Consider the following 144179-nt stretch of genomic DNA (forward strand, 5'->3'; position numbering starts at 1 on the left):
AAAACTATACACTCTTAGCACCTGCCTAGGAAGCTACACAGGTGTTAAGCAATGAAGGGATCTGGGGAAGGGAAGGAGGAGTGGGTAAGCGAAGAGGCTGCTGGCCAGCAGCCGCCAGGCTTCTAGAAACAGAGGTTTGTACCAGACAGTACAACCCACGTTCCGCGCATCCTTATTCGCTATCCCCCATCCCCCCTTTTCAGGGTGCTAATGAATGTAAATAGTTGCTCAAATGATTTTCCAGATGAAGCGCTGGGTACGAATACAAATAAATACAACCAAAATTATTGACGGGTTATATCAGGTTATATCAGTTTTAGGATATTTAATCTGAAAGTATGTTATTGTATATGCAAATATATTTTAATGCTTAATCGCAGGAACATTTCCATAAAATTTACCAAGAAGACGTGTAGCTATAGAAAAGCAGGTTTTCAACATTTTTTTTATTTTTTGCAAAATGTTAAACAACTATTCATCAAATAAATTTGGTTTACAAACAATCAATCAGTCATTACACATTGGGCCATCCTTTCAGCCTACAAGATTAAACCCACCAACAGTGTTGGTAACAGAGGATGAGGCATTACACTGTTACTAAAGACATAAAGTTGGGATGTGAGCATAAAACTGTAGGCAAATTAACTAAGTGGTTAAGGCCAATGGTGGTTGATGAATTTTTTAAGTGGAGTGGCATAAATATTTCTTTCAGATATGCCATAGCGAAGGACCGTAGCGAGGGAGCCCAAACCAATCAAATACAAACATTCATGCCACAGTAAGAATAATACCACTGATCATGCTTTCTTTATCAACGATGCCCAATACAAAATGTCATGCCACAGTGAGAAATGGCTAGACTGGTTGCATAAAAATTCCAGTCTAGCGCCGTAATACCACTTATTATGCTTGCTCTATCAAAGCTGCTGAATACAAAATGTCATACTACAAAAAGAAATGGCTAGAATGGCTGTATTAAAATGCCAGTCTAGCTACATAATAACACTCAACATTCTTGCTTTATCATTCATGTACATTACAAAATGCCATGCCTGCCCCCGGGTGCACCAGCGCTTCACACTCAGACATACAGACATGATAATGTCTGAGTGCGAGGTGCTGGGGGAGCAGGGGGCAGATGTTTGTTAGGTGCTGGAGTCCGAAGGTATAGTCATGGTATTTTGTATTGGACACAAACTGCAATGCCTGCCCGCTGGGCCACCGATCGCCTTGACAATCAATTGTGTGCATGCAAGGTACTGGGGGGGTCGACGCATGGCATTTCTTTACTTGGAATCCATCACAGATGCCCATTAATAAATGGCATGCCTTCCCACTGGGCTCTCCAGCACCTCACATGTACATCTAACCAATTATGTTTGCATGCAAGGCGTTGAGGGTTTAGAGAACAGGCGTGACATGTGAAGTGCTAGAAATCCCAGCAGACTTGGCTGGCATTCTTTACTGGGCATACCCAGTAAAAAATGTCATGTCTGCTCCCTGGGCCCCAGTGCCTCACATACACACAATGATCAGGCATAATACTTTTTACTAGACATCTATTGTAGATGTCCAATATAAAAATACCATCCCTGTCCCCTGGGCCCTGCAACATCTCACACACACACACAATCAATGTGATTATGTGTGTATGGCAGGCTTTGGGGCTCAAGGGGGCAGGTATGGTATTTCCTACTAGACATCTGTCATATATGTCCGTTAAAAAATACCATTCCGGTCCCCTGGGTCCCACAGCGCCTAACACAGACACACATTTGAAATATTTATGTGTGTATGCGAGGCGCTGGGAGGGCCAGAGGGCAGGCATTGTACTTTTTACTAGACATCTATAATTGATGTCCAATTAAAAAATACCATCCCTGTCCCCTGGCCCCCACAGCACCTAATACACACACACACAATCAAAGTGATTATCTGTGTATGTAAAGCACTGGGGTCCCCAGGGAAAAGCATGGTAAGTTTAAGTAGACAACTATCAATGTGTGGACTGTAAGTAAGATTAACAAAACAAATACCATCTCTTCCATTCATTCGCTGAATCTAAAAGCAATGCTGAGTAGCTTGCCTGTCCTTTCACTACAAATATTGCGAGATAGCATTGGCACTCTGGTCTCATATACTATTTGACCTATAGTTAAGGTGAGACAGACCTCCATTGGAATCTCGAAAATCCTATTGCTAATCATGTTTTACTTGTGTGACAGATGTGGTTGAAATATTGAAGTTAATTAGGGACACTTAGCCCCCACCCCACCCAGAGTGCAAAGTGTGGTAAAGATTTGTTGAAAAATAAAAACATTATTAAGAATACAAAATATAACAAAGTTGCAGCTTACTTCCCTTTCATTTTCTCATAGACAAACAAGATAAATTGTTGCCGGACTGCACAGTCCAAACCACAGGACGGATTTGGACCAGTGAAACAATTTAGGCACAAAGCGGTTACTGGAGGCCTTTTTGTGGTTTGGGGTTATTCCATGAAGTCAATTTTTTAAAATATTTGATGGAGAAGGGCGTGCCCCCTTCTCAAAAATAGATAGCTATATCTCGTGTAAATTGCGAAAACCAGGTTTTTTTTAGAGATGAATCAGCCGTCATCTTTTTTTTTCTCAATGCAAGAGATAGCCCAGCTTTAGCCGAGGATATCGGAAAATGAAAAAAGGAAAAAAGCCATTAGAAGGTCAAAATACAAGGAAATGGTATCAGTCTAGAGGTGGGGGTTTTAGAGGACAACAAGTGAAATTTGGGAGTTTGAGGGGTTCTAGGGACTGAGCTTGCAACAAAAAGCTTTATGTAGCCTCGGCTGTAGCCGCAAATAGCCGACATTTGCATTGAAACTGTGTCATGGAAACAACATGTGTGAGGTTAGGAGAGGAAGCCATCAATGTTGTGTGGGGAGCTGGTAGTGGATGGGGGAACACTTGGTGAGGGCTTGGGGGGACAGGGAGGCATTTTGTTTGCACCATCATTTTTCACGTTAACCACGGTTATAAAAGACTACAGATAGCTGAGGGTATGTGTAGTTCCGTATTCGTGGATATATTTATTTTTTTAAAGTATTGGGCATCATTATGAGACCGGCGGTAGCCATGCCGGTAAAAGCGGCACGGCTACCCCGGTATCATTTCATTTTCGAATGGGCAATTACCGGGTCATTACGGGCCCGCCGGACTGGTAATTGCCCATTCACGGGTGCCAGAATTAAATGCTCCCAATTCCCATTTGAGCCCCATGTGGCTCAATGGGAATGGGGAGGTTGGATGCACTGGCACCATTCGTGAATGGTGCTGGTGCATCTGACATGCTCTGCTCGGGGGTGCCGGTACAGGTACAGGTACAGATGAGACCTGGCCGGCGGTAAGGCACCCGCGAGCAGAACTCGTAGTTTGCCAGTCCGGTAACAATGGTACTGGCAAGCTTATCGGTACCATTGTTACCGGACAGGCAAACTTATAATGAGGCCCATTGTTTCAGTGATATAGTGACGTGGATGGTGAAAAATCACTGGCCTTGGCCAAAGCCTAAATCCACTGACACTGTAGGCATCAGGGACTCTTATCCATTCAGTAAGTGTGACTGACTCCTCCGTGATTTAATCGAATCCGAAATGTCCGAAATAATTTTTGTTACCTCCCCTGGACATTTCGGACTACACCCTTGCTCGCCAACAACTTAATAACCTATGGGCAGCACAGCTCCTTGTGTGCTGCCATCTGCGGCATCCCTTGCGACGGCTGTGCCCTTCACTTGCGTGGATGGGAATAGATGCTGCAGGGGCCTCATTTTTTTTTTACTTTATACTGACGGCTGCAGGGGACACACCAGCAACCCCCACTGACATTACACTGAACATGGGCATAGGGGTCACCTCCAAAGCCCCCGCTGCACTTGTTTACTGTAATGCTACCGAATGGGGGACCTGGTCAAAATGTATCTGCCATTTGTTTTTTTCTTTGTTTTTTTGTACGGAACCTGACTGACTATGCCTATTTGTGAGGAAGCTGCTGACTCCCTTAGGGTAGGCTGTCTAATAAATTAGCACAAGTTACTTTAGAGCTAGACTTTGTATTACATCATTTATGTTTAAGTATTGACCTTTTTGTGCACAGTTGACTGAGGGTAAAGGTTTATTTGTCTGCACTAGTTCTCAACTTTCAGTGCAACATTTCAATGGAGTATGTCCACTTATCAGGGCCAAAAAAAATACACAGCTTTGTAGAAGTGTAATTAATTGTGAATTATAAAGTATATTGTCTAGGTAATTATATTTTCTTTTACCTAAAGCTGTAAAGCTGCACATATTAGTGTGGACATGGCTAGTCTTTGTATCCCTCTGCATATTCGTTTTGTACATTCACTTTATGTCCCCTCATCCTTACTACCTGAACTACAAGTTATACTTGCTGTCTCTTTATTCTCTGTATTGTTACCTAACTGTGATTGTCCCCATGTACTCACCCTACTTACAGCTTTAATATTACTATGGTACCCCTAGTATGTCTGTGTCTATCTATACACTATATCCACACAATCTGTACTCTTATGTAGCCTACCTCCACCCTGTTAACCACTTTTCATCATATGTATTAAGTATCCATAGATTATTTGACATCCTCTCATTTTACCTAAGTTGGAGTACCACCACTCACTGATCTGGTTTACAGTCGACGTACATTGCATACATTCTATATACATCTATATTTCTATGCAGGTTATCTCCACCCTGTTGAACTCTATTCATCCTGTGGCCACAGAATGTATTCATGGTGCTACAATCGACTCACATCATCAGGTTACAGTCTATATATTTTAAAATGTATCTTAAACAGAGTACTGATGCATATATATATAGCGACCATGTAGTTATGGTAAGTTGCTAAACCCATAGGAAGAGCACTTTTTGGGCGGCTTATAACTTTGATCCCCCTGGACGAATCCTCACCAACCTTTGCAAAACAAGTATATGGCCCACTCTGAATTTGTTTGCAAAGTTTGGTGATGTTTGGTCAAGGGGGAACAAAGTTATACGGGGAGTCCAAAAATTATTTTTTTTCCCATAGATGTAATGGGAAAAGACTTTGCTCACGCCTACAGCCCAAACCACTGGAAGGATTTCCACCAAATGTGTGGGAGAAGCGGTGGCTTGGTCCCAAAAGCGTGCTTTTGTTAATTTGGTGTAAAACCGTCCAGTAGTTTGTTTTTAAACGACCAAAATGTAAGTAAAAAAAGTTAGTGATATCTATGTCCGTTCCGTGGACTCACTTTCCTATTCGGTCCGTGGACTGGCCTCTGATTAGCCCATAAAATGCGTAGACTTTGCGTGGTCCGTGGACATCGGGACGCAGCCGATGATTGGGTGGTGAGAAAACATGAAATGCGTCGGTTTCAACGGAACGCCCGCCATGTTGGATTCGCAGACTTTTTTGAGGTCCGCGGACAGCGCAGCAAAAAGAAAAAAAAGAAAAGCAACATTGCACTTGTCAAACTCAACAAACAATCTCTGGGGATGTGGGGGGATGAGGATCGGGTGGGATACGGCCATGAGAAGCCAAAAAGCAGGTTGTTTCACCCCGACAGTCCCCGAACACTCCAGATGTCCTGGGGCAGTCCTGTGGTGTCTGCGGACACTTCAGATGTCCTAGGACATCTGCACCTATTTCTGCATTACAGGGTTGGGGAAAAGCAGTTTTTGGATGGCTTATAACTTTAGCGCCACTCAATGAAACTGCATGTAATTTTGCAATTCCATTCTAGACCTAATCCTGAATGGTTTTGCAAAGTGGGATTTTGTCAAGAGGGGTGCAAAATTAGAGGGGGGTCCCAAAATATTGTAAAGGAATATAAATGTGGTGTCATTTGACCAATCTGCACAACATTTGGCAAAACGATTTTGGATCCAGATATAAATGGTTTTCTAAAGTTTGGTGGGATTTTCTCAAGAGGGGGCAAAATTAGAGGGGGGTCTCAACATTTTTAGATGGCTTATAACTTTGTTGCTATTTGACGAATGTGGACAAACGTTTTGAGAACGATTATGGACCCAACCTTCAATGTTTGTGTAAAGACTGAATGGATTTTGTCAAGTGGGGGCTAAGTTATATGACTATTGTATGTACATACATTTTGACACTTTTAAAACATGGGCGGATTTCGAGCAAACTCGTGAGGAGCATTGGCAAGGGCATTAAGGCGTTGTTTTGCAAATGTGCCTGTGTTTTATTTTTTGACAAGTGTCATAATTTAGGTACAAAAAATAGTCATATACCTTTGGTGACTGAGGTATAGCCTGTGGCCATGTCCACCTGGGACCGGCTGTGTGGTAAAGTTATTCGAAATTAGGATAGGTTTGAAAGGGAAAAAATGTGCTCATGGTAATATGGTCAGAGGGTTCTGCAGGCTGCCATAGAAAGGGAAGAGAGGCTCTGTACGGAGCCCCGTCTTCTCTTTCCATGGTGGCCATCTTGGAAAAGGATTGTCCTTCCTACAGCGGGATGCCGGAGGTGTCCCGCTGTAGGAAGACATTTTTTTAGCAGCCCGGGTTCCCGCTTTGTGCTTTTCACTTTGGTATTTAAATCTTGGGTACACTTCCAACAGTAGTAAAGAACTGCCACACCCAAGATTCTCTCTGGGTGCTAGAGGTAGGCACGTCCTCTATCTCATCTTTTTGGTCCTCTCCATTGTTTTTGGACGTACTGTGCTTTTTCTGTTGTGTAGGTCCTCCAGCTGGTGATGGTGGTGGTGGCTCTTGGGGAGAAGGGAGGACAATATCTGATGCCATTTTTAAGAGAAATATCAGTTTTACTAATATTCTTCGAAGTAGGTACTTTGCACTAGATTGTTAATGGATAATGAGTAAGTATAGGCATAGGAGCTGTGCAAGGGTACGTTTTGAGCTTGAAAGTTCCTAGATCAGTCGAAAAATGCAGTTCCAAACAGTCTTCTAAGCATGGATCCGATACTGACGCGCGACGTCTTCGCAGACACGTCATCAAGCAGCGTGCGAGCACATGGTCATGTGGCACTGTCTGGAAGTTCTGTGATGATATCAGATGTTTGCAGACGTTGACAGATGAAAATCAGTGGAGAAAGTTGCAAAAAGTATATAGAAGAGTTCAAAACGATGCTAGAAGGTGAGAAATAGCTGAGTTTTAAGGTGAAGCACTGTAAATTGGACAGAAGTGTTGCTATATTGGGGTATGATATGATATGATATTTTATTTGTATAGCGCTCGTACACAAGTGTTACAGAGCGCGACTAGGCAAGGGAGGGGAACAAGGGAGAACACAACACAACAACAACAACAACAACGATCTTACTAGGTCCAGTGACATTGAGAACGCGCAAATGCATGGGAATGGGAAAAGGGAAAAAGTGCATGAAGGGGGAGAGTGGAAAGTGCTGAGCAGAGGAGAGCAGATAAATAATAATAAATAAAAATAAATAGAAAATGGGGGTAAGTATGATATTAGTAAGTTGGTGGAAAATAGCATGCACTGGTAAAAACCCATAAAATTCAGTGAAAAAACTTTGTTAAAGGGACGTTATGGTTAAGTTGCACTGATAAAAACCTATGAAATTCAATGAAAAAACGTTGTTAAAGGGACGTTATGGTTAAGTTGCACTAATAAAGACCTATGAAATTCTTAAAGGGACGTTATTTGTGATGTCATCTTCGATGTCCTGGGTATTAGTCTTAGCAGTGCACAGTGGTGGCGTGAGTAATGGTTGCTTAGCTTACCATAACCAGCGAATTTCTGTGGTTTTTCAGTTTTACTTGTAACCATAACGCCCCTTTAACAAGGTTTTTTCATTGAATATATATTACACGGCCACTAGCGTGGCCGTGTTGTTATGGTTAATTTGCTGTTTCCATTGGAAGAGCACTTTTTGGGCACTTTTTGGGCGGCCTATAACTCCACTCCCCGTCGACGAATCCTCACCAAACTTTGGAAAAAAAGTATATGGGCCACTCTGAATTATTTTGCAAAGTTTGGTGATGTTTGGTCCAGAGGGGGAAAAGTTAGAGGGGGGGTCCCAAAACATCTTTTTTCCCAAAGACTGAATGGGGGAAAAACTTCCTACAGGTCAAACCGTTGGACAGATTTTCACCAAATTTGCGGCAGGGGCAGGGGATTGGTCCCGAAAGCGTGCTTTAGTAAATTTGGTGACAATCTGTCCAGTACTTTCCTTTAAAACCAAAAAATATGTCTCAATAAATTAGTGATATCTATGTCCGCTCCGCGGTCACATTTCCCTGTTCGCTCCGTGGACATGATAACAATTGGCCATCACCGCGAACACGCGAAATCTTCGCTGATTGGCTACAGCGAGCCGTGATGTGCGTCAGAATTTGTGGATGCACCCGACATCTTGGATATGAAGACAGCACGCTATCTTCCAGAGGCTAAATGCTGTTTTGGAAACTGTTTTGCTCTCCTACAGTGCGCGGGGAGGATCACATAGTAAGAGATGGGTTAAATACTGTACTTGTTTGGCCGGTAGATGTTAAAGATGCGTTTGCCATGCGAAATGGTGTTTGGGAAATGATTTTGATTTTCTACAGTGCTTGGGGAGGTTTAAAGAGTAAGAGACGGATGAAATACTCACTTTGTTTGGGCGGCAACTGTCACTTACGTATTCTGCATTGGCGGGTTCTTCAGGATGTTTGCACGTGCAGAAAATGAGGGATCTAATAAGGATACTATTTGAGTCTGTGCTGTGTACAGGCACCTTGAAAATGTTTGCAGGACACGCTTGGTGTTAGTGACCATAGGCCGTAGACCAAAGGCCATACTTCCAAGACTGAAGGCCCTGCCCACAACCACCGCAGCATCTCACGACAATGGATACACATGTAGTATTGATTATCGATTACATGGTTGAGGGGAGAGTGCAGTGTTGGGTGCATGGCCGAAGGCCATGCATGCAAAAACAAAGTTGTAAGAGTTGGAGGTATAAGCCAGTGCACATCCACACATTGCAATAATATCTATGGACATACAGCTAGGAGTGCAGTCTCTGGTCAGAACAAGTGCAACATACCATACCTATCAATACACACATAATACTGTACATCAATGAGGTGGTTGTGGGCAGGATGTAGAGTTTTGCTTCCATGGCTGCAGCCCGTAGCCCATATGTCATACTCGTAAAAACCCTAGGCACTGGCCAGATACACCACATCATATTACTGCAATGCATACACTCGTCCTATAGGTTAGCATGTCAGATGGTTCTGGGGAGGGTGTACAGTCTTGGGTGCATGGCCGAAATGCATGCACCTAGAAACAACCATGTTAGCGGTGGAGGTATACACCACTGTACACCTATACATTCAAAAATATGTGGACATATATCGAAATCTCTAGGTCCTGCCATCACCGACTGCGGCACAATAGACAGGCACGTTAGTGACTGTGTTGCTTTGGTGGAGTGGGTGTTTCCATACAAAGAACACTTTTTGGCTGCCTTGTAACTGTCCAACCCTTGGACGAATCGTCGCCAAACTTTGCAAAAAAAAAATATATCGGACACTCTGATTTTGTTTGGAAAGTTTGGAGATGTTTGGTGCAGGGGGGGCGAAAGTTATAAGGCGGAGGGGTTCTCAAAACGTCTCTTTTCCCCTTACAGTGAATGGGGGGAAAAGGTCGTTCTCACGAACATGTGGCTCTTTCCTTCATTGGTTGAAGAACAGCGTGAATTACGTCAGCTTTCTTCGGTGCCACCCTATCTTTTATTAATGTTTTCGTGTGCGCGGATATCGCCAGAAACACGTCCAAAACAAGAGAGCATTGGACTTCGCACACTCAAGTAATAGTACTTCAGAAGGTGAACTTTGAGGGGGCCCAATGAGCTGTGGAAGCACAAACTGAACAAGTGGATTTTTCTTGTCTCCAAAATGATACGTTTAAATGGAAGTTTGTGCTCACTGCGTCACAACCAATTACAGCGTGTGGGATAAAATGTTTTTTGGAATAATATTTCCCTCACATTGGCCTCTTAGGTTTTGAAAACTAATCATCTGCAGTGTTTGCTGGAAACAGGCTTCAGCAGGTGTATGGGAGTAGTGGTTCTCATAATTTAATTTCAATATGTTGTTTCAAAGAGAGGATGTATTTGGCTTCAGAGTGAAGGCCACATGAGTTGCTTTTTTGGGTGACCGCTCAATACGCCCGCGCATCCGAGTGAATGTAAAGGGGCAATTGTTTTTTGACCTTGAGCGAAAGAGAAACTTACTAGCTATTCACGGAATGAAAGGGCCGAAAAAAATAGCAATTGATAAGGTTATGTTTTAAAATGTTTGTAAGGGACATGCAATATCAGTCAACAAAGATTCTTCGCTGCAAACTATTCGTGTCTGATTTGCAGAAAAAGAATGGAGGCAGTAAATATTTTGTAAGTTTACTTTTGGCCACTCTACAGGGAACCGTGCTTTACTTTTACATAACAGCACATGTAATTGTGCTAATATAATTGACGTATTATTTTTCTGCCCTATTACATTTTTCCTGTAATGTTGTAAAGTGCACAGGTTGCTCATTTGTACGGTATGACTGCACATAACCTTTTTTAACGTTAATATTTCTTCTTTAAACCTTTACTTTGTCCACATAGCTTTGTGTATAACTTTGCACGTTTTTTAAATCTTTTTTCAAATGACGAGATGTAATTTATTTTTTAGTTTGTCCACTCTTTTTCATTTTATAACTAAAATATCGTCTTTCTGTATACTTGCCATTTTTTTTTCTGTTACGGTGCATTCAAAATATCGGCGTTTGTACTCTGCAACTATAGGTACACATGGACATTAGTAACATATTCCTAAAATGTCAACTTTGAGCACATACTTTTGTGTAGCACTGTGCATATTTTCTGTGTGTTGTTTTAAACATTTTTGGTACAGGTTGGTTACTGACACGTATTTTCTGTAACTTTTCCCGCCTAGGTATATATTGCCGTAATGTGCGTGTCATGACTTTCAAATCCCGAGTAAGGGCTTCTTCGGACGGCAAATACAACTGCTGGTGAGCGGTTGCCTGTCCATAAGAATAATGTGGAATGAGACTGTAAACCCGCTTTGTCCGTTCGCTGAACTCGCTATTCGGATCAACGTGACATCATTTATGGTGCTGTAGGGTCAAGGTCATGACGAGTTTTGGGAAATCACTGTGGACACAAAGCGACTGCTTCAACGAAGACCCCAACATTTTTGTATGCGCAAAAAAAAACGGCCTCCTCATCTTCAACATTTGCAATGCCTCCCTTGCAAGCATTGTAATCATTGCATTGACTATGGGATTATTCTGATGGTCTCTTCAAGTTTGTTGTTAAATAAACCTACTTTGTAACCTGTAAAATGTTCATGTGTTCTTTTACGTTCCACTGTATTATTTCCACACGTAAGTTATTAGGTTGTACTTCACTGAATGTTTACTTACAAGTTGTGCGTCACACCACGTACTTGTGTTTTTTGCAACCTGCCATGAAAAGGGAAGAGGGCCTATGGTGGCCATCTTGAAAGAGGATTTTGTTTTGTGATCCGCACTGCCAAAGTCACCTCGGATTACAACAAGTTAACGTCTTTTTTAGTAGCACACGTTACTGCTTTACTAATTTAGTCTATTACTGGCAAAGATTATTGCGTCTATGTACTTTACTGAGAAATATGCAGTACGTGGAGTGTATGCAATTTTTTCTTTTTCTTTTTCTTTTTCATTATACTGTGCAAGGTCGTTAGTAACGCAGTATTATCTTTGTTTATGGGTGGCTTTATTTTTTGGCACGGCAGGCAATACGGCAATATGCGAACGGCATTGAGCAAAAAGGCATAAAACGGTAATATATGTGGATGTATGTATGGCAACAAAATGTATCCGTCTGTTATGTGCAAGGTAGCGACACAGTTTCTTATGCTTTTACATTACACCACTGCTGCTGTTTCTTTGAGAGGAAGGATGCTTTTAGCTGATGTCTTTTTCAGATAAGTACAAATTTCACTACCTATATATAATGTGTAGTGCATTGGCAATCGCTGCATACCAATCCGTATTGCCGTTGTGTAAGGCAAACTTTGAAGGTGCACGTTCCTACATGAATATAAACTCTATTTCCACATTGCCCACCAGGCATAGTTCGTTCAGGTAAGTGTGTACTGATTCCGGGACATGTGACGGTGCTGTACGACAGTATACATTCATGTGGCATTCTTCGCAAGGTGTATACTGTTTAGCACCTCAGCGCTTTGGCGTAAGGCGCTTAATAAATCAATAAATACAAATACAAATACAAATGACCCTTCTTACGTTTTGGTTATGTTGCCCTACTGAAAATCTGTGACATGTGGTACAACATCTCTTAACTACACCTTATACTTAAACTGTCCTACTAAAATCCTGTACAATTCACTAAAAAAAATGTACACACACGACATAATACAAACATTCCATTATGGTTCACAGTAAAACCGAAAAACCTCGGAAGTTTGCCAGTTATGGTAAGCTAAGCAACCATAACTCGTGCCACCACCGTGCACTGCTAAGGTGAGTACAAATGCCCTTGCACATGCATGCATGTCACACACACACACACACACAAATACACAAACCCGAATAATCACAACCATTTACACCTCCCCAGGGGACAGTGCCTACCCTCTGAGCAACCACATGATGACGCCAATCTGGAACCCCACCACACCACCCCAGGTAAGATACAACGCCGCCCATATTGCATCACGTTTCCGCTCCCTTGACCGCTCTGGCGGGCAGCTACTCTATGCACCCCCAGTAGTGTGCAGGATCATTGTGGCAGCATGTGTCCTGCACAATGTTGCAACACGGCAGGGAGTACCGGTGGACATGGTGGTGCCCCCACATCCCCAACCACAGGCACAGGCACTGCCCATGGGAGGGGACAGGGCACGTGGCGAGGAAGCCCGGACCCAGCTTGTGGCCACATTTTTCACCTAAACTCCCACCCCTGCGGAGTGCACACAGGCCTGGCACATACCAGGTGACAATCGATGATGACAAAGAGACAGTCAACTGTCACAACCCTACCACCCTGAGATAGTTGCCATGGAAGTGCCACATTGTCTGCATCCCTAGCTACTTAAACACAAGCTATCCTGTGTGACCAAAAGGCACACATATGACATGACATGATATGGCCTATACACAAGTATTTCAAGGTGCGATGAGGCAGGGAGGGGGGAACAAGGGAAGACAGACAACGATACTACTAGGCCAGGTGTCATTTAGATTGTGCAAGTGCAGGGGTAGGGGGAAGGGAAAACTGCAAGGGGAAGGGGAGGGGGGAGTGCAGTACAGGGTAAGTAGACTAAAAAACAAATAAATAGGCCAGCTGGTGGCAACTGCAAAGGTAAGTGCAGACAAGTGCTGGGAAGGGGGGGCTGTAGGGATAGAGAGACAGTCCCGCAGTGCAGGGGTTGCCAGGGAGGCAGTGCAAGTGGAGAGTGGCTGGGCCAGGGACCGAGGTCGGTGAGAGTGGCCCAGTTGCAGATCCAGTGCAGTTCCAGTGAAGAATTTTGCAAGGGAGAGGCAGAGAGAAAGCCGAAGCAAAGAGGAAGGTCTTGAGGTGCTTCCGGAACCGGAGATGGTTCTCCTCAAGTTCCAGTGAGGCAGGAAGGCTGTTCCAGAGGGAGGCCCCTGCCGCGGAGAGAGATCTACCCCCAGCTAGTTGCTTTGAGAAGCGGATGACCCTGACATGGAAGGTGTGAATCACACACACCTGCAAAATAGGCCATGGCCATCACTGTTATGTCACTCAAACCCTCCCAAACCACAACATGACATGGCAAGCAATACCCATACACCAACACAGTAAGAATAAGGTACACATTGCCATGTCAAAAATGTACAGTGGCATCAGACAATGATGCCTGACATGGAATCAGATTAAATGACTGACCAACAACCTCCCACCCAAAATAAGTCATTTCCAAATGCATTACAAGAGTTGTAGACGTAACATAACAATGAATGCCTGTCTACATGCACATTGTGCATTGCAAAATCAACACTGCAGCTTCTGTGTGCTGTGTCCAACTCCTGCAACACACTGCTCAGAGCACAGCACAGCGAACAGCCATTGTGTGTGATGCACACCCTGAGCATCACATCTAAGCGACAGACCACATCAAAAAGCAAATTAGGCATGTACAGGATCCATAATTGGTCACAGAACATGTGCTGCAGGGACACAGTGGGCACCAGAAGGCAAACAGTGTACACGTGGATATGCAAGGGTGGTTGTACATGTAGTGCATCATAGTGCAAGTGTGTGGGTCAGTAAGGACATGCACTCAACATATGCATGTGCAATCAAGTGACCATCAGTGTTCTCTACACATCACATGTGAACATTCACCATGTGTACACCCCAGCATGTCAAACCACAACTATCCCCTCACACCTGAAAGGTAAACACAACACATGAACAGGCATTGATCAGCAGAACACAACATGTACATAGGATACCACCATTACAATGTCAGGGTTCCCATCACACTGCAGGGCAAGGCAACTATCAACAACAACCCCCCCCTCCCTCACAAATGACCATGACCCACTGAACAACTGCACCTGGGTCATGGAGCCTTCAACCCTCAATTTCACCTGGCCACAGGATCACCTTTCCCCTTCGTCACCATCTCCCACCTTGTGTGTAAAAAGGTGCCTGCACCCTCAGAGTCCACCCTCATTTGCAAAATCACAAAATCCAAGCCAGAAAAACAACCAGAACACCCTCCAGTAGATGACTTGACGTAGCAGTACCTCACAAAGGCCAAGTACTACCACAATTATGTAACAACCAAGGTAGCACAGTAAAACAATGTCACAACAGGATGTGAACCATGTGTGGTACATAACATAGAATGATGCACCATGAACGGATGTATACTGTCACAGGTCCCGTGTACAGGCGCGGGAGTGTCACGAAACAACCACCCCCACCGTGTCCCGGGTGCCTGCAAGGTCAAACTCACACAGGCCTCTGAGACCCTGGTGGGGAAGGAGGGTCAGGGATATGCAGTCGCGACAGGTGTTGGCACACTGGATAACTGGAATGAGTGGCAGGAGAGGGGAGGAGGAATGACACATGAAAGTAGGGAATGCACGAAAATGTACTACCTGCATGAACACATACACAATCCAAACAAACTTGGACATCATTGTCATGGCCTGCTGTAGTCCAGGCTTAGGAGTGGCACGAACCAACCACCCCCTCTAGGGTTTTGGCGCCTGCAAGTTTGGGGCTTACACAGGCATCCGCAACCCCAGCGGGGAAAGAGGGTTAGGGAACGTTGCTTGGATAGGTACGGGAAGCAGGAACACCGGGTAGAGGGTACAGGGTTTAAAAATGGATAGGACTCCGGGTGATTAGGGGGAAAAAAACATACCAAATTGAATTACACATTCATCCATGCATTAGTGCACCCCCCAGCAAGCCTATGCAGAGCAGTTTGAAAGAAAAACAAGACACTGAGCTCTGGTTTTGAGTGCTGGCCTCCTGCCTGCGCACTCTTAGGTCCGGTTACAGGAGCACTGCAATGCTGCAAAGGCTGCCACAGTCAATAATGTGTACGTGCCCATTACACAAAAACACACCACCAAACATGCCCCATAGCAACAAACTACTCTACAAACAGACAATCTGGTGAAGATGCTTCGTACCCATATATAACATTACCCCTGTGATGGGTCATACACAGTCAATGCAGTAAGTCAGCCGCCGGTGGGTGCGTGGCAAATGGTACACCAATGTGTCACAATTCACACAACATGCAATGTTCCCTGGGTAAGCAGGCAGACCCATATAGCAAGGCATGACTTCAGAACAAGTGTTCCACCATGACCGAAACAAAGTTGGCAGTGCATGTATCAAAATGTACATGGAAATGAAATGCACTGCACCCGAGTATGTCCCTTGCTGTATGTCCCTGTGAGCTGCCCCTTTCCATGTCTCGGAAGGCTACATGGTTGATACAAGTGCCTCAATGGACCTTGGTGTACCGGAGGGTATGTGCCACTGCCCCTGCAGGTGTCCCAGACAACCTTACAATCAACAGCCATCAGTCCACCAACACATCTGAGCTGCATTTTGTGCTTCAACACCAACATTCGTCCAAGCTCACCCTCAGTGCTGTGACTAAGCCTGCATGTGCAACTCGCCTGGTGCAAGCTTTGCTGTGTTGTGGCCCCCCTGTGCTGCTCACCTTGCCTGGAGTTCCTTGGAACACGTCAGCAGTTCTAGGATGTAGGTCTGCAATCCCTGTGCCTCTGCTTGTGCCCACATGTGCATGTGGGCACCAACAAACGTGTCCAGAATTCAGACGTCCAATGGGCCATTTCCCTGTTCGCTCCGTGGACATGATAACAATTGGCCATCACCGCGAACACGCGAAATCTTCGCTGATTGGCTACAGCGAGCCGTGATGTGCGTCAGAATTTGTGGATGCACCCGACATCTTGGATATGAAGACAGCACGCTATCTTCCAGAGGCTAAATGCTGTTTTGGAAACTGTTTTGCTCTCCTACAGTGCGCGGGGAGGATCACATAGTAAGAGATGGGTTAAATACTGTACTTGTTTGGCCGGTAGATGTTAAAGATGCGTTTGCCATGCGAAATGGTGTTTGGGAAATGATTTTGATTTTCTACAGTGCTTGGGGAGGTTTAAAGAGTAAGAGACGGATGAAATACTCACTTTGTTTGGGCGGCAACTGTCACTTACGTATTCTGCATTGGCGGGTTCTTCAGGATGTTTGCACGTGCAGAAAATGAGGGATCTAATAAGGATACTATTTGAGTCTGTGCTGTGTACAGGCACCTTGAAAATGTTTGCAGGACACGCTTGGTGTTAGTGACCATAGGCCGTAGACCAAAGGCCATACTTCCAAGACTGAAGGCCCTGCCCACAACCACCGCAGCATCTCACGACAATGGATACACATGTAGTATTGATTATCGATTACATGGTTGAGGGGAGAGTGCAGTGTTGGGTGCATGGCCGAAGGCCATGCATGCAAAAACAAAGTTGTAAGAGTTGGAGGTATAAGCCAGTGCACATCCACACATTGCAATAATATCTATGGACATACAGCTAGGAGTGCAGTCTCTGGTCAGAACAAGTGCAACATACCATACCTATCAATACACACATAATACTGTACATCAATGAGGTGGTTGTGGGCAGGATGTAGAGTTTTGCTTCCATGGCTGCAGCCCGTAGCCCATATGTCATACTCGTAAAAACCCTAGGCACTGGCCAGATACACCACATCATATTACTGCAATGCATACACTCGTCCTATAGGTTAGCATGTCAGATGGTTCTGGGGAGGGTGTACAGTCTTGGGTGCATGGCCGAAATGCATGCACCTAGAAACAACCATGTTAGCGGTGGAGGTATACACCATGTACACCTATACATTCAAAAATATGTGGACATATATCGAAATCTCTAGGTCCTGCCATCACCGACTGCGGCACAATAGACAGGCACGTTAGTGACTGTGTTGCTTTGGTGGAGTGGGTGTTTCCATACAAAGAACACTTTTTGGCTGCCTTGTAACTGTCCAACCCTTGGACGAATCGTCGCCAAACTTTGCAAAAAAAAAATATATCGGACACTCTGATTTTGTTTGGAAAGTTTGGAGATGTTTGGTGCAGGGGGGGCGAAAGTTATAAGGCGGAGGGGTTCTCAAAACGTCTCTTTTCCCCTTACAGTGAATGGGGGGAAAAGGTCGTTCTCACGAACATGTGGCTCTTTCCTTCATTGGTTGAAGAACAGCGTGAATTACGTCAGCTTTCTTCGGTGCCACCCTATCTTTTATTAATGTTTTCGTGTGCGCGGATATCGCCAGAAACACGTCCAAAACAAGAGAGCATTGGACTTCGCACACTCAAGTAATAGTACTTCAGAAGGTGAACTTTGAGGGGGCCCAATGAGCTGTGGAAGCACAAACTGAACAAGTGGATTTTTCTTGTCTCCAAAATGATACGTTTAAATGGAAGTTTGTGCTCACTGCGTCACAACCAATTACAGCGTGTGGGATAAAATGTTTTTTGGAATAATATTTCCCTCACATTGGCCTCTTAGGTTTTGAAAACTAATCATCTGCAGTGTTTGCTGGAAACAGGCTTCAGCAGGTGTATGGGAGTAGTGGTTCTCATAATTTAATTTCAATATGTTGTTTCAAAGAGAGGATGTATTTGGCTTCAGAGTGAAGGCCACATGAGTTGCTTTTTTGGGTGACCGCTCAATACGCCCGCGCATCCGAGTGAATGTAAAGGGGCAATTGTTTTTTGACCTTGAGCGAAAGAGAAACTTACTAGCTATTCACGGAATGAAAGGGCCGAAAAAAATAGCAATTGATAAGGTTATGTTTTAAAATGTTTGTAAGGGACATGCAATATCAGTCAACAAAGATTCTTCGCTGCAAACTATTCGTGTCTGATTTGCAGAAAAAGAATGGAGGCAGTAAATATTTTGTAAGTTTACTTTTGGCCACTCTACAGGGAACCGTGCTTTACTTTTACATAACAGCACATGTAATTGTGCTAATATAATTGACGTATTATTTTTCTGCCCTATTACATTTTTCCTGTAATGTTGTAAAGTGCACAGGTTGCTCATTTGTACGGTATGACTGCACATAACCTTTTTTAACGTTAATATTTCTTCTTTAAACCTTTACTTTGTCCACATAGCTTTGTGTATAACTTTGCACGTTTTTTAAATCTTTTTTCAAATGACGAGATGTAATTTATTTTTTAGTTTGTCCACTCTTTTTCATTTTATAACTAAAATATCGTCTTTCTGTATACTTGCCATTTTTTTTTCTGTTACGGTGCATTCAAAATATCGGCGTTTGTACTCTGCAACTATAGGTACACATGGACATTAGTAACATATTCCTAAAATGTCAACTTTGAGCACATACTTTTGTGTAGCACTGTGCATATTTTCTGTGTGTTGTTTTAAACATTTTTGGTACAGGTTGGTTACTGACACGTATTTTCTGTAACTTTTCCCGCCTAGGTATATATTGCCGTAATGTGCGTGTCATGACTTTCAAATCCCGAGTAAGGGCTTCTTCGGACGGCAAATACAACTGCTGGTGAGCGGTTGCCTGTCCATAAGAATAATGTGGAATGAGACTGTAAACCCGCTTTGTCCGTTCGCTGAACTCGCTATTCGGATCAACGTGACATCATTTATGGTGCTGTAGGGTCAAGGTCATGACGAGTTTTGGGAAATCACTGTGGACACAAAGCGACTGCTTCAACGAAGACCCCAAAATTTTTGTATGCGCAAAAAAAAACGGCCTCCTCATCTTCAACATTTGCAATGCCTCCCTTGCAAGCATTGTAATCATTGCATTGACTATGGGATTATTCTGATGGTCTCTTCAAGTTTGTTGTTAAATAAACCTACTTTGTAACCTGTAAAATGTTCATGTGTTCTTTTACGTTCCACTGTATTATTTCCACACGTAAGTTATTAGGTTGTACTTCACTGAATGTTTACTTACAAGTTGTGCGTCACACCATGTACTTGTGTTTTTTGCAACCTGCCATGAAAAGGGAAGAGGGCCTATGTATGCAATAACTGACTTCCCTTTCTATGGTGGCCATCTTGAAAGAGGATTTTGTTTTGTGATCCGCACTGCCAAAGTCACCTCGGATTACAACAAGTTAACGTCTTTTTTAGTAGCACACGTTACTGCTTTACTAATTTAGTCTATTACTGGCAAAGATTATTGCGTCTATGTACTTTACTGAGAAATATGCAGTACGTGGAGTGTATGCAATTTTTTCTTTTTCTTTTTCTTTTTCATTATACTGTGCAAGGTCGTTAGTAACGCAGTATTATCTTTGTTTATGGGTGGCTTTATTTTTTGGCACGGCAGGCAATACGGCAATATGCGAACGGCATTGAGCAAAAAGGCATAAAACGGTAATATATGTGGATGTATGTATGGCAACAAAATGTATCCGTCTGTTATGTGCAAGGTAGCGACACAGTTTCTTATGCTTTTACATTACACCACTGCTGCTGTTTCTTTGAGAGGAAGGATGCTTTTAGCTGATGTCTTTTTCAGATAAGTACAAATTTCACTACCTATATATAATGTGTAGTGCATTGGCAATCGCTGCATACCAATCCGTATTGCCGTTGTGTAAGGCAAACTTTGAAGGTGCACGTTCCTACATGAATATAAACTCTATTTCCACATTGCCCACCAGGCATAGTTCGTTCAGGTAAGTGTGTACTGATTCCGGGACATGTGACGGTGCTGTACGACAGTATACATTCATGTGGCATTCTTCGCAAGGTGTATACTGTTTAGCACCTCAGCGCTTTGGCGTAAGGCGCTTAATAAATCAATAAATACAAATACAAATGACCCTTCTTACGTTTTGGTTATGTTGCCCTACTGAAAATCTGTGACATGTGGTACAACATCTCTTAACTACACCTTATACTTAAACTGTCCTACTAAAATCCTGTACAATTCACTAAAAAAAATGTACACACACGACATAATACAAACATTCCATTATGGTTCACAGTAAAACCGAAAAACCTCGGAAGTTTGCCAGTTATGGTAAGCTAAGCAACCATAACTCGTGCCACCACCGTGCACTGCTAAGGTGAGTACAAATGCCCTTGCACATGCATGCATGTCACACACACACACACACAAATACACAAACCCCAATAATCACAACCATTTACACCTCCCCAGGGGACAGTGCCTACCCTCTGAGCAACCACATGATGACACCAATCTGGAACCCCACCACACCACCCCAGGTAAGATACAACGCCGCCCATATTGCATCACGTTTCCGCTCCCTTGACCGCTCTGGCGGGCAGCTACTCTATGCACCCCCAGTAGTGTGCAGGATCATTGTGGCAGCATGTGTCCTGCACAATGTTGCAACACGGCAGGGAGTACCGGTGGACATGGTGGTGCCCCCACATCCCCAACCACAGGCACAGGCACTGCCCATGGGAGGGGACAGGGCACGTGGCGAGGAAGCCCGGACCCAGCTTGTGGCCACATTTTTCACCTAAACTCCCACCCCTGCGGAGTGCACACAGGCCTGGCACATACCAGGTGACAATCGATGATGACAAAGAGACAGTCAACTGTCACAACCCTACCACCCTGAGATAGTTGCCATGGAAGTGCCACATTGTCTGCATCCCTAGCTACTTAAACACAAGCTATCCTGTGTGACCAAAAGGCACACATATGACATGACATGATATGGCCTATACACAAGTATTTCAAGGTGCGATGAGGCAGGGAGGGGGGAACAAGGGAAGACAGACAACGATACTACTAGGCCAGGTGTCATTTAGATTGTGCAAGTGCAGGGGTAGGGGGAAGGGAAAACTGCAAGGGGAAGGGGAGGGGGGAGTGCAGTACAGGGTAAGTAGACTAAAAAACAAATAAATAGGCCAGCTGGTGGCAACTGCAAAGGTAAGTGCAGACAAGTGCTGGGAAGGGGGGGCTGTAGGGATAGAGAGACAGTCCCGCAGTGCAGGGGTTGCCAGGGAGGCAGTGCAAGTGGAGAGTGGCTGGGCCAGGGACCGAGGTCGGTGAGAGTGGCCCAGTTGCAGATCCAGTGCAGTTCCAGTGAAGAATTTTGCAAGGGAGAGGCAGAGAGAAAGCCGAAGCAAAGAGGAAGGTCTTGAGGTGCTTCCGGAACCGGAGATGGTTCTCCTCAAGTTCCAGTGAGGCAGGAAGGCTGTTCCAGAGGGAGGCCCCTGCCGCGGAGAGAGATCTACCCCCAGCTAGTTGCTTTGAGAAGCGGATGACCCTGACATGGAAGGTGTGAATCACACACACCTGCAAAATAGGCCATGGCCATCACTGTTATGTCACTCAAACCCTCCCAAACCACAACATGACATGGCAAGCAATACCCATACACCAACACAGTAAGAATAAGGTACACATTGCCATGTCAAAAATGTACAGTGGCATCAGACAATGATGCCTGACATGGAATCAGATTAAATGACTGACCAACAACCTCCCACCCAAAATAAGTCATTTCCAAATGCATTACAAGAGTTGTAGACGTAACATAACAATGAATGCCTGTCTACATGCACATTGTGCATTGCAAAATCAACACTGCAGCTTCTGTGTGCTGTGTCCAACTCCTGCAACACACTGCTCAGAGCACAGCACAGCGAACAGCCATTGTGTGTGATGCACACCCTGAGCATCACATCTAAGCGACAGACCACATCAAAAAGCAAATTAGGCATGTACAGGATCCATAATTGGTCACAGAACATGTGCTGCAGGGACACAGTGGGCACCAGAAGGCAAACAGTGTACACGTGGATATGCAAGGGTGGTTGTACATGTAGTGCATCATAGTGCAAGTGTGTGGGTCAGTAAGGACATGCACTCAACATATGCATGTGCAATCAAGTGACCATCAGTGTTCTCTACACATCACATGTGAACATTCACCATGTGTACACCCCAGCATGTCAAACCACAACTATCCCCTCACACCTGAAAGGTAAACACAACACATGAACAGGCATTGATCAGCAGAACACAACATGTACATAGGATACCACCATTACAATGTCAGGGTTCCCATCACACTGCAGGGCAAGGCAACTATCAACAACAACCCCCCCCTCCCTCACAAATGACCATGACCCACTGAACAACTGCACCTGGGTCATGGAGCCTTCAACCCTCAATTTCACCTGGCCACAGGATCACCTTTCCCCTTCGTCACCATCTCCCACCTTGTGTGTAAAAAGGTGCCTGCACCCTCAGAGTCCACCCTCATTTGCAAAATCACAAAATCCAAGCCAGAAAAACAACCAGAACACCCTCCAGTAGATGACTTGACGTAGCAGTACCTCACAAAGGCCAAGTACTACCACAATTATGTAACAACCAAGGTAGCACAGTAAAACAATGTCACAACAGGATGTGAACCATGTGTGGTACATAACATAGAATGATGCACCATGAACGGATGTATACTGTCACAGGTCCCGTGTACAGGCGCGGGAGTGTCACGAAACAACCACCCCCACCGTGTCCCGGGTGCCTGCAAGGTCAAACTCACACAGGCCTCTGAGACCCTGGTGGGGAAGGAGGGTCAGGGATATGCAGTCGCGACAGGTGTTGGCACACTGGATAACTGGAATGAGTGGCAGGAGAGGGGAGGAGGAATGACACATGAAAGTAGGGAATGCACGAAAATGTACTACCTGCATGAACACATACACAATCCAAACAAACTTGGACATCATTGTCATGGCCTGCTGTAGTCCAGGCTTAGGAGTGGCACGAACCAACCACCCCCTCTAGGGTTTTGGCGCCTGCAAGTTTGGGGCTTACACAGGCATCCGCAACCCCAGCGGGGAAAGAGGGTTAGGGAACGTTGCTTGGATAGGTACGGGAAGCAGGAACACCGGGTAGAGGGTACAGGGTTTAAAAATGGATAGGACTCCGGGTGATTAGGGGGAAAAAAACATACCAAATTGAATTACACATTCATCCATGCATTAGTGCACCCCCCAGCAAGCCTATGCAGAGCAGTTTGAAAGAAAAACAAGACACTGAGCTCTGGTTTTGAGTGCTGGCCTCCTGCCTGCGCACTCTTAGGTCCGGTTACAGGAGCACTGCAATGCTGCAAAGGCTGCCACAGTCAATAATGTGTACGTGCCCATTACACAAAAACACACCACCAAACATGCCCCATAGCAACAAACTACTCTACAAACAGACAATCTGGTGAAGATGCTTCGTACCCATATATAACATTACCCCTGTGATGGGTCATACACAGTCAATGCAGTAAGTCAGCCGCCGGTGGGTGCGTGGCAAATGGTACACCAATGTGTCACAATTCACACAACATGCAATGTTCCCTGGGTAAGCAGACAGACCCATATAGCAAGGCATGACTTCAGAACAAGTGTTCCACCATGACCGAAACAAAGTTGGCAGTGCATGTATCAAAATGTACATGGAAATGAAATGCACTGCACCCGAGTATGTCCCTTGCTGTATGTCCCTGTGAGCTGCCCCTTTCCATGTCTCGGAAGGCTACATGGTTGATACAAGTGCCTCAATGGACCTTGGTGTACCGGAGGGTATGTGCCACTGCCCCTGCAGGTGTCCCAGACAACCTTACAATCAACAGCCATCAGTCCACCAACACATCTGAGCTGCATTTTGTGCTTCAACACCAACATTCGTCCAAGCTCACCCTCAGTGCTGTGACTAAGCCTGCATGTGCAACTCGCCTGGTGCAAGCTTTGCTGTGTTGTGGCCCCCCTGTGCTGCTCACCTTGCCTGGAGTTCCTTGGAACACGTCAGCAGTTCTAGGATGTAGGTCTGCAATCCCTGTGCCTCTGCTTGTGCACACATGTGCATGTGGGCACCAACAAACGTGTCCAGAATTCAGACGTCCAATGGGCCATGTCTGCTGGCAAAGGTGCTCTGGAGGCTCATCCCCCTGCAGAAAGGGCATGAAACACATGATTAATGCTTTAAAGTCATCTGTGTGTGTCTCTTCAGGCATCTCATTACTTGACCATGTCAGAGACTTACATCAGAAATCACACCATCAGTCCGTCTTTCACATCCAAAGTGTGGAACACACTATCTACGGCATGAATTGCAACAAGCACGTGTACAGTAAAGATAAGAAACATACTACACAATGCATAGCAATGAATGTACACATTAATCATGAAACACCCCATCTAGCAAAAGCTGAACAGTGGACAGTAACACCGCAATCATCCCCACTAGGGGTGTCAACACAAGCCACACAGCACCAGACATGCCACAGATATGACAGTCCAAAGCCCTTGTGTAATAGGTTGTCACACCGAACCATCCTTGCGAGCCCATGGATAAGGGAGGCAGGAGTGGCATATGTTAGTCAAGGACCCCAAGCAGCAAACACATAAACAAGACAAGCCTGAAGGGCCCAGCTGGAACAGACAGTGGATGCCTTCAAAAGCCACAAAGCACCGCACCGTCACATGAAAGCACAATAGACAAGCAATTTTAAACTATATTAACTAATTACACTAACTATGGAAAACCTACATTACCTAATTAAACTAACTATCAAACAGAAACTTAACTAACTAAACTAAAAGAAAAATCAAAAATGGCCACATACGACCCGGGGGGAGGGGAGGCACCCAGGAGGGGGGAGGTACAGGGTGCTGCTCAACACCCACATGCGATGATGCTGAGCCAAAAAAAAAAACTCCATGGGCTCAACGCCTGCACAGCCCGACCTAAGTGGGAGATAGATGGTCGTCCGAGTCTGGCTCATCCTGGAAAGGAGGACGTGGCACAGTAGCCTGGCCACGCCTAGCCGCAGCTTGCCCCTCGTCGGCAGCAAGTCTGCCGGATGGGTGAGCCTGGTTCTGTGTGGCGATGTGACGTAGGTCTGCATGCAGAAACTCACGTGATACACGTGCTTCCTCTTGCAAGGTAGCACGTGTAACACGGAGTTCCTTCTGCAAGGCCTGGATGGACAACCGCTGCACCTCCCGGCAAGCCTGTAGCTCAGCCAAGATGGTACGCTCAAGCTGTGCAAACCTCTCCTCTGCCCGCTGCCTCTGGGACATTATAAGGACATCCAGAGTAGATTTGAGGGAAGCATACTCCTCCCTCAGGGCATCCATGTGCGCCTCTGCGTGAGCAGCAATTGCTTGATACAGAGACGACATTTCAACCTGGCGTGCCCTGTCTGAGGCCGCCATGCCCAACCTGAGCAAGCGGGCCTTTGACCGTGCCGCCTGCTGCTGGAGAAGCACCTGCCTAGCAGGGGGGAGCACAGATCGGGCCACACGCTCCATGCTCTCAGCAATGTTCTCCCTTGCTGCCCCCTGCCATTCTGAATTGGCAGTCATGTCTTGCTCCCACTCAGTATACTGCGGTTGCGCGCGGCGACCGCGTTGCCGGGCTTGACCCCTGCGGGACCCAAGGATCGGGGGTCCTCGCTGTGTTGGCACCGCCCACGGCTGCACAACTACATGCCCCCTTCGACGTGATGTCCCAGGCACATCAGTGACTGGTGTGGAGGGTGACCCTGCGTCCCGATCCACCACGGGTGGAGGAACCAAGACTGTCTGATCCCTCAGTGCAGGTGTCGCAGACAGAGGAGTGTCCACATCAGAATCACTCACCCCTGACACATGGACTTGATGCTCATCCAACTCAACATGGACGTCAGAGTCGTCACCAAGGCTGGACTCATAGGCAGCCAGAGACAAGATGGACTGTAGCACTTGGGGGTTTTCGTGGCCTACCACCCCACGACCCCCACTTGTGCCGGGTTGATGTAGTTGTAACAACCCTGTGTCTGGCATGACAACACCATCCTCTGCCTCCATTGCATCATCACCTGAAAAATAGAGAGAAAAAAGGTCACTACACATGTCAGAAGCACACAACACACACACACACCGACAACAAACGCATCAGGCAGACATGTGACACACAACATATAACCTGGCATGCATGCTGGGTCAACTTTGAATTGCTTCTGTGATCAGACCTGTTGAAAGGTGGCAGTTTCCATGGAAGTGGGTCTATGCAGTGCAGAAACTGTGTACGCCACTCACTACCTACATGTACAAGGACTCCATGGTGTGTGCCAGGAAATGTGAAGGCAGTGCAAGGTCAAATTCAGGCATCACGTGCATTGTGCATTCAATGTGTACCATATCTAGAAGCCAAGCACCCCTCCACCCCAGTACCAAAGCAGGGATGCCTAGCATGGTATCAAAAGGCTGACTATACACCTGTGTATTGACAGGCAGTGTTGACTGACATCAACAGCTTAATGTGATTCAAGTGACAACACTGCAAATGATGATGGGACAGTAAGCAGGACACATGATGAAAACTCTGGAGGCCGCCCACGTGTGAAGAAGACACAACAACAGTTGGACAGAGTCATTGGCCATTGAACAGGCTGAGGCCTGTGAGCCACACAGATTGTTAGACCCTAAACATGTGTGCAACGCAGTACTGAGCCACAGTTGACATGGGAAGGCTGATGAGATGCCATGCAATGTATGTCACCCAGGACTTGTATTACAGTGATCATCCAGTCAAGGACACATAGGGGCATGCGTGCAATGCACATGGAGCATGAATGGGCACTCATGTCCCTGCGGGACATCTGACCTATGCACAGTACAAGTGAGATACCCTGCATCAAGTACTAAGGCTGTACCACACGGCATATGTCTGGCAGATTCTACGCTGGAAGTTAGCATCTACACAGGACGCATGAACAGGAAAGTACACATTGCCAAGATTGAAGCAGACCAGTGCAAAGGTGGAACTAGGGTGCAGAGTGGCCGAGGAGGGGCAAGGGAGCATGCCTACATGGAGTCCCCGCATGCAGGAAGAGGAGACATGCATCACGGAAGCATTGCATTACTTACACATCAGAACCATGTACACGTCACATGTAGTGGCAATCATGCACAACACATCCCACAAGTGAAACACACACGTCCTCAACAAACACGCATCAACACTCACTGGACTGGGCATCAACGTCCAGCCTCTCTCCCACTCCTTCGACCAATTCAGGTGGTATGAACTCCCTCATGCGGAGTGAGCTCTTCCTCCTCTGGTGCAGGCCCACCGCCAGTCACCAGAGTCAAGTTGTAATTAGAGGCACGCTTAGCCTTAGTGCTGCGTTTGATGTCATTCCAACGCTTTTTGCACTCTTGCGCCGTGCGCACCTCATGGCCGAATGAACTGACATGTTCCGCAACATGCTTCCAGTGGGTGTCACGTTGGGCAGCCGTAGTCTGACTATTGGCACCCACTAGCATGTCACGGCTGTGGCCCCGCACGTAGCCCACGAGGAAGTCCAGTTCCTGCTTGCAGAAAGGCTTCTTCCTCGACATGCAAGAGGTCGTGGCTGTGTGTGGGGTCCCGGCCTGTGCTGCAGGTGCAACCTTCCTCCTCTTGGACTGTGGCGCAGACCCTGGCTGGCTAATGCCGCCCTGACCAGTATGGCCAGTGGGTTCTGTGGATTGAGCCAAGGGAGTGGCAGGTGGAGGGACGACCAAAGGCCTGACTTGTGTCAGTGGCAGCTGGGTGCCCTCTAATGGACCCTGCACAGCAACATCAGCTGTGGCAGGGACATTGACCGCAACGGTCCTGGTTGGCAGACTCACAACCGGGGTGTTGTTGGGTGCATCTGCCCCTGCACTTGCCAACACCCGGCTGTTCGGGGCAGCAGATGACATAACTGCCCCAGGGACACGTGTCTTGGTCTGAGCAGCCCGGCCTGCCCCTATGGTTTCCCTCCTGGCCTGTTGGAAATCTATCAAGGGCTCCTCAAGTGCCAACGCAGCCTGCGCTGACAGACGCTGAGCCTGGGTGGCGGTGTCCACAGCTGCACCTGCAGCTACCACTAGCCTTGGGCCCCTGGCAGTCGATGGAATGGACTGCCGGGTCACACGGGCGCCAGTGCCAGATGCAGAAGCTGCATCCCCCGGAACCACAGGGGGTGGTGGCATGACTGCACCGACACATGGCACAACATTGTGCTCAAGTGGCGCACCCCTGCCTCTTCCACCCTGTGGCCGCCCTGGACACCCTGGAGTCCCCCTACTCCCTGGTCACCACGGCCACGTCCCCGACCATGCCCGCCACTAGGAGTACGCCCAGCTGAGGCGCCCCTCACCTTTGGTGGCCTCCCAACCATGGCACAGATGTAGTAGTGCCGGCACAGATGGAGTAGTGCCAATGGGAGGTGTACACCACAATTGACCTGGGCAATTGGGGTGAAGGGGGTGGGAAGCAAGATGTTAACAGCCCCCCTGCACCTGCAAGGCTGTATGTGACCCCGGTGATGTAGTGACGGGTCACGCAATGCTCAGGCACCCCAAAACTGCAGTAAAACCGTGCACACAACCCTGCAGCCTACGTGCGTGGATTCAACCTCCCGCAGTACGCGGTGGCACCCAGTAACACGAATAACGCGTACGCGTGGGACACGCAGGCTACTATGACATCGAAAATGGGTGCGATACACAGGGGCACCCGCAGTGGGAAAAAGAGCGTGTGCAACTCACCGTCTGACTAGCGCGATGCAGAAAAACACGCATAGCCAATACCCCCGCCAAAAGAAGAGATACGTCCTTGATAGCTGTGAAGTTGTGATGGCGTGCGAAACAACAGGAAGCAGCAATACACGTCGGTCTCCACGAAAGGCACGTACAGCGAACTGCTGGCCCCGCTCACCTTTAACCCGTGCTGAGGGAAACGCCCGTGCGCGTCACGTCACTTACGCGCATGGGCCGTTTCCTCGGATTACACGCGGACGTGCAGTTTTTCACGCGCGCTGAAACGCCCATGCACGCCTGCGCGCGTCACGTCACAGAGGCGCTTGCGCTTGAAGGGCCTTCTGTCCAATGAAATTGCGTATGCGTGCAGACACGCTTACCTGCTAAGGGCCTTTCCTCGAATTACACGCTGACGTGCAGAATTTTCACGTGCCAAATCACTCCATATCAAGCTGGCCACGCGTAAGCACACGGAAGACCACGCTCCTGCCCAGAAGGCCGAATTACTGCCCCCCAGAGCCCCGAGCACGCTCCCACCTGCCATCTGCTGTTGCCTGACTGCCTGCTGCCCACGTGCCCTGCCATTTGCTGCCTGCACATCAGCCAGGGGTGCTGTTGCTGTGAACACCCCTGCTGGAACCGAAGACTCCCGACTGGGATTCCATCGCTCCACAGCCCAGCCCCAGGACCCAGTTGCCCACTCACTCCTGCCTCTGGGGTTGTCATGTCGGGCACTGCAACATCTGGCACCACTGACAACCCCCGGCCAGAGAGGCAGAGGGGCACCAGCTTCAGTGCCAGGGAAATTGGTGTCCTGGTGGAGCAAGTCCTGGGGCAGTAGGATGCCCTCTACGGAAGTTCCCGCGCCGACAAGGAAGGACGGACTCGGATCTGGACAGACATTGTGACTGCCATCAACGCGGAGGGGGTGGCAGTCCGCGACTTCCAACATGTCAAGAAGCGCTGGGAGGACTTCAGGTCCAGGACCCTCAACAAGGCCCGGCGCCTCTTGAAGGCAGCGGATGCTAAGGGGCGCCGGGGCCACTTGTCAGAAGATCAGATGAGGGTCCTGGAATGCATATCCCCAGCGCTCCACGTCCAGGTCCCTGAGAGGCAGACCCGTCTGGAGTCGAGCGGTAAGTGTACATGCATCCTGATTGTAAGCTGTGCGTGTGGTGATGTTTCAGTAGTGTGCAGGTTGCACATCTGTTTGTATGGGGCCGAGTATGGGGGGGTGTACAGGGCCGTGAGGCTAACACATGCGAGGGCTGTCATGTGTGAGACATGGATGGTGCTTGTGTGTGTAGGCTTGCATGCCAAATGCAGTTGTGTGGGCACACATGTTTGGGTGAATGTGTATGTAAGTAGGCATGTTCGTGATGTCACGCATGTATGCTGTTTTCAGCTGCATGTATGAGCACTGTGTACATGTGCATGTGTGTGTATTTGATAAGGGTGTAACAGTGATGCAACATGGATGCATGTGACAGCGGGATGTGGAAGCCTGATTGGCAGATGTGACATGGATGCCCATCTGAACACTGCGACAGTTGGCAGAGGTGTACACATGCATGCAAGTGTGGTGGTGTGTGTACATGTGTAGTGCACTCCCTGTGTTTCATGTGATGTCTGGCTCACCTTTGCCTGCTCATGCAGTTGTATGTGTATGGATGGTTCTGGCAGTTGCGATATGGCTGTGGTATGGCTCATGTGTGCAAGTTGAAATGACATGTGTGTTGGGGATTGTGATGGCATGTCTGAGGTATGCCAATGCCACTCATGTACAACTGTCATGTGTGTATGTGTCCATTGTACAGTGCCCTGATGCCTGTGTTTTATTTCTCCCTGTCTGCAGCGTCAACTGATGAAGAGGGCGGAGAAGGTGCTGTGGAGCACAGCGGCGGGGATCCCACCGCCAGCCGTAGACGCAAGGCCCAGCTCCCCTCCCAGGGTGTGATCTCGTCAGGGAGTGAGGAGTCCGGTGCCGCGTCCCAGGCTGCAGCTGCCTGGGGGAGGTCCAAGAGGCGGAGGTTGGAGTTGGACTCCTCGGCAGCAGAAGGGGCAGCTGGGACGCCACAGGGCCCAACGGGGGAAGATGGCACAGGGTCATCCAGGTTGGTGGGGGGTTTGGTGGAGGAAGAGGCCGTGCAAGCAACAGAGACAGGGTCTGGAGGTGGGGATTCCACTGGTGCTAGTGGTGCAGTGCAGGACCAGGGACAGGAGGCAGTACAGGCCGCCACGGAGGTGCCTGTGTGCAATCCTGTCCCTGATCCTGTCACTGCATCATCTTGCACCAGCAGGGATTCCTACGTCCAGACCCGTTTTCAGGCAGGGGATGAGCTCACGACAACTGGCCTTCCTCTGCCTGCGGATGTGGCAATCCGGGTCCGGGTTGAGCCTGTCCTGACTGGTGTGGCGTTGCGTCAACGGGCCATGCGAGGTGACCTGCAGTCTTTTCATGAGGAGACTGCACGTCATCTCGAATGGCTCGTTGACCGCGTCGGCTTACTGGGACAGGTCACCCAGGCTGGATTCCTCCGTTTGATGGGGCTTGCTACGACCCCCTCCTCAACTGAACCCCCTATGCGCCAGTCATCCTCCGTGCCATCTTCCCACCCATCAGTCACCTGGGTGCCCTGTGGGGCTGCCTCTGACGGTGCGGCCAGGCTGGTGGAGGAGGCATCCCTGCCACAGTCGGGAGTCGGACGTCCAGCAGGGGTGGCCACATCAACGACTGCACCCCAGCCAGCGGAGGATGTGCAGGCAGCAGGAGGCAGTGCACGGGCAGAGGCACAGCAGCAGCAGCAGCAACGTGGTGGGAGCCATGATGGCTCGGGGCCTTCGACATCGGAGGGGCAGGCATCGGCCGGAGGGCAGGAGGACCCAGGACGGGAAGTGTCTTCCGTGTGGCAGCGGTTGGGCCACGCCATAGATGCGGAGCGGCAGCAGGCGGAAGTGGCACGGCTCACGATGGTCAGGGCGGAGAACTCCATGCGGAGGGCCCTGAGGCGGGCCGAGTGCCTCGAGGCAATCCGCAGGGGGTTGGAGGTAGACACGTCGACGGCCCTGCGACCCTCGGGGCCATGGAGGAGGACCGCCTCCGGGACATTGAGCAGGAGTTCGATGATGCCCTGGCCCAGGACATCCAAAAGTGAGCCGTCGGACTAGCCCGCTGCCCTTGTAAATAGTTCTGTAGTTAGTGTTAGGTTTCCTTTGGTTTTGCATTTTTTTTGGACCTTTTGGACAATGGGCCACATTTTTGTATATAGTTTTTTTTTATAAGTATTGTTATTAGATAGGTTTCATTTCTTCTGTTGGGATCATGGACCCTGGATTGTTTATCTGTACATATTTGTTGGATTTTCATTTTTTTTTACAATTTACCCATGGAGCAATGGTTTTCAATTTAATGTTTCCATTGGATTTACTTTTGTGGACTGTGACTTTGGACACCTTTCCTTTGGATTATGATGTGTGGTTTTGCATTATTTCACGGACATGCTGGTTTTTATTATTTTTGAATTCCCATTTTTGTTTGTTAATTTTTTATTCAATTTATGTTTCTTTTAATACATATTTTTTGTTCAAACTTCAATGTGTAGTATCATCTCATTGGTTTCATGCATATCATGATATGGGTTTTGAGATTCACTGACACCCATTGGGTGTATGTGAGGGACATGTGTTCATTTCCAAACTTGCAATTGGGGTTCTATCATGTTATTGCCATTTCTAAGTGGGTGGATGCAATATTCGGGTGGGTGTTTGGCATTTGGAGGCTGACCATAAGGGCCAGGGATCTAGATTGTGATGACATGCTGGCTGGGGGACATGTGTGGGGGCCTGCTGGCAGGTGCCCCACGGTGCTGGGGGGTGGGGGTGCAGGGGGACATGAGTTGGGCGCCTGGTGGAGGGTGCCCCACAGTGCTGGGGGGTGGGGGTGCAGGGGGACATGAGTTGGACATGAGTGGGGGCCTGCTGGCAGGTGCCTCACAGTGCTGGGGGGTGGGGGTGCAGGGGGACATGAGTTGGGGGCCTGGTGGAGGGTGCCCTGCACTGCTGGGGGGTGGAGGTGCAGGGGGACATGTGTGGGGGCCTGGTGGAGGGTGCCCCACAGTGCTGGGGGGTGTGGGTGCAGGGGGACATGAGTTGGACATGAGTGGGGGCCTGCTGGCAGGTGCCCCACAGTGCTGGGGGGTGGGGGTGCAGGGGGACATGAGTTGGGGGCCTGGTGGAGGGTGCCCCACAGTCCTGGGGGTTGGGGGTGCAGGGAGACATGAGTTGGACAGGAGTGGGGGCCTACTGGCAGGTGCCCCACAGTGCTGGGGGTGGGAGTGCAGGGGGACATGAGTTGGGGGCCTGGTGGAGGGTGTCCCACAGTGCTGGGGGGTGGGGGTGCAGGGGGACATGAGTTGGACATGAGTGGGGGCCTGCTGGCAGGTGCCCCACAGTGCTGGGGTGTGGGGGTGCAGGGGGACATGAGTTGGGGGCCTGGTGGAGGGTGCCCTGCACTGCTGGGGTGTGGGGGTGCAGAGGGGCATGTGTGGGGGCCTGGTGGAAGGTGCCCCACAGTGCTGGGGGGTGGGGGTGCAGGGGGACATGAGTTGGACATGAGTGGGGGCCTGCTGGCAGGTGCCCCACAGTGCTGGGGGGTGGGGGTGCAGGGGGACATGGTTGGGGGCCTGGTGGAGGGTGCCCTGCACTGCTGGGGGGTGGGAGTGCAGGGGGACATGTGTGGGGGCCTGGTGGAGGGTGCCCCACAGTGCTGGGGGGTGGGGGTGCAGGGGGACATGAGTTGGGGGCCTGGTGGAGGGTGCCCCACAGTGCTGGGGGGTAGGGGTGCAGGGGGACATGGGTTGGGGGCCTGGTGGAGGGTGCCCTGAACTGCTGGGGGGTGGGGGTGCAGGGGGACATGTGTGGGGGCCTGGTGGAGGGTGCCCCACAGTGCTGGGGGGTGGGGGTGCAGGGGGACATGAGTTGGGGGCCTGGTGGAGGGTGCCCCACAGTGCTGGGGGGTGGGGTGCAGGGGGACATGAGTTGGGGGCCTGGTGGAGGGTGCCCCACAGTGCTGGGGGGGTGGGGGTGCTGGGGGACATGAGTGGGGGTGCAGGGTAGTCCCCCATGGTGTGGGCTGCCTGCAGGGGCCGTGGAGGTTGTGGAGCGAACACCTGGGAGGACCCACACGGCCAATTCACGTGTAGTACTCCACGGAACCCCCGAAATACACGTACCCAGTTGAAATCGCGTGTGAAACTTCCCACGCACCCCAGTAATACACGTACCACGCTCGCACAAGGCCAATCGCGTGTGAAACTTCCCGCGCACCCCTGAAATACACGTACCCTGCTGAATTCACGTGTGTAACTTTCCGCGCACCCCGAAATACACGTACCCAGGACATTCGCGTGTGGAACTTCCAGCGCACCCCTGATATACACCTACCCTGATGGAATCGCGTGTAGAACTTTCCATGCACCCCTGAAATACACGTACCCTGCTGAATTCACGTGTGTAACTTCCCGCGCACCCCGAAATACACCTACCCAGGACATTCGCGTCTGGAACTTCCAGCGCACCCCTGATATACACGTACCCTGATGGAATTGCGTGTAGAACATTCCGCGCACCCCTGAAATATACGTACCCTGCTGAATTCACGTGTGTAACTTCCCGTGCACCCCGAAATACACGTACCCAGGACATTCGCGTGTGGAACTTCCAGCGCACCCCTGATATACACGTATCCAGCTGAAATCGCGTGTGAAACTTCCCGCGCACCCCTGAAATACACGTACCCTGCTGGATTCACGTGTGTAACTTCCTGCGCACCCTGAAATACACGTACCCAGGACATTCGCGTGTGAAACTTCCAGCGCACCCCTGATATACACGTACCCAGCTGAAATTGCGTGTGAAACTTCCCACGCACCCCTGAAATACACGTACCCTGCTGGATTCACGTGTGTAACTTCCCGCGCACCCCGAAATACACGTACCCAGGACATTCGCGTGTGGAACTTCCAGCGCACCCCTGATATACACGTACCCAGCTGAAATCGCGTGTGAAACTTCCCGCGCACCCCTGAAATACACGTACCCTGCTGAATTCACGTGTGTAACTTCCCGCGCACCCCAAAATACACGTACCCTGATGGAATCGCGTGTGGAACTTCCAGCGCACCCCTGATATACACGTACCCAGCTGAAATCGCGTGTGAAACTTCCCGCGCACCCCTGAAATACACGTACCCTGCTGAATTCACGTGTGAAACTTCCCGCATACCCCTTATGTACACGTACCCTGATGGAATCGCGTGTGGAACTTCCCGCGCACCCCTAATGTACACGTACCCAACTGAAATAACGTGAGGAACTTCCCGCGCACCCCAGTGATACACGTACCCCGCTTGCCGTGCTGGTACAGGGTTAGCGCAGCCCTTTGCGCTGGATTGGGGATTTTGATGGCTTTTCCCTGCGCAAGGGGCGTTCTTGGGGGCGTAACTGGCGCTGCTGCAGGGTCGCTGCGCCACTGTGCGCCACAGCTGGTTTTGGTGGCTGGAACCCATGAATACGCTGTGCGCGGAAATGTATTTTGGCGCACGCGGCTGGCGCAGGGATTCGCACGCGCACACTGTGCGCCAGCCACGTGCGCCACTTGTGCGCTGAATTCTATGAATTACCCCCTTAAAGGTTTATTAGCCGTGTAGTTATGGTTAAGTTGCTTGCTCATCTCATAGGAAGAGCACTTTTTGGGTGGCTCATTACTTCGCTCCTCCTGGAGGAATGCTTACCAAACTTTGCAAACAAAGTATATGGCCCACTCTGAATTTTCTCAGTAAGTCTGGTGAGGATTCGTGAAGGGTGGGGGCAAAGTTATAGGGGCATCCCAAATCTTTTTTTTTTCACAGACTGAATGGAAAAAATATTTGATCACACCAGTGGCTGAAACCGCTTTATGAATTTTCACCGAATTTGTGGCAGGAGTGGGGGCTTGGTCCCAAAAGCGTGCTTTGTATATTTGGTGAAAATCCATCAAGTATTTTTTTTGAAACAGGCAAAATGTATGTCCACCAAAAATTAGTGATATCTGGCTCAGCTGACCCATTTCCCTATTCACTCGGCAGGCCCGGACTTCGATTGGCCTGGAGGCGCACCTCATGCCCGCGGATGCCCATCGTGCCCGCTGATTGGCTGGAGAGTATTTGTTGATTCTTGGGTGTCTACCTTTTGAAGTAGCTGTGTAGCAGACATGTTTAGAAAATTGGAACCTGTTTTTATTGTGTGTGCAGCTCCATAACATAGAGTTGCTAGTTCACTTTCAAAGAGGAGGTGGAATATTCAACATTTTGTCTGAATCTGGAGTCTTCAGAATACATTTGTAAAGAGCGGCATTCTGATGCTGTTATTTGTGTGCATCTTTCATCATACCCTCCACCTTTTCCAGTAGGAAACAGTAGAGGAAAGGCACGTGCTTCTACACTTTTTTCCCATATGCTGATTGGAGATCCATTGGCTTGCCGCATTTGATATGTTTCTAGTACATCGTCTATGGTACCCTTGGAGTGTAGTGGGTGAATTGTATACTGATCTAAAATATTGGAGGCTGTCATAGGATCTACAAGTTCAAAATGGCCAGTTGATGAAGAATCCTGAATTATTTCAGTGGTTTCTCTCAGGTTTTCTTCAATGTTTATTTCTCCGTAGTATTCATTGTTGTCTTTAAGATATTGCAGGGCTTCTCTAACTTTGTTTAAGTCTACTAGTTGCTGGTAATTTCTTTTGTCTTTTGTAGGTACACCATTTACTAGGATAATCAAGGATTGATCTATTGGCCATTGCACTCTTAGAGTGTCTATATTTTCTAATGGCAAATTAACTACTTTTCCATGAATGCCTTTCAGTAAGTCAGAGGGAAGAAATGTTGCTGTTTTGGTTGAAGGCGTATTATCACTTGAAATGAATGCACTGTTTTGGCTTGTAATGCTCTCATACAAATTAAGCTGTTGGAGTGGTTGTGGCAGTGGGAACATTTCCAAGTTATTATTGATAGCCCATGAAGGCATTTAGTTATTGTCAAGTTTTGCAGTGCAGTATGTGCAATGCTTTGAGGGGTTAGTAATTATGTATTTGTTTTCTGCTTTAAGATAGAGAGCTAATTGGAACCATTGGGATTGCTCATTGTCTTCTATTTTCTACGTTATATCTACAGATTTGATGCTCTTTGTATAAAAAGTTCTGCTGCAACACACACATGCTTGGTTTGGTACTTCAGCAGGTGTGCATTTGAACTTTGCTATTTCTTTTTTGTATGTGTGTAATAGAAGGTTGACATCTGCAAGGGTGTTGCTACTCTTTTCTAAAGTTACTGGAGTTTGGAAGTACTCTTCAGTTCCAAAACATTTGCTTTCATTTGCTTTGAATGTGGTCTATTTCTTGAGCAGGTCTTTGGCTGTACTTTATAGGAGAATGTAATTTAAAAGGTCCAGTGCTAAAGCTGGACTTTTTGCATAGTACAGTCTCTGAATGAGAATTCGTACAGTAAAATGGTCTGTTGCTAACATTTTGATGTTGTGGAAGGTGCTTTTGCAAGCAAGTCCAGAAATGCAGGCTAATGAATGTCCTCGTAGTCCTATGTATGTGCGCACTGGACAGGAGTCCATACTTTCTAATATTTTAATTTTTAATTTGTCTTTGGCTTTCACATACTGATTGACGAACTGCTGTAAAGATTTGATAGATTGTTTCGCACATTACACATTGATGTGCACGGCCATTTGTAGAGGGGACGTATTGTTTCGGTGGAATACAGAGTTGATTGTACGTTTTCTGGTAATATTCTTGCAATCAGTGTTTCTTCTTCCATAATGGTACTGTCTACCTTTTCATACCCTCGCCCACTTCCATGTATGGCAATTGGGTTAGCTAGCTCTTGTTTGTATGCCTCTTCATTGAAATATGGCCCTGTGCTGGTGGTGTGAATCCACTCACCTACACAGACGTTTGTAAAGATATCTATGCTGATATTGCATCTGTTGTGAAGAGCTTTTTGTAGTTTACTAATTAATTTTGTTAGTGGTTTCATTCTGTTTAAAACTAATATACATAATTTCCTTTTGAGGAGCATTACACTGTCTATGAGAGCTTCAAGGTCAGTTTTCTGCTGTAAGATTTAAGGGTGGATTGTAATGTATCCCCTGTTTTTAGAAGGTTCTGAAGGATTCTAGGGTGGACCATTTTTTGTAAAATACATTTTTCGGAATGCTTACTTGTGGCTATGTTACCGTTGGTAGATGTAGTGTTTGCACCACTGGTAGTTCCATTCTTCTTAATACATTTACTTTTAGTTTTACATTTTGAAAGTGAAGTCACACTTTTTTCCCTGCTACCTGGTTCCATTTTGCTTAGTGACTGTATTAGCTGTTTTGTTTGAACTTCTTGTAGAGAGTTTGCTAGAGGTGCATGGGTATTTTGAATGGCTTGAGTTTTATCTGCTCTATTTCTGTGTTGCTTTCGTATTTATGTGTACTGTGCATGAGTGTCTGAATATAAGGTAAGGTATACATAGAGGAGTGTGATTGTACATAGGACTGTTAGTTTTGGTTGGGAAGGCTGTAGTGATGTGTGTGTGTGTTCCTGTGGGAAAGGTTTGTTTCAGTGTGCATGAAAGTATAATGTGCTTGAAGTAGTAAGGGCATTGCAAGGTTTTCGTAAAGCTAGTGGGTGTCTACATACTGGTGTTCTGATGACAATAGAAACAGTGGACCTGGCAAGGTGCAAAGACTAAAGTTGAAGTGAGTGCTTTAGCCTTGGATCACATTGTCTAGGCTGCAATACAACCACACTGCACTGTCTGAGTAACAGGGTGAACTCTACAACAGTGCTGCACTTACTTTTTTGAATGTGAAGAATACGTTTCTTCTGGGTTTTATCTTCCAGTAGAGACGTCACTAGGTTTTAGCAGGCAGTGTTTCACTGCAATTGCAAAAGAAGGAAGTTAATGGGTATGTGGGTTAATGGTACAGTTTTACTTGTACTAACCATACTATGGAAAGGTTGTTATTAGTGCAAAGTAACTATAACGACCCTTTAACAAAGTTCTTGCACTGAATTTGATAGGTTTTTCTTAGGGCAACTGAACCATAACGTTCCTTTAACAATGTTTTTTCACTGAATTTGATAGATTTTTAGTAGCACAACAAAGTTTTTTCACTGAATATATATGTAAACATATATATTGCTTTAAAACATTAATCCATAACTGCAGCTACTGCACCAGCATTTCTTCATTCTGCATATTTTTTGAAGGGGGGGACGGATGCTTTGTTCATCCTCCCACCCCACCACCACTCTTCGTATCCTTACCCATATATTTTATGGTCACCTTCTGTATAGCTGTGCACTATACTGTCACTCTTTATATCCTATCCATCCTATCAGAGTTGGCCCAAGGCATGGATAGTCAGTGCCGTGGCCCAAGACCCCACTGTCAGAAGCTGCCAGAGCCTGCCTCAACCATACCAATAATATTCTTTTAAGCAGGGCTGTGTGGCTTCCATGTACTAAGCCTGCGTGAGGCCACAGTGTCGCCTCCCAAGCCAGTGGCCCCTTAATGACTACTTATCACTTTCTTTCTTCGAGGCAGAGCATTTACAGTGATAGCCCATTAAAGAGACAATTGTTTTGGAGGAAATGTTTGTACTGTTTCTGTGTTAAGAAAAGAAAATAGGCATTTCCATTCTAAAAGCGCACACAAAGCATCAGTTACTTGCCTAAATCTACGCTCTCCTCCTGGTCAATTACGATATATCTCACACAAAACTGTTTTAAATTAGCCACATTATTTGCAGATGTTCATCTTTAATGTACAAAAAAAGTGTTTATTTTTGGGTAGAATGTGATATTTGCACCACATCATATTTGAACCCTGCATTTATCAAACAGTCAACCTTTTCACCCATTACATGTTGTTATACATGTTAAGAATACAAGGGCCATTTTTTTTGCCTTTTGCTGAATTGCATTCTGGTATTTGTAGTCTGCCAGTCAAGATGGGCGTTTTTAAGCCACAATTGTACACTTGTTGCATTATATATTTCTGCCAGGATGTATATATATTTGAGTGGGTACCTTACTATGGTATGTGTACTTTTCAAGTCATCTTCATAAAGCAGAATATTGTTGAAAGCCAGACATGGGGTTGAGGAGGGGAAATGAGAGGGCAAGTGAGTCCTGAATATTTGCCCAGGACGTGACAAGAGGGGCTGCAATCCTGAAGACTGGGGAAGTTATTTTTCCCTGATTGTGGCCATGTGCTGCTTTTCAGGGCACAAGTAAAGGATGCATTTGGGTGGACACTGACATTTTTCAGAGGGCGGGCGCAACCCCTTTCTTCGTGTTTAAGATCGGCAAGCGTGGCTCCCAGGATTTCACACAGGGTGTAATGTTTACAGTGCAGACACATAACATTTTTATCAAAGCACATGCTCGTATTGGGATTTTGTTTTCGGGGGAATTTTTCACTACACATTGCTACGTTTAAAAGGTGAGCACCTTTTGTACTTTGCCAGCGTATTTATTGGAAAAGGTCCTATCTCAGGTTATTTTTCTGTTGTTGATTACTTTTTTTGAAAGGCCATCGCTCTTTTGTCTAGTGCACTGTCTTCTAAGGGGAAAGATCAATTGAACTAAATTTTTATCTTTCTCTTTAAGATATTCACTTACTGTGCGTATATTCTAGGGTGCCAGATTTAGATTTTTGCTGTGAGGGCAAAAATTCCCACTCTAAGTTAAGCATGGAGCCGTACTCATCCCCATGTCAAAACACCACATTTTACAGCACATGCTGCTGCAGTAATAGGAAAGAAAACATATGATTTACAGGAAGGTCGAAACGCATAACATCTCAGCAACAGTCCCCTAACCCGCTCAATTGCCTTTGCAACTTTCTGCTATAGGATCCTCTGCTATCCTACACGAGCATACTGTTTTTCCCTGCTCACCCCCTCCAGTCAAGTCTCGGGGGGTACATTAATGAGGCTCCTTTCTCATTTGTATAATGAGCAGCACTTGATAAATCTAGTTATTATTTGCTATTATTAAGTTTTTTGACTGTCAAAATAATCCTTATTTGTAGCTTTTGAAATAAAAGCATATTGCTAATTTTTAAAACATTTATTTTGTATTGATTTATTTTTACATTTGCAAAGTGCACTAAACCCGTAGGAATCTGGCGCTTGCATTGCCCAAATATACACAAAATAAAAATAAAAACAATTGTGAAACTTCTGCAAAAACAGCAGTTTGTTTCAGTTAGCAAAACACAATCATCATATTTTTGAAATGCCTTCTACAGATAGTGTTTTCAAACCAAAGTTTCAAAAATACCTTTTGCAATCAGCATTTCTACCAATTACATCTGGGAAGAGATGTGTTCAAGTTCCTGAATAGCAGACTGCTCTTAAATCTGAGCTTCGTCACTTAACCAAAGTGAGTGTTCCCGGGCAAATCCTTTAATCACACTAACCCAGATCTGCCAAATATTAAAAGTCTGTACAATGTAGTCAGCTGTCTGCTACTTTAAAAAAGCCTCACTCCTGATATTTCCCTGATATTGATATTTCATATACTGGACGTGCCAGTATATTTGTCTCCTACATTATGCATGATATGATATGATATGATAGTTTATTTATAAAGCGTCTATAAACAATGTGTTTCAAAGCGCTTCAAGGCAAGGGAGGGAACAAGGGAAAATACAACGACATTCTTACAGGCCATGAACAGTAAGGATGTGAAATTAACTATTGTACTCGGCCTGACGACATTCCAGATAGTGCAAGAGCTAAGACATAGATAAGGAAGGGAGGGGAAGAGTGAGTAAATGGAAACAGACAAGCGACTACTGTACTAGGCCTGACGACATTTCTGGTAGAGCCGGACAAAAACAAAAGGTGAGGGAGAGGGGTGAAGAAAGGGAGGGGAGGAACAAAACAAGCAACTATCGCACTAGGCCTCACAATGTTTCAGATAGTGCTGGAGGAAGGGGGGCAGTAAGGGGATGGGGGAGTGACAGATGAGGTTGCTATCATACTAGGTCCAGGGACAATTCTGATAGAGTAAGTGCAAAGAAGAAAGTAAGGGGAGGAGGGGAGGAGATAGGAAAAGGGAGAAGCAAGTGGGGAGAGCGAATACAATTGCAGAAGTCAGTAGTAACACATAATGTTGCAAGCCATGATACAAGATGAAGATGGGAACAGCATGATTCAGGGCCACCATGAGTACAAGATGCAAAGGAAGTCCAGCATGAGAGTTGGGAAAGGGTGACACACCGCGAATCAATGAAGTCCCAAAAAGTAAAATCCAGCATTGGCCACAAGACGGTCATAGTGAAACCAGAATGTATCAGGACAGATTCCTGTGTGCGGGAAGGTGGGGCACAAGGGAACAACACAGGGAGACCAGAGAGGGTGGAGATGGCCCGTGGGGACAGAGGATGTAAACACGTGTTGGTGCATGCTTACCTGCTGTGTTAGCAGGGGGTCGGACCTTGGATCCTCCTTGTCCGAACAGGTCTAAACCGGAATTGCCCTTTTCTTTGACTGCCCTTCATTTTGGACGCCCGGGTGAGAGATGACCTTGATCTAAGAGTTAAGAGCAGGAAGGAAGAGGCAGGGCTAAGAAGGTGGGTGGTGCTTAGGTGAGGTGACCTAGATCCACTTACACCTGCTCCCCAGCTGCAAAGGAAAAGAGGCTGGAGGACTCCTTAAGTAGGGGAAAGAGCAGCAAGCAGGAAGGCACCAGGTGGGTGGGGATTGCTAAGTGGTGAAAAAGAGCGGCAACCAGGAAAGCACCATATGGGCGGGGCTTAGGCCAGGTGACCTAGATCCACTTACACCTGCTCGCCATGGCATCATGTTTCTAATTTACCTTCCAATGATACCTTTGAGTACTAAAGACTCATTCTGTGATATTACTGATGCCACTATTTATGCAAATTAGGGGGGCTCAGACATCTTTTGCCACCCAGGGCCCCACAAATCCTAGAGTCAGCCCTGCATCCTATCCCCTCTTCTTGAACCTGAGCCACCAAGCCTCTGTACTCTCACCCACCCTACTGCATCCTTTGCAGCCATACCTATTCAGTGTATCTCCACCTGCTAAACTCCCACCCATGTACCTTATTGATTTGATAGTGTATGGGTTTTTTTAATCCACCATGGATGTTTCCCAATGAGTACCGTATGGGAAGAGAACAACAGTGTACTATGCACAAATGTTGTTTCAAACATAGCCCATATAATGCATTACATATGAGGGACAAACAAAAGAAACGTATGTGTACAACTATAACTAATTTTATTTCATAAAGTAGGTTCTCTAACTAATTATGTTTTCTTTTTTGTTTTTATAGACAGATATTACTCTGGCCATGGCGTGGAATGGCAGCAGGTTGATTTGAGGTATCGGTAGGAGAGGTTGTGGCTTTGATGTTGGTTGGAGGTGTTTTGATGGTGGATGGAGGTGTTGATGGAGGAGGTGCAGATACTTGCTGATGTAATGAATGAGGCGGACACTTCCTCAGGTTATGGTGCTTAGGGGCCTATCTGTATGCATACATTTTCAAAATTATTCTTGTAGACCTGTAGTCGATTATTGATAATGCCAGTTGAGCCCAATCTCTGTGCCAAGGTTTGTTATGTAGTCAATACATGCTTTTTGCGAATGGGATGAGTTGAAATGTGTAGTTGCTCATTAAATGATGGTTCTTTTTTTTTGTATTGTGGGAGCTGTGGCTCCATCATATGCATTAGAAAAGGTGCATTGCAAGTCCCAGAATGCAGATAAAATTGATGAGCCAATAAGCACGTACAGATTACAAAGTGGAATGTTTGCAAGTATGCATGTGCGGAAAAGTTAAAGAAATTGCACACACTGAGTGTTATTGCAATATGTTGGTGAAATTGTTTCCATTTTCTTTCATTTACTTATTACAAATTACACCTAGCACTGTTGTAAGTGTATACATGCATTTATTTGTTTTACTTGAAATGGTGCTGAAATAATAATTTGAAAACGCATTGCATTTTGCCATTTTTTGTACATGCCATGCTTTGGTAACATACATGCTAACATACATGCAGTTTTTGTTTTCAGTTTGCATTGCGGGAATTTTAGTGTAAGTTTGTTAGTGGGAGAAGTGGTGTTAAAAGTGACAGAACAAATGAAATAAATAACACTTGGTAGATTATAATGGGTCATATTGGCAAGTATTCGTGTACTGGTAATATATTGAACTTTGACACAGGATCTGGCACTTAATCATGCTGTGAAAATGTTTTAAACATGGTTTTCTTTCTGAAACAAAGACACAGAGAGTGCTGAAATTGCAAATATGTGTTTTGAAACTGTAATGAAAATCCTCATTAAAAGAAAACTTTGCAACCACACAGCATTGTAAGTAACTGCCACTTGATGTCAGCGGGTGGGACAAATTGAGTAAATTAATGCAGGGTAAGTGGTAGGAACCCTGTATATATTCATTTATAAAAGTTAGAAATGTAATTTAAAAAATATTGGCATACCTTTACTTTGTTTTGATAGATGCAGATGTGGTTGAATCTGCAAATAGAAATCTTGGAGACGTTTACAGTAGTTTTTGATGCAGGTGCTTGGGAGTAACTGGAGACATGTACTCTGAGTGTTCAACAGTACATCTGAAGTGTTGAACTGAGGTGACAGAGTTAGATGTACAGTTTTTGGATGTGATTGTTGGATGGTTGTGTGAATGCTTGAAAGTAGCCAATGAGGGAGTGCTACAAAGATTAAAGTGGAAAGGAAAGAAGGGCTGTCCTGTGTTACGGTGTCCATGACATGAAAAGGGCACTGTGGGGATTAGCCAATGAGGTCTTCTGATTGTGCTTATAAGAAGAGATGGTAAGATTTTTTTTATTTTTTTTATTTGTGTTTAATCCCAAAAAAGATTTTTACAAAAAAAAGAAGATAAGACGGGTCATGTCTTTTGTTCAAAACAGTCAAACCATCCGATATATATTAGCATTTGCAATCTCTTTGGTTTGCCTCATTGTATTAATGTGTCTAGACTTTCAGGGATTAGTTTGTAGCTGAAACTGCTAAGTCAAAAGATACGATGGAAGCATCACTTTGACAATGTGTTGCATAATGTTCTCCGTGGCCAGTAGCCATGAAGGTCTATCGCCTCCTGTCAATTTTTGCCAGCAGGCGTCCTCATCCATGAGAGAAAAGTTGGATATGGTACCAATTAGGTATTTGAAACGAATCTCACGTGTCGCCGGACAAACCAAAAACAGGTGGCGGATAGTTTCTTTCTCCAGAGTAGACTTGCAAAGGCGGCAAGTGTTCGTGAGGGCTAGACCTCTGATAGGCAGTATTTCATTTGCTTTGAGCAGGTTCAGACGGATTCTCATGAAGAAGTTGCGCGCTGCTCTATTCGTAAATCGATTGATGTAAGTTTGAAGAGTGTAAGAGGGCCACATTTTCTGTTTTCCATCTGGTCAGCATGGTACAGGAACGAGCCAACAGTTCTTGGTTTAGCAATCAGTATACGTATGGGGTGTCTTTTAGTATACATTTCCTGTATAGCATTATGCTGTTGCAATTTACTGATGTTTTTAGCAATAAAAGGCTGAGTGCTCATCTAAAGAGTGCTACTGGAGTAGACTTCGGAAGGCCTAGCACGGATCTCCAGAAAATCGCTTCCAGCTTAGGCCACAGCTCAGAAGGAAGGTTGGGCATGGCATCTGAGTCATAAGTTAAGGATGCCATTACCTTCTTTTTACAGAATTCTCTGACCGGAATTCACGAGAATCGACCATATTTGATGTTGATTGCTTTCCCCTGGGCTGCAAGCTTTTTCGTTTTGTCGTAGAGGACCCCCTGCATAGCTTTTTCTTTCCCAGAGCTGTCCAGGGTAACACCCAAGTACTTGAAATCGCTAGCTCTTTCGATTATGGCAGTACCCCGGGGGAGGATGGTCTTTTCATTTCTCTTGATTGTTTTTTTCAATTATCATCATTTTCGTTTTTCCTTTGTTGATGTTCAGGTTATTTTCTGCCATGTACTGCTGCAAATTATTCAATTGGCACTGCAGGCCTATTGGAGTGTGATCTAAAATAATCAAGTCGTCTGCATACAACAGACGACTGATCTTTTTGCCGCCAATCTTTGGTGGAAAGGATCGTATTGACTTTTCTGAGTCTTGAAAATCACCTAAGTATGCCCAGAACAGTGCCGGAGCAAGAGGGCAGCCCTGTTTCATACCTCTCGCTGTGGTGATCTCTGCAGAGAGGGTCCCTTGCTGATTCAAGCGAACATGCATTGTGGTATTGGAGAACAGGGCTCTGATTGGCTCCAATATTTCGTTACGGCACTTCCAGGATGTAAGTTTCCACCATAATCTGGAACGATCCACTCGGTCGAATGCCTGATTAAGGTCATTAAAGGCGATTAATATTCTAGGACTTCCTTCAAGGACCTTGCTTTTCAAAGTACTCAAACTGAGTATATTTGCGTTAGTGCCCATGTTTTTTTTACCCTGTTTGGAGATGATCCTGACAAGGAGCATTGCTTGCACATGATGTGAAGTGTTGAAGAAGAAGGGATCCAAAAACTTTGCCTATCAGGTCCAAAAGAGCAATTGGGCGATAGTTGGCTGGGTCTGCCCTGTTGACCTTTTTGTAGATTGGAACTACATTTGCTGTGTTCCATGATGGTGGGATAGTTCTTAGATCTGCACAGCATCTGAAGATTGTGCTTAGAAGAGATGACCAGGCTTCTGGGTGAGTTTTCGCGTGAGACTTTTAGTTTTTTTATTAAATCGAGAATATCTTCTTTGTTGTCCAACCGTATCCATGGAGAGTCAGGCTTACCTTTGTCCTCTAGGGAAGATTTTGGTGGTTGGAAAAGGTTCTTAAAGTAATTTTCCCATATCGATTCACCTATTCCATTTTGTTGGGATGGTAGGGCTCCGACCGATATTAAATGGAGTAGGGACCAGAAGTCTCTGGCATGGTTGCCATTGATGGCTTTGAGGATATTTTCGGCATCTTGTTGATATAATGTGGCACGATGGGCCCTCAGCCATGCTTTGTAGGATCCTAGTGCCTTGGAGATGGCAATTGAGGCAGTCTTCCAGTCTAATTTTTTCTCATGTCTTCTGATCTTCCTTAATTCACACCTTTTGTCTGCCACCAGCTTGTCAAAGACATGTTTTACTTGTGGATTTGATGTCGTCTTCTTCCGTGATGGAGCTTTGTAAGTAGTTAGTAGCGGAGCATAATCTACCTGAATGTGATTTTCCCTATTTTTTAGGGCACTATATTTGCCTGTCAGAGATCTGATAGCCCTTTCAGTCATTCTAAGTCTTGTTCCTTGGTTGTTTAGCTCGAGATGGGGTATAATTTTTTCATGAGTTGGAGTTCTTGAAGAACAAGTGGTTTGCAAGAGGTTATGATCACTGGCAGGCGTCCTCACCATGTCAAAGGCTGTTATTAATTGCAATAGTGGCCGTGTCACAAAAATGTGATCAATCGTGGATTGTGATCCTGCTCGTTCCCAGGAGGGTATTCTATTAAGATCTGGGAAAAGTGAATCTAGATGTAGAAAGTCTCTTGATTTCATCAGTTTCATCCATTCAATAGCTCTCAAATCAGTAGGTGTTTTCTTGGTGTTCCTTTGCTTTCATCGCCTTTCTTTTGGCAGTTGATGTTTAGATCACCACATATTACAATGTTGTCTGCCTGATAGGTTACTTGGATCCAATCAATTTCGGTCTCTATCATGCTAAGGAATTTTGCTGATTCAGTTGTGGCAGGATTCAAATAGGCGTTAATGATGATAACCATCTTTGTTGTGGTCTTCTTTTGCTTAACACTGGCTGTAGTCTAGTTTAGCTTTACCACCAACATGAATTGATTTTCTTTGAGTTTTTGTACGCAGGTAAGACCACTTCCATTACGAATTGCTGTTAGTAGCCCTGAAGTAGGGTGTCCTGCAGTGCCTTTTTTGGCTGGTGCTGTATTGATTTCATAGCCATCCAGGGTGAGGCTTTGGGTAAGCCATGTCTCTTGGAGGCATATGATATCGTAGTCGCCCAGCTTTGTGACTCCTGGGACCGTTAAGTGCAGAAATCCCTGTGTATTCCATGAGCACATCTTGATTAATTCTTGGTCGGTTGTCAGGCGAGGGTCATTCTCAAGATTGTGTTCTTTGGTCTCGGGTGGCTATCTTTGACGTTGAAGGGTCATGGCTTTCAGGAGCCATGACCACATAGCCTGGAGGGAAAGGCCTGTTTGCAGTCTTGCCGTTGAAGAGCAAATATCATTCTGCACATTTCTTGAAATTTTCGGAATTGTTTTAATGTTTGAGTCCTGGGTTTGAATGATTTGCTTTTGGATTGCTGTTCTCAGCAAGATTGGAGGACTGAATAGGTTCCTTGAGACTTGTTACTATAGTCTTTCAGTGGTCATTGGTGGTATAGGTCTAGCTGCCCGATGGTGGGTTTTCCGTTTTTCGATAGTCAGGAGCAACCGGTTTAGACCATTTGTCATCTTGATGTATTTCAAAATCTTTCCTCCTTTCAGTTCGTCTGGTTCCCCTGATTTTCCTATATGATTCAATTAGGTCGTATCCCATGATTAAGAGGTCTTCAGCTGCTGCTCTTAAAAGGTTGTTCACGGTGGATGACGTAATGTACAGATGGGAAATTGCCTTTTGGTGCCGATGGCTGGGGTCGACAATTTGCAAATCTGATGACTTTAATGAGCAGAGTTTTGGGATGTGATGAAATAGTTCAATTACCGCTCTTCTGTTGAGAACGGCATCATCGTAGTTTCCAGAGATCTGTTCCAACTTAAGTATCCATCTGTTTTTTTGCATTCTTTGGGGCTTTTGTGGTAGATGTCCGTTCTTGACTTATAGTGGGCGCGTCGAGGCCCCTTATCTTGTACTGGCTGGTGGGTCCTTCTATTTGACTCAACTACTGGATGAGCTTGATTTTGTCTGCAACGCCTGTTGTGGGTAGTCTCCTCAGATCGATGTCTAATAGTGTGTTGCTTTTCAGTGTCTAAGTTTCGATGAGTCTTTGGTGATTTGGAAGAATTAGTTGAGGAATATGTCCGATCTTTGGCCTTTTTATTATATTTCTACACCAAATACAGTCTCCTTTCCTCAAGGGTGAGGAAAGGTGACTCTGTTGCGCCAGAGCCATCTTTGTTAGATTGCAGAGATTGTATGGTCGTGTTTTGAATTGCTAGATCTTCCCTAGACTCCAGGTGGAAACAGTGTGTGACTTCACTTATGTGTTGCGTAATGTTCATCATCTCGTCATTGCCGAGAAAGTCTTCTATCTGTCTAGGAAATTGAATGGTTATATCTTTGCCCTTTGTTTGAATAACTTGGGCTTCTTTAAGAGTTGTTTTTAGTGTTGTCTGGGCCATTGGAACTTTTAGAAGCAGTGTTGGTAAAGTCATTTTACATTTTACTGTCCCCAACTGATGAAAAATGGGCCCCGGCGCTGGTTTTTCGCAAGGTATATGTTTAGCTCCTTTCGTGAAATTACTGGTTAGAATGTTTGCACTTGGTGAAGCTACAGTGGCCGTTAGGTCAATGAAAGGGAGGGTTTGTGTTCCTTCGTACTTGAAGGTTTTCTTTGCATTGGACAAGGCCCTTAGGTCTGGTGGAACTTCTTGTAGGTTGGCGGCCAAAGAAGGTTGGTGGCCCAAAGATTAATCGAAAGACTTTAATTTTGACTCTACCGCCATTATATACACTTCAAGGAAGATAAGTTTGCTTAACATCATTGCTTGGATCGATGTATGGTCTTTGAGTGAATCACCAATTGTCTTGTATAATTTAGTAAAGGGTGTTGGGGCGATTGTTATTGCCGAAATCAATGTGCGCATGTCCAGTTTTTTGGATGGCGTTTCTCTAGTTGCAGTTAAATCTTGGGAAGTTGGTCTAGCCTTTGATGGAGATAGCGTCCGAGAAGTTGATGATGGTCTTTCTAGATAGGGTATTGCATTGGATAAGTCTGTTGATAGTCTTTGAGGTGAGCTGTAATGGTCAGAATTTCAACATAGAGATTCTAATGGTTTCTCAAATAAGTGTTTGTTTCTCTTTTTCTGAGTACAGTTGCTGGCACAAAGGCTTGCTGGGCTGTCGTCATGAGGCTTGTTTGTCCTTTCTGAGACAAGATCTACTGAATTGCCAGCAGAGTCAAGAAGGGTATAATGGATGTTTTGACTTTGTCTCAGTTTCCTTTCATATGTTGAGATCTTCTGCACAAGAGTTTTGGAACCCTGGTGTTATCCGTTGGCGGGTTGGCGTCTTGTGAACGTCTTTTATCAAGATGCTCGTCGTGACTATCGAAGACTCCTTGGTCATTTTGGATTTGGCCCAAGTTACTTTCATGTATTAAGGTCGACTGTAAGTGGGATTTGGTTCCAGGGCTCGTCAACTTGGGAGTTGTGATGACATCAATTTGCAGGTTGTCATCAAAGGAGGATCTCATTTCTTGTGTTTCGTGTTGTATGTCAATGATGCTATGATTAGCTTCTTCTATTTTAGATCCAACAAGGAGGCGTTGGTCCCCTTCCTCTTTTATGATCTTTGGGGATATTGAAAGCTTCACAGGGTTATGGCTACGGGACAATTCTTCCCCAGAGGGTGAGGAGGCCCTCATAGGGGGTTGGGGGGGGCAAAAGTTGTTGCAGTTTCTCTAGTGAACTGCCATTTGACCTTGTTTATTGTCCGGTTAAGGTGGTCAAGCCCTTGATGTGGTTGTAAAATGGCCTTCTGGGTTATTACACCGAGTTTAAGCTGCTTGCATGATGGCATGCTGTCGTTCACTGCTTCAAGCATCTCGGCGTCCATGAGTTCTTGACATTTTCCTTGAATAACTTTTGAGTGCTTACAAAAGAAATCCGATAAAAGTTTGAGCGGCAGTTGAGTTTTTTATTGTGTGCTTTTTCTAGCTAGATTTAACCCAAAACAGCGGGTTCTTTTGTTGTTAACAGACTTTTGGGTGGACCCTTAACGCAAGGAAAGTTTAGCTGATTTTTTGAAATTTCGGTGCATTGAGTTGGATTCTTGCAAAGGATCTGTAACGTTTTTTAATCTTTTTTTAAAAAAATTTAAGGAATCGCTTAGTTCGTCCACTTCATAGTTAAGGTCCAAGGTAACTTTGTCATCACTTATGACTGAGCCATTGGACTCAGTAGGATGCATGCTCGTTGGTTTTTCGTGAATCAGGGCCTTCACTGATAGTAAGGCGGTGGGCGGGGCCAAGAGCTGCAGACTCCGCGTTTCCTGAGCTGCCTCTGTGCACGTTTTTCTAGAGGTCAGCTGCTAGTCAAATCGAGCCCCACATCAGTGGGGATCCCCTCCTGCCCCCCCGAGCCTCCGACTGAAGTCAAGTCTCAGCCACACCGCCAGCGAGGACAGGGCAGCGGAGCGTAGAGTGGGGAGTCAATTTCACTCCCATCAGACATCGCGGCCTCCGGCCGAGCCATGGAACCCAACGCCAATCCCCCCTCCGGAGGACGACAGAGTGCCCAGCTGGGTAGGACAGGCAGGAGTCTGAGTGGGGGTAGAGAAAGACTGCGCCCCTGAGCTAGGTGTTTTATCACAGAGTTCGAGGGGGGCTAGCCTTTGCTAAAGGTACTGTTCATTGTTGCCGTGAATAAGATCTTCGTTACACTGTGTTAAATCAATGTGACTTTCGCTTTCACTTAGGGCTGCGGGGAGAGCTAGCTTCGTGCATTCTGTACTCACATGTCTCGTGAAGCTCTCCTCAGCAGAAGTAGTGCGATTGGAGATTCTGGGTGCTTGCTGTTACTCCGCTACTTCTTCCAAGCGGGGGCGAGAGCTCCTTAGATAACGGCTTGCATCTTCTTCTGAAAGTAGAGTCGGAGCAGGCAGGGGGGCCGTCCTTTCAGTCTTGCCTGGCATGACTGCAAGACTGTCACTCTCTGCCACTCTGTGTCCTCTTCACAGACTGAATGAGGCTTTGTAGGAGTCTCTAGCACACAACTCCTCTGCAGCTAAAAGTGTAGATAGGGACAACAGACTTGGAATAACGGGCAGCAAGACTGCAAGGACGAAGACTGCCACTCTCCGAGGGTAATAGTTCTTTTCATTGCTGTGTGTAGGGAAGATGGCTGTGGTTGTAGAGATGAGAAGGCTTAATGTGTGGATGGTGGGAGATTCTTTCATATTGAATTTGAAAAGGTACACAGAAATGTGTGGCATTTATGCTAACCTTGGATTGAAGGGAGTGGAGGCTTTTTGGTGTGGTGTGCCTGGGCAAAACTGGAAGAGTTTATTTGCAGATTGCAAAAATATGTCTCTTTTTAAATGGCCAGATTTCATTGTGGTGCATTGTGGAGGACATAGTTTGGGGTATATCAGTCCAATAAGTGTGCAGATTGCAGTGAAAGAATTGTTGAAGGCACTAATGTAACTATTTCCATGTCGAATGGTAATCTTTTCATGTATGCCTCCAAGGGCACTATGGAGATGACCCAATCTCTTTTGCACTCATCAAGACGCAGGAAGGTGCCTCGTGAACTAAGGGGTATGTTCATTTCTGTATGGTGTTGGGATGACATCCTTCCCAAAAGAGAACAGTCTGGTGGATGGTGGACATACTTTGTTCAGTGATGGCATCACTTTTGACAATATTCAACATGCACTCACGAAGTTCTTGTGAAAATTATGCAGAATACATATGAGTAGGTACAGGATAAAAATCTGAAAATCCGCCCCCCCCCAAAACAAAATCCAAAGAAAAAGAAGAAAAGGTTCTTTTTGGAGCCAGCACTAAAGAGTAAATAACTTACATTGCATTTAATTTCTCTCCACACTCCCTTCAATTGGACGATCTGTCCCGGACACTGCGGTAGTCTGTGGATGGCACGTGCCACATCCAGGTCTTTTGATGATGCCAAGCATAGAAATGAGACTGTGCAGCCCAGAGGATTAGCCAATAAGGTTTGCTGGGTGTGGTATTCAAGGAGAAAGACTGGCAGAAGGTCTGTTTGCTAAGAGGAGTACAGATGGCTATGGCTATCTATATGTCTTTCAGGAGGCAGAGTGTGTGGATTTTGGGGGACTCGTGGATCCATTGGTTGAAGGTGTATGCAGAGCAGTGTGGAGTGGCTGAACATTTTTGGATTTCTTAATGTCCATGTTAATGGTATGGAGTGTGCAGCATGAGGTGGGTGGACTGGCTCCCATATTGTGTCAATTTGGTCACATTGCAACATCCGGACATTATCATTGTTCATTGTGGAGAGAACGGTTTAGGGCATGTAACTGGAATTTCACTGCAGTTTGCAATGAATGAGACATTTCTCAAATTGATGGAAATGTTCCCGAATTCTCGACTCATTTTTTCTCGCATTGCCCAAAGACAGATATGGATGCACATGAGTTCTTTTGGTCGGCAAATGGAGAAAGTGAGGCACAATATCAACAAGGCTGTGTGTGCATTTTTGGGAGATGTTGGCATGACATCTTTCCATAATGGAAATATTAAATTTGACATTGCCAATATTTTCCGCAGAGATGGAGTACATCTTACTGATACCGGTAATCAGCTTTTTCTGCAAAACATAAATAATGCTTTGAAGCACTTTTTGTAAATATAGAAAGCATTTTCCAGTAGGGGAAAAAATATGAATGGAATCACAGTGAAAAGAAAATGCTAACTGTTTTGCAGAGTGAAAGGAAAAGTTTAGTAGAATGTTACTTAGTTTACTTTAAAACTTGAAAAAAACATTCAAAAACAAAAAATACAAAAAAAGGTTATTTTCAGAGCCAGCACTTTTCCACGCAAAAGAGTTCAATGTTTTTATGCCACCACCACCCACATGTATTTAGATATCCACGGACTATGGCACTGTCTGTGGACTTCACAGGCTGCGTAGGGGCCTGTAACTTCTTTTGGTACTTCTATTTCTGAACTGTGAAAGGTGGCTCTGAAAAGAACCTTTTTTATTGTTTGTGTTTTATATTTTGTTGGGCTTTTGTTCACAGGAGAGACAAGGGAGGGGAGGGAGGGAAAGGGCATCAACCACAGGGACAAAGGGGCAGGTGGAGAAAGAAAGATGTTGGGTGGGCCTTAATCGGGTAGGGGACAGTGTTTCTCATGCTCCTTGACCTCAGCCTCAAAAGCACTCTGAAACTGCTCCCCCCTACAGAGAAGTGTGTCACAGTACACACAGAGCACTGTTACCCTCAAAAACAAGGGCCGACTGTGTCATGTATGGTCTGCAAGGCTTCTGCAGGGATCCTCTGCCCCACAGGAGTGACCTTTGTGGTGGCATGACCGGATGATGAAGGTGTGGTAGTGCCCATCAGCCTACTCGTTCCTCCGAAAGATACCACCTTTTGCACTGCTCCCTTATGATTTTATCTGAGGTGGTGCCGCATGGAGGTGGTCCCGTAGCGGTACAGACCCAGTTTTCCACGACTTAGTACAACCTTCCACTCAGTGCATCTAACCTTGTCCTCGCAAGCCTTAGGTACACCCCAACGGTGGTAAAAAGTTGCCACACCCAAGAGTCACGTCGTGAGCTGGACAGAGGGACTTCCAGTACCTCGTTCTCATCCCCCTCTTGATTCACCTCTGTACCACCATACCTGTTCCCCTCTCCAGGCCCTCCAGATGGTGGTGATGGATCAGATGCAGTAGCCATGTTAGCCATTCTCTGAAGAAGCAGAAAGCAGAGATAGCAATAGCCCAAATCAGCAGCAGGTGCTTTTTCTTGGACTGCCAGAAACACAATGAAAAGCAATAATGGGTGGGTCCCTTTTGAGGGGCTGTCCGCGGATTAAGCGACTGTCCATGGACAGTCGATCCACAGACATGTCTTATAAAGTTATATAAAGTTGCCAGATCAACTAAGAAAGGGTCTAGGAGCTATGCAAGGGTGATGTTTCGGCTTCAAACACCCTGGATTGGCCAAAAATATAGTTTCTAATTGTCTGGGGGTACGGACAGTGTCTGTGGATACTCCCGACACCCAGCATGGGTGCGGTCACATGATGACGTCCCCGGAAGGTCATGGACAGGATGGCTGGCCTGCGGACACCTATTGCAAGGGAGACAGTGTGTGCATGTGTGCTAGGGTCTGTAGGACAGGGGTGGAGTCCCCAAACTAATGAAAAATGTGACACATGTGAGCAGACAGGTTCAGACAGGCGAGGTGTCCGGGAGCACAGTGGGATCCAGTGCACATGTGTGCCAGTGTCCGTAGGACAGGGGTGGAGTCCCCAAACTAATCAAAAGTGCGACACGTGCGAGCGTACATGTGCAGATAGGCAAGGTGTCCGGGGGCACAATGGGATCAGGTGTGCATGTGTGTCAGTGTCCATAGGACATGGGTACAGTCCCCGAACTAATTGAAAGTACAACACGTGCGAGCGGATAGTTCCAGAGAGGCACAGTGTCTGGGGCCACAATGGGATCAGGGGCGCATGCGTGCAAGTGTCCGTAGGACATGGCTGGAGTCCCTGAACCAATTAAAAGTGAGACACGTGCCAGCGGACATGTCCAGACAGGCGCGGTGTCTGAGGGCAGAGCGAGATCAGGTACGCATATCTCCCAATGTCCACATATGGGAGAATTGGGGTTTTCTATGCACTGTTCCTGAGGGGAAGAAGGGATTGAGGTTTCATCGTAGCATCTTTGATTTCAGGAATTTGGTGGGGATGATTGGTTGAGACTGGCTAAGTGAGCACAGGTACAAGTCGAGCAGTGATATCGGATATTTTCCTTTACATGATTTTTAACAAACCTCATCAACTGTACAAAATTGTTATTTAGTTCATCCATTTTTGCAGATAATTGTATTAATTAATTTTGTGCATTTTCAGTTAGGGGCTGTCAGTGGCCATCTTCTATTTAATGTAATTGTAATTCGGGACCACCTTCTTCATTCACACTATGTACTGCTGAAAAGAGAACCATATTTTAGTGACATCTCAACAAATTACATCACTTTTTCTGCTGAATTTGATATGTTAAGTAGTTTTGCATAGATCTCCCAATCACCCCTAACACCTTGTTACCAACATTATAAACAGAACCCCTTGTAAGGACCTGAAAATTGTGATGTCATCTTTGATATCCTGGGTGTTAGCCTTAGTAGTGCACAGTGGTGGCGCGTGTTATGGTTGCTTACCTTAACATAACTGGCACATTTCTGGGGGTTTTCGGTTTTACATGTAACAATAACATCCCTGTAACAAAGTTTTTTCACTGAAACAAATAAATATATACATATATATACAATGGAGTAATACATGCAGTGCTTATGTTTCTCACACTGAAGTAATAAATGACATGCTGCTATCATTATTCCCATTATCATTTCTTCTCCGGTACTCGCTACTTTGCACATTAACATGTTTTCTTGAAATGTTGCACTATCGTAATCAAGATATGCCTGTTCAATCTATTGTGATTTTAAAAATGATTACCTATTATAGAATCATTTTTATAGCACACTAGCTGATATAATCGGCATTGCACATGCTTTCATTCCCTCATTAATTTCCCTCGGTAACTGCAAAGTTTGGTGTAGATTGGTGAAACTGTGCGGATTTGTATAAGGGACAACGCTTTGCCAATCCAAAAACCCACAAATATTGACTTCTTTTTTAATCTGGGGAGAGGGACGGGGTGTCCAAATGTCATGTAGCCAGTAATGGATGGAGGGTCCTAACAGGTGACTGTGCAAAAGTTGGTGCACATTGGTGAAACGGTGTGGAATTGTGTAGGGAACATGCGTGAAGCCACAAACCCACCGACACATTTTCACTTTTGCTGAAATCAGGGGAAAAGGGTGGGGTGTTGAAATGTCATGTTGCCATAATGTTCGGAGGGTCCTAACAGGTGACTGTGCAATATGAGGTGTGGTGCAGATTGGTGAAACAGTGTGGAATTTTATAGGGAACATATGCAAAGCCACAAATCCACAAACCCACACCCACATTTTCACTTTTTCTGAAATCCGGGGGAAAGGGGTGGGGTGTTCAGATGTCATGTAGCCAGTAATGTCCAGAGGGTCATAACAGGTGACTGTGCACGATTTGGTGCACATTGGTGAAAATGTGTGGAATTGTATAGGGAACATAAGCCGCAAACCAACATCCAAATTTGCACTTTTGCTGAAATCTGGAGAAAGGGGCGGGGTTTCCAGATGTCATTTAGCCAGGAATGCCCAGAGGATCCTAACAGGTGACTGTGCAACATTTGGTGCAGATTGGTGAAACAATGTGGAATTGTATATGGAACATACACGAAGCCACAAACCCACACTCACATTTTCACTTTTGCTGTAATCCAAGGAAAAGGGTGGAGTGTCCAGATGTCATGTAGCCAGTAATGACCAGATGGTCCTAACAGGTGATTGTGCAAAATCTGGTCCAGATTGATGAAACAGTGTGACATTGTATAGGGAACATATGTAAAGCCACAAACCCACAAATCCGCAAATGTTCACTTTTATATGTATAAAGCATATCGTGTTACATACAAATTATGACGATATCATGATACCAAGAAGGGAGAATAAAGTATAATTTAAACTCAATTGCTGGGTATGAAGTCTGAGTGCATCATTCTGAGAGTTTCCAATTAAGAAAATATGGGAATACAAAACTTCCCTCCATACATTTTTGTGGCGAATGCAGGCCTTTCTCAACTAGCGTGTGCATTGGTCGAGCAGGTTATAACGTTTTAATAGTGTGCCTACAAGACTGAAGTTCAGAAAGGCACTTTGGGAGGCTGTCTGTCACGTTTAATGTCTTGTGCTGTCAGAAGTTAACTGGGGACTGGTCCAAATTGTAATGTAAAAACAGGAAACAGGTGAGATGGATCAAATCAATGCAAAATCCCGGGGTGATTTATTAATTATTGGAAGAATATTGCATAGTTGTTTAGTTACGATTTGTGAACTCTGTGTTATCTTGGATTGTTTGATAATAAGCAGGCCACAGGATTTGAAAGGAAATGTGGCATGCCAGACTGAATTGAGACAATTGCAGGAGATCATTACACAATTGGAGCATCATTTGGTGTCATAGAAAAGAGACTGGGGTTAGCTGAAGAATCCGATTTGACAGAATTGCAAGGGAAAGGCAACATATTATTGAGGGAAATAACCTATCTACGCACAAGCCACGACAGCAGAAGGCATTCACCAAAAACCGTGGAAAAACTTTTGAACCATACAGAACATTTTTGTGAGTTATTATAGATCTAAGGAGAGGGAAAAAACATACAGTTTTTCCTTGGACTGTCGTTCCAAGTAGCCAGGGCTGGCCCACAGTTTAGCTGAACAGAATGTTACAACATAGGATAAATACGAAGATGAAGTCACGAAGTATTCCTCACCATTAGGCTCTCTGCAAGATATGGAGTGGGCCACATATTCATTATCAGCAGGTACAGAGCAATGCACTAGGGCATGTTTGCAGTCCTTAAGAACGGCATGCTTTAGAGTTGTCCCAGACCTATATGCAGAATCCAAAGACTTTAAGTGCATACTTCGAAGGCTTGCAGCTACAAATTATTTCACAGCTTGCCACATTAAATAAGTCTCCAATGGGTGATTAATCAGGTGACAAAGGTATGGGACATTGTGGCACACCCAGTACCAAAAGGAAAGAACCAGAAAGGAAAAACCAAAGAACAAACAACCAGCCCAAATGAATCAGAGATTACGTCAGAGAAGACCCTGGAATTAGATGCAGGAAATGCAAAAGGTAGTGCCCCTCGGAATCAGAAGGAGCAATTAATGTGTGAAAAAGCCCCAGTGGAAAGTGATTCACCACCTGCATCCACATTCCAATGGACTGATCCAAGTAATCGGTCCACTTATGTGAGTCCCAATTCATGGCTGCATAATTCTGAGCCAGGATTCCCCCCAACCCACCAAACCAGGAAGCTGCATGAGCCAATGCACTTAGGCCAATGCACTTAGGCCTTGGGAGTAGCTTTGGGTCTGCAGTAGATTTGACTCTATGCAATGGCATATGGTCCTAGTAATCAGAGAGATCCAAGGTATGTGGGTATACCTCTGCCTCCCAGTAGTCAGCAAGTGCAATGGTATACCCAATACTGCATATAGCACTGAATCCTACCCCCAGGACATAGCACGGGGTGTCTATGGGCCAGGTGCAACACCCCAATCGCCCCCACCATTAACAGAGCTATGTAGGGGGGAACACCAACCAAATTAATTTACTAGGACACTAGGATAGATGCAATGCAAGCAGTGAGCAAATGATTAGCTGGCCAGGCGTTCTAATCAGGACAACAAGGGCAGGGGGCTGGGGGGTGGATAAAGTCAGAGATGCCCTATGCCTCTGACCCTGAGTTAGCCTTTGAAGAAAATAGGAATACACAACGCAGCACTGCAAATTAAAGCATGGACAAAAAAGAGGTGTGGTTTAACTTAGAGCGTAATGAATTGATTCTATTAATGTGTCTGAGTACAGTGAGACAGAAAGAATAGTGAGTCATGACCGCACATGTATATGTCTTTAGCCCCAAAACCAGTAGAAAGAAAGACAACCCAAAAGGAAACATAGTGTTAACACTGGCGTTTATGGTGCAAGATACAAAATGTGTACACACAGTGAAGACACAGAGCAGGAATATCCCAGCGATTTCGATGAGGATGTTGGTGTTTTGTCCTTGTGATTAAGGGTGGGTGAAAAACCTGCTGGCGAAGCAGAATTGGTGAAATTTACCAAATTGTTTGTTCTGTCGACTGGGCGGTTTTCCTCCATTTCTACCACATTTTTGGCACTTTTATTTTTCTATGGAAATTTGATTTTCTTCCATAATGTGTTGTATTTGTGGGCATGAAATGTTAAAGGGCAAAACACCAGTTTCCTACCACAAACTTTGTGTAAAAAAATACATTTTGCAAAATTTAAATTTTGGGTGAGAAATGTCCTCAATCTGCTAATTCCGCTCCAGAGGTGAGATTGGCAGATTTGGCGCATTTTGCCTGGAATCTGCGATTCTGCAGCAAAACGGAATTACCATTTTCATCCACCCCTACTTGTGATGAGCCTCTGGGCTCTCTCATTCCTATGCCCTCGCCTGTCATACCACCATTAATCCTTACAACGCAACAACCATTACCAGAAAGGGTGGCCAGACAGTTTGCTGGTGAACAATCGTAATGAAATACAAAAAGGCAAAGGATGTTTGTGAAAAATACTTCTTTGCAAAGGAAATCTAGTAACATTCATATTTGCACAGAGAAAGATCCCATAAAGAGGTGCATATGATAGCGGAGGCCCCTGAGGATTTTTTCTAGCCCCTAATATTCAATGAGGTTCTCATAACAGGTGATGTACAAGAGCAAGTTAAGTCACAGACACCAGATGCATTCTTTTTGCAGCATGAAAAAAACATTCCCGGGCTCCCGGAGAACTCGGGAAAGGTTGTTACCACTGCTGACAGCAAGGTACGAGCAAGTGAGGGCTCAGGTACACAGTGAGCAGGTCTAGAACCCAGTGGAGGCCAATCAATAGCCTAGTTGCAGGTGGGCCCCCAAATGAAACAATGAATAGTAACCATGGAAGAGCCACTAGTGTAAAACGAGGGTAGGACCTCATTCCACATGCACAATGCTTAGTGAAGAGTAAGATGGGATAAGTCAAATCAGTCCTGAGATGAGTAACAACCCACACTTCCTATGCATCCTAGAGGAGTGTGAAGTTGGTATTGTGCTCCCATACCAGTGCAAGCACAATGCTATGTGTTTGCAATGGTGGACGCAGCTGCACAAACTACTGTCATGTCTAAGAAATTACTAGACAGCGTAAACAAGGGGAAGTAAGAGGAGCAGACTATAAGATGACATATGGTGGGGGGCCCTGTGCATAATTTAAATAGTGAGTTGATACCGGTTGGAGGAGTGCCTGAGGTTGACAATAAAGTGGGAAACACAAGTTGAGACATGCCGTGGTCATACCCACTATGGATGAGACACTCTTCTTAAAAAGCACACATTGTTTGAAAATATTGTCCACACTAATTGATGGAGTCAATGGTGCCCACTGGTCTTTAGCCAAGGGGCTGCTGAACCTCCAAAAGGTGACACATTCATATAACACTGTGCAGGAGTGTCACGCTGAAGCCAGGTCTCATAACACAGTGGAAGTATATCTACAGCATGAATGTGTCCATTGTGTCAATATCATTTTGTTTTGTGAAGCCAGGTCAGGTGGCAAAGAGTCAGAATAACACTTTTAGATCCACTTAGACCCCTCAAAAGTTGACAGTCCCAAATATATGAAAACCCACTGAGGTTTTGTTGATATCAGTAAGGATACTGCATGGGAAATGGAATGTAGAATCATGTGAAGAGTGGTGCATGGATGTGCACAATGACTTCTCTGGGGGTTTCATTTCAGTCAGTTTATATTTAGATGGCTGAAAGATTGAAATTCTGTTCTCTGTCTACCAAACTACATATAGCAGATGTCTTAACTTAATATGTTAACATGAACCTGAAATTAAGAAGACTACCCTCACACAAGTGACTCCTGAGAGTTTGTTCTCTAGAGACAGAGGGCATTTCAGCTTCTCTTGACATCGGAGATGATGTCACACATGACATCACTGTTATCTTCACCAAGTGCACTCAATCTTTCTCTCTCTATCTCTCTCGCTCTTTCACTCTCTCACTCCCTCTCCCTCTCTCTCTCTCTTTCTGTCTCTACCCCTCTCCCTTTCTTTGTGACTCGTTCTCGATCTCTCAATCCCTCTCTTTCGCTCCATGTCTTATTCTACGTCTCTGACTATCAGTGGTGGAGAGCGATATTGTCAAGTGTGTGTTTGCTCAGACTGACCCCAGCCATTGTTGTCAGCAGTGCAATCAAATATTATACAGAAATAACCTGTGAAAGGTTGTGTTGTTTTTTATTTACAGTTACAAGTACAATGAGAGGAGTAGCAACAGGGGCATCTTCCGAAGCAAAGACTGGCCTGGTATTTGGAGAAAAACATTGCCATCATCACACTGAGATAGCAGTGTCTAAATGAAAAGGTAAAGGGTATGTGAATACATTCTGTGGGGATGCTAGTGTTCTGACAGGGACCCTGTAAGAGATCAGAGGCCAAGACTGCAGGGTCTACAATTGCATTTGTTATTTTCTATTATTTGTAATTTATTAGAGTTTGTCCACACTGTATCATATCTACAGTATTATGAGATATATTTTAGACAATCTAGGATTCTTACATCAAGTGGACCCCTTGATGTAAGACCCCCTATTAACCATTCCCAACCCAGATTCTGGGCAAGAAACAGGCTGTGTTCTCTAAGCTGAAATGTAAATTCAAGATGGAATAAAAGCAAAGATGGTCCCCAGACATTATGTAGAGAAACCGCCATAAGACATCAAATGTACAATTGAACTGGGTCTGCCTGCGGAATTCACGCTAAGTATAATACACCCATTCCATCACACAACAGCACCATTAATTATCGTGCTAATTTTTCTAATGCTAAATGACACAAGGCCACCTCTAAATGGCATTCAATGCTATGACCACAATGCCACTTATTGGCCACTGAATTAAAAGTCTTCAATAACCATTTACCAAAACCAACATCCGTCATAAAATAGTAAATGCAGTGCATTTTGTTTTCCCCAATATCAGAAACAAATGTTGGTACCAATGAAAAATGACATAGACAAATGACACATATTTGCTTCGTTTTGCCCCAGACATGAATGTGAGATTGTGAATTTCCACGCTATTTGCAAGCAATATAAATGTAGGCTCAAATGAATTGTATCAGACTTCTGTAGGTTGGAATTGGGAGAATGGCACTTAGAATAGAGAGGGTACCGAATGTAAGCTCACCCAGCCCAAACAGATGAATGGGTTTCAGAAGTTGATTAAACAAGGATGACTACGCTTTCACTTTCATTTGGCAAATCATTGGGATTCATAGAGTATCCTTTTCTATGTAGTGGGAAGTGACATCATACTAGTCTCCCCACTATTTCATATTGTATTAACATATCTATTCCTTTCACAGGGCAAGGTTCTTTGTCAGGCTATGAAGCTTCTGCATTGATTCATGTCAACTAGGCCTGCAAAAACCCATTGTGTACAAGTTTAATAGGACTTACTTACAGAAATTGCACTTTATCTGTGCAGAAATGCAGCCAGTGGCACACTGTGCACAACATAGAAATGCAACAGTTTTTGTTTTTCTTGCAATGAAATCTCACTTGGCACATATTTAGTAAGAAGCACCCTTGCAATTCGCATTAAAGTGCCGCTGCTTTCTATTGGAGTCTAGCGTACTCCTATACTCCCAGACCACCTACTACACGGACTTGGCATGGAAAGAACTAAAAGGCAATTTATATTCACATTGGGGATTTCTGTACTCACTTCAAATGATGATTCCAATCTTGACAATCAGCCTGGGCCCTCTCAGATTGGAATCTCTCAGTCAGCGAAGCATGCTAGCTGATCTGCACAGGTACCCATAGGGACTGGAGTCATCTGTTTAGAATAGGAAGAATCCTTTCTGCAGCCTCAATGGAATCGTGGATCTTCAGTTGGTGTCTGTGATCAATCCATCCATAATAATCATAATTCTTGTCTGCTGCCTATTTTATCATCAAAACACCCCCCCCCCCGGGCATCACAATGCTCCTTATTCTCATTGAATTGTTCCCTAATCACATGCTCCTATTAAAGAAAACACCCATAGTCTTTCATTGGTTTATCACAACCTCTATATGTTTTACATGAGCAGAAGTAATTTAGTTTGTGTAGTATAATTTCCCACAGTGACATGCCAAACCATTGAAACCAAGACCATAAGGATCTATCCCCCAAGACATATGCAGAGACATGCAGCATGACTTTGTTCCATATTTGGTCATAAATGCATACAACAGTAATGATTGTATTAATTATTAAAAATTGTAGACCAGTCGAATTTGGTGTCTACATGAAGAGTAGTCTTTAATCTTTGCAAGACACTAGGTCCCATGCTTACCTACTGCAGTCTCTTATTTAATGTAGTACATTTTTAAATGTAAAATCAACAATGAATCATATTGCTTGGTTGACTTGACCTAAGATTTTCACTCAAATTATCTACTCTGTTTTTCCACTTGGGGGAGCAAGTGTTGCAGAACAGTTACACAAGGCTTGTAGTTGGTTTCGACAAGTCCAGATATGTCTAGTTCTTGTGAAGCAGCTCTATGACTCAAATAAACAAACATGTATGAGGGGCTCAGGGGAAGATTGATGTGAGAAGCCCCTTTGTCATCTGCATTAGTTGGACATCTGGCAAAGTTTTTTGGGTCCTGCAAGTTTCAAAATGTTATTTATAATAGGCAATATGTTCTTTGAACCTCACAATTAAATAGGTCTTGTTCAAACTACCAGATCCAAAACTCCTGGATGCTGATGATTCTGCCTTAGTTTTAAAACTTTTGAAAGATGTTATTGTTTCATTCTCCTTAGAGCACACTGTTTCATGTGTGCAGTGCTGTCTCTCAAGGAAGCAAATGATGGATGAAAATGTATGTTTATTTATAATGATGAGTTATTTTAGTGCATCTAGCTGTATATTTGAGGCAGACACCATGTGCTGTGTTAGGTGCAACTCATTATAACAGTTGAATCAGATGTGTCACACTTGAAAGAGTTCAAAGGTTTTCAGCTCTCACTTTATGTGCTCAGAAGAAACAGATCATTGATTTTAATCTTAGTCTTAATCTCAGTGCCACCCTTTCCAGTTGCAAGAGGTAGGACATTTTCAGAGACAGCATGAGCTTAATTTTCAGCAAAAGAACCAAATTAAAACGGAAATAGTTACATGTACTAACATTTTAAAATATGTTTTAAGAAATGCACACTGTACTGCAGTGAGATTAATTTGTGGCATGCTGTGCTCTTGTGTGGGTTTAAATGCTACTGTGCAGAGGTAATAGAGGGAATTAACCTGGTGCTACATTATGACTTACCCAGGGATGATCCTATTCACTTGCATGAAAGGCTGAGGAATTTAAAAGCGTTCATGGATCTGCTTTATGAGGGATGGGAGGATTGCCTGGATAGTCCTGAAATCTTGGTTGGGCACATTAACTCCACTCTCTAGGATGGAAAAGGTGCAATATGTGAAGGATGGACATTTTGTGGTGTGTGAGTCCATATGGGGTCCCTGATTTATGCTGCTGAATTGGCTATGGAAGGCCATTTGGTGACCAATGTCAACCAAAACGAGGCAGCATGGACCAGTCTCTGTGTTGACACCTCCGGTCCCTTCCCCCTGCGTATCTGCCACATCCCCTCCCACACATATTAATAAATAGTAAACCTGATCAGGCTGTCGAATTGTATTAGTCTTGAAACTAAGAATTGTGCACTATTTTTCTTCGTATGTGCTTTGACTCTGTGCATATTCTGGTGTATGCACTCTTTTAATAAAACATTACAGATGTATATGCCATGTTTCGAATTTTAACAGATTTAATGTTAATTGAATCCATTTATTTTCCATTATGCATGGAGGAGGATTTGATTTAATTAGAGGGATGTTAATTCTGGTTTATGATGCCTGTGTTAAAAGTTATTTGTTTAACTGTATGACACACAAATAAAAAATTATTAAAAATACATTACAATACAACATAAATACAATCTTCATTTCTAATAATCACTTTCAGAATATATTGGAGTTATACCCAGCACCCGGCCCCACCATCCATACCCACCACCCAGCCCCCTGTTTCTGTCTCCAAGCCCCCCCGCCCACCCCCAGCCTCATGTGATGTCTCCATCCCCCCTACCCCACCAGCCCCCCTTGAGTGTCTCCAAGCCCCCCAGTCCCCTGTTTCTGTCTACAAGCCCCCTCACACTCCCCCAGCCCCCCGTGAGTGTCTCCAAGCCCACCCTCCCGCAGGCCCCGTTAGTGTGTCTCCAAGCCCCCCCAAACCCTGTGATGTCTCCAAGCTGACCCACCCCCCCAGCCCCTGTGATATCCCAAGCCCCCCATCCACCGCCCAGCCCCCCTTGAGTGTCTCAAATCAGCCCCACCCACCCCCAGCCCCCTGTGATGCCTCCAAGCCCCCCACCCCTTCCAGCTCCCAGTGTGTGTCTCCAAGCCCCCCCCAAGCCCAGCCACCGTTTCTGGCTCCAAGCCCCCCCACCCTCCCCCAGCCCCCTGTGAAAGTCTCCGAGCCCCCTGCCCTCTGTGATGTCTCCAAGACCCCCACCCACCCCCAGCCCCAGTGAGTGTCTCCAAGCCCCCTAATCCCACCCCAGCCCCCCATGAGTGTCTCCAAGGCCCCTCCCCTCCCCATCCCCCTGTGAGGGTCTCCAAGCAACACACACCCACCCCTTGCCACCCCCTCAGTGTCTCCTGACACCCCACCCACCCCCATCCAACAATCAATCAATAATAAGAATGCTACACACCTCTTACTGATAAAAGCACATTATGAAAACCTAGAATACCGAGATAATGTATTTTCTGCTAGAAGGATATCATTCCAAGGTGGAATGTCTTGTACACTTCTATTGTACTCTTTTGAAATACCTGTATAGTTAATATTATTTATTTTATTTGTTTAATTCCAAAGGAATACCTGTATTGTGGGGTACATTTACCAGCCCCAACAGAAATTCCCTTCATCACAAGACTGCATTTCAAAATTCACCCAAAAACGGCTATGCTTTTGGCTGCTTAGCACATGTGGGGCGAGAACTAAACACAGCCACTACAAGAATGGCTGCATTATGTTTTGCTTCGCGTGAATCCAGGGAAAATAACTGACATTCAGAACGGCTCTGCAATGCTGTTCTGTCATTTAAAGACTCCATGATGCACAAGAAAATGACCTGCATTCAAGAATTTGCTCTTGAGTTCATTTTAAAAACATCACAAAGTCATGCCTTCATGGAAACCCACCGTGGCATGTTTTATTTCTACTGAGCATCAAGAAATGAGGCAAATACATTTCCAGAACAGCTGATGTACTAGGAAATTACTTGAAAGGCAAAGAGTGCAGTTTTCCAATGAACACGGCTTGTGTTTTCTTTTGCTATCAACCGTCGCGCACAAACCGCAGTAAATTAAAGAAATGATGCAGTGTTTCTTTTTCCCATGTCAGTTTCAAAGAGATGCTTGGAAATATATCTCTCTGTGTTCAGAAACTAACCGTATCTGTAAAAGCCTTCCAGAAGATTGAGTGAAGTGAAACTGTGTGCAGCAAAAACCACATTTGAAAAGTGACATACAAGAGAAATTAACCCATTCAAAATGAAAGTCAATTACAGCCTGTGCTAACACAGAAATGGGATTAAATATGTGGGGATAGGGGTCTTGTTCTAAAATGTACATTATATTTAAGCCCAAAAAGTCTTGGTTTCTGTTGAAAGAAAGAAAAGAAAAAAAAGAAAAAAAAACTTGGGAAACTAACAGAACGGGTTTGGCAGGCACTTACTTTAAAGGTGCCCTGCCTCCCATGAGAACAGAATTACCTCCACTAGTGAACCCGCCCCCCATGGGTACATGAAAGGTCCAGAGGTGTGCAAGTTTGCGACCTTATCAGACTGGTTGGCAGCCCTGCCAGAATGAAGAAAGGAGGCCAGTTGGGCTGGGCATAACAGTGAGGTGTGATTTCCTCAAGCATCCCTCTGAAAGGGGAACTGGAAACAACTTCAAAAGACATCATACAAGTTATTTGTTGCCAACCAAGCTTGGCAGAGACAGTTGCTGTGGGGATTTGTAGTACCGCCCACATCAAGGGCAAATCTACCTCATTGACAATAAAGGACATTATACTTTAAGACATTTTTCCCACCATCTGAATAAGCAACAATGTGTTATTATGCCAGTATTTCATGTGATTTTTAAGCAAGCAAAAGGAGACCCAGGGCATCTTGCTGGCACCTTGGGAACTGTAATGGCAGAAAACATGCATTTCTGGGTGAAGTATAAATGGCACAGACATTAAACTTAGGGAAAATATGCCAAATACTGGTATGCATATGTGTAGCCATTTGCAGAATTGTAATTATATTTTTCCTAAAAATGACGAAATTGTGCCCAAATGCGATGCTACTTTGCACAGAGTTGGCGATCAGACAATTTGATTCCCTGTGAAATATGAGATCTGCCTATCTGATTTTTATGATGATGACTGGTGTAAATGTGGAATTTTCATTCCATAACTCATTTTTGTTCAAAATAGGTTTATGAGACAAAGGGAGTCATGAATTGCACCCACATAAAGTGATGTCACTTCTCTTGCACCAATCAGCCCGGAGGGAGGGAGGGACACCCGCAGCCCTGCCTATCCCATTTGAGGGGGAAGTCCCTGATGTCACATTGCCTATATAAGGGGGAGACAGGGAAACACCAGGGACAAGCAGCTGAAAACCATACCCAAAGATTCAGGAAAGCAGAGATACATCCCACTATCCAGATCCAGACAGAACCACCAATTCAGATCCAGGCATAACCAATAATCCAGGGAGAAAGGAGAAAAGGCAGCTGGTACCCTTTAGGAGAATCCAGTGACCAGACCTTTTGCCCGGCTGACCCATCCCGCTGTCCACAGTGACCAGAACTTGCCCATCTGTTCCCATCCAGGAGAGCCCAGCTGACCCAGTAACCAGATCTCTTAACCCCGCTGCCCGTGACCATATCCTTGGCCCGGCTATCCAGAGACCTAGTTGGCTGCCCAAATTACAAAACTTAAGCTTGCCTGTAAGTATCCAATCACCCAGTACCCAAAAACTGCATATCCTGTTCTTTTTACTTTGCAGCCTGTTCGAATCCAATTAAAATCCCATAAAAACCCTAGTCAGATGCCAAATTGCCAGTATCCTCTGTGTAATCTTTCCTTAGGATAATCTGTGATAGTCTATATCTGTTCTATTTTTCTCAGTAATTTGTGTAAGTACTTAGTATAATTTGAATCAAGTAAATTAATTCCCCTATAAAGAGATTCACTGTGAGCTGGTTGCAATTCAGACCCAACCACTTCATGACAAGTGCCTTTCTTTAACAATTATAGTCCTTAAAATAAAGTCTCAGTATAACTAATCATTGTGCTAACAAAACTGATTGTGCCCGTGTATTTTGGTTTTCTTTAAAAGTCCGACTTGCATTTCCTATTTTAAAAAAAAACATAAGAGTCATCCCTTCCCCTCAGTATCCCATCTGTTCTGTGCCTGTGTTCCTCATCCAAAAAAATGATTTCCGATTTCGACTGCTAAACCCATTTTCTTAGCTATTTGCCAGTTTAAAGCCTGTGTGAAATAAGAAATTGCAATCCTGCCGTGTGTGTTTTCCTGTGCATTGTTGCCCTCCAAAAGTCGATTTTCTCACCTGTGTTCATGTTGCTTTAATGCCCTACTCAGTAGCCTGTAAGCTTCTGTGTCTCTTTAGTTCAGCCACACACATGTTTGTCATATCTATCCTACCGCAATTGTAAACTGAGATACATGTAACAAGTGAAATCTTAGTATGATATTTTTCTCATTTAGAAGGTTTTCATTTTCTTCTTTGGCCTCCTATCTTGGGGTGGAGGGCTGTACTTCAAATATGATTTTTCCCTCTTCATTCTGACTCCTTGCCACTGCTTTCTATCCACAATGAATTTAGCTAGCAGGAGTTTGGGGAAAGTGTTGCAGGGGGAGTGATTAACTTGTGTGCAATCTGTCATTTTGAAGAAAAGTAATTTGGTTTCTGCTTCCATTAAATGTTTATGTATCTTATGTTAGGAGTGTGAAATAACTGTATTGTGGGAATCTTTGCATTGTTGTCACCACACTGGAGATTGCTGCCCTAATTTTGATTTGCTTGATTTTATTTGAATTCTAAAAATTAATAAATATTTCATTGCTACACACCAGCCTGGTTCTTAGTACATTGCGACACAGGGTATTTGTTAAGGTGGGTGTGAGACGGGTTGGATGCCTTCTCAAAGTAGAATCCGAAAGCAATAAAGAAAAAAAGGTATTTTTATTGTGCACCATCTTTTTTGCCAGGGGAAAGAGTCCGTATCTGGAGTGTGCCATGTCATAAATCCGTTATAGTATATGAAAGAGACATATCACAGATGAGTGTTGCTCACCACTGCCAGACAGCTTGGAGCTCATTTAATTTTGTACAGCTCTCTCCCTCACATTAAAATGTTTGTAACATGTACCATATATGCTGATTGACAGACAGATTTATGGTCTGGAGGTGAGGATTAAATCGATGTGACATATGTCACTCAAAGGCCGCCCGACTTTGGTTTCTGCGGTAATATTCTCTTTCTCAAGGTTTTGGACCCTCACAAAATTGTAAGCGTGTATCATATGACTAGTACCTATTGCACAGACTTCCTTAGAGAAAAATACATCCATAGAGAAGATATGGCAATCCTCAATCTGAAATTACGGTCCACAAATTCTTAACTAAATAAACCAATACTGTAAGATTAGCTGTTGCACGTATCATTTATCAATTATAATGAAAGAGATGTAGTTGGCAAATTCATCAATATTCACAATACATGGGAGCATGGAGCACCCGCTATCCTAGAGCAGTTTCCAGATCTCAGATGCACTGGAATGGCAATTTAATCCACCTGCAATGTCAGTGTGCTCTGCGTCTGATTAAAGCTGGCACAGTAGTTCCTGGTAATACATCACGGATTATTTCCCATTTTTCATTTACATATTGCATTAATTTGTAGCCTTTAGTTCCCCGGATTGCATTTATACACGATTTGTCCACAATGCATTGCCGCAGCCATAGTTGTACGCATATACAGGCAAAAACCCTGGCTCTTACTCTCTGCATCCCTGCCAATGCGATACCGCCCAGATGCAGCACACAGAAGCCAAGCAAATGGCTGCAACATTATTGAAGGGATGCTGTGTGACAAGCGTCTGCCTGGAAGCTTTGAACATGCGGATGTATCCGGATGTTCTGCCCAGTCGGGTTAGCTAATGACATTTAGAAATACTCAGTGCCTGTTTCACGGTGTTTTTCAATGGTATTTTCGCTTTGAAAAAATGCCTTGTGGATCAGGCACTCAGTGTATTTCCATGGAAGCAGAGTAACTTTTCAGAGTTCACGCCGAGTGACCCCTAGGACCTGCCCATCTGCACAGGGAATGGGACAGGGTCACATCATACAGGTCCGACAATTCCAGCCATTGCACTAGTGAACGATAATTGTGCACCAAAGTGTGAATGTTTTGCCTCAGCTTTTTGGAGTCAAGGGCCATGTCACTGGAACTTTTCCTCAGTGCAAGTGCTTTTTGCACTAGGGAAAATCATTTTCCCATTCCCCAAAAACATATATTTCCATACATTGTTCACTTTTCACTTGTGCTAGGCATAGGGATAACATGCCCGTGGTGCAAAAATCCAATACGTTTTTTGAATGTGGGAAATATGTCAACTAGTGCTAATTTCATTTTCACTTTACCACCTTTAGTGACAGCACTTTCCAATTTAAAATATTAAGTGGGAGAAACAATATCAAAAGCTGAGAAAGGGGCACATACAGGCAAGTGTGTTCTTTCCAATCTCTGAGTCCCCGTCCCAGGGCTTGAATTAAACATGCACACTCCAGCCGTGCCAATGAATATTTTATTTTCTGGAGGTGATGCCTAGAATGGGAAGTGTGGGCTTAGGAGCTGGCAGGTTCCAGGGAGAGGAAGAGGAGGATGGGAAAAAGCACAAGCGCTTGACATTCTCGAGACGTATACAGAAGTGACTGGCGAAGACTTGAGGACTTTGACAAATGTATGAAGCCTTTCAAAAAGGCCCACCAGATGATTGACGGGGTGTCAGAAAGGGCAGCAGAGAGCTCCGCAGGGCGAGATGCGCCAGGGAGCTGTCATTACTTATTGTAACAGTGTGGCGGTGAGGGACGTCTCACACAGCACCCTTCTGACGAAGCAGAACACCCCTCTCAGCTCTGTGAGTCCTGGAAAACGAGAGTTGTTACGAATAATTAGCGCTAAAACAAAAGCTGCGACTGAGTTTTGCACCGTGAGCGCATGTTTGGAAAGCTGATTTCAGAGAGGCTGGAAGGGGCAAGACAATAAAGAGCAATTTCTTGCAAGAATATGTAAATAGTTTTAATGGTTAGTTCAGAGGTTCAGCAAGAATACAAGCCCAGGAGGTTTGTAGATGCTTACCCGGGACTGCAGTTATAAAGAGTTGGTAAACAAGATAAAAGAAATGAGTTTTATATTTCTCAATGCAACAGTTCAGGCAAATTCGGGGTTAACATGTGCAGTTAGAAAGGAATGGCAGATCATGGAAACCTCGCCAAATGCCTGGACAATGTTAGCGTTTGTAGTAACTTTACATAAAATATGAGACAACATTCCGTGGCAGACAATTGAATGAAAGTTGAAATTAATTTATAATATGCATTAGTACCAGGCGGACGTGCGTCCACGGGATACACTTAACTTGAATGGCTCGTTTCCGAGCCATACCAAGGTGTAATCCCGTGGACGCACGTACGTGCATGGGTTTGTTCCCGGCGGGGGCGTGGCAGCCCCTTAGCCTCCCCATGGCTGGATGCTGCCTTCATCCCACTCTGGAAATCGGGTAAGTTATTTTTTTTTTCCTCCACCCCCCTCCCCTGCAAATTATCCCCTCCCCTCCCTCCCAACCCCACTTACCTTCTTTTTTCTTCTTTTCTCGGGAGTGAAAGCGCTAGTAACACTTCAGTTCCCAGCGCGTCCGCTCCCGATGGCCGCTATGGAAAGGGAAAACAGACTACATTTTCCCTTTCCTGGCAGCCATTTTATTTGACTTTTACGAACGCGCAGAGTTTGGAACAGAAAAAAATGGCATTTTACACCCCGGTCTAACGGTCTGGGTTAGTAATGGCAATAAGCCCTTCGACGGCCGCGGTAATGCCCCTGTGGCCTTGTTAACTATAGGCTCCAGAGGCATTACCTGGGGCGGTATTGGCCCGCCGTCTTGTGGCTTATTGCCACAGCGTAATATGCTATGTTATTCAGAATGTGATCATTAATGTGTTAATCCTGCCACAAAGAAAGGAGATCATGGCACAATCAGCGTAGGTTATTTGTGCAAAGGAGAGAGCCTCCGCAGCAGGGATTTGGTTCACATCGAGTGGCTTTCTTTTCACCTACATACCATCATCGGTTTTCCAACATCCCTCAGGCAAAACTTTAAAGCTCAGGCTGAAAATGGTTAAATTAACTAAGGGAACTACGTGTTTCACTAACTCTAGTTGGAAGTTTGAAGTATATATATCCGAGGACAGGAAGTAGCCATGTTGTGTAGAGCTGATAACACAAGCTGTATCAGAGGAGATTTTTTTATTGTGAGGTTAAATGTTTCAAGAAATACATCAGTTTAAGTATTCTGTAATGGATTTAAAAAATGTGGATACTGTCACATCTCTTCCAATGCAAACAGACTTTCAAAGCCAGTAGAAAGAATGCCACCATGTCAAGCACTAACAACACAAATCACTAAACACCCATGAACATATTCACCAATGGAGTACAATGTCAACCTCAGCATACATGTGTCACACACCCATCCACACCATGCACACAATTGAACATCATGCCTGTACTGCAAAGCACAGAAGTAGGCGATGTGCACCACAAAGCTGTCAAGCACGTGAATCCCAAAGCATGTCACCTCCGTTCATTTAAAATAGACCACCCATGTTCATCAAGCATGGATGCAACATCCATCACACACACTGACCATGCAAACATGTCACCCCAGCAAACATCACAGTAACAACATGGCAACAGAGTGAGGCCCTAACCAATATGACAGCAATAGGACATATGCACTTGTAGAAAATGAACAAACTATGTTCACATTGACAAACACGTCACAAGCAGTGTTGTAGAAACATTATAAAAACTTGTTTTAAAATACAAACTATGTACAAAAAAAATAAGTCGAAGGGAATAATTGTCCAACAGATGCCTGTGGGCCCATGAGGTTGTGACTGCCTCAAGCCAACCATCCAAGGTCCTGATCTTAACCCTCCAACACTGCGCTGGGGGCCGCTAGTGGCATAAGACCATCTGCAGGTTGAGCTCGATCAGAAAGACTTGTGCCCCCTGAGCAATGCTGAGGAGTCGACCACTGTATGCCACATTCCCCACGTCCTCTGGTGGACAGGGATTCTACACTGGGCACTCACTCAATGTTACTGAGGAAATCCTGATAATTTACTTTCCCTCCATGCAGTAACATAGATAAAACCAATGGCTTGCCACATCTGATCTGAGTTTCTAGTCAGGTAACAGAGGCTCAGGTGGCTAGCCTCGAGATGACCTTCGCAACCTCAGGCCTGTCGGTAGGACTTGAGCATCAGAGCATGCCTCAACACTGCAGGTTGTGGAGCCAGGTCAGTCACTCTGCATCAACGGCACAGCTGGACGGGTGGGATTGGAAGGTTGGAACCAGGCACAACTTGTGTGAGAGGGGGCTGGTAGCTTCACATGCCGCCACACTGTTGTGGGGAAGGGTGGGGCACTATTATTTCAAAAAAGGTAGCAGGCGTTCCTCTCCAGAAAGAACATGGCATGATAACCTGTTCTGAGATGAGAGTTTGGAGCACACGCTTTTTGCTCACTGTACCTTTCACAGAGAGGCACACCTTCACCTCACTGATGAGGCCCAACAAGGCTGAAACACGTGTATGGGGTTGCTGTTGGTACTCTTGTTCAGAGAGGAATTGCCATAGTATTTCGGTGCTGGACCTCCCATGTGGGCGGGACAAAGACTGATATGCACATGGATATTTTTCCCATCTGTGAAAGGTTCAGTGAGCAAAAAGCAGATGGCTGTGAACTCTCAAAGTGGTTAATAATCACTGAACAGGTTATCATGCCGTGTTCTTTCGAGAGAGGGGCGCCTGCTACTTTTTTTGTATTTTTGGAAGGAACTTGGGGTTGGTCACCCTAAGTTACCTGGGGGCAACCAGGTGTGGACTCCCTGCTTACTGTGCTCAGAGAGGCACAGCTTCACCTCACTGATGAGGCCCAACAAGGCTGAAACACATGTATGGGGTTGCTGTTGGTACTCTTGTTCAGAGAGGAATTGCCATAGCATTTCGGTGCTGGTCTGCCCATGTGTCCGGGACAAAGACTGATATGCAAATGGATTTTCCCATCTGTGGAAGGTACAGTGAGCAAAAAGCAGATGGCTGCAAACTCTCAAAGTGGTTAATAACCACTGAACAGGTTATCATGCTGAGTTCTTTCGAGAGAGGGGTGCCTGCTACCTTTTTTGTATTTAAGGGTGGGGCACTACCCTGTGGAACGGCCGTCATCATGGGCTGCTGTGCAAAAAACAGCTCAGTGGAGAAGTAAATGGGCATGGCTCACGTGGAACTGCCCCAAATTTGCAGTGGACATGCCCTGTGGCCAGCCAAACCCCTACTTCTCTGACATGACAACTGAGGAATTGCCAGGCTACTCTGCCTTTGCTCTGTTTGGAGGGGGGAGACACCCTTGTAAGGGGGCACTCCCCAAGGGGGCATGCTCTCGAGTCAACACTGTCCCAAGGTGTATGGAAGGTAATTGCCTGTAACAACATCTGTGGCTGGCCAAGCAGTCCAAACCTAGATGGATCAAGTGTACCAAACAATCCTGTGGATGGCAGGGAGGCATGTGGACAGGCTGCACTGCTGTTAAGGTGCAAGTCATCTGAGGTTCTCTTTTCGGCCAGCATCCTGCTGTCCTGGAAATTAAGTTGGCCTCTCAGAAGAGCAGCCCAGCAGACAAAGTGCTGCTGGCGCATTGTCTGCGGCACGGCCCTTGGCCTTCTTGGAGTTGTACGGAGCCTGGGTGTTGAAATGAGAACCACGTGGAGCACAGACAGGACTCACACCCACTGTCTATAGTAGGCCAGAGGAAGGCAGCTATGCTTACTTGAAATATATGTACCCTGGGTGACAGAGGAGGAGGAGGAGGAGGTTTGTCCAAAATTATCCTGCCACCTCATAGACCCATCAGGAGTATATTTCAGATTGGAGCCTATGCAGACATCCACAGCTGGCCAAATATCTGGACCTTCCATACATTCATATGCTAAACAACCAAATGGCTGGGCATGGAGACCAGCCAACTTTTAGTTCAAAGCATTATAATGGGCCAAGGTGGGGTGTGACGCTGGTCTTCTGGCAAATAACCCCCCCCCCCAACCACAGCATGCCCTGGGAGGCAATACACAGGGTTAGGGGGACAGTGGGGCAAAGGTATGGGAATATAGTTCGTCCCGCGTTTTCTGCTTGGTGCACCATAGCTGTCAACTTACTGTGTTCCATGCAGGACCCTTCAAGCCAGTCCTAATTTGATTCCTCACAGCATGGCCATGCAAGCAGGCAGAGAGGTTTTATGAGACTTGCTTGGGCACTTAGCCATCCAATTACATCTAGCAACATGCACCCCTAACAGTCTGACCTCAAATCATGCAATACATATAGGCACCCATTGCTGAGGATCAAGCAGCAATGCTGTTGCTCCTAGCCCCAACAAATGCCATGATGACATGCCATGTCTGGCCCCTGATCCAGTGGACTGACAGATCACACATCCATCCCTGACAGTCAAATGCATCAACGTGTCATTACCAGACATCCATTCACTTGTGTCAGTCTCAGCTGCCGAGAGTGGATGATGCAATCATCATTTGCCCATAGAGGTGCCATGCATCATTGTCACTCACAGGCCCCCAACATCTCAATCTGGAAAGTGTATCTGTCTGGGTACTTGCTGGCAGCTACTCGCATTGCATACACACAAGTGCACGTTCTCACCAAGAACTGACAGTGGGCATCTCTACACCTATCTACTTCATAGATTTTTGCCATCACATACGTCATGTGCAGAAGAGATTACCTAAAATCATGCATACAAATGCAAAAAACACAAACACTTTAGAGCAGAAAACCCTGTGAGTACTCACCAGCAGCTTGGATCCATGCCTAAAGGTGAAGGATTTGGGTGTGGACAGCTGGTTTCACCATCTCCAAGAACCAGAAGTGAAGGGGTGACATCCGATGGCAGCATGCGTGGTGCACTTCTACGGTGACACCTGTGTCGAGGGCCATGTTCGTCTGGCTACGGAGCCTTAGCTTGTTCCAGTGCTTCTTCGTATGGTCCAGGGTGCATACTGCCACCCCCTCAGTGTTGATGGCAGTCGTGATCTTCTACCAGATCTTCTAATATCCGCACACCACACACTGTGTCTGCAGGTTGCAGAGGGCAATATAGTTTGCCAGGACCCGCTCACCCATATTGCCAACTTCGTTGGTAGCGAAGTTGGCAGCCCTCAGCCTCGCCTTCGGGTGCTGGTTGCTGGAGTGGAAAGGGCTCCTCCTGAGACTTGTGGTGTGAAGCTGGGTCCTGATGATAAGTGCTCTGGAGCCATGGAGGTGGAACAGAGAGGTGGAAGTCCAAAAATGGCAGATGAGGTGGTCACAGAGCCTGAGAGGTGAGCCACAGGAGAACAGGCAATGGGAGAATAGCAGATACTCCAAGGGAGTGCTGGTGGTCAGCACTCACTGACACACTACCAGGCATCAGCAGAAGGTGAGGTTTGGAAGCAATCCAGGGCAGGAGGAGTCATACAATGGCACGAGGCAGGAGGAACTGGTGTCTACCATGGATTCATGAGGCAGCACTGTGAAGATCAGAGGAAGGGACCTAATCACGCAATTTATGTGATGTACGCAGCACACCTATGTGTCTGATGCTGTGCTGGAGACATTTAAGGGGTGCAATGTGCATTTCCTGCTGTGCAAGGAGATGGAGTGCATGAGTTGGAGACATTTAGGGAGTTAAATACGTACATGTATCTCACAGAGATAGTTAGGGGTGCAATGCTCATTTCACAGTGACTATTTTTTGTGTGTGCCTTGAGGAACCTCTTTTTTTCATGTGCCACACAGAGCCTATTTTTATAAGGAGTGCCATGTGGATTTTGAGGCTAGATTTCAGGCTACCTTGTCCTGACTGCACCATGCGTGGGAGGGCTACAGAGAAAGGGAGAGGACAAGGACAGGGAACCACCAAGTTCCGCTAGGGGCAAAAGCAGCCAGCCTGCAGAGCGCGAAGGGTCAGCACCCCATGAAGAGGCACAGGTGAAGGAGAAAGGGCCACCAAGGACAAAGTGGTTCACAGGGTCGGTCCTGGGCATAAAATTCTCTCGGGATGCAATGAAAAAGTGGCCCACAGTTGCAAATTGCAATTAATTCTTTTTGTGACAGACTGTTTGAGTAGTACCCAAAGGGGAGGTTTTTGATAAAATGTGAAGATATGCTAATTGTGCATTTATTCAGTAACACTGCTCAAAACTACTAGGTGCATGGTGAAGTAACTAATCAAACTTGCCCACTTTGACCAAATTAATGGGCCTGCACTAGCATTTTGCATTTTTGGTTCAGGCATTGCCCTATTAGACTATAGGCCAGTCCGAGCATGGTGGTTCACCGATGAGGAGTTGTAAATCCTCACGGATTATGTTGACCAACACCATGTCAACCTGTACCTTTGTGCTGGCTCCACTTTCTCAGAGCCAGCAGTGGAGGATGTAGCGGGAGGTCACAGACCCAATCAATGCCTGTTGCATGGAGAGGCACACTGCATCACAGGTCCACAAGAGGATGGGGGACCTCACTCAACGGACCAAGGAGAAGCTTGGTGGCAACCTGTCTACTCGAGGTGGATCACCACAGGAGGAGAACCTGACTCCATTTGAAGAGGTCATTAGTGGACTCATCAGCAGCGTGCAGGTGGTTGGCATGGGATGCATGGACACCTATGTAGCCACATCAGGTAAGTGCCATGTTTGCATGTCATGTGGGCTTCCATTTTTGCATGATATGCTGTCAAATGTTGTGGTATATTTGGCTGTGGTCCTCCTCACTGTGAGAAACCTTAAGGCATCCACACTTCTCTGAGAATCCTCTACTCAGGTGGCCAGGGAAAGGCCATCGCTTTTAGATCCTGACCCTGGGGGTGGATATGCGAGGGAGGATCACCTGGGTGGAGGAGACTTGGGGAATGGAAGGAAGGTGTCTTTAGGTGAGACACAGTATGCCCCATTTCCAATACAAAATCAACCCTCAGTCCATGAAGCCTTTAGAGGGTATTGTCAACCCCCCTCCCTTCCTTCTTTGCCAAACAAACCTCAGGTAAAGCATCACTATAAAGGAACAGGGAAAAGAACAAGAAGCAAAACAAAAGGGGGACACAGAAGCTTCCACTTCGCTGCAGGACACAGCATGAATGTCAGGAAGAGGAGAGCATGGCTTGTCAGTGCTCCCGCTGTGAAGGAAGGGAGCGAGCAAAAGTAGAAGAGAATCGCGCAAGCGCCCGGAGGAGCTGCCGCATACCTATGAGTGGCATGGAGAGAGCACTCGCACCGGGGGGCTCTGGGGTTTAATCTGGGCCAAAGAAAGGCCCGAACAAATTAATGCATATAATGAAGGGGTCTGGCAACCCGATGGACATTAAGGGTTCAGAGAATTACCAAGTATTGAATATCGAACTAAACAAAAGTTATGCACAAGTGAAATGAATGTACCGCACAAATGGAGACAAAGTGATGTGTATTTACGAAGAGAGACATTAAGGAAAAAGCATTCATGAGCAATGTGAAAGTGAAAAGCCAAGTGAAAACGGTATCAGGCAATATTATCCCCATATATATGGTCGCCGTAAATAATATCGCCAGGAAAAGGTTGTGGCGATATTATTTGGGTTCCAAATAATTCCATGCAATAATGTTGCCACAAAAAACGGCCATTTTTCGGCGATATTTTTGTATGGCAATATTTTTGTGGCGACATTATTACATGGAACCGTGAAAACCAGTCATGAGAATTGGTGAAATATGTGAAAAGCAAATAAGAAGCACTATTTGTTAGCATGAATGCAAGGTGATAGGAGTAAACACAACAAAGAGAAGTGTGTGAAAGGCACGTGCTGGCAGAGTCAAGAGACTGCCAAGAAGAAACCGGAGTGCAAATGGACTAATATCACAAGTTCAGAAAGAAACATATGGTGGCCAAGTAATCCAGTGATAATCAGTGAACATTATAAAGTGCCATGGGTTATCGGTTGTGTGACCTGTGATGGGTGGACCGTGTGGTCTGAAAACTGTGCCTAGACCGAGTAGCACATACTTGAAGTGAGCTAAAGAAAGCAGGGGGATTGAAGATATTTTGTTTTGATTCATTAGTCTGGAAGTGACTAAAAGGGAAAGAAGAGCCAAGTGAATGGTGAGGAAGCCTAAAAGAATACAATTCATATGGAAAACTGATAGAGTTGAATTAACAATTAACTGTGCTGAACTTGGGGAAGGGAACCCTGAGGATATTTGGAACTATGTTGAACTTGGGAAGGGAACCCCAAGGTTATTTGGAATTGTGTTGAACTTGGGTAAGTGGACCTTGAGGTTATTTGGAACTGTGTTGAACTTGGGGAAGGGAACCCCAAGATTATTTGGAACTGTGTTGAACTTGGGTAAAGGAACCCAAGGTTATTTGGAATGGTGTCGAACTAGGGAAAGGTAGCTTCAAGACCTTTGTGTGGAACAGTTTTGAATCTAAGGAAAAAGAAGTGTAGAGGAGCAGATGGACAGGTCAACTCTAGCTCTGCCCCCTCACCTCCATCATATTGGAACAGCAGGAGAAGAGCCCTATGTGGGACACAAGGTATTGTCCTAATATCCCATCTAGTGTGTGAGAGATGATATGCACTCAGACAACCATATTGAATGTACCCCCGTACTGAAAGGGTGGAAGGGTGCTTTCACACACCATTGGACATTGAAGAGCTATAAGTGAAATTTGACAAGAGCAGAGTGACGTCATGAGGGATAGATGTGAAGAGGCACTGAAACAATATGCAAACACTTAAAGTATGAAGATGTAACTGAAGTAACAAGAGAAATCATATGCACCAAAGAAATAAGTGAGGAGAGATGAAGTGAATGTACATATGCAGAAACGCAAGGTAGATTAAACATATAGAAGCTTGCTGAAGACGAAAACATAATGTGGTAACATGGCCATGAGCAAAATATAGACACCGGGCTCATGTTGAAACCAATCAAGCTACCTCAGATACAGACCAGGGCTGCAGAGTGGGAGATGCTGGAAAAACAACTTTATTCGACGAATAAAGAGGAGTCTATTGCCCTGGGCAGGGATGTCAATTCAAAGGATAATTGCAAGGCACAAAGGGAGTTAAGAGGATAGGTCATGTAGGTTAGACATATTTCTCTTAGATTAAGCAAAGAAGAAAACATCTGCAAGTGCCAAGCATTGGACAATCGAAGATGTGAAATGCCAATGTAAGGTGCAGTGAGCAAGTCTCCAGAATCCAAGAGGAGTAATGACACCTAGCACAATTAAATCAAATAACAGTGGCACAATTAAATCAAATAACAGTAAATAAAAGGTTGAAATAGACAAATCGTGGTCTCCTCACACGTGACTCAGAAGTTGAAAACAAGGGCTATTCATTAAGCTTCGGACAAAGACAATGGTGTACCTACACTCCCTTGAAAGTCCCAGAACAGAGAACAGGCTGCAAGATCAACTATAAAGAAGAAGCTTGAGGCCTGACTGATGAGACATGATGGACTAATTGGGCAAGTGGGTAGTAGTCTGACGTTGCTCTCTGCACCTGAGTATCATTTTGTCTACGTGCTGCTAACGAGCCAAAAGTCCAAGGTTGGGAGAGAATGCCAACCAATCAGAGGGTCCATGTAGCAACATGCTATATAATGTTGCACAGGCCAACCCACTGCTGTTATTCTGCTATAATCTGTATTATGCGTATTTAGAGGTGGTTCAAGGCATGCCTACTAGATAAGGGGCATCCAGTAACATTACTAATCCTTATATGATATATAGGTACATATGTATTGTAAATATATGTATATAAGTAACAGGATTTTGGGGGATTCGAAAGAAGAGAAATAGATACCTCGATTCTTGGTTCAGAAAGGGGCAGAAGTGTACACACTAAAACTCCAAATATGGGTATTATTTAAGGATTCCTGAAGCAAGGCCAAAAAGAAGAGTGTGCATCAAACTCCAAAATGGGGTAAAAAGGGAGATGAGATGCATTGACTAGAGATAGTAAAGGAAGGCGGACGTAAAAAATTAAAAGTGCACATGTGTATGGGGTTATAAATATGTAAGAGTAAAACTTTTATTGTGTCTAGATTAGGAGATATAAAATGATAGTAAAACATTAAGGTGATTGACATCAATGAGGAGGATACAAATCAAAGGAGGATAATAAATAAATCAAGAAGAGATTCTTAAAGTGTCAATAATAAAATAACAAGACAGTAAGAGCTGCTAGAAATTGTAAATGAAGGAATAAAAAGAACACCATTGCATAGATTTTTAAAATTGGTTAAAACAAACATTTTTGGTTTATTGGTAATGGGAGGCGGTTGATGGTGCTTGCTCAAATCAATCAGTGTGGTATATTTTAAGTAAATAAAAGAATAAAAGAACTGGTAAGTACTGACCGTCGGAATTGACTTGTTACCATGGCGGACACTCCCCTTTAACATATATGTAGTACACTGCCAAGATATATACCCAAAATAAGGAAGCAGCACACGGAGTGGGTAAAGGACACGACTAATAAAACACTTATGCCATAGCTCCAAGACGGCTCATTGTCAAAAACAGTATTGTGACACATGACAACATATTACAGAAGTTACAGAAAAGGTTGGCCATTTTAGAGATGTACAAAGGTACGAAAGAAGATCTGCCTGAGAAGAAGTGGATGTTTAATCCGCAAAAAGGGGAGGATGTAACTCCTTCAGTGCCTTTTTCCCTTTCTGAATACAAGAGCATAGATACTGAGAAGCAGGGATTTTATTCTTTAAAGGAATTGAATGCAGCCGCAGGTATATGAATCCTACATACGAGCCCCCACCTATAATAGTGAGGACAATATAGAACAGAGTAAAAGTAGAGAACGCAAATATATGTCAACACGCAATGAAAGTAAATAGCGTGATTAGAGAAAGGACAGACAGGACAGACAGAGATAGAGGAAGAAGCAAAGAGACAAAGAGAAGTGAAGGGCAAGGCTAAGGGAATGACGATAGTAAAGAACAAATGGATAGGAGGACAGCTATTACTCAAAGTAGATGACAAGGGCATTGATGGGGTTAGAGAAAGAGAAGAAAGAGAAGAGCAGCAAAAGAAAGAAAGAGAACAAAAGAAAACATACAAAGAAGAGAAGGAACAAGGGAGGAAGCAAAAGGAAGAACAAATAAGGTACAGGGCAAGGAAAGAAAAGGAGAGACCAGAAGAGAACAACCGAGAGGAGCTAGAAACACAGATATTGAAAGTACGTAGGTTGCAAAGAAGCCAAGAGAAAGAAGAAGTGAGAGAGATGAGTAGAAGCGAAGAAGAGATGACCAAAAGTAGGGGACTAGGGGATAGTGAAATAGTTAATCTATTTAATAGAAGCATGGTGCTGATCGAAGCACAAGAACTATCTGAGGAAGAGAGAGGGTTAACACACCCCGAGGGGAGCTGCAAGTGATAAAGAGAACACAAACATGGGCTGACAAGCATTCAAACAGAAACCATAGGGAAAGGGATTGGGGATTTATATAGGAAAATAAGGGATAGAAACAAGAGGATGGTCACATGATGTATTAGCAGACAAATATAGAACACTGTCTTTAAGTAGACTAGATCTTGATGATGTGGAAGGAGACAAATGTCATACAAGCTGGGGCATAATGATGTCCGATGAAGAACTGGAAGAAAGAGAGAAAGGACGAAGCATGGGCGCATGCAGTTCTTCGAAAGACACAAGTGTAGACAAAGGGGTAAAATTGTCAAACTTAAAGGACCCTAATGAAAAAGCACTGGAACCGACATCATACACTGAGCGACAACAAGTATGATCGTGCAGTACAAGGGATATATCCCCACCATATGTAAGCAGATAAAGGTCACTGCCAGGACGGAAACAAGCAAGCGAGACTAGCCTCACCTGGAAAACAAGAAGTGTAGGTGGGTATGATTACGGATCAGGTTTTTCACAATTACAATTATTAGAGAAAAGGGGATGACAACCATGATATATACTGTGGCCACAAATGGATAAGGACAATTTGAAATGTAAATTACTTCGTTTGACTTGAGGTGCAGGAAAATGGATTTATGAGTTGGAGAGAATGACCTCAGGAATGACGTTAGCATTAGGTATCATAAAAGTCCTGCTGGCAGCCATTCTAGGGGAGAGGGCTGCTGACATTTGGAAACAAGCAGGGTATGCGAGTGTCACTGCACAAAAAACAGCACACAATGGAGCGCCATTTAAAAATTGCAGAGCAGATGTATGGCGGGTGCTTAGAGTACAATATCCCGATACATCAGACATGGGTGTGATTATGACTAGGAAAATGGGTAAGGATGAAGATCATGTTGCCTTTATTCAAGATATTCAAGAGAGTACCGTGGGATAAACCAGAGGTATTACTTTACCACTTTTTATGTCGGGGACTGCCAGAGCCAGGGCAACAGCAGTTGAAAAAACAGGTAGGGATGGAAGCAAAGCCATGGCCAGAAATACAGCTGACTATCGTACATTTTTGTTGATTGTTACAGGAAAAGAATAAGAAGAAAGCTTAGAGTAGAAAGCAGGAGGAAGCGAAATTAGTACAGAACAAATTGTCAAAATTACCGATAGAGGAAGCGGTATTGACGAGTGGTGAAGGAAATGCGACCAGCGCAACAACGCAATGTAGTATATCCCATGGATCAGAGTGGATACAATATTTGGCCAAGAGGGAGAGGGAATCGACCTAGAGGAGGAGGAGGTGGATTTCAAATTCCTCAGGGAGGAGGAAGATTTAATGGCGGACAGCCGCAACAATGTTGGAATTGTGGGAGGATGAGACATATAGCCAGTAAATGCAGAAGTAGAGGGGGGAATGCAGCAAAATTGGCAAACTCCAAGAGGGGGGGTGGGCTATGTTCCACAATACAATACAGAACCACAGGAGTATTATGCCAAAGATCACACGCAGAATCAGACATGTGTAAAGCAACCACAGTAAATACAGCAAACTCCTTTACAAATGCAATTGCTACAAGGGCAACCACAGCAAGTGCATATGAAAACACAACAGATACAAGACCAGCAAGTGCAGACACAACAGGCCAAGGTACCACAATCAAATACAAATGCAGAAGTCCCACAAGCACCCACACCTAGAATAGGGAGTGTGACCATGGCAGGAGGAAATCCTTTCACAGGTACAGGGATTAATGTATGTCCACAGTAGGATAGTCCACAGAACAACCAGATGTGTTCAGTACTATCAGTGACACAGGACCCTCAAGAGGAACCAAAGGTCAAGGTAACGATAGGAGGCAAGATATTTTCATTCCTTGTAGACACTGGAGGAACTCATTCATGTGCCTGTGAGGGAACATATCCAATGTCAGGCATTGCCATGAATGCACAGGGATTCTCTGGGGCAATGAGCTTAGTTCATTTTACAGACGATTTACCAATCTCTATAGTAGAACATGACACACCTATGCCATTACTATATTCTCCGCAGACACCAGTTAACATATTAGGGCGTGACTTGATGACAAAACTTAACATGACAACATCTCTTACTGACGAAGGAATAGTGTGCTCCACTCCAGGAATACATTATATGAATGTGAAAGTGTTTATATTAGCTTTTACAGCCAGAAGTTATTACGAGGAGTCCCTTTAGATCCAGAGGTATTTTTGTATGGAATGACTGTTTTATTAATGTGGTTACACATGTTGGTAGATAAAATGTTGAGAATACCAGAAGAGTTTTTGTTTAGACCAGAAATACCTATGGATGATGAAGAAGGACAGGTTATGCCCTTAGAGTTAGAAACAGCAGTAGTCAGAGTAGAAAGGGTGGTAGTCAATTAGACAGATGATGAGGGAAGAGGATGGAGAGAAGTGATAGCCCTCGGTGAAGGATATTGGTTGACAGATTGACAGACTTGACAAACAAGGAGCTTTTCAGGGATGATTATTCAGATAAATTAGTAAGTCTCACTTATTGGAATTAACTGGAAAATAGAGATATACCGCAGAGAATGGCAATGGTAAAAATGAAGTTGTAATTTTTCCAGGAAGATTTAGAGAAAGTGCCAAATATTTGATGGACTACCACTCCATATGACGTGGGTCTATTCAAAGGAGTAGGAGCATTTAAAAACAAACTTAAACAGGAGCAATTTTGCCATGAACAAAGCAATATCCTATGTCTAGAGAAACAGATGAAGGTATATTTGAGACTATTTCTGCTTTATTGAAGCAGGGAATATCAGTGCCATCTGAATCCCCATGTAACATGGCTGTGTATCCTGTGAAGATATCAACTGGGGGATTTGTGGAGTTTTATTCAGGATCTCTGACCCCTAAACAATGTTGAAGCAAAGTTTCCTTTAGTTTCAAATCCAACTACAATATTATGCATGATCCCATCTAAGGCCAAATATTTTACAGTTATAGATTGAAAAATCACGTTCTTCTCAATTCCCCTTCACGAGGACTCACAAGATTTGACTTTATTTTTGTATAGAAATACGCACCTGAAACATATATATTTGCCTCAGGGGTACTGTTAGGCCGCCTCCATCTTCAACAGGGTCCTCCAGATGGACCTAGGTAATGTACAACTTAAGAGTGCAATAATTCAGAACGTAGATGACATGTTAGTGTGCAGTGAGATAGAAGAAAGATGCAGAGAAGACTTAGTTCGACTCATGACCATACTAGCAGAAAAAGGATACAAGGTAGGTAAGAAAAAGCTGCAATATTGTCAGGAGGCGGTCCTGTTTATAGGACAGTTAATCCCTCAAGGAGGGAGAAAAGTGACACCTGAAAGAGCAGAAGCAATTATGAAGACTTCAGAACCTAAAACAGTAAGGGAAATGCATCATTTTTTAGGCCTATGTAATTATTGCAGTTTCTGGGATTTTGATTACAGCACATGCATTTCGACCACTTGTAAAAGGACTTAAAGAAGCACCGGTAGACAAATGTAAGATAACATGGACAGATGAAATGACTGAAGGATTTGAAGAATTAAACATGGCAATCAGTACAGCCCCTGTGCTAGGAATTCCATACTATCATGAAGAACTGAGAAGTTGCGATAGCAGTCCTCAAACAGAAAACAACATCAGGACATGGAAACAAACCATTGGCTTTGTATAGTGGGATTTTAGATCCAGTAAAGAAAGAGCATTAGCTGCTGCTGCATTTGCTATTGAAAAAGCCTCAAGTAATACAATGGGGTGGGGGGCGCTGTTGAGCAGCCCAAGATGGCTGCCTAGCTCCAGAGCTCCGTGTGGACCTGACAACAATCTGCCCACATCTGCGGTTTGCCACTTCGCCATCTCCCAATCTTCCATGAAGCTGTATCTTATACCCTGCTGCACGCATACTGGTACACGCATACTGTGAAACCGGGCTCCAGAAACCAGTCTGCACCATCTGAAGCGGCAGCCCGGCCACGCGTATACTCCCGATTCGGATACGCACCCAGCTTCCTGCACCTGTTCCCCCGCGGCCGTGGAGACCGCTGCGGCCAGCTGGCGGGGCGCCTAAAATCTGTGCCCTCTGTGTCCCTCATTGACAGCCCCACGGGACTGCGGTGGCTGTGATCGTACCATTGCGGCCAACTGGTGCGCTGTGCGCCAACATGGGGGGCGGGGCGGTGACTTGGGACGGTGTCAGCGACCTCTCAGACGGGGCCCGCACTGGAGGTGCGCTTTGGCTCCTCCGCTCAGGAGGCTGTGCTTGTCTACTGTTGGGAGGCGGCCCCAGAGGCCGCCCCCTCGGGCTGGAATCCCTACAGACCCGGTGGATCCCCACCAAACCGTCGTGGCCCGGAGGCACCCACGCACTGCGGAGCGGGAGCCTTGTTACTTTCCCGGAGCCGCCCACTGCGAGCCTGGACTGGCGTGCTCGCAGGACAGGTGAGGAGTGGGGGAGGTTTATTATCAGGTGCCACTCCTGTCTGCATGCTCAGCCTCTCGTAGGAATTACTCAGCGCACATTCAGCGCTCTACAGACCTTTGCCCAATATCCCTTCAAAGGGTGCCTAAACACAACATTAGACTAGGATTGGGCCATATGAGCTCCTATTTGCCCAACTGGTGACACTTGCCCATATCTGCCTGTCTCTTTAAAAAGTAGGGGAAATCAGATATAATAATAGGCTAAGGGGGAGCAAACCTGAACTGTATATAATTAGAACAACAAAGCTCCCACACCTAAATTAGGTTTATGGCATGTAGTTCACTGGATGAATTAGGGATCCACACATTAGTGAACGACAATTCAAACAAAGACAAGTAGAAGTTCAAGGAAAATACAACTTGACTTCATAGAACAATATTATAATAACATAAACAGTTTTTAATAAATAGAGTTGTTAAAATCATCACATAAAACATAAAGTGTCCAGTGCTTGTTGGGTGTCCTGACCCACGTTTAAGCTATCATGCTGCAACATTTGGTGCTGTGGGCTTAGAAAGTTCAAGATGGCGGAAAACCCACATGTGCGCCGAAATCCAGGAAAGCTGCGCAGTTTGTGCGCACACCAAAATGGTTGCCTCACTTGCCACCCACCAGTGCGAGAATGATAGGCCGGGTTGCCATGAGGGAAATGGGTTGCCAAAGGAAAAACAGTAGCGCCGGTTAGCTTCAAAGCGCTTTAAAACCACCCTGTGTTTCTCTGAAGGCAGGCTCAAAATGTCTATTTTAAACATTGCAACACATCTAAAAACTCACTGGACACCAGCAGACATTTGGTAGAATGGAGTGTTGTGTGCCTACAAAATCTGGGAAATGAAGAGCCCAAAACAATGCTTATAACAAAACTGCTATGGAGTCAGCAGTTTAAGTTGCACTGGATTTAAAGACACTAAAATCGAAAATGTTTAGATTAAATGAGTGACCTATGTTTGGTGTCACATGCCTTTGTAACTGTTGAAATGTCATAGTTTTGCACTTAGAATCAGCATTCTAGCTGCATGTGTAAAATTGCAAGTTAATTTAAAAAGCAACAAAAAAACATGACAGTTAGCTGAAAGTCTGGCTTAAGGAACTTGATTTTGCTTGACAGCTACCCCCATCAGGAGTGAAACTTGAGTCACAACTGTGTTCCCAGGCCTATCTGCCTTTTGCTGGCCACACTAAGGATATACCATCTCTCTGATAATTGAATTAAGGGGAGCCCCCTACAGAATACAGGAGCTTTGAACAATGTAACCCCCTTCACCCAGGCAGATGGTTTATGACGGGAGTCGTAACTGGTCGTAAAGTGGCTTCCTCCTGAAGGAAAGGGGAGGAGCACTGCCTGTGAGAGCAAGCTGGCTTGGCAGAACTGGAAAAAACAGAAATTCAACCTTGTGCTGGAGGAAAACCACACCCCTTTGGAGCCAGAACATAACTTTAAAAAGATGGATCATTCATAGAGCGGACATGTGAAAATTTTATAAATGATACCATAATTCTTGTGATTTTTCTGCCCACAGTTTAAGACGTGGTAGGACCCGGTGGTATGTTCAGGGGGGTTTTAGCGGAAAAGTGGATATTACTCTAAATGTATGCATGTTAAAAATCTGAAACTTCATCAATTAATGTCCATACTCCCTGCGCACATGTGTGTAAAATGGGGTCAATGTCAGAAATTGAAAAATCAGTTAAAAAGTCAATTATCTGCCATTTCTGAATGCAAGCTCTTAGAAACAGCAGATTTGGACAGAGACATGGCTAAATTCAGCCACACCATGTATATGTAATTTCAAACAACTGTGTAACTCTGAAATATGTATTTTGATCATATATAGATTTGGGTGCACAGATGACAGGGGAGTTTTTTCAAGAGATCATAAATGGCTGACATCACTCTGACACAACTTAGCTCCCCCAATCAGGGGAGGAATGAAAGCTGGACCAATGACAAGTGAGAGGGGCAAGTTTAGTTATGACCAACACACACACCCACTTGCAGAACATATAAATGGACCACTGAAACTTAGGTAGGGACCTTCATTTCCATCTGCAGCTGGAAGCTCTGCCGGAAAAATCCATACTTACCTCCATCAACTTTCAAAGAGCCAACACTTAGACTCCAAGATAAACAGAGACTTCAAATCCCTCAATCTCCAGAATCCAGAAGCAGTGCTGTACCCAGAGAGAGAGCAGAGCTGACCCAGACCCATGTTAGCAGTTCCAGAGACCAGACGCTGTGCCCAGAGACCGTCCGCAGTCCAGACCTGTTGACCAGATCGTGACAAAGCCGCCTTCCTGTTTAAAATCTCTTGTGAGTACTCAGCAAAACTCAGCACACATCTCTTAGTTAAAATCATATAATTCAATCCATTTTTAATCTAAGTAGAACTGCAGCTTAGCAATTGTGTTATCCTGCCATCATTTTTAAAACTGAAAAAGTGCTGCGTTTAAAATCTGCAAAACCAAAAACGACCTTTACTAAATCGCTCATATCTCCGCGACCGTTTGTCTTAGAGACTTGCAGTAACTTTCATCTGGAAGCTGAGATCCTAGGCTTTCTTAGGACCCCAAAACGATAGTGATAGTCCTTGTAGTTCCTCTGTAATAGCGCTCGGCGCATTCGCGAATTTTACCGCGATTTGCAAATTTCTTCACGTGTAAAAATCAGCTGCTGCTTGCCTTCCATTTGCCAGAAAATCGTTTGCCTCATAAAAACTATCCCTGAATCATTGCAAGTGTGAGCCTGGACTAATATTAACTAGATAACACTCACCCTGAACCTCTGAAAGGGAATTAAAAGCATTTCCAGCATATTTCTCATCCATTGCTAGCACATATAAAAGCATTTGGGCCTGTGTTTTCAAAACTCCTATCTGTTTTCTTTAAGCGTGCTTGGGGGGGATTGAACTGAATTACATTGATTGCATTTCTGAGAACTGTGTGCTTTCCTCCCATTTCCTTGCATTGCATAAAGAGGGGGGGAGTGAATAGCCAGAGAAAAGTGATTACATTGTTTGGTTGAAATCATATTGAGTATTTTCTGTACTGCATTCATTGAATATTGCATCCACCTGAGCTTACATAAAGCATTCTGTATCACCTTCTTCTTTTGTTCCTATTCACCTGTGTGCTACCTTATCCATTTCATGTCAACTCCTTAGTGATTATAAAGAAGTGTGCTAGTGCCAGATTCTCCGTTGTTAATCTTTATCATATCAGATTAAGTGTGCTATTCAATTATTAATTTATTCTAAAGTGTGATATATATACCTATTGTTTAAATTATCAAATAAACCTTTAACTTGCAAAACAGAACTACTTCTTGGCTCAGTGGGGTCAGGAGGATTCCAAGAGAGGGGTGTTATATAAGGGTAGTCATCCAGAACGCATGAACTGGACATAAAGATATATTAATAAGGGTTTCCATTCAGTATTCCAGACTAGGCGTTGACTTAGCTGTAGTGTTGAATTGAATCCTCTTACAAATTGGGGGCTCGGGCCGGACGTTTGGGTTAGATCTATCACTTGTGCAGATTAATACAGTGTGCCAGCTGACGAGATACACATATCCGGTCGGAGCACACGCTGTGTTACGCTGTAAAGCACTTCTCAAAGGAACGCTCCAAGAAAAGTTCTGTTCTGCAAAAATAAAATACAAACTTCTGTAAGTCAGGACAGAGACCAATCTCTAGAATGACGACCTTAGTAGACATGAAAATAGCCAGAGAGCACCTCTTGCATAAGCTATTTGTGAGAGGTGAAGGGACTGAACAGGGCCAGGATGCGTGGTTGCAGGCCATCACACAACAGGTCACTGAAACAGGGTCAGATATATATAGAGATCAGGGTCCCTTACATGTGGCCCTGAGTGAACTATATATGGCTCCTAAAGCCAAAGAGGAACACAATAAGATTGCCAGGATAGCAGCATACCTGTACCTATACATGGGAGACATGCAGGATAGATGTGCTGAAAGCCAAAATCTGGCAAATAGGCAACAGATGGCATTACAGAAGGCCCAATCTGATCTGGACTCTTCTGAGCAGAGGCTGCAGAGGAGCCAGGAGTCAGAAAATGACAGCAGACGGTACATCACTAAAATAAAGGAGGATATGGATATACTGCAACAGGAAAAGGCTGACCAGGATACTAGATTTCTGGCCCTGCAGAAGGAGCACCAAGACAGTTTGGACTCCTTACTGCAGAGCCAGAAAAAGCTGGAGCAACAATTAGACTTTAACAGGGCATGCACGGAGCAGGTAGCCACCCTGCAAAGTCATCTAGATAGAGTGAAGGTAGAGAGCAACAAGCTGATTTTGAAAGACCTGGATACCCAGGCAGAGTTTGATGAAGAGCGCCGGAAAGCTGGTGCCCTTCAAAGGCAGAGGGACGACCTGGCAGCACAGATGCAGGCTCTCAGTCAGGAAAGAGACACTTTAGGCCAGGAAGTCTGCCACTTAAAAAAGGAAATTGAAGAAAATCACCTGGCCCTCCAGGGGCTGGGTGACCTCCAAAAAGAAAACCAGAACTTGGTAGAGCACACCAGAAGGGTGGAAGATGCTCTGGCAAGAAAGGAGCAGGCCGGTAGGGATGGGACTCAGGAGGTAAACCTCCTGCAGCAAAGACTGGCCCAGTTCTCCAGGACCAACCAGGAAGCACAGAGGGAAAATGAGGCCCTCTGTCAACACAATGATAGGCTCCAACAACAGGTAGCGATGCAGGAGAGACTGATAGAGTCTAGTAAGGCCTTGACTGAGGAACTGAAAGCACAAATGCAGGCTCTTGCATTGCAACAGGGAGCAGGGGCGGATAGAGATGAGGTCCGCTGGGAAAGAGAGACTCCTGACCATAACCTCAGGAGCCCTAACACCAGGGGCCTTCATCTCTCCCAGTCCCTGGACTCTACCACCCCCATGTCCCCTGGCGCACATGAGCACAGGGCCACAGGGATGGCAGATTACTATCCAGCTAAAAGTATGGGGCTCATAGGCCAGTACCACTCAGGAATGGAGGGGTGGGCATCCGGGTATGGGCACCCAAGTACAGTACAGTTCAGTGGGGAACCCCAGGAGAGTAGGCCCCTTAAGGGCATCCTGAAAACCTCTGCCCAGTTAGGTCAGTGGGGGGGGGTACCCAGCAAATCCTGGCAGCAAGGAGGGATCTGAAGACTCCTCTGAGCGGTACAGGAAACAGGAGACCAGGTCCCCACATTCTGCCAGCCATTCCCAGGCTCGCAGAATCCGGGAAAACCTGGAAGATCTGACGGGAACCTCTGGGAGCAGTGCCTCTGAGTCAGAGGACGAATGGACAAGGGTTACCCGAACCAAAAAGGCCAATAAGGCAAAAAGGGCCTTGCTTAAGGACCCCTTAAAACAGATTAAGGCAATCAGGAGCGTCATCACGCCTTACCATAAGAACGCTAAGTATTCTGTTTGGGAGCACTTAGAGCTGTTTGAGCAAATGATGGAGACTTTCCATTTGAAGGACGGCCAAAGCTGCATTCAATATGTAAAGTGGACCTTCTCCCCGGAATACTCCAGTTTCTTTGCGGGGCTGGAGGACCAAAATCATTTAAGATGGTCCACCTATAAGGCGGCCATCTTGAAACATTTTTCTGTTCACAGAAATCCTCAAGAGGCTCGCAAGGCAGCCTACAATTTGCAATGTGGGGAGGATCAGGCCCCACAAGAATTTGTGCAGGAGTTAAAGCGTGCTTTTGCACAGACCACAAGAAGGGTGCGCACGGATAGCAGAGAATTTATAAATACGTTTTTCCATGCCTTGCCCAAATATATCATGACCCAGCTCGTGAGGGATTTTCACGAGAAAAGATCTTTAGACTGGGTCATTGAACAGGCTACCCGGATCTATGAGGTGCAGAAACCGATAGATAGCAAAAGTAATGCCCAGAAAAACCCCAAAGCCAACAGCACCCCTGCTGCTGCCAAGGTGGCAGAGGTAAAGGTCACCCCCGTTTTGGATTTGGAGATGGGGGGGCCTAAAAACCTACCTGCACCTAATAATGCTAGGCCCAGAAGGTCCTCGGGCCAGTCACAGACAGGGAGCCAGGGAGGCAGCCCCACAAATGGGGTCCCTCGCTCTCCTGATTATGTAAGCCCCCGTTACAAGGGAAACAGACCCATCCTGGGTTATGTGTGGACTCCTCCAGCCCAAGGGGGGAGATCCAGCCAAGAACCTAACCCAGGGAACTTCCCTCCAAACTTCCCACAGGAGGGCAGAAATTTACCAAACCCTGGGCAGAACTTTTTCCCCAGATATCCACCCGACTTTCAGCCCCAAAACCATCCATCCTTCTTTCCCCAATTCCCTGAGCCCAGACCACTGAATCCGGGAGAGGGGAGGCCAAGGGTGGAGGGGTACCCAAATCTTCCCAACCAGGGGTACTACCAAAGAAGGGATAGCTACCCTTCCCGGGATCAGCCCAGGGGAGAAAACAGGGCCCCCTATCAGCCTGAGCGGGTTTCCCAGTTAGAGCGCCAGGTTCAAAACATGGCGCGGGATCTGGGTCACATACTGAGGGCTCAGCAGAACCCTCAGATCGGCATGCCGGCGCAGAACGCACCCAACTCTGGACCTGGTGCTCCAGAACAATGACGGGGGCAGCACCCCGATAACTCACCGGTTCCCAGGGAGGAGGCACGAAGGGAAGGGGGGTGTAAAGCCTTGGAGGAAGCTTCCTTCCTCACTTGTAAACAGCCCCTGGAAACCCAGGAACCGGAAACAAAATCTCTTGCCCCTGAAAGTCTGTCTCCTAAGGAGCAGAGGGGGGGTAAGAGAAACAAAAGACCCAAACAGACTCAGTTTGAGGAGGAGGTACAGGTCTTCCAATTTGAGGGAGAGGGATCCTCAGAGGATCCTGGGAAAAGGATCTTCTCCTTCAGAGAGGGGGGAACTCCTCCCAAAGAAAAATGGGTCCCTAGGGATGCAAATCCAGACTGGGGAGATGTGGAGACTGAGCTACCGCCGCCCACCATCTCATCCCAGAACCAACAGCAAGAAAATCCCCTGGTTCAAACCCATCCTGGTGACTGCCTCCAAAAAGGGGGGGGCGGCCCAGAACCGGAGCCAGGGGAACCCACAATGGCTCTGATCTCCAGTTGCCAAATTTTTCTTTCAGATTCCCAAGGCTCTCCACAGAATTCTGCCCAAATCTCTTCGCTAGCGATGTCCAAAACCAGAAAATTAGCCCACCAGTTGTCCAAAAATGTACATTATCTGTGCCCCCTTGAGGAGAAGGAGGGAAGATATTATGCCCCGGTACAAGTACAGGGGCAGGGTACAATTTTGGCACTGGTGGACACTGGATCTCAAGCTACTCTTCTGTCCAGAAGGGCCTTTGACGAACTGAATGCAGGAAGGGGAGAGAATTACCAAATTCCTCTCACCTCACTTCCTGGACAACTCCAGAACTTTGACGGGAAGGAAATTCCCGTTGAGGGGACTGCAGACTTGGACATTAAAATTGGGCGACACAAGTTGAAACACCCGGTCATAGTTGTGACCCCAGAGGGCACCCCTTGTTTACTAGGGAATGACCTCCTGAGAAGGTTGTCACCCCTAATAGATTGCGTAAACAAGGTCCTCTGGACCCAGACTAGCCGACCAATAAAATTAAAACAGAGTGTTAACCATGTTAGTTTAAACGGCACCTGCCACATGGTTGAACAAAAATCTGACCAAGTAGAATTTCACTTCCAGAACAACCAGATTCCAGACGTGACAGTAATAGCAGTAGGACAACAGACTGGTGATGGGGGGTCCTCTCTATTTCTGAAAATCAACCTTCCTTCCAGTTTAAGGTGGTATTCCACGCTGGAAGGAAACACTCTGAAATTCTATACTAATCCACAATCAGAAACTCCCACTCCTATAGTCCAGAAAGATGTGAAATCAGCTCAGAGCCTGGCTGATATTCAGCAAATTGGAGAGCAGTTGTTCATCCCTGTTCAGTTAAATGATGGGAAGGACTCTGTTCTCGCTCGAGTGTGTGTGAGCAACGGTAAGAGCTTCATCAGCGAAGCCATGTTTCGCCAACTCCCAAAAGATCCAGCCATTCCCACCTTCAAACTGATAGACAAATGGGAAATGGACCTGGAAGCACCTGATTCCAAACATCTCCTGCCAAGCAGGTGTATGCTCAAAATCTCCATTGGCAACAAGAGCATAGTCCACAATTGTTGGGTCGTGCGAGACGTCCCTGCCACCTTTTACTTAGGCAGTGACATTCTCAATCGCTTTGCCATTAGTTTGGACCTAATAAACTTCAAAGCTTGGTCCCGATTAGCGGATAATCCCATGAGCTTTGATGATCCAGAAAAAGCATTTAGGTCAGCTCAATTGCTACCTTATGCAGTTGAAATTCAGGTTAAAGAGGAAGTCACCATCCCAGAAAGGACCCGACAATTCTCCCTGGAAGTGAAAGTCAAAAGGGGACAAGAGTTGAAAAACCCTGATGCTTACATACATCTAAATGCTTCTCTCCAACAGCAAGGGTTGGGGGTAAACCCAACTCCATTAGTCAACATAGAACATGACACCATTCCAATAGAGCTGGATAACAGCGACTTAAAGAGTATTACTCTAGCCGCAGGCACCATTATTGGAATGGCGGTTGATGACCGACATTTTTCCATCGACTTATTAAATGAACTGTTAGGACCAATCCCCAAGGACTGTTTTGACAGTGACAGTGAGGACAATACAACACCAGACAGGATTTTTACCCGGCATGGGGGGAACTTCCTGGTGTACACTTCCTGCCCCTATGGTAAGGAAGATGTGACTTGTGACTTCAGGAGGGATGAGGTGATTTTCCAGGTCATTGAGGGCTGCCTTTCCCACCTGAAGCCTCCAGTCCAAATCAGCACTCTGACCAGGGACTTCTCCACCCAGCTGGAGGAGGCCGCGGAGATAGCCAGACCAGAAGTCTTTCCAGGCTTCAGGCAGATGGTGGAAGAGAGAGTCAACCTAGCTGATGCCTGTGTGACTCTGGAACAAAAGCAAAAGTTGAAACGAGTTTTCTTGGATTTCCAAGATCTCTTTGCGGTAGACTCATATGACTGTGGTCGCACTGACATCCACACAACAACAATCCCCACGGACCCTGGCATGACTCCTGTATTTGTGAAGCAATATCGTTTGCCTCTCGCATCCATGGAGTCCCTTACTGAAATAATTAAGAACCTTGAGTCCAGGGGAATAATCCGTCCAGTCCACAGCACCTTCAATAATCCGGTGCTGGGAATATTGAAGCCGAACGGCCAGTGGAGACTCTGCGCTGACCTTAGGGAGCTCAACAAACGGGTCCATACTTCCCGATGGCCTCTGCCCTACATTGACCAAGGGCTGGCCCAGATCCAGGGGTCACAGGTATTCACTGCAATAGACCTGACCAATGGATACTGGACCGTGCCTGTCAGTAGGGAGGACCAATACAAGCTGGCTTTTACCTTTGGGGGCCAGCAGTACACATGGACCCGGACTCCCTTCGGATACCTTAACTCCGGTAATGAATTCAACATTTTCCTACATAAGGCCATGCCCGACCTGGGTGCGAGGGGTAACTTGGCTTATGTAGATGATGTCCTCATCAAAAGTTCATCTGTGGAGGAACACATAGCGGAGATCCGTTATGTTCTGACACAGTTGAGGGCCGCCGGAGCAAAACTTTCCTTTCAGAAAGCACAGTGGTGTAGAACCCGTGTTAATTTCTTGGGGCATGAGATTACTCCTCAGGGTCTCTGTCCCCAGGAAAAGAAAGTGGAAGCACTTCAGAAACTGAAAGACCCCACAACTCTGCGGGAACTAAGGAGCCTCCTTGGACTGACCAATTACAGCAGAAAGTTCATCGAGGGCTACGCAGAGATCACTAGACCCCTGATTCATCTCCTGAAGGGGGGGGTCAAGTGGGAATGGGGTCCAGAACAAGCCGAGGCAGTAAGACAACTCAAAAGAAGCCTCTCACAAGCGCCCTGCCTAGCTTACCCTGTCAGAAACAAGGAGTTCTTCCTGGAGACGGGGTTCTCTAATACGTGCTTGACGGCAGTATTATACCAAAAGCATGACAAGGTCAATAAAGTAATATCCTATGCGAGCAAAACTTTATCCTCTGTGGAGGAAAAATTCAACGATTGTGAGAAGGCACTCCTGGCAACGGTGTGGGCATTGAAGAATTACCGCCCGTTTATCCAGGGGGAACACATCATAGTGGAGACTCCACACCAGCCTCTGCAATATCTCCAAAGTGATAGAATCCGGGCCGGAAATGTGAGTAATTCCCGAATTACTTCCTGGATTCTGTCAATGCAAGGCTTTCCTGTGGAGGTCAGATATGGCCAAAACAAGAAGAGTCCCCTCGCGCAAGGTCTGGCTGACTTGCATGATTGTGCCAGAGAAAACTGTCTCGAGGACGAAAGTCTAAAAATCAAGGACAACATGGAGGCATACCTTAATTCCCCACACAAAGTCTTTGAAGAGGACAAGTGTGAGGGAATGCCCACTGTCTATGTGGATGGATGCTCTTACCATGTTGACAACGACGGGGAGAAAGAACTGGTGGCCGGCGTAGGGAATGCATGGGTGAATGAGTCCCCAGAACCCTCCGCTGGATACAAAATTGGTCCCCGAAGTAGTCAGGTGGCAGAATTGATGGCTGTGCATCAGGCCATCCTCACTGCTGTCCAACATCAACTCCGCGAACTGGTCATAATCACAGATTCGGATTATGTACGGAACGGTTTCGTGGAGCACCTGGTTAATTGGAAAACCAGAGGCATGTTATGTGCTAACAACAAACCCTTGAAACATGGGAAGTTGATCCAAAACATTGATGACCTGGTCACCTCGAATGAGATGACCATCTATTGGAAGAAGATCAAGGGTCATTCCAAAGTAGAGGGACCAGACAAAACTGGAAATGACTTAGCTGATCAGCTGGCCAAAACCGGGGCCATCCAAGGGGATCTAATTGAGATTGAGTCCCTGTTGGGGGAAATCCAGGTCACTGCTATCACTAGGTCCCAGACAAATGCTCACAACGATCTTTCAATTGCACAATGGAGTAAGGAGACCCCTGATGCTGATTTGATTACTGCTCAGAAGGGGGATCCAATAATTGGTAAATTTTACCAGCACCTTGAGGACCCTGAGAACTTTCCCCTGACGGATACCGATTATATTGGGAAAGAGGACCTAAGAGTGTTGATGAAATGTCCAAAAATGTTCCGAATCCAAGACGGTTTGCTGGTAAGGAAATCCAAAGCTGGCCACGATCAGTGGGTGGTTCCTACCTCATTCCGAAGCCTGATGTTAAGTCACGCCCATGATGCGGCCACTGCCGGTCACAGGGGGTTTCACACAACATTGGAAATCTTAAGAGAGGTTGCATACTGGCCACACATGGGGCAGGACCTCGACCAATACTTGAAGGGGTGTCTTGTGTGTGCACAATTTCAGCCATCATCCCTCACGCACCGTGCGCCTCTCCAAAAGCGGGGGATGACCCTGCCATGGTCAGATTTACAAATCGACTTTGTAGGCCCTGTGATTCGCTCTGCTAGGGGGAATAAGTACATGTTGACTGTGACATGCTTGTTTACCAAGTGGGTGGAATGTCTCCCAGCCCCAAATTGCAAGGCAGAAACTGCAGCTGCCTTGATGATTAACCACATCTTTTCCCGTTTTGGTCTACCTCAAAGGATTGAGTCAGACAGAGGTAGCCACTTCACCAGTGAAGTAATGACAAAGATGTGGGAGATACTGGGGGTCAAGAGAAAGCTGCATATTGCTTATAGACGAGCTTCTTCTGGGGCAGTAGAGAGATATAACCGAACCATTGTGAGCATATTAAAGAAGTTTGTGGCAGATTCTGGGCCAAGTTGGGATATCCGATTACCTCTGGTCCTAATGGCCATCAGATCTACCCCTTCATCTGCAACCAAAATGTCACCATTTGAGTTGATGACTGGGCGCAAGATGGTGCTTCCTCAGCATTTGCTCTACAGGACCCAAGAGCAGACACTGATAAATGCCTCCACTACTCATGAGTATGTGGAGAATTTAAGGAAACACCTTCAACATGCTTTTGCTTACGCTCAGCGGAATCTAGAAAGATCAGCTGATAGCATGAAGACCCACTATGACCTGAAAACTTCCAGGAAGGAATATCAGGTGGGGGACCGGGTCTATCTATACAACTTCCAAAGGAACCAGGCAAAACAGCGGAAATTCTTGCCTACATGGAAGGGACCCTTTGAGATCATCGACAAAATCTCCCCTGTGGCCTACAAAATCCACATCCCCAAAGGTCCTTTGGCAGCGGGGGAAGACAAGTGGGTCCACATAAACCAGTTGAAGTGTTGCCATCCCAGGCACGCTCTGCAACAACTGGAGGAATCCTCTGGAATCCTAGCGGGTACTGTCTCGGACTAATTCAGTTCCAATCATAAAACATACCACATCTAGTCTCTAAAATATTGTGATTTGCATGAAACTGTCTCTTAGTTATACTGTTTTTTTTTCAAAATAAGAATGTAATGTTTCGTGATGATGAAATGCATATGCTGCCCCACTATCTCAACAGTGGTGGAAAAACGTCTATGAGTAGGTATTGCCGCTCTTCCTTTGTCGTCCTAGGAGAAAGAAAACCTGGAGACGGGCCAAGGAGGACGATCCAGAGACCGGGAGCAGAGACGCGATGGGCCCTGTGTACCGCCCAATACTCCCATCAGGACCGGCGAGGAGAACCGATCGATCAGTACCGGATGGAGAAGAAGATGCTGAGCTGTGCCATTTGCAGAATTGGAAGAAGATTATGCGGACAGACCGGTGCGTGGGTCAAAACCCTTGTGCACCCGACTCCCCATCGACTCAAATTCAAAGTGCAGTCGCGTGGGGGGGCTTGTTGGGTGTCCTGACCCACGTTTAAGCTATCATGCTGCAACATTTGGTGCTGTGGGCTTAGAAAGTTCAAGATGGCGGAAAACCCACATGTGCGCCGAAATCCAGGAAAGCTGCGCAGTTTGTGCGCACACCAAAATGGTTGCCTCACTTGCCACCCACCAGTGCGAGAATGATAGGCCGGGTTGCCATGAGGGAAATGGGTTGCCAAAGGAAAAACAGTAGCGCCGGTTAGCTTCAAAGCGCTTTAAAACCACCCTGTGTTTCTCTGAAGGCAGGCTCAAAATGTCTATTTTAAACATTGCAACACATCTAAAAACTCACTGGACACCAGCAGACATTTGGTAGAATGGAGTGTTGTGTGCCTACAAAATCTGGGAAATGAAGAGCCCAAAACAATGCTTATAACAAAACTGCTATGGAGTCAGCAGTTTAAGTTGCACTGGATTTAAAGACACTAAAATCGAAAATGTTTAGATTAAATGAGTGACCTATGTTTGGTGTCACATGCCTTTGTAAATGTTGAAATGTCATAGTTTTGCACTTAGAATCAGCATTCTAGCTGCATGTGTAAAATTGCAAGTTAATTTAAAAAGCAACAAAAAAACATGACAGTTAGCTGAAAGTCTGGCTTAAGGAACTTGATTTTGCTTGACAGCTACCCCCATCAGGAGTGAAACTTGAGTCACAACTGTGTTCCCAGGCCTATCTGCCTTTTGCTGGCCACACTAAGGATATACCATCTCTCTGATAATTGAATTAAGGGGAGCCCCCTACAGAATACAGGAGCTTTGAACAATGTAACCCCCTTCACCCAGGCAGATGGTTTATGACGGGAGTCGTAACTGGTCGTAAAGTGGCTTCCTCCTGAAGGAAAGGGGAGGAGCACTGCCTGTGAGAGCAAGCTGGCTTGGCAGAACTGGAAAAACCAGAAATTCAACCTTGTGCTGGAGGAAAACCACACCCCTTTGGAGCCAGAACATAACTTTAAAAAGATGGATCATTCATAGAGCGGACATGTGAAAATTTTATAAATGATACCATAATTCTTGTGATTTTTCTGCCCACAGTTTAAGACGTGGTAGGACCCGGTGGTATATTCAGGGGGGTTTTAGCGGAAAAGTGGATATTACTCTAAATGTATGCATGTTAAAAATCTGAAACTTCATCAATTAATGTCCATACTCCCTGCGCACATGTGTGTAAAATGGGGTCAATGTCAGAAATTGAAAAATCAGTTAAAAAGTCAATTATCTGCCATTTCTGAATGCAAGCTCTTAGAAACAGCAGATTTGGACAGAGACATGGCTAAATTCAGCCACACCATGTATATGTAATTTCAAACAACTGTGTAACTCTGAAATATGTATTTTGATCATATATAGATTTGGGTGCACAGATGACAGGGGAGTTTTTTCAAGAGATCATAAATGGCTGACATCACTCTGACACAATTTAGCTCCCCCAATCAGGGGAGGAATGAAAGCTGGACCAATGACAAGTGAGAGGGGCAAGTTTAGTTATGACCAACACACACACCCACTTGCAGAACATATAAATGGACCACTGAAACTTAGGTAGGGACCTTCATTTCCATCTGCAGCTGGAAGCTCTGCCGGAAAAATCCATACTTACCTCCATCAACTTTCAAAGAGCCAACACTTAGACTCCAAGATAAACAGAGACTTCAAATCCCTCAATCTCCAGAATCCAGAAGCAGTGCTGTACCCAGAGAGAGAGCAGAGCTGACCCAGACCCATGTTAGCAGTTCCAGAGACCAGACGCTGTGCCCAGAGACCGTCCGAAGTCCAGACCTGTTGACCAGATGGTGACAAAGCCGCCTTCCTGTTTAAAATCTCTTGTGAGTACTCAGCAAAACTCAGCACACATCTCTTAGTTAAAATCATATAATTCAATCCATTTTTAATCTAAGTAGAACTGCAGCTTAGCAATTGTGTTATCCTGCCATCATTTTTAAAACTGAAAAAGTGCTGTGTTTAAAATCTGCAAAACCAAAAACGACCTTTACTAAATCGCTCATATCTCCGCGACCGTTTGTCTTAGAGACTTGCAGTAACTTTCATCTGGAAGCTGAGATCCTAGGCTTTCTTAGGACCCCAAAACGATAGTGATAGTCCTTGTAGTTCCTCTGTAATAGCGCTCGGCGCATTCGCGAATTTTACCGCGATTTGCAAATTTCTTCACGTGTAAAAATCAGCTGCTGCTTGCCTTCCATTTGCCAGAAAATCGTTTGCCTCATAAAAACTATCCCTGAATCATTGCAAGTGTGAGCCTGGACTAATATTAACTAGATATCACTCACCCTGAACCTCTGAAAGGGAATTAAAAGCATTTCCAGCATATTTCTCATCCATTGCTAGCACATATAAAAGCATTTGGGCCTGTGTTTTCAAAACTCCTATCTGTTTTCTTTAAGCGTGCTTGGGGGGGATTGAACTGAATTACATTGATTGCATTTCTGAGAACTGTGTGCTTTCCTCCCATTTCCTTGCATTGCATAAAGAGGGGGGGAGTGAATAGCCAGAGAAAAGTGATTACATTGTTTGGTTGAAATCATATTGAGTATTTTCTGTACTGCATTCATTGAATATTGCATCCACCTGAGCTTACATAAAGCATTCTGTATCACCTTCTTCTTTTGTTCCTATTCACCTGTGTGCTACCTTATCCATTTCATGTCAACTCCTTAGTGATTATAAAGAAGTGTGCTAGTGCCAGATTCTCCGTTGTTAATCTTTATCATATCAGATTAAGTGTGCTATTCAATTATTAATTTATTCTAAAGTGTGATATATATACCTATTGTTTAAATTATCAAATAAACCTTTAACTTGCAAAACAGAACTACTTCTTGGCTCAGTGGGGTCAGGAGGATTCCAAGAGAGGGGTGTTATATAAGGGTAGTCATCCAGAACGCATGAACTGGACATAAAGATATATTAATAAGGGTTTCCATTCAGTATTCCAGACTAGGCGTTGACTTAGCTGTAGTGTTGAATTGAATCCTCTTACATGCTCTAAAGTGCATAGCGATGTTCGTCACATCAATACTAATGTGCAAAATGTGCTTCAATTGTACAAAAAACGCAATTTCACAGTATCTCTCCTTTAGAGATCTCAATTCAAATGTGCATAAAAATATGAACAGCTTTCAGTTATTCAAGTCTCCATTTTTACAATAGGATTGAACCACTTGATATTACAACAGGTGATACTGTGTTGTTGACAATGAGTACCTCCTGTCTAGATGTCTGGGTTGGTCAATACCTGAGTTTCACCTATTCGAGATTCTTAAGCTTTTATTGATGCTTTATATTAGTATCTCAAGTTTCTCAAGTGTGCCAGCTGTGAATGGGACTCTAATACCTGGCACTACTAAGCCCATACAAAGACTGAAGCACTTCCTCTCCGGCGCGGCTCGGGGGCCTCTTGGTCTCTACATTTACTGGGCAGGGTGCACCTAACCCCCTCCTTCGACGGCTGAGAACAGCGGGACACGCGTTCACCTCGCCTCAATAAGTGCAGCATTTACTACCTCTGCATAGGAGTGAGGCATCACACCACAATTCTGATAAATCAATACTGGGTCCGGGTGGCTGCTGCCTGCCCCCTCCTGGCCTCTTTGTGGCCCCTACCGCTGCCTCTCCCTGAAGCCCCGCCACTACTACCTTCTGCAGCCCTCGCTCAGCCCCCCCCACTGTCACTGGCTATATTGTCTGGAGACCACCAATCTGATCGGCACCTCAACTATCTATACCGCCTCCAGTTCCACATGCGTGGCCATTACCGCGCCCGGACCTACGCCTGAAATGTCTGATCGAGCTTGAGGAACTGGCAAGGGGAGAGCTATGGATAAGTTTATTAAGGCTGTGCCAATTGCTGAGGTGGGACAAACATCATCTGTCCAGGAAGAACCCGAGACCAATCCCCATCCTGGCGCACTTGTGCCAGATCTCACCACGATGATGGAATCCATGGCAAAGAACTTCGCCCCCTTTCACGAGAAGCTAGAAAACATTAATGCCAACGTCGCCTCACTCAAATCCCAGGTTGACCAAACAGGGACTAGGATCACTGATGCGGAAAATAGAATTGGCGTGAATGAAGATGAAATACACACACTTCAGGACATGTTGCCACCTTGACTCGAGACATGAAGAGCATAAAGGCGAAGTGCAACGACTTGGAGTCCCGCTCACGCAAGAATAACCTGCACATTGTCGGGGTTCCGCAGAACGCCCTCAAAGGGCGTATGGAGGACGCGGTTGAGAACCTACTCAAATAACTGCTGGGCAATCCTGCCTTGTCACCATACTTCACGGTTGAGCGAGCCCAACGGGCCTTATCACCACGCCCTTAGCCGGGCGACTTTCCCAGGCCCATCATCGCCATAATTCTCAATTATCGGGACAGGGACCTCATTCTTCCCCTATCACATGAGAAGGGGGACTTGTGCATTGAAGCTCACACCATCAGGATCTTCCCTGACTTCTCAGTGGGGGTGCAACAGGAAAGGCATCAGGTCCTTGGTGTCACAAAACTGCTGAGAGAATGCAATGTCCCTTATGCAATACTGTTCCTGGCAGGACTCAAGATCACCTATAAAGAAAAACTGTACTTTTTTACCATCCCGGACAAAGCGGTGAAGTTTATTGAGTCGCAAATACCTCTCCATAATCCAGGAGGGGGACACGCAGATAATGACTGACCACAAACTGGCTTAACTTCCTGGTGTCCAATCTGTCTGATAATTTTTGATTCATAATGCGATGATGGCAATAATGTTTCATTAACTCAACCAAACATGGCTCCCTGATACAAGAAACTGGGCGTCTAGTCGGCTCCCACTCCGCTGACACTAGCTACCCCTCCTCCCAGTACCGGGAGCCGACTACATAGGCCGCCCAATTCTCCGATCAAACCCTGCTCTGCTATGCTTACTGGTATCAGGTGCCATGCTATTGATATATGTACCGCAGACACTTGTGCTGCCTAGAGCACTTGTTGTCTCTTCCTTTGTCTAATGTCAACCACACAGCAACAGTGCGCCCCACTGCGGTTGCAATGGTTATCTTCATTTGGTTGTTGGTGGTTATTGGCCCCTGTTGAGCCGGTAACGAGGTGAACCCACGTTGGGTACTGTCCACCGACCCCTGTTTCAAGGGGAGTTTTGGTTTATTGGGGTGGGGGGGACGAGAACACTTACCATTTGGGGAATGTGGTGAGGGAGAGGGGTAGACAAGGGTGGGGGAGTTATGTTAAAAATGGCAGAGGCAGGCTGGCACACCACATTACACCGGGCTACCTCCGGATTGATAGCACTGACTGCAGACACGGGCCACGACGCCAAAGCTGGGATGTGCCCTAGACCTCTGAAATGCCCACTACCATAATTTCCTGGAATGTCCGGGCCTGGGCAATCACACCAAAGCCAGCAGAATCATGGCATATGCTCAAAGACACGGTTACAAGATACTACTCCTACAGGAAACACACTCCGAGCAAAGAACATGGCGACATCCTTGGGACCTAACAGATATTACCCTCTTACTCCACTCGGGCCAGGGGTGTTCTAACAATGATTCACAAAACCGTCAAATTCGTACTGAACAAGAGTTATATTGACCCTGAGGGCAGATACGTTGTATTGCACTGCACAATCCTTAACAGAGAATATCTCCTGATAAACACATATGGTCCCAACGTGGATACCCCTGACTTTGTGGACAGGGTGGTGTCTATACTTCTGGAATACGTGGGAATCCAAATCATCTGGGGGGAGACAAGAACTTCATACTAGATACAAATCTGGACAGAACTGGGACGGCGCCCAGGTCCCTGTCTGGTGCGGCGCGCAGGCTGCAGACACATTGTCTAACACTCAACATTTGGGACGCCTGGAGAGTTTTGCATCCACAGTCATGCAAATACACACATTATTCCTCTGTTCATGATAGCTCCTCTAGAATCGACCTATTCCTGGTGTCAAGTGAAGTAATGGGGAGGATTGGGGAGCGCAAATACTGACCCGTACCCTTTCGGATCATGCCCCGATCACCCTAGCAGTGGAATTGGGAATGCCTGCTCCAACATTCAACACTTGGCGATTCAAATCAGCTGCGCTTCGAGACATTGTGTTTAAGGCTGATATCCTAGCGGACATCGAGTCCTCTTTGAGCACAATGCCCCCCAGCCCTCCACCATTGGGGTCCGATGGGACGCCTTGAAGGCCTATATTAGATGAATGTCCAAATCTAACGAGGCCGGGGTACTGAAGACTATTAGAGCTGACCTCAGCCGCTCCGAGTCCAGATTGCGCGAACTAGAGCAGAAATGTGTAACATCGGCCGACCCTGCTACCCTCACCCTCATTAGCGAGGAACTCCAGTTATTTAACATGCACGCTACTAGGGAAGTTCAATACTTCAGCCACCCACTAGCGGCGCGGAATTATGGAGAGGGCAAGAGACCTGGCAGAACACTGGCTATCCTGACAAGGGGGCAATGGGGACAGGCCCAGATCGCCTGCATTAAAGATGAACAAGGCAACACACAATGGTTGCACTGGCATATACTTGACATCTTCACCAAGTTCTACATGAACCTCTACTCCCAGCCCCCCGAGCACAGCGAACAGCATATGAGGGATCTCCTTGCTCAATACCCACAACATGTATCTCTCCGGCAACTAGGGACCAACTACACGCCCCACTCCGACTCAACGAGATAGTTACTGCCATCTCAGATCTTCCAAAGGGCAAGGCTCCTGGTCCTGAGAGCCGAATTCTATCAGGAACACATAGCCATATTGGCCCCCAAGTTATTGGAGGTGTGGGAGGAGTCGCTCCGCGTATCTGCCCTCCCCCAACCTTGCGCAAAGCTGTAATAACGGTGTTACTTAAACCCGGCAAGCCCAGTGAGGAATGCGGTTCCTATAGGCCCCTCTTACTTATGAACCTAGACACAAAGATCTTTGCCAAAGTAATAACGAACCGCTTCCTTTCAGTGATGACATACATGGTTCATGAGGATCAGGCAGTTTTCGTACCTGGGAGATCCACCTCTCACAACATCAGGTGGCTACTTAACATTATGTCACGGATAGACCAGGGCTCAAATGCGGTTGCGGTTACATTAGACGCTCAAAAGGCATTTGACATGGTACCCTGGAAATGCATGTGGGTGGTCCTGGAAACAATGGGCATCGGCCCCAACATGATTAAATGCATCAAATTACTATACACCTCCCCAGTGGCCACGGTACGAGTCAACTCCCTAATGTCGACTCTGATCCCGCTCCCCAGAGGAACCCGCCAGGGCTACTCATTCTCCCCTATCCTTTTAGCCCTAGCAATAGAACCCATGGCAGACCACATTAGAACACGCCACTCCCACAGGGGGATTTGATTAAAAGACACTCCCGATATCATACCCCTCTATGCGGACGATGTATTATTGTACGTCAGGGATACCTCCGCCCACCTAGATCTAATATTACGTTACATCACACGTATTGGCACCCACTCGGGATTCACAATTAACTATACCAAATCTGAGATCTTCCCGCTCACCAGTTCCACCCAACAACCGGCCACCGAATATCCACTTCGCTGGTCGCCCACTGGGATAAAATACCTGGGGGTTAATGTATCCCTCACCAAAGACACTATGCTCGCCGACAATTACATGGGAGTAGCACAGCTTGCTGAAACCAAAATGTCACTCGCTGGGAAGCTTTCACTCATCAAGATGGTGCTACTCCCTAAGTTTTTATACACATTCTCCAACATACCCATCTGGGCAGGGGGGACATACTTTGTGAAACTACCCAAAATGTGCATGTAGTTTTTGTGGCATTCCGGCGCGCTACGCAAGAAATGGTCAGCCATGACCCTCCCATATGAGAGAGGGGGATTTACCGCCCCTGATATGACACTATATTGGTTGGCGGCAGAGGTCCAATAAGCCTCCCACTGGTATCCCGGCACCCCCCCCCACCCGCATGTCAAGCTGAACACCCTTGCGGCAGCCAGTGTTAATGTAATGACACTAATTTTGCACTGGCAATACATATCAGACTTGCACATAGATCCAGTCGGCACCACCATACATGCATGGGGCCATTTGTTTGGATTGACAGCAGATCAGCACCCGTATTACAAGTGGCTCCCTGTGTGGGGGTTCCCCTGGCTAGAGCCTACACATGATGTAGCCTTCTCAAAACACTGGAGCACTCTGGGTTACCAGGCTCTGACTGACTTCTATCCTGACGGGCAGTTTATAAACCCACAGACATGGAAGCCGAACCACTCCGGGTCGGCGCTAGAATTTCTCCAATACTACAGACTCTGTGCTGCTTTCCGCCCTGCATGGCCCGACTTCCCCGACGAGCCCCCCGACTCCCCAGGGATTGCATACATCACTAATTCGGGAGGTGCCCGCGGCATCGTCTCCTCATTGTATAAGTTATTACTGGCAAAACTCCTAGCTCAGCCCTCCAGGGCACGGGACGAATGGGCAGAAGAGCTGGGCCTTGAAGTTTCTGACCACCTATGGGGGCAAATGTGCTCACACACCAACAGAGTCTCCCGCGCCATGCAATTCAAGCTGCTGAATAGGCTGTATTACACCCCTCTCAGGATCTCCAAATTTGCTCATACTGGCTTACACTCCTGCCCCCGCTGTAAGGTGGAGAATGCAGACCATCTACACATGTTCTGGACATGCCATAAACTGGGAGAATTTTGGGAGAGAATACTAGCGACATTGTCGGAGATCATTGAAAGTGTCATTGACCCGGACCCTTTGGGGGTGCTGTATGGGGTGTGGAAAGACAAGAATCTTAAGGGCATGGCTGCCACCTCCCCAGCCAAACTTGACTCCTCCGAGTGTGGTGCCTCAGCTGATTCCTCTGGCAGTGCAATAGGCGTTGGGGCTTCTGCATCTACGGCCCTTGGGAGCACCGGTGCACTGGCAACCTGGGGTGTCTTCACTGGTGGTGCACGGTGGCCCCTGGGCTGGCCCTTCGATGTTGAAGGGCGGTTGGTGTCATCCAGGGACCTCTTCTGGGGTATGATTTTTGTGGGGGTTGAGTCCTGGCCATCGCTGTCATGGTCAGAGCCTGTGGGGGTAGAAGAGAGGGACGGCATGAGTGATGTTTTGATCATACATACATTTGGACAATTGATCATCCAAGCAATCGAGGGTAATAGGCATTTGAGTTTGGATGATCACGTTGTTTGATACTTGGGTGGGTTATGAAGGCATACGTTGGGGTCACTCATGTTGGCCATGACCTATGCTATGTGACATGCATATTTGTTGGGGCCTGCATGCTGTGTGACTTATGGCATTTACATTTTGTGTGGTATGTGCCAAGTACGGCATTGCCTTGCTGCAGGCATCGGCATGTGTCTGTGATGCGTCTGGCTACTTTGCTGGGAGTGTGTGTGTATTGGGTCATGGCCTCTTTGGATGGACATATTGGTTGACTTTCATCAGACTCTGCATTACAGTGTTTTCTTAGGACACTCACCTCCATCGGCCGATGTTGTGGTGCCACACTCCATGTCACTGACACCTTCTATCCCCTCCATGCCAATCATGCTGGCGGAGATGTCCTCCCATGGGGTCAGCTTGATGGAGGAGCTGGCATCTCTGCCTGTTGACATTGCCTGGCTCCTGTAGACAGAGAGTATGTTCCTTACTCGGAGCCGCAAGTCATCCCAGCGCATCCGGCGGTCTTTAATGGTGCGTGGGGTGTTTCCGACTGCACTCACTTTCTGTGCCACAAGTGCCCAGATCTCTTTTTTCTTTATGATGGCCTCCCTCTTCATGCTGTTGGCGAACATAATCTCAGCATGTTCCTGCAGTGTCCCGGCTAGCATCTTACTAGTCCTCGTTGAAGCACTCCTTGCACTGGCAGGCAGCTCCCTTCTTAAGGGCCTTGGGCATTGTGGTGTGTTGGATGAAGGTTTTCAAACAAACAGCAGAGTCCCACAGGTCCTGTGTGCTGAGGTTGGCAATGGATTTTGATTTTAAAGATGGCCGCTGTGCTCCTTCCCGTTCCTGTGCGATGACGCTACTTCCGGTTCCGCTTATTTACGGTGACCGTTATTAGCGGTGACTGCTAATAGTGGTGAACACTAATAGCAGTAACCGCTATTGCCGTATTGGTTCATGCCAGTAGTGCTATCTGCGCAATGCATGATGCAGCTAAGGTCATTTTTCGTGCCTTTAACGGCATGGCGGTAATTCCCTTACCGGCATGGTGCAAAGCTTGTGCACACGAAGTCGTAATAGCCCTCTATTAGCGGGCTATTGACTACACGGATATGCTATTTGCGCCATGCCGGTAAGGGCCGTTACTTACCTCCAACCTCGGAATGACCCATTGACTTTACAAAGAGCATCACGATATGGGGTAATTATTTCGAACCCTGCAAGCAAAATTGTTAGATGCAGAATAGTGAACCCAGCAAAATTCAAAGTGGAACCAGTAGGAAAGGATGACTATGAACATGACTGCACAATATATTCCCTGTGTTAGAGAAAATGCTTTCGGAATGGGGGGTGGTATTATCTTTATTGACCGTTTTTTAAAAAATGACCGAACGACTGGCGAAAGTCATATTGGATCAGCAGTAGTGAAGCTGAACCCTGAGGGTGAATTTGAAGTAGAAACAAGTGTGAGATTGCCTTCACATTGTTCAGCACAGGGTGTAGAATTAGTGGCGCTTATCGCCACACTTCAAAGATATGAGGATGAGGAAGTTATGGTGTACTCTGACTCCGCCTATGTGACGTCAACTGTACATGCAGGTTTGTAATGCTGGAAAAGGATGGGCATCATCGACGCAGACGACACTCCAGTACAACATGTGTCCCTACTGAATAAGCTTATTAAGGCACTAAGACTCCTTTTTGCTATCACAGTCATGAAATGTGCAGCCCACACTAAAAGAACAGACATGGGGCCTCATTATGAGTTTGCCGGTTCAGAAACAAGGGTGCCGGTAAGCTCACTAGCCCCCTTGTTTCCAGATTGGCAAACTCTGAGTCTGCCTGCCGTGGCCGATGTACCCAACAGGTCTGACCCTGCCGGGTGCAGTGGCCACAGTAGGCAGACAGGTCACAGAAGCGACAGCACCATTAGCAACGGTGCCAGCACTTCCATGTCTCCACTCCCATAGAGTCCTATGGGATTCTATGGGATTGGGGACTTATATTTTACCGGTTCCTGACTTCTAGGGCTGCCAGACTCGTAATCAGCCGGTGGCACTGGTAAAATATTACGAGTCCGGTGGCAACCCGGCGGTAGCACCGGCAGGGTTACCGTTGAACTCGAAATTAGGTCCCATTTCTTGTGGCAACAAAGCTGCAGATTTAGAAGCCAAAAAGGCAACATGTTCCCCAAATGTTTCTGATTTGAAGTAAAAAGTGTTAAACAGATTCTAGGACGGTGTATGATGGTAAAGGAGGATTTTAACATGTTGTCAATTGTTCAGTTAATTGAGTTACTAGTTCTGGCCCCACAGGAAGAGCAAGATTCATGGAGAAAGTGGGGGGTGTTCTTTATCCCGGACTGAGTCATTATGGAGGCAGGATAGCACTGGAAAGCCGGTTATGCCTCTAGCATTGGTGAGGTTGCGGTGGAGCAGCTTCACTACTGCACACATACGTCTCAAGAGAGTCTTGCTGCTATGATTGCAGAAGACCAGTCCTCACTAAATGTATTAGAATATGTGGCACAGTTTATTGTAAAATGCATCGTGTGCCAGAAGTTTACAGCAGGGCACACTTTGCAAACAGTGAGAGGAGCAATGCCTAGACCCAATGGCCCATGTCAACATCTACATATAGATTATGTGGATATGTTGCAGACATGCAACAGCTATAGGTACATGCTGTTTGTCCCTATTCCAGAAGGATTGAGGCAGGTCCATGTACACTCCCTGATGCCACATGCACTGCCAAGTTCCTCGCACGTGTGGTTTTCCCAAGATGGGGTGTGTGCGAGGTCCTGCGGTCTGACAATGGACCGTATTTTGTAAATGAACTATTTGAGTAGGTTATTTTTTTATTAGGTATAAAGCACAAGTTCTCTTCTGCCTATCAACCCCAGGCGAATGGGATTTGTAAATGTTTAAACTGACTCCTTAAAGAGAGGATAGCAAAAATAAAGAACATTTTAAAGAAGGGGTGGTTATATTGCCTACCCCTTGCATTATATGCTCTGTGAAATCGTCAAGACTCAGATCACCACCTAACTCCCCATGAGTTGGTGATGGGACTCTGTATGAGAATACCTCTACTAGGTTAGAAACTGATGCCTGCATTGTAGAAAAGACATTAGATGATGAGATGCATGATTATTTGACAACTTTTACCGCTAGTCTCTCTTTTATTTCTCAACAGACCAAGAACAGGAGGGAGGGGTCAAAGAGAATTTAAGAAGACAGCCAACCAATTGATCTCAACAATCTACTGAAGCAACTTAGTTTATATCCAGGAGACAAGGGGCCTCATTATGACTCTGGCAGTAGCCATGCTGGTAAATACCGGCAGAGCTGCCGCCGGAGTTATTTTCTTTCCGGCGCCGGAAGGAAAAAGAAAATCCCCATTCCCATCGAGTCCCATTGGACTCAATGGGAAGGGGGATGATGGATGCACCAGCACTGTGTGCAACAGTTCCAATGCATCCGCAAGGTCTGCGAGCGGGTACCGTTCCGCCCACCAGGTCAGACCTGGCAGGCTGAAAGTCACCCGCTCGCAGACCTCGTAGTTTGCAGATCCGGAAATAATGGTACCGCAAGCTTACCGGTACTATTGTTTCCAGTCCAGCAAACTCGTAATGAGGCCCATTGTGTAGATTTAGTTGTGAGGGCAAGCATAGGTTTTGGATACAGACAGACTTTTAAGTTGACCTTTACTACACAGACTATCCTTAGTTTCTTTAGGAAGGGGAATCCCACTTTAACATGGGGCAATTTATGCCTTACTCTATCCTGACATTTGAGAAATAAAAGCTCTATTTTAGAAAAGTTAATTTGTTGTCTGTGTCTTATTCATGATGCCCTTAGATCACCCATCCATGGCTGCTGCTGTAATGCTACCACTTCCATCCCATTTTCTGTATTCAGGGAGGTGGATGCATGGTGTACGTGTGCGGTTGACATTGATCTCACAATACTCATCGCTGTATGCAGGATATTACTGCTACACCAATTCACTTATGTGTGGCAATAGCATGCAAGACACATCTTATTGGACACATTCACAGCGTGAAGTGTGTGGATAGTGCATTGTTAATGCAAATCATGACTCACACAGAATTGCACCAAGGTGTATTCATCCTCTGGCCCTAGCTGCCGATGGACATGAATGAGCGACATTGTCAGTGCAAAGGTGCATGAGGCCGTGTTTCAAACAGGAGTTAAAGTGGCTGGCCAATATATGTTTGAGTGTTGTACATTTGTAGTGTCAATGGACCAGTGGCCATGCAAGTGTGAACTTGTCATGTCCATGTCGCACCCTCCTTCTACATGGTTGAGATGCATGTGAGCGTGACTAACCACAGATCTGGCCGAGAGAAATGTGGCGATGAAGGTTATGGAGATTATGGCAACACATATGCCTTCATGCAGGTTAGGTCAGCAGAAGTACAAGTCCAACTTCCGCATGTTGCAAGAAGACAACAAACCTAATTCAGAGTTTACTGGTCTGTAATTAACATGCCAGTAATTCCATTTACCGGCATGTTTCCAGACGAGATAATTACAAGTTTTCCGGTGATGTGGCCAGAATTACCTCCAGCCAAGCAATTCCGCCACCCCACCAGCAAAAAATGCAGGTATTACCAACACCAGTATAACCAGTGTCAGTAATACCGGCCACTTCCCGATGGAGTCCTAACTGACTCCAGGGAATGTGGATTAACTGCCCTTACTGGCACTTGGAATTTGCTAGTAATTCCGGCAAACCGAGTGCCGGTAACGCTAATTCCATTTGGTGGTATAACTCCGGATTTAACGGCAGTATACCGCAAATCTTATAATGAGGCCCAAGGTTGGAGTAGAGTAGGAGCTCAGTAATGATGCACGTACCACCATCCATCCACTGGTGGGAATTCCACTCTCATTCATGTCTGTATGTATGTATGTTCTCCTAATCCGCCAAATCATGGCATGTCACATGGCCTAATATGCACTGACATGATTGTACAGGTCATCTAATGTCAGTTATCTGTTCCTTACAGGTCACAATTTTCTCATTTCCAATGCGTGATGTATGTGTGGCTGGCCATATTGTGTCTGTATGCATTTGAATCCACAAATGCATCTTCTACCAGGTACTCATGCCTCTGTATATTGTTGTCTGTCTTTGTGCAGGTGATGACAGCAGATGAGGAGGAGGAGGAGGAGGAAGAGGATGAGGAGGATGCACAACCATTCACCAGTGCAGCCCAGGGTGCTGTGCCTGGTGAAAATCCCAGGTTGCTGCAGAGCACCATCAGCTCGCCTGCTGGCTCGTCAGATGATGCTGCTGAATCTGATTTACAGGGCATACTGAGGGACATGGAGGGTGCACCAGTGAGTAGTCCAGATTCCATGGAGCTCCAATAGTTCCTTCAGGCCGCTGAGTCTGAGGAGGAGAGCCAGGAGGCCCTGGGCCGGGCAATGGTAAGCCCTGCTCCAATGGTGGAATCAGTGTTTGCAAGATTGCCTTCACCCACAATGGACAGCAGCAGAGGCTGGTGTTGAACGACGGTTGCAGACCGCAAACCAATGACAGTGCACTCACTGCAACAGGCCTGGGCTTTGGCATCCCGGTTTGGTAGGCCCTGCATCCGTGGTGGACGTTTGGCTGCCGGACACTCAGAGTGGGAAGAGGAGTTGCTGTGTGCAAGTGCCCTGCGGGGCTAAATCCTGATGAAGATGGATAGGGACATCCATCGCCTGACTGAAAATGTCATCTCCTCAACTACTGTATGTACTACTGAACAGCACCTATCAGGCCAGTAGCGGAGAGAGGACATGCGGCTGATGGACACATGAAGGGAAACACTGCATGCAGAGATGCAGGCCTTAAGGGTCTTCCAACATCAAGACTCGGAAGCCCATATCAAATGCCTGCAGGCAGAGATGTTATCTTTGAGGGAATCCATACATCAAGACGCTGTAGCCCAGAGCAAATGCCTGCAGGCTGAGATGTTGGCATCAAGGCAATCCCACCTTCAAGACACAGAGACCTTGAGGCAGTCTCTGCACGATGAAATATTTGCCCTCCACCACATTGGAATGAAACAAGGACTGGCTCGAGGAATCCTGCATGGAACTTCAGAACTTGACAGCTATGGCCTATCCAGCAGCGCACTCCGGCCGTCAGCCCTGCAAAGCTCAAATCGTTTAGAGGTTCTCTGCCCTGCCAAGTGCCTGCAGCCTCCCTCCCCACTAAACCTCCTTGGTGTTTTTTACCAGGGCCATGCAGCAGCGGGAGGGGTCGTTTTGCCAGGTTTCTATGTGCCCTTCCAACCTCGACCCATTGCATTCCATTGTATTATAAGATGCCGCTGTCTGAGCCTGGCTATCTGGTTGTGGCCCATGTGAATTGATGGAAGGACCGGATCTACGTGACAAAATTGAGGCGAGAAAGATCTCGGCAGAATAGCTTGAAGTTAAAATGTTCTAATTACCCAAAATGTCAAGTACCACTTTTTGTATTCCTGACCAGCAACCCCCACTTCCTACTTACCTTCTCTCCCTCATACTTGCCTTCACTCCATGACTAGTGATCCACTCGCCCTGCCGTACCTCTGTCACATCAGTCTCCTACCCCTAAAGTGGGATGGGACTTCTGTCGCAGAGTACCTTTTTCTTTTTTTTGTTTTTACTTTATTATTCCCCGCGCCCCACTCTCCCATCTGAAGCAGGGGAGACCCCTGCAGCCCCCGATCCCATTATACCAAACATGGGGAGAATACCCCTACAACCCCTGTTCGGTACAATGGGATTTGACTTTTTCAATCATACCGAATGCACATTTTCAAAATCTACAGATATTTTGGGAAAGACCAGATGGCCGGCCAGCTCTGGAAGTCCAGATGTGCACCAATTTGATTTTGTCTCCATTTGGGTGTATATGGAGGTTGGACACATTTGCCAAGACCTCCCCCTCTGTCACCCAGGGTACACAGACAACAAGAAATATTCCCTGGAGTACCGTCCACAGTGTATATGGGTCTTGGCTGCACTCCACTTGGTTCTCGCTGCCCAACCCGAGCCCCATGTCAAAACCACAGCACCCCCTGCCCCAAGCTGGACAAGGGTCACGCCCCACACTGTGAACCCACGGCAGAGAGAAAAATGAAGCCTCTGGTGCTTTTCCGAGAGTCCAACATTTTTCAGGCCAGAATGGTGCCTGGCAGAAAGAAGAACCTCAGCTGACTGCACGTGGATGGCAGGTTGGCCTGCCTGCGTGCCTCCCTGCACTCCACGGGATGATGTGGAACACTTGGAACGTCTTGGGTTGGACTGCTGTCCCAGCCTTCACTTCTGTTTTAAGCAGTTGGCTTCCACCTGCCTTGGGACCTTGTGAAGGGTATTCCCCCTCATGGAGTGCCCTCTTATTTGGGTGGCTAGCCCCACCAAGCAGAGCGAGGCAGAGATGCCTGGCAGTTCACTAGTGGTCAGATCAGAGTGGATGAGGTCCACTGGAGAAAGTCCCAGTGCTGGCCCTTAAAGCCATGCTGTTACCCCCTCTCCAGCAAGCATTTTCTCTACAGCAGTTTAGAACAACCGTTCTGTGGGGTGCCAACCCCCACCCCTCACCACACCAGTGGTTCTGCGTGGAGTGACCCCTGCTGCTTTGAGTTGTGCCTGGGCCCAGCCCCTCCCCCCACCAATCACGCTGGGTCGTCAGTGCCCATGTGGTTGACCTGTCCATCCCCCCAATGTTGGTGGAGGGTACGCTCTCTTGCTTGTGTCCCAGAGACACACCCGAGGCCGTGAAAGTCAGCCTGAGGCAGGCGCAAGGTTCCCTATTGTAATTGTAATTGGTTATTTATAACGCGCTTAATACCCAGAGGTTTCTAAGCACTGACCTGGGGATTGAACCTGTGTTGCTCGACGTCATCTTGCTTCCAAGGTGAGCATGTTGCCCCTTAGCTATCCTCCCGGCCTTGTTGCCACCCCTTCCCCATGTTACCAACCTCCAGCAGGTGTGGCTACCGCATTGATCCTGCCAGTGGCATACACTTGTCTTTAAGATTGAGTCATATACGTGTGAGTACACACGGCCGGTACAGTGACACTGTGAAAGGCTCATTGAATTAGTGACGGTTGCTTTGATGGCTCCATCTATTACTTGGATAACTGTGGTAAATCTACAGTGAATACATGCCAACAAACGCAGACCTCCCAGAATGCGCACAGCAGCTTTTGTGAGTCTAGATAAGCTTGGTCAGATCGCACCACCACCCCCTGATGGCAACAATAGATTCTGATGTCTGTCCTATCAACTTCCGATGTTACTTCCTGTGCCTACCAAGGTGATCACAGGTAAGGGGGAATCAGGATTCAATTCCAGAGAGATAGCATCAGAAATGAAGGCAGCAGGCATGAAAATTACCCACTCCCAATTTGGAGGTAGTGATGTAAATCAATAATACAGGCTCGTTCGAGGTCCTGTAATTGGAATGTTTACACTTAAATCCTTAACATGGATTCATTGAAGGTCAAGTCTGATGCCAGCAGCCACAGTAAATCCAGCTCCAATAGCGCATATTAAAGTTGATCATGTGATTGAGTTGACGGTCCGGGAAGAGGTGGGCTAACTTCTGTCCCAGCTCCTGCTTCCGTCACCATAAAAGGCCTTTTCACACTGCCACAAAGGACAGCGAGTGTTCTTCACAGGCTGAGAACCTGCAACCCGTTTGTTTTAACCAGAATGGTCTAGGCTGACTACCAGGTAAGAAAGTTAGATAGGGCACGGGTCTGTCTCGCCATGCAGGCAGAACGGGTGGCGCTGCCTCCCCCAAGATTCTCCTGCACCAGTAGGATCAGGTCGATGTCTGGATAAATCAAAGTTGTCTGTGACTCTTGTTGGTGGATCACTCGGCAGGCGTGTTAATGAAGAATGCAGCTAGCTGTGATGATTAGTGTGATTTGCAGGACACATTGATCATCAAGACTTTGAACTCGCCTTCCAGCCCCAGGTTCCTCCTGGGCCTATGACTATCTGAGGGTGGCTTGAACATCAGTCGCCCCGGGACCCTCCCCGGGGTGATACTGGGGCTGTCGCAGTGACCCCATTCCCTTTGTCCCCCTGTCAGACCCTGATCAGCACTGTCGCTCGATCCATGGACTTGACACATAGGCTTGTGGCAGCTCATACAGGCCTCCAAATTTCCACCCTCATGGGTCAGGAGAACCAGATGCACAGCATGCACCTCGTAGTGGCCTGAACACTTAAATTCACATTCACCTACCCCGGGGCAGGTGGATGTGCCATGTGTGGCTGTCTGGTTTTCCATGGTTGCCTGCATGGGCCGGGCCTGGGTCGCAGGCCGCCCAACCACGTCCGTCAGGCAATCTCTCCCCTTGTGGGCACTGTGTAGTGTTTGGGTTCATAGGTGGGTCAGGAAGGACGCTGGAGCCATGAGTATATAAAAAGCAAAGTAGCTTTATTTGTTACAGGGTCAGGATACAAAGGGAGGTAAGGAGCTAGTACAGTATCATCCTTTCAGGTTTATCTCCCATCCTGTGTGTCCCCAACTGCCACAGCTGGAACCCTGAGTGAACACCAGGTTCCAGCCCAGGCAACATTCCATGGCTTGCATTGCTATGCCAATGCAAGCCCAATACTACACATCTCCTTCAATTACCAAAAGACGCACCATTACCATGACACAGCCAACCACTACCAAATAGACTCACCATCAAACATATTTACATATCAAGCATCGCCATCAAACATATCATACATATCAAGCATCACCATCAAGCCTATCATTCATATCCAACATCACCATCAAACATATCCACATTTCACACCTCACCATCCACCTATACTCACAACAAAAGACCAGCCAACTACGCCATCACATTCACAATCCACTAACCTCCAGAGAACATATAAAAGTAGGAAAATGAAAGTAAAGAAACACACAACATAAAGATCACATGGAAACAAACGACTGCACAGACACAGTACGTTAAACAACACTGCGACAGGAGGTTGATCAGACCCCTGTCCAAGTGAACAGATCAAAATAAGCATGCAATAAAATAATCAATGCACGTGCATCAAACATAGGCCTAAACTCATATCGGGTCACTACTCTCATATAAGTGCACCCTAAAGATTTCACGGGTCACTATCCACAAAGTGCACCCTTTACACATCACTGCACTCAACACGGGTCACTATCCTCAAAGTGCACCCCTTACTATCACAGGTCATTACACCACAAGTGCACCCAAAACTCACCATACTATTACAAGTGCACCCTATACATACATGGGTCACTTAAATACATATCACATCTCTATCCCTCTCACCTAAAAGCTCCGGAAGCCAGACACCAGGTGCGCTACTACCCTGCCTGCATAACTGCCAATAGATAAGGTGATAACATCAAACACTTCACTTAATAATCATAACAACCTCACTTACAATAAGCACCTCGCATTTCATTCTCCTCATGAACATACAGTGCATCATACATAACTCTCACTGCAGTGGACCAACACTTCCTATCATGGCACCTCGCATTTCACCCACACATGAACATACAGCACCACAATCCATGAAGTCTCACATCTCATCCCTCCACACACACTCAACATGCTATACATGTCGTGCATACTTTCCTAAATATCCATGTAACCTCTGTGCACACATTCACATGGTATACATGTAATGCATACATTTCCTAAATAACCGTGTAACCACATCCACGATGTGACATGTAATTGCCCACCACCTTGCTAACCAGGGCTTGTAAAATACCTCAGTTTTCACCAATAATAACCTTTAAACATTGTAATTCAATATCTTATTACATTAAACTCTGCAATATACAAAACTCTAAAAGTCCAAATTTCTTCTTGTGACCCGAAAAATCCTAAAAAAAAATAAGATTAGCCCACTCACTCAGGCTGACACACAACACATGCACTTTCCCTATTATTTAGATAAAGTCCATCTGCAAATAAACACTGCATTAACTTCAAAAAATGTCAGTGGCATTTCACTCACTCAAACAACAAGCATACAATACAAACATCATATAATTTCCATAGTATTATAATAAAGTCCATCTGCAATTAAAACAGGTTAAATGCCAACTTTTTTGACATACATAACTAACAACCACATTTACTATAGAGCACCTTTACTAAACATTACAGGCATTCCTTCCTCACTTGAATAATGCCTGCCCAGCCAGGCACAGAGAAGTGAGTGAAACCATTCCTGGCTGACCTCTACCCTTCTTATCAGTACATAAGTGCTCAAATGCTGTGCAAACATCAACTTTTGACATCATTAGGCCAACTTTAAAAAAGACAGCGTATCAGTCGATCTGTCCAAGCTGCACTCAACATTACTTATCCAAAGTTCCATTACTTATTGTTGCAGATGCTGCACAAAAACAAGTAAAACGTTTCCACAGATGCCGCCTGCATCTTCTCTTCCAGCTTATCATTATTTTTTTCACTTGACAAGCTCCTTTACTATGGTGCCGCATTTCCAGTCAGCTCACCGCAGCTTCTCTCCTTACAGTAGCAACTGTAACCATCCAAACACACGGAAGGCAGAGACCCAAGCCTTTCCGCATGTGTCATCACGCAGGCCACGTTCATAAGGCCTTTCCTCTTCTGTTTTCCTTCTCTGCCAAGGAGAAACAATCGTCCAGAATTCTGAAGCACAGTTCAGAACGCATGGCTGAAGCATTCCATGCTTCGCTGTGCTCTTCAGCAGGCACTGTTACGTTCTGGCTCCGCGTGGAGGCAGAACGTTGTAGGCCTCTGAAGTAGGCTGCAGTGGCGCAGCTCCAGCCGGAGCGAAATGAAACACGCCACACGTTGGTAGAGTCTGTGCCCGGAACTGCCTCCCTTGCGCGGGGGCGGGGCTTTAATTCAGACGCCCTGCGTCACCGCGTTGCGGGGCGTAGGGCGGATCTAACATTCCTCCTTTATTATAAATAAACATAACAACTAACCACGCCCACACGAATATGCCCATGCTTATGAACACAACAACACAGGCACTTTCCACTTTCACAGTTCTCGTGGTGCAAGCTACCACACATAGTCCTTGAGCCGAGCTGGTGGCTGGGTGGCGGTTCTTAGTCCATATATCCCACCCCGGGAGCTGGGCTCCACCGTCTCATCTGATCTCTCACCTTCCACCTCCGGCTCACCCAGGTCCGGTTCACTCCACTGCTCCCACGTTCTGTCACCTGCATTTTCTTCGCCCTGAAGATTGGCAGGTTCGTCTCCAATCAGCGGGGAGTCCTCATCTTCTTGGGGACATTCCCCATCAGTCCAAAGGTTGCGCGGCACCGCCTTGAACCCCGACACATTGCGTGTCACCTGACGGTGCCCTCTTTGCACGGTTATCATGGTCCCTTGTGTCTCGCGGACCGTCCATGGGAGAGTCTCATAGCGGGAGTCCATCTTGGACTTTGTCGGGTTCCGTAACATGACCACCTGGTCGCCCACCTGGTGGTTGGATGGTTTCGACCTCCTCTTGGCATTCATGTGGGCATTGGCATCTGTTCTCCTTCTTTCGGTGCGCCCATCGTCGAGCTCATCCGGTCTTCTGCTGGGATGATGTGGAATGGACGACTTAATGACGGTGCCGAACATGAGATCAGCTGGGGGGACACCAGTTGTGCAGTGAGGGGTGACCTCAGGAAACGATAGAGGTCGACTTTCCACGGAGTGTCATTAGCTTTTGATAACCTCAACACTTTGTTGATGGTTCTTATGAACCGTTCGACATCCCCATTCGCCTGGGCCCACCTTGGCATGATGTGGGGATACCGGATGTTCAGGTCGTGCAGGTATTGTTTGAACTCCTCCCCTTGGAAGGGTTCGCCGTTGTCACTTTTGATCGTGGTGAGTAGTCCATGTGTCGCGAACATCTTCTCAATGGCCGGGATGACCACTTCCGCCGCCGTGGATTCGACCACCTTGACTTCGGGGTATCGGGAGTGATCATCGATGGCCACCAGGAGGTACAGGCCCTCTCGTAGTTTGCAGAAGTCAATGCGTATTGCGTCCCACCTGCCAGAGCCTCGTTCCGCTGACTGGATAGGTTCTGGATCAGGTGAGGCTCCGGTTATCAGGCATGGTAGACAGGTGTTGACTAGTTGTAATAAACACTGTCAAGATGAGGACACGGCACAGCGATCTGGCAGTACCTTACCGGGCTCCTTCCGGTATCATGGCGAATTGCAGTACTGCAGGCAGCGGTCTAGTGTTGCAAGCAGCGACCAACCTTTCCATGGCCACGCCCCTCTACGCACGCAACGCTTATCACGAGACGGCGACGGCAGTTCAGTGCGTTGCTACTCTCCACAGAGTTCTGAGACGCTTCGTGAGTTCGAACACTAACTATTTACTATTGTTCTTCCCCATACTTAGAATTACCTTTTTAGCTCCTCTGTCCTGATAGGCACTTTAACCCTTGTTCTGGCTTTCGTCCCTATATGTTTTTCTAGCTTTCGGCAGAAGAATCCCTTCCTCACTTCCGAATCCCTCTGCCTCCTTTAACCACCAACGCTCACTGAGCGGGTACGTCTCTTCATATTTTTTTCCCTCTGCTCTCTCATTGTATAGTGGGGAGAGATCTTGTACCTTCACAGGTATCTCATTCCTTGTTTTCCTTCAGGCAAAAGCTACATCTCATCTCTCGTGATTATATACTCCGACCCACGTTCGGAGCTGAGCCTTACTCACCATCTTATTCCGAGGGTAAGATTCCTTACGAATATCTTTAGGAAGTCAGTTCAACTCCCTCTTCTACCAGGTTCATATTTTTCTGTTTTGTTCACAGTTTTCTGGTTAGTTCCTACTAACATCCCGGGTCTAAAATCGGGGGACACTCCTTTCCTCACTCAATGCTTATCTCTGGCTAGTTTTGGGTAAGCCTCCATTTCTTCTTTCTTAAACTCCATTTCTCAGTTTATGAATGTGTGGTGGGTAAATCTTAAATGTCCCCTTATATTATTATCCAGTTCCAGTAGTCCTTACTGATTGCACGAAGATCATTTACTACATTGAGAAGTAACATCCCGATCATCTGGAACCTCCCCGGGGAGCAGCTATCTGGACGCCTCGAACCCCAGCAGCTCTTCTCGGCACAGGGTTTTTTCCCCTACGGGGGTTTTCCCTGGAGGGCTCACCCCTGGCCTGGACTTTTTCGTTCCGGCCAGTGGAGGGACTTCTAGGTATTTCCTCATTTTCGCCATAAATCGCAGGGAAAGGACTCAGGTAGGTGTTTTCTGTGTACTTTCTGGCCGTGTTAGAATATTTATGTGATAATTATTACACTAGTTTTTCTACTTTTTCGTCTATCCGTGGAAACCACACTCGGTGTCGAATTCGAGCCTTCGTTCGAGCCATCCCTTGGTGGCCCTCATGGGCGAGGGCCACTATTCGGTCGTGCAGGCCTGGCGGGATGATGATGCGATTTCCGTGGAGCAGCAGACCTTGCTCTGTTATCGACAGATCCTGGCGGACGGTGAACATCCCTGTGAGGAACGCCTTTGCTTCTTCCGTCCTGTTGTGCATGTTTTTCATGAAGGACCTCCAGTCACCTGAAATGATGGCATCCTTTACCAAATTACAACAGGGGTCATTGCATGTTTCTTCTGCGATGTCATCAATGCTGACCACAATACGTGGCCGTCCCCTGGAAGCTGCGGATGTCGGTGGGGGTCATGGGCGGACTCGCTGCCTGTATGTCAGCGACCTTCTGGGGGTCCGGTGAGATGCCAGTACTGCTAAACTTGTAGCCAAAGAACGATATCTCTGCCTTGAAAAACTCACATTTTTCCTTATGGATGGTTAGGCCCGCATCCTCTAATCGGCCCAGAAGCAACTGTAGTCTTCTTGAGTGTTCAACTTTGTCCTGGGCATGGATCAGGATGTTGTCACTCACATTCAGGACACCTGGTATGCCCCGGATGACTTCTTGAATGGTCTGTTGGAAGACTTCGGCCGAGCTTAGCCGCTTGTATCTTCGCAGACCCAAATGTGTAGAAAATGTGGTTATGTACCGAGAGTCCCTGTGCAGCTTCAGCTGGTGGTATCCTGCTTTCAAGTCAACCTTCGAGAAGACTCTCGATCCCGTGAGGTCAGCCACAATTTCGTCGAGGGTTGGCGTGATGTGGCGCTCCCTCTTGATGGCAGTGTTCGGGAGGCGCATGTCTATGCAAATGCGGACCTTCCCCGGCTGTTTAGGTTTCTTTGTGACCACCATTGGGGACACCCATGGTGTCGGCCCCCGTCACCTCTTCTATAATGCCTGCTTCTTCCAACGCTTTAAGTTCTATCTCCACCAGTTCGCGCATGTAGAATGGGGTCCTCTGGTGTCTGACAGCCTTTGGCTGGACCGACTTATCAATATGGAGCTTGACCGTCTTTCCTTTCAGACACCCAATCCCGTTTTGCAGGTTGGGATACTGTGCAAGGATGTTCTCGACCTCTTGGGCTTCCTTGACTTGACTGACGAACTGTACCAGCCCTAGATCCTCAGCCGCATCACCACTCAGAAGGCATTCAATCCCCGCATTCACTACGTATATTTTGGATGGTAGCCAGTTTTCACCATGGCTGAGGGTGGTGCGGAATCTGCCAACCACCGGTAACGGCTTTCTGCAGCCATATGCAAACAGGAAAGTGTCTGTGTTCTTGAGGGCTGGTCGTGGTTGCAGTGTTTGGAAGGTGCTCGTGGGCATGACGTTCACCGAGGCTCCCGTGTCTATGGTCATCCATACCTGCTGGTTTTGGAGGGTGACCTGGCATTTGCACCTCCGGAGCCCTTTCTTCTGCTTAGCATGCCCACGATCCAGGGCTGACACCAGGTAGACTTTCCTCCCTTTGGTCCGCTGCTCTCTACCGGGGTCCTGTTGAGTCCCTGTGATGTCATCTCCTTCTTTCTCGGTCGACAAGTTGGTCGTTTCGACTCGCCTTGTGATCGGCTGCTTCTTTTTCTTTGTTCCACTCTTCTCCTGGGGGTTCTGCGGAGGCAGTAGTGGAGCGCCCGATGATCGGCACACCTTGGCATAGTGGTCCTTTCTGCCACATGCCCCACACATTGCGCCTTGCGCAGGGCAATTTCGCCATCCATGACGAGATCCACCACACCATCCACACTCCGTGGGTCCCGGGATCCGTGGCTGCCATCTGGCAGGTGAGTAGTTGCCGCCAGATTCATCTCTAGTGGACTGTCTATTGGTGACATGGGCCACCATGGATGACGCAAGGGCAGGTTGTAGTTTTTGCAGAGTCATGCCCATGTTGGCGGCCCTGGCATGTGCCAGCTCCCTTTGACGACCCAGATCCAGAATGCGCGTTAGGGAGATGCCCCTCTCACCCAGCACCATCCAGCGGGGGTGGGGCTTTTATTCAGATGCCCTGCATCACTGCGTTGCGGGGCACAGGGCGGATCTAACAGGCACACCTACGTCATCACAACAACAAAGCTAGACGAACATACAGAGCTCCTGTCACCCAACTGTATTAACGGTAACAGAGCTTCAACTGCATCTACCAGTCACAATTGCAGCACTTTACTTTTACGCCCATACAGTATTGAAACACTGAATATTCCACTCCACACATAGACTCTCCTGACCTCTTCTGTTTTTTTACAGTACTTTAAAGGAGCAGAAGTTTACTACAGACTTCCTTCCTTTATCCCTCCATTAGTAACATGCTGATTTCTCTTCAGCACTCCCATTAGTTTAATATGGGGCCAGCACCTTCACTCTCCAGTATGCAGGGTCAAAAATAAACGTTGACAAAAATAAACACTGACAAAGATCGGGACAGCGCACACTCAACCGTGCTAGAGGTGCCATGCTGGGGCAACACCCCACTGGCCCCGGGCCTGAGGCCAGCCGCCCGAGCTTCGACTCCCTGACTGCAGCCTCAGATCAGATGTGACAACCCTCTGAATGTAAGTATCTCACTAAGCAGAGGTAAAGAAACTAACCAGGATTCCCTCAGTAATGGCAAAAGAGGAGCCCAGCGCTGAATGCACATCCAGCAGCAGGTGGAAGAAATGTGGTGTGCAGAAGACTGGCTTGCCATCATCACCTTGAGGGCCCAATTCCTTCTGTTCAGTGCCCACCACTTGGATGGTGTTAGGCTGGTAGCGTCCGCCGGCACGCAGGGATCGGGTCTTCTCTGAGTCGGGTGCTTGGGAATGCAGCTCAAAGTGGATGGTAAACTCAATCTAAGGCTAGGTATGATGCAAGACTGATAGCCAACAAGTACCATAAAGGAAAGTTGAAAAGTACTTTGAAGAAAGATTTTAAGAGGCCATGAAATCATTGAGCAGAAAATGGGTGGGGATTAAACACAGTTGGCAGGTTGTTCACCCGGAACAGCAAATCCTGCTGCGGGACCATCACCGGGGCACATCCAGCCCCACAGGGCACATTTCCTCTGTGTCAGTACACAGCAATTGGCTCCAGGTCAGCTGGGAATGCTCTAGGGGTAGATGGCTATCCGCTCTGGCGAAGAGTGTTACAGCCCCCTGGCTACAGTTTCCCCATGTCCATGAGGGAGAGGGAGAGTGACCACTGATGCACCCTCCTCCAGCCACCATCCTGGCCCCTCTTGGGGGTCATCAGGGCAGAGACAGGGGATGGGCCCCGTGCTCACGATGCGACTGTTGACTGGGGTGGGCTGTCCTCAATGTATCTCGACTACAATGCACCACCGGGCGAGAAGGCCCACGAAGGGCGACAGGTGTCTGCAGTGATGTCAGTTACCCACCTGACCCGTCCTGAAACACAGACCAAGGAGTCTATCAAGTGCACGAGTCAGAGAGCCAAACAAAACCGTGTGACACAATGAAGGTGAGGGCTGGTGCACGTCGGCTGAGGTGGAATCCCATTGCACCGTGCACATCACTTCATCTCTCAGGCCGCTCTCTTGAGGAGGCGGAGCATCAGCATGTGATGTATCCCTGCGCAAAGCAAAATCAGAGGGCACTCTGGTGGAGTTTGGTACCAGTCCTGTAATGTAAATCGGTTGTCCGAACTGAGTATAGGGGCAGAAGACTAATCAAACCATCTTTTAGTTGGATCGCTCTTGTGTTTCTCTAAAGATAGCTGGCGCCCAGATGTATCTGGTGAGGAAAATGATTGGAGGTGGTGGGGCAAAAACATTCTCAATCTATTCTCATACTTTATATGGGTGAGGAGTCAGTTTCGCTTTCAATACCCAGTGTGCCACTTTTGGTACACTGAACTAGCACTTCAGGAAGAACGCCAGGTTAAGGCACATTGACAACGCTCATCAGGCCTCAGAAAATGAAATGTGTTGGTTGATATAGACAACAAAACAGTGGCCATGGAAGTCTGCATCTGCCAAGGAGTGTGTAACTACTTACCTGCAAAATCAACTTGGCATTGGATGGTGAAGGAGCGTTGGGCCCATACCCAGCCACTGCTGCCTCTGAGAGACGCAGGGGATATGCCGTGACAAGTAGGAGGGCTGCTGAAGTGTGCATGGTAGCCCGAGGCGAGTGCCCGGGTGGAGCCACCACAGGTGCAGATCTTGCTGGTAGTAGCAAATGTCCAAACAAGAACTTTGAAGGCTCTAGTGGAAGAGGGTACCATGTGAACAGCTGTTGAACATGGGTGAGTCATTCCTAAGAGATGAGTGAGCACCGTTCGGCGGGGTGGGCAATGACCTCCATTGCCCTAAGTCAATCGAAAGTGAGTCGTTTCAGATCCCTGAACACAGAGTGACATAGACAGACACCCTCGCAGCATTCATTGCAGTAACGCAAATGGTCCCGGTGAATCTGGCGTGCGCCCTGGGGAGAGTTCTATTTTCTTTGTGAAGGGCAGGGCACGTTGGAATGGGTTTGCTTCAAGAGAGGAGCATGAGTCTTCGAAACTATTGTGGTTTTTGTGGCATGCAGTGATCTCACATTGGTCCTTGTTAACCTGGGGGAGATGGTGTAAATCTCACACAAGCCCATACCCATATTCACAGCAGGACTCCAAGGTGAACAACCTCTGGCATGTTGGAACAATGTAGGTAAGGGAATTCAGCAAGTCAGATCTGTAACTTTGTTGATGGGAATTGGCTCCAAGGGCTGATTGAGTCAGGCTGGAGCATGTAGCCGGGCTGGCTGGGCACCATGGCTGGAGGAGGCATATCCACCCCTGGGGACCCCTGAATGTGAGCCAGGCCCTTCCTGCAGATCACCCTAGCTAGGTTGATGCCTCTCTCGATTCCCCTACCAGGGTTCGAGGCCAGCATTCTGCCTTAGCCGACACATAGCAGCTTACTTAGAAATGGTGCGGACAAGGGTAACCTGATGGTTTAATTGAAACAAGGCATCACAAAGGCCTGCAGTGGTTGTTGAGACAATACAATTTCTGAATGTCAAAGTGAATGAACTCATTGAAGGACGGGTAAATGACGGGAGTAACTATGACTCTCTGAAGTTGGCCAAATGCTATGTCATCTCATTGGTGGCATGCATGAATGGATAAACAGGATTCCCACTGTCCCGACCTACTGCGAGTAAACCACAGCCAAGGGAAGGGGCTTGGTCGAATTAGCGGGGATAGGAGACCCTGTTGAGCTTGAGTCTAGCCTGGCAGTGTGAGGAGACATGAAAAGTGTTGGATAGGTGGGAGGACCTCAGGCCAGCGGTGAAATACTACTGCTATAATTTTCACTTGCCCCATGTGGGGGGGTGGCATTCCCCGTGGCGCTGTCACTTCTGGCTCCAAGCACCCAGCTCCAGTCATCAGCGACCCGCTCCAGGGATATTGTCAGGTGGGGAGCTTGACTGGGGCAGCACACCTGTCCTACAATAATGCAGGTGCCCTAAGGCAACTGCAGGGAGGAGAGAAATATCCTGCAAAGACGAAGGGAAAAAGCCTACTGGATCTCAATTTTACATATGAATACAGACTGTGTAAGCAGGGTCTCATGATCCTTCTAACTTTTTGTGTTTCCAGCAGGAGGTGTCAGAATATGACCACAAGGATAATTGTCTTGTGGTGGCAAAGCATTCATAGTGACTTCGCATTTTGATCCTTCCATGTCCCGGGAGGATAGCTCAGCGGCAGCGTGCGCGTCTTGGAAGCAAGACGACACGAAGCAACAACAGGTTCGATCCTCGGGTCCGCGCTTAGAAACCTCTGTGTGTTTAAGCGCGTTATAAACACGTAACTAAGACAACCAAACAAAAAATACGCAACTAAGAAAAACAAACAATTCCTGCAACAGCGCCTCGATGCCTGCGGGCTGTGTGAGCGCTTTATAAATATAAAATAAAAAAAATAAAAAAATAAAAATGTCGGCTCTTCCTATCATTGTGAAGCAGGATTCTGCAAATGTTAGATTCTTCACCCACTAATGGGGAACGTAAGCTGGGTTAGATCGTCTTGTGACAGGTTAGTTTTACTGTACTGATGATGTGTTGCACTAGTTATACTGTTCAGCATGGGAGGAACCTCACATTCAGATATTTGGTGTATGTGCTTGGATGAGGGTCCAATTGGGAGAAGCTGCCATCTGTGGGATTATGACTGGATGCCTCTAAATCAGAATACCTCATAAACTGTAAAGGTAACATAGCACTGTGGAATCTCCAATGGCCTAGGAAGGCCAGTCTCTGGGCCAGTGCAAAGAGCTGTGTGAGAAACCTGAAGGTGTCTTACTCGCTAGTCCCTGGGGATCTGTCATCCAGGTGGCTAACTTGAATGAACAAAACACAATTTTTCAGGGTGAGAGGTCCCTCTACTCCCAAATCTCAGAATGTATACATGTGACTACATATACATTGTTTCACAATGGTATATTTGAATAATCTTAAAATAGAGTACCAAGGGGTATTCTGAAGAAACAATACAAATGAGTATGATCCACGCGAAAAGAGGATCTTAATGTACAAACATACAACAGCACAAAATTATTATCGGAGCAGTTGTGCAATGAAGACAGAAATCAACAATCATTAACATAATATAAAAAGATCACAATAACAACAGTGTTTGAACTGTACACTGTTCATGTGAAGTTGTCGACACAACAGTGTTTCGGCCTAAAACAGCTGTAAAGTGCAGCTAGGTGAGCAGGCCTTCATCAGGACGTGTGGTGAAATGATAGTAGTCCCGGGGTATCTATCTATGAAGAAACAAATGGAGTACAGTGAGTGGGAGAGGACCTCAAAGTAAAATGATGATTCAGAAAGCTCCATATGGATGCTATAAGATATACAAACAAGCTCTCCCCAGGGGAAAACTTTTATCTTCCCAAGGGTTAATCCATAGCCAAGGTAAGACCGGTCCATACTGAATACAGGAACCGAACAGCCATTTTGCTGTGCTGTAGAAAACCAATGAGTGTCTGTGGACCCTGCAAGGACACATAGGACACTGTCAGAGTGCCATCCGGGTTGTAAAGCGTTGAAAAATGTCTGTTTACATAAGGTGCAACGCTTACCTCAAGTGGTAATGAGTGTCATTTGCGTGACCTGGAGAAATGGAATCAATCAGCATAGGTTGTCCTCCTGGTGTGTCAATGCACGACCTGTGTGCAAAACATATGATGCACAGTTACAACCTTTCTATACTTGTTTGATACATCCAGTAACGAGCCCGTGCCGGCTCAGAACATTAGCAGTGTGGATTAAAGCAAGTGAACTTGCTAGGGAGCTACCCAAAGCATATGCACCCGATCTAGAACTGCCATGTGCTTTAAAGCATTGCGGAACGCCAGTAAATTAAAGGATTAATGGCCGCGATACGGCTCTGTCAATAAACGTGCAAGATACCACCAAATGCTACGTTCGGTACTAAATCCTGTCAGAATCATTAGCTCAGTTAGTGTTAACAAGGCAAGAAGTGCCGCTGTGTCCCTTCGCACGTTAAGTATAAAGTAATGCCGTGCGGGGTCAGTCGAACCATGACTAATGGCCGCGAAGCGGCGCGTGCAGAAGGCACCTCAGTGATGCAGAGGGTACGAATGCCTGCGCACGAGAAATCTTTGAATTAGTAGAGCGTGAAACTGACACGCTTCAAAAACAGGCTGAACTTACTTTCACAGGAGTCGCTGTTGCTAGCGTCGGCAAGCGTCTCCTCGGCAATGAGAATGGTGAAAGAGAAACCGTTGTCAAGGCGACCAAGGGTAATCAAACCATCAGGTCACACTGATAGGCCCAACGGTCGCGCGCCCCTGGTGGCGTCATAATTGGTGGTGCTCGTCCGGGGTGAGGGGAAGGGGGAGGTGCCTTCAATGGGAATGCACCTAGCCCTACCTACATGTAGTATTAAGACCGGCAAAAGCCGAGGAAAAGTGAAAGATTGTGTGCCAAGAGAGTGCCAAAATTCACAGCCAAGCATTTGGGAGAACTAGAGTGTGGACTGCACATGTGAGCCACTACTTACAACTCACGTGAGGATTCTCGTTGCGAGTACTATACATTCTACCTAAGATACACAAAAATCCTACACAACCTCCTGGCAGACCAATTGTTTCAGTGTGTGATTCGCTTTTGGAACCACTATCTCTGTACAAAGATTATTTTCTCTAACCATTCATAAACTAAAATGTACATTAAGGATTCCACTGCTGTCATTCTGCTTCTACAAGACCTTGTTTTACCACAACACTGTATCATGGCGACAATGGATGTGGAAGCACTGTATACATCAATTCCACAACGTGAAGGACTTGAAGCTTTGAAGACCTGCCTCAACCTTAGGAATGATGTCACGACCACACCAACAGATTTCATCTTGGAGTGTGTTAGACTTGCAATGTCAGAGAACTTTTTTCTGTTCAAGGACAATTTGTATCAACAGATAAAGGGTGTAAGCATGGGGGCCACTTTTGCCCCCGATGTAGCCAATTTGTATATGGCACAGTACGAATTGGATCATATACACCATGATTCTAACCCATACAGATCACAAGTACTGTTATGGAGACGGTACATTGACGATGTACTACTCATTTGGACAGGTACAGAAGCCAGCTTACTCCTTTTCCATCAATGGATCAATACATGCAATGAGCACATTCGTTTTACCATCAATTGGAGCTACCAGGCTGTGGTTTTCCTGGACCTACATATCTACAGGTCAGGCAACACCCTCCACACAGAATTATACAGAAAACCCACTGACCGTAATAGTCTTTTGCACTTTACCAGCTATCATCCTCAGGGCCTAAGATACAATTTACCTTATGGCCAATTTCTGAGGATTAGACGCAATTGCTCCAACAAAGATAAATATAAACTACACGCTAACGACTTACAAAATCGTTTGAAAGAGAGGCGGTACCCGAAAAAATCGATCAAACAAGCAAAGAAAAGGGCATTGAACATGGACAGAACAATTTGACTGACACCCAGGGTGAAAAAAGAGATGAACAGACTAGTATGTGTCACTACATATAGCCCGTTGAGCAATCTTACCAAACAAACGATCAACAAACATTAGCATATGATAAAAAACAAGGGCACCCTTGACAAGAAACCTATGTTTGCGTTTAAAAAGAACAGGAGCCTAAGGGACACTTTGGTGCACACGTACATTGAGGCCAACAAGACTCCAAACACACTGTGGGATTTAACAAGTGTGGTGGGACATTATCCATGTGGGAATTGTGTGGCTTGTCTCTACACTATCCCAATGAAGACTTTTGATCATAAGGATTTTCATTGCACCCTCAACACTCACACCAACTGCAATAGTAAGTGTGTCATTTATGGAATACGCTGTCCTTGTCTGCTACTATACAGTGGCAAGACCTCCAGGCCTATTAAACAACGGATCTCAGAGCATCGATCCTGTATCAAAAACAAAGTACCAGATAAGCCCCTTGTCGAGCATTTCAACCGTATGGGACACACCAATGAGGAAATTCATGGACCATCATACAACAACTGTCCCCACAGAAAAGAGGTCGAGATAGGGACAAAGCACTAACTAGACTCGAACAACAGCTAGTGCACAAACTGGACACAGTCAAAACAGGGTTAAATATCTCAGTAGAATGGAAACATTTTTATGCCAATTGAGTTTCCACATATAGGTAATCGGGTAATATTCTCCATTGGTCACCACCTCTACCCATCACCAACACTTACCCAGCGACTCCTGTCCATTAGTGGGATGACTATTCACGACTGTATTTGAATGCTTGTAATAATCATCATTTGTGATGGTATCATTCTCTATAGACTGCAATGTAATGCTTTACCCATGAAGGGCAACATGTTTTGTTATATTGACTAACAGCTGAGCATTAATTTAAGTTGTTTTGACCTTCGTATTTTTTGTGGTGTACCCCGATGTTGATGGCATTATTGCTATGAAGACTGTAATGCATTTAAAATGAATGGTTCACTTCTGTGAAGTGAATGCAGCCAAGCATTATTTCCCTCTATGTTGCTGCACCTATCTGTAATCATACAACCCTGAGTGTTCATTAGTATTTGTCCACACCCCATTAGCCCCGCTCTGAGCAGGTATCTCCACCGGGGGGGGTTTCTGTGAACACGGGGCCACAAATCATTTGCCGGCACCCAGTCCGAGATGTTGCTTTTTACTTGCAGGTTAATCATTAGTACTCGCAACGAGAATCCTCACGTGAGTTGTAAGTAGTGGCTCACACGTGCAGTCCACACTCTAGTTCTCCCAATTGCTTGGCTGTGAATTTTGGCACTCTCTTGGCACACGATCTTTCACTTTTCCCCGGCTTTTGCCAGTCTTAATACTACGTGTAGGTAGGGCTAGGTGCACTGCCATTGAAGGCACCTCCCCCTTCCCCTCGCCCCGGACGAGGACCACCAATTATGACTGGCTACTCGGTCCATGACGCGTCACCAGGGGCGCGCGACCGTTGGGCCTATCAGTGTGACCTGATGGTTTGATTACCCTTGGTCGCCTTGACAACGGTTTCTCTTTCACCGTTCTCATTGCCGAGGAGACGCTTGCCGACGCTAGCAACAGCGACTCCTGTGAAAGTAAGTTCAGCCTGTGTTTGAAGCGTGTCAGTTTCATGCTCTACTAATTCAAAGATTTCTCGTGCGCAGGCATTCGTACCCTCTGCATCACTGAGGTGCCTTCTGCACGCGCCGCTTCGCGGCCATTAGTCATGGTTCAAGTTACCCCGCACGGCATTACTGTATACTTAGCGTGCAAAGGGACACAGCGGCACTTCTTGCCTTGTTAACACTAACTGAGCTAATGATTCCTGACAGGATTTAGTACCGAACGTAGCATTTGGTGGTATCTTGCACGTTTATTGACAGAGCCGCATCGCGGCCATTAATCCTTTGATTTACTGGCGTTCCGCAACGCTTTAAAGCACATGCCAGTTCTAGATCGGGTGCATATGCTTTGGGTAGCTCCCTAGCATGTTCACTTGTTTTAATCCACACCGCTAATGTTCTGAGCTGGCACAGGCTCGTTACTGGATGTATCAAACAAGTATAGAAAGGTTGTAACTGTGCATCATATGTTTTGCACACAGGTCGTGCATTGACACACCAGGAGGACAACCTATGCTGATTGATTCCATTTCTCCAGTGTCACGCAAATGACACTCATTACCACTTGAGGTAAGCGTTGCACCTTATGTAAACAGACATTTTTCAACGCTTTACAACCCGGATGGCACTCTGACAGTGTCCTATGTGTCCTTCCAGGGTCCACAGACACTCATTGGTTTTCTACAGCACAGCAAAATGGCTGTTCGGTTCCTGTATTCAGTATGGACCGGTCTTACCTTGGCTATGGATTAACCCTTGGGAAGATACAAGTTTTCCCCTGGGGAGAGCTTGTTTGTATATCTTATAGCATCCACATGGAGCTTTCTGAATCATCATTTTACTTTGAGGTCCTCTCCCACTCACTGTACTCCGTTTGTTTCTTCATAGATAGATACCCCGGGACTACTATCATTTCACCACACGTCCTGATGAAGGCCTGCTCACCTAGCTGCACTTTACAGCTGTTTTAGGCCGAAACACTGTTGTGTCGACGACTTCACATGAACAGTGTACAGTTCAAACACTGTTGTTATTGTGATCTTTTTATATTTTGTTAATGATTGTTGATTTCTGTCTTCATTGCACAACTGCTCCGATAATAATTTTGTGCTGTTGTATGTTTGTACATTAAGATCCTCTTTTCGCGTGGATCATACTCATTTGTATTGTTTCTTCAGAATACCCCTTGGTACTCTATCTCAAGATTATTCAAATACACCATTGTGAAACAATGTATATGTAGACACGTGTATACATTCTGAGATTTGGGAGTAGAGGGACCTCTCACCCTGAAAAATTGTGTTTTGTTCATTCAAGTTTACCTACCTGGGTCTTTCAGGGCTTTGCCAGGTACCCTTACATTTAAATCATCCAGGTGGTTAAGACATGGCTATTGCTTTTGGATCCAGTTCCTGGGTGTGGACCAGTGCGGGAGGAACACCTGGATGGAGCGGTCCTTGGGAGGGTGGGAGTGGGACACCGGATGTCGAGACACAGTATCCCCTTGCCTGTAAGACTTTTCCCAATCCTACAAGGTAGGGTACTTAGGAACTCAACCCATCCCCACCCCTTTCCCACACAAACAATTTCTTACGGACAACTCACTGTGAAATGAAATGGACTAACACCCAAGCCGTATACCTGGTCATGCAGAGTCGGGCAATTACTAGTCATTACACACATCTGACTTCCGTCACACATTTCCACATGGATAAAAGGCGGAGCACAAAAGTACACTCTGAGCAAGGCAAAGCAAACGAGAAAGCAGCAGTTCCAAGATGGCAGCTTAATGCGAGGTGGGAAGTGCCCTTGACCTTTTTAGAGAAAAAACTTTACTTTCACAAGCGTTCGAGAATAAGAAACATAAGACCTGGAATTGAAGCTGAAGAAACCTGCATTATGTGGCAGAGCTACCCGGGGATCTTCTGTGTAGATAGCAAAGGCGGGGAGGAGCACTTGTCGCTGTGGTACTGTCCTTGGCTCCTAAAACAAAGCAGCACCAGTAAAGCCAGGACAGCCAGTGAATCGGGGAGACTGATACCTGACCGGTCTGTGTTAGAACCAAGATGGCAGTACTGGAGCTGGCTTGGGCTGCGGGCTAGAGAGGGAGAGATGGGGGGAAAGGAGAAAGTGATTGCTCCAGTAGAGAGGAAAGGTGAAAGGGTTAGAGAGGGGAAGGTCAGAGGAGCTGAGAACAACTAGAGGTGGCCCAGCAGAGTGAGTCGGGCCAGAGGTTAAGAATAGAAAGAGAGAGAGAGTCGTAGAGGTCGCAAAAGAGTCCAGAGGAGGTACAGGAAGCATCCAGGTGGATGTTGAGGTCTCCAAAGAGGAGGAGTTGAGTGGTCAAGGCCAGGAGGGAGGAAGAGAGGTTCACCCACTCGGAGAGGAAGGAGATGATCTGACCAGGTGGCCAGTAGATAGTAGCCACTGTGAGAGAGTGGCCAGAAGAGGGAGAAAGCCTACAGGCAAGGCATTCAAAGGAGGTGTAGGCCCGCACAGGAATGATAAAGGCAGGAATCCACTCAGGGAAGATCAAGGCTACAGCCCCACCAGAAGTTCACTGGATGCATTATTATTATTTGATGGTCATATCTTGCTCCCATCTGTAGATTTAGGATTAGATAGGCGTTTATCATACCCATTTTGAAGTTAAACACCCTTGAACTGTGGTCACTAGTGTCTGTCTTCCTGTTGATACCATGCCTTCCTTACAGCTCCCCTGGTATTTACAGCTGCTTGCCTCAGGACTCGAGTGTGGATAGAAGGGGGCAACTTCTCTCCCCCGTAGTGCACCACATGTTTGTGGGGAATGTGGTGCATTATCATTTGTAGACAATCTGTTTCTGAATCAAGGTATTGTAAGTAGCAGAGCAGCTGCCTCACTGCAATCTATTGGAAGTCATCCTCTGAGCCAAGTTTTGGCAAAGGTGCTGCCGCGGTGCTGGTGTCGCAAGGGTCTCTGTCCTTCCTCCTCCTGCTGTGCAACTGGGTGCATGGGAAAGTCCCACCCACCCTGGGTGTACCTCCGGGGAGTGCTCTTCTCTCTTTCCGGGTCAGCCTAGTAGACCAGATAGCCTTGTACCAGCCAGCAGCAGAGTGGCAAGACCCAGACTGTGGGAGTCAGGGAAGAGAGGCTGGGCCTTGGTTGTGCATGGCAGTGAACTGGATAACCCAGTCCTTTAAGATGAGTTGCAATTACCCTGGAGATGGACGGGGATGCAGATTTTTATTCATATTAATCAATAATCAAAATGACTCAGGTAGTTGGCAAAAGGAAGACTGTTTTAATATCAATTATCTAAAACAGGGAGCATAACAAACATCAACAAATTCGCTTGATCCTCTTACTCAATGCATTTAAGAAAAAACAAAGAATGTATACACAAAACTCAACATCACTGACGTTGACCTGCGTCACTACCAACATCATCCTACGTGGCAAACTACAGAAACCTATGAGTATGGGTGATTGGCTCTGGGTGAACATCTAAGTATACAATCCATACTAGTCTAAAAAATATGATTGGTCAATGAACATCAGGTGGGGCAACTAAGCCCTCCCCTAAAAATGACTACTATGAACGTCACTAAATACACAACATCCCATTGGTTTACACAACTATAGGACCCCTAAATACGCAGTCCTCTACAATTGGTTGGCACTCTAACCTCCGTCAGTACTTTTCCACCTACGTCTAGCAGCATGCACGTTGGCCATCCAGGTGCTGGTGAGTTTGCCTTAACCATTGCTTCCCACCAATTAGCATATCAATCCATCATCACCTCAGTGGTCTACTGTCAATTAGGCTTTGAAGCTCAGCCTTGAGAGTGTTCTTAGCTCTGAGAAATTCAGGGAGTGAAAACACGCTCTGCCCTCATGCGTAGGTGTGAGCATCTTGTTAGTCCAACTTCATGATTCCATGTGACTAGAGACCATGGAATTGAGCTGCTAGTGCATTTAATACTATTTTTGAATAGACCTCTGATGTCTTCCTTGTTTTGTTCATGCCTTCTGAACAGGAGTTCTGTTCTTTCACACGATTTGTATCCAATGTCAGTTTACTCAAGCTTGATAAAACCTTGGCTTCTTTGGCTCATCCAGCCTTATCTGCTGATATTCACTTTATAATTCAATTTGCTTTTTAACTGCGACATACTAGAAATTAGGCCTTCTTGCTACTGTCCTATAATTCTTAGTGGAAACATCCATCCTTTACTTGTCCATATGCATATATATACTGGCACTTGGCGTAAAACTATTCATTATAAAGCTAGCCTCAAGATTACTACATATGCTTGCCTTTCTTTTGCATCTGTACATGTGTAAATGACTTAATGTCTTCATCTGCTTCTGTGGCATAAGCCTTATCCTTGGTACTTTCGTGATGCCTTATAGAATATCTGCATTCTCTAGTCTATGTCACATACTCTGGTTTCCAACATACAGGCAATAGGGGCGGACCGGTTGAGGTGGGGGTAATTGGCTCCTCCTCTACACTACCCCCCCTGGGTGATTCATCGACCACTCTCTCATCATCCTTCACATCCAGGCATCCTCTTCTGAAAAAGAGCTTTTTTGGGATAAATATCTTTATGACACCCTTCAGGCATCCTGCTGATTTGACGTGCTCATCTTTGTTCCATGTCATGAGACTGCATTGTCCACTTTGACTGCAATAGATCCATCTTCCTACATACTTCTTAAGATTCTTTGGATACAGGAACGTTGTTCCCTCAGGTGCATGGATACTGGCCTTCACAAAGTCTCTGATCTCTTCATCTGTTAAGTCTCAGGCTTTCCATCCTGATTCGACAACGATCATGATCTTTATCCCTATGGCTTTCTTTGATGCCTTCTTGCATTGTGAGATTATTATCTTGATCACATGGAATCCAAGCAACACCAACACGATCAGGGCTCCAAGAAACTTCAACATGTCTGCCATCCATTGAGTAATCCAAGAAAAGAGCGATCCAAACCAGCTGTCATCAGCAATGTCTTCTACTTCATCTATCATCTTACTATGGAGCTTTGTCAGCATGTCTATGGCCTCTGTCAAGGTTCCATTCTCGTCATAATGAGAAGGTATAAATGTGCGACATGATTCTTCAATTTTCTGCACAAACACCTCCATCAAATGCTGTAATCATATCCAAGGCATATCTTTTCTGAAGCGTCATCAGTCGTATGGCTCTCATCTCTTCTCTGATAGCATTGATTCCCTTTATAGTTGTATTGATCGTCTCTAGCAGTTCCCATCTGTTGATATGCAGCCACTTGGATTTTGCTCCAACCTGGATTCTCGGCATAGAAATTAAGGTAAACTCTGATAAGGTCTGGCTGAACAGCCGGTGCTCATATGGAATAGAGTCAAAAGCTTCTATTGACTTAGCTGAAAAATAGTTCCCCCTCCTCATCCTCCTTATCAGTTCCACAGATCTCCTCTTCCTCAGGTGAGCATCTGCTTTTGGAAAACTGTCACGCTGGAACATGGACATTCACTAATGAGCATCGCCCTCCCCAATCCTCAGATAGCTTCATGTATGCCCTGGATCCACAAGCCCAATAACGATCCATGATTACTGCTGTTCCATGTATCATCCTGGTACATCAAATATTCAACCACAGTTCTGGTTCTTTCCAACTTTCCCTGTGCCATAATTTCTGAAGCACAGCTTTGAACTTTCCAAGGGGACTGTCTGCAAGGGTACTCCTCTGTCTTTGACCCAAGTCAGTAGCTTAGCAAGTCTTGGCCATAATGGCTTACTGCCATTCTGTACAATGTCAATGGCAGGTTTGTAACATCCAATGACCACCCAGGCTCTGCAGATTACCACTCATTCTTTCCATTCATCTGGTGATAACACTGATCCCCAGATCTGCACCTGTCCTCTGTTCTTCCATCCTTGAGTGTCTTCTGCAGATTTTCCTGGACTCTCCAGTCTTTTGTTTACTTCCCATCTGATTCCAGCTCCTTTCACTCCCGGCTTCTCGTGTCTGATCACATGATTCTTTAAATGAACTCTGTTTCTTGTCTTTGTATCTTGGATATAGTCATCTTCATCTGGATCCGTCCATTCAGTTGCCCATATTAGGTAGGCATCTCGGCCCATGAACTGGCCTCTTGTTTTGCAAAGTGCTATGCACGAAAGAAAATGAGCTGTCTGGACATCTATTTCGATAGCTATGAAGATCTTGGATTTTTCCATACTGTAAGGCAGGATTGCACACACAAAGCATTCCTCCTTCGAAGGACCTCTTCCCACTTCCTTCATATGTTGATACCATATATTGTTTCCCAGGTGAGCTCTACTGGCCAGGTAATCATTTAGTTTGAAATCAACCTCTCTGGTGCTTCTTTTAGGTCTCATTATTCTAATATGACCTTCCATAATCATTTAATGAAGAGTGTTAGCATATTTTCTTCTTGCTGGGTTGATCATAGGTGCACTTACATGTGTTATCCAAGTAGGAGAAGGTTCCGAAAGTTTCACTCTCTCAACATATCATTTAGGCATGAAAATGTCTCGCAAAATCTCCATGTGTGACTGTCTCTTAGGAATCACCTTTGGGTAATTTATCACAGGACCAGTGTCACGACCCTCGCCCAAAAACTCCTCAGGCAAACCCATTGGCCAGGTGGAGTCAGGACTCGGGCCTCTAGAGCCTGGCATCCTCTTCAAAAGCCCTCATGGGACCGGTCCTGGCACCTATGGCGCCAGGCTCATACACCATGAACAACAATGTGCTTGGGAACTACTTTATTGTATTATCAGCCAACATGGAGGCATCCACATATCTTGGTTCCTAAGAACCAAGCTATGCGGTCTAGTGTTTTGGGTGTGGCAGGCCTGGAACTACTTTCCCTGGTAATACTCTACCTGGGTTATATAAACCACACCATGACTGCAGAACATGCTTCGTGTTACTTTGCAGCTTGCAACGTGACGCTCACCGTGTCCAGCTATTCCCTCAAACCTCAGAGAAGCAGAACCTGCAAGGAGACAAAAGGAACATCATTAGCGCACCATCTTACCTGCAGTCTTCATCTTTAAACACTCGCAGCTACTGAGAACAGCTTCCTCGAATCTGCACGCCTCCCGGACAGAATGACCTGAAAGAGGAAGATAGAGGCAACATTAAAGAAAGCTGTAGAGACATTTACAAATTATGAACTGCTCAAAAGGCTTACCTGGCTGGTCGCCTCTCGGCTGGCACCACTCCGGACATTCCACTCGTGCTGAAGAACACAGCGACCTACAAGGAAGGAAAACACAGGTTAGCAAAGGCAAGACTTTGCAGCGCTGCGCATAGCGCTTACCTACCGCATCATAGCGCTCTTAATGCGCCATCATTTACCAGCGGGGCTCAACCAAGCCAGTTCCCCGCGCTGAAGCTCCGCATACCTAAGGGAGAAAAAAGAGACATTTTAAACAAAGAAAGGCATGCAGGATAGCAACAAAACTAAAGAACAGCAATAAGACCGACCTGAACAATATCAAAAGGGCCGGCGTCAGTGAAGTAACTGGACCGCACTCGCCCATGAAAGACAACGTGCCCCTGCAAAGAAGGCATGACGGAGAGCACGCCTAATTCTACCACAAGGTGAGGAGAGGGCACCAGAGGGACTGAAAGCATATGGGGGTCTCAGGAGGATACTTACCCCATTCGGTCATGCTTGAAAACAGTCCTCCTGTATTTTTAGGCAGAACCTTCCCTGCAGACCACATCAGGGCAAAGCTGAGAAGCATACCAGCGAGTAACCCAGCTGGGTGGCGTCCCTGTGGATACCAGGTGAGCATTACAACCAAGTGTAATTGCATGCATTACCGGTATAGGCTCACTGTCCAACAACCTCTTTTCCTGCCTGTCTTGCCAAGCCTGTCTTTTGTGTTCTAAAAGGGTTTTTAAGACACTTGTTGCATGTGAATGATTGTTAGTGACACTTATCTCAGATTCAGGTAATGTGTCATCTTTCTTTGGAACAGGAATGACTACATAGGGTCTTGGGTGCCTAGTAGTTGCCACGATTGTACCTTTCTTCTGCTCAGGAACATTCACAGGAGTCTTAGCTCCATGTACATTAATGCGATATGACGCACATACTGTGAGAGAGAGCAGTATTATTATGAAAAAGATACAAGCATAAATGATGCATAAGTATGACCATTTACAGCAACGACTTCTTTCACATCATGGACGTCTCCCAGAATCTGGCATAACAATGTTACTACTAACACTTCCCATCTTTATTGCCTAAAGAAGGAAAAAGTAACTTTAATACATCAAAATTATGTACTGCTTCTTTAAGCTGCTATCTTGACTCAACAATTTGTCCTCAATCAGCTGTCTGCTTACAGGATACAAAAAACAAACGCTTGATGTGTCCTTAGAACCAGTTTTTAACCAGACGAAATGTGGATGCCTCTCTAGCAAGACGAAAACCGACTTCGGTAAGTCTAAACAAGTTCAACGACATACACCAGTTCCCAGTCGATTCTTTGAATCTGCCTTAGACCAGATAACATGATGAATTTTTTTTAGTATGAAACAACATTTCTGTCTGAAAGTTTAATTTGTACCTCAAAGTTCTCGCAGAATAAGCGTTTACTTGCAGTATGA

Source organism: Ambystoma mexicanum, chromosome 8 (genome assembly GCF_040938575.1).
Source record: "Ambystoma mexicanum isolate Mex_15411 chromosome 8, UKY_AmexF1_1, whole genome shotgun sequence".
NCBI lineage: Eukaryota > Metazoa > Chordata > Amphibia > Caudata > Ambystomatidae > Ambystoma > Ambystoma mexicanum.